The sequence below is a fragment of the Macrosteles quadrilineatus genome, unplaced genomic scaffold (genome assembly GCF_028750875.1).
Source record: "Macrosteles quadrilineatus isolate MER2022 unplaced genomic scaffold, UCM_ALF_1.0 Scaffold_3__2_contigs__length_128488019, whole genome shotgun sequence".
Classification (NCBI taxonomy): Eukaryota; Metazoa; Arthropoda; class Insecta; order Hemiptera; family Cicadellidae; genus Macrosteles; species Macrosteles quadrilineatus.
The window spans coordinates 36,167,493-36,286,796 of NW_026542596.1; the positions used below are offsets into that span (position 1 = coordinate 36,167,493).

At 35.6% G+C, this 119,304-nt stretch overlaps 5 protein-coding genes across 5 annotated transcripts; 3 read left to right on the plus strand and 2 right to left on the minus strand.

Annotated features, from left to right (window-relative positions):
* Positions 1–507: 507 nt before the first annotated feature.
* LOC128990091 (eukaryotic translation initiation factor 4 gamma 2-like) lies at positions 508–33,938 on the plus strand. The gene is made up of 17 exons (XM_054412329.1): positions 508–648; positions 3,964–4,084; positions 6,365–6,479; positions 9,023–9,133; positions 9,934–10,191; positions 10,482–10,652; positions 11,590–11,751; positions 12,118–12,302; positions 12,894–13,027; positions 13,904–14,053; positions 15,720–15,817; positions 18,328–18,567; positions 20,725–20,967; positions 21,762–22,013; positions 24,026–24,182; positions 30,843–30,964; positions 33,289–33,938. Exons 1-17 carry the CDS (start codon positions 618–620, stop codon positions 33,352–33,354), a joined length of 2,616 nt encoding a protein of 871 aa, XP_054268304.1. The 5' UTR covers positions 508–617; the 3' UTR covers positions 33,355–33,938.
* Positions 33,939–35,263: 1,325 nt separating this feature from the next.
* LOC128991120 (dyslexia-associated protein KIAA0319-like) lies at positions 35,264–80,376 on the minus strand. Its single transcript, XM_054413867.1, has 20 exons — positions 80,318–80,376; positions 77,081–77,350; positions 73,953–74,101; positions 69,320–69,498; positions 68,388–68,461; positions 67,677–67,809; positions 64,277–64,348; positions 63,118–63,237; positions 62,093–62,321; positions 48,162–48,390; positions 47,169–47,313; positions 45,358–45,469; positions 44,361–44,509; positions 43,518–43,708; positions 42,420–42,519; positions 40,719–40,864; positions 39,767–39,935; positions 38,949–39,050; positions 37,842–38,006; positions 35,264–37,600 (listed from the first exon to the last, which is right to left on the minus strand). Exons 2-20 carry the CDS (start codon positions 77,345–77,347, stop codon positions 37,440–37,442), a joined length of 2,892 nt encoding a protein of 963 aa, XP_054269842.1. The 5' UTR covers positions 77,348–77,350; positions 80,318–80,376; the 3' UTR covers positions 35,264–37,439.
* Positions 54,162–55,948, plus strand: LOC128991122 (juvenile hormone esterase-like). Its single transcript, XM_054413869.1, has one exon. The coding sequence runs from the start codon at positions 54,229–54,231 to the stop codon at positions 55,867–55,869; it is 1,641 nt and encodes a 546-aa protein (XP_054269844.1). The 5' UTR covers positions 54,162–54,228; the 3' UTR covers positions 55,870–55,948.
* Positions 59,040–61,750, plus strand: LOC128991121 (juvenile hormone esterase-like). The gene has a single exon (XM_054413868.1). It carries the CDS (start codon positions 59,177–59,179, stop codon positions 60,827–60,829), a length of 1,653 nt encoding a protein of 550 aa, XP_054269843.1. The 5' UTR covers positions 59,040–59,176; the 3' UTR covers positions 60,830–61,750.
* Positions 80,377–89,411: 9,035 nt separating the features above from the next.
* On the minus strand, positions 89,412–110,638 carry LOC128990854 (zinc finger protein OZF-like). The gene is made up of 7 exons (XM_054413471.1): positions 110,503–110,638; positions 105,961–106,109; positions 98,181–98,411; positions 97,245–97,426; positions 96,883–96,979; positions 95,372–95,553; positions 89,412–93,700 (listed from the first exon to the last, which is right to left on the minus strand). Exons 1-7 carry the CDS (start codon positions 110,528–110,530, stop codon positions 93,481–93,483), a joined length of 1,089 nt encoding a protein of 362 aa, XP_054269446.1. The 5' UTR covers positions 110,531–110,638; the 3' UTR covers positions 89,412–93,480.
* Positions 110,639–119,304: the final 8,666 nt, after the last annotated feature.

The following is a 119,304-nucleotide window of genomic DNA, read 5'->3' on the forward strand; positions in this document are numbered from 1 at the left end:
TTATAGAAACGTGGACGGTTTCATAGAATTTTTGGGATGTAGAGCAGTGACGCATTTAAAAAATAAACAATGGTTTCCTTGTATTTTCAAATGATCATCGTTAGGAGTAACAAGGGAAAAGACGCTGCGTGGAGACCTTGGCATAAAACATTGAACTTGTTGTTTCGTCTCCTTGAGCCTCGACTTCTATCTTCCATCGCATGTTTGCCTTTGCTTCCAACACAATTCAAATTACGTTAGGGAAAATCCTGATTAAATTTCAATGCGTTGTCAGATGTTGTAGCACTCTTTGACCCTAGCCCTTCCTTAATTTCTGTTTCTTGACAATTTCAATTTCACCTAGCAGGTGGGGTCATTTTCCTTTGTGGATCTCTGGATGAACGTGAACGACCTTGTCCATGGTTCGCGGAGGGTAGTGGGGAGTGGGCAGGGACGGGTCGGAATGTTTGGAGGGGGTGATTCATCTATCCCCCCCCACTTTTCTTTTGAATCGCGTCCGTCCGTCCGTGTGTGTGTGGACGTCGGCTAAACAACAAGCTCTAAAACTGTTCGCTTTGACGCACACACCGCCGCACGTTTCACAAACTCTCTCAGTTCAGTTTGTTTAATTTATATTTATGAAATTTCGCGAACCCGGTTATGTTCAAAGTAAGTAGCCAATTTTCAGTTGATCTGATCATAGCGATGTAATGTGTTTCTTTCCACAGTGGTGTTGGTGTAACGACGTCAGTGATGTGAAATTCTGCAGGTTCATCAATAATTATTATGTTCGAGAAAATGTGATTTAGGTTAGTTGTGTCACATGATTACAATGTGAACTTTGTGCACAGTTTTATCTGTAGCAGCCGACGTCATTTTATCGATCAGCGTCTAGAGGTTAGGCGTCTCGTACTCTACCGTCACTACACTTCAAAATGGCGTCTGCTCGTCCCTTCTGCCGTACTGCTGGCCGTCAGTGAAAACTCATCTGTGGTCGCGGTGATAGTGCGAAGTGGATTAAGTTTAATCGTATTTTGTTATTGAACAAAAGTGAAATTTTAATTCTATAATTGAGTTTCATAGTCCCACAATAGGCTCTAGTAAGTGTTTTTCCATGTGTGAGTTTTTGTAGTCCTGTGAGGTGAATGACCTCTATTTGGCTTTCTATGGGGAAAACCCCTTTATCATGGGGAATTTGCATTGAAATAAGAGTACCTACTTTTAGAACGTTTTCTTAGGAATCACAAAGGAAAAGATACACTTACTTGCAGGTTGCGACCTAGGCCTTCTTAGATTGCTTGCGTCTGCAGTCATAGGATGAAAAACTGGCTACTAACTTCCTTGCCACGCCATTTATATTTCGTATCTATTTTACTAAAATTGTATAAGTTATATTGGTTATTGTCGAAGTAATATTTCTGTACAGTTTCTTATGTCTATTCTCCACTCAGCAGTTGGCGCATGTTGTGTAATCAGTGCCTTTGGTGGTGTGCCGACGTCAGTGGCGATTTTCTTTGTTCATTTAGAACCCTGCTGATGTACTAATGATACTTCATTTCATTTTGCTGGAAATAATAAGTTTTGGTACACCAATTAATTTTAGCATTAGAACGAGTAACTTAACTTAAATTTATCATGATAAAAAAACTTGAACATTATTCTAAAAATATCTTAAGTTATTGCACAATCTTAGGATACTCCAAGCTAACCTCATAATAATATTTTTTTACTAAATATCAGAAATCAGAAAATCTTTATTGTTTCATATTTATTTACAAGCTTATACACATACTTATGAGTTAAATTAATTAATTGTTATAAACATTGGACTCTGACAAACCCCCATAGGCCTAAAGGCGCGTTTACATTCCGAGCTCGCATTCGAGTTAACTTAATGGAATGCGATAAGTTAGGTAGCGAGCGATTTACTATTCCAGTATCGAATGACAGATCAAATTCCAGCAGCGTTTACTTTGTTGTTGTTACTGGAATAATAATAGCAGTCTCGAGTGATGTAGTGTGAAATGAAATAGTGTAACTTAACTTAACTTAAGTTACTTAAATGCTGCCCAAAATATGCTAGAGGAAGAAGTGCTTCGTATCACCCAATTTAGCTTTAGATACATAGACAAGTATGTAAAACTCGCATTGATAAGCTCAATTTTATAAACACCTATAACTTATTTAAATGTAGGTAATTAATTCAAAATGTAGAAAGGTTGATGATGTAACTTAAACTTATTGGAATCTGACTGGATTCGGCAAAATATAACTGCAAACGCAACGAAGGTATTGTGGTCGTCAACATTTTCTCTTTAGGCCTAATTTATACTGTTTGATTCAACCATCACATTATATTTTGGTCACCAGTAGCCTACTCGTTGGTTATAGGATAGGCCTACACAAGTTACACATTAAGTTACACATTGATTGTCACCACTTTTACATTTGGAAATCATACTGGTCATCATGTTTAATTTTCTTTACTGTATTGCAACTAGTTGTTTTGCCCATGCTTCGCCACAGGGCAAGAAAACACAAAAGAAAATATTGTGGTCTCTAAATCTACTGTTAACACCGTTACTTACACTTACAATGGATTAAGTTCCCCTATACATGTACCATACTCAATCGTACTTATTGTTATATTAAGTTACTGTAATGCAAATATCTTGTGTAACTTGTATTTTTGTATTCAACTGTGTGGCAGGATGAAAACTACCTAATAATTTTCTTGTAACAAAACAATATGATGTGAATCAAAAAATAACTTACAGGAAAAAGTACAAACAAACAAACTATAAGTAGGAAAAATAAATGTAACAGCCAGGACTTATTTTACTTAATAAAGTGTAAATAAATTCAAGATTCAAGATTTTTTAAATTAAAAAATCCAATCCTTAATTGAGGGGTAGTTTTACATCAAGACCTTTCATTCAACTAGGCCTATGTGGTTGATAGGTGTCCACGGCTTATGGTTTTCTTCATGATCCTTCTTAGCTTAAAATATATGTGACGTGGAAAGCGAAAAGGAACCTCTTGTAGGCGATGCAAAATTTTCAGTACGGCCAATATAAGTAGGTAAGATCGAAAATATCGAAATTCAGGTTTTTATCGATTGTTATACCTTGTTTAACATAGAACAGGACAATATCCGTTAAAATATCAAATTGAAGAATTAAAAGGTCAAAATAAATCATTTTGTTAGCCTCTGCACCGTCTGAGAAAAGTAACCTCTTGTCCTCAATGTTATTTCGCCATAACGACAAGAGGTCCCATTTCTAATATTCACTTTATAAACAGACTTAGTCCAAGAAATGAATTGTACTGTATTCTAGTAGAAATTAAAGAGAACTACAACAAAGTTCAGTTTACAGGGAACAAAATATCTCACAAATTTGGCGGTCCTGGCAAGAGGTAGGCTTTCCTTTTTTTATCTTATGGAAAAATAACAAAGGGCCGACAAGAAGTCCCTATTCTGAAATGTGATTTGGCATGCTTTGATAAAACAATTATTTAAATGAAAACCACCGTGAGTTAAGAATAAAATTGGCATTGCCTCCAAAGAGCCAAAAAAATATCCAAAGAGGATATTATAAGCTTTCTTTTGATACCATCGTTTCTTAAATATGAAAAAAACTGTTTTTATGCATAGGCCTATTTAAAATTTTCAAAATGTTTTTTCTCAAAATGACCCTTTTCTATAACAAAATGATTTTGAGGCATTTTCAATTTAGTTGTATTAGATAGAGCCAAGATTCATCTGTTGACCCTATGTGTTGGCCTAAGGTTCTTTCATACCCATCTTATTATAGGGTACAATTTCTATAGGCTATCAACAACATTCTTCTGCCCGGGAAACATGTGTCTTCAACCAATTATTTTATACAACCAATGTATTTTTACTTTTAACTTTTTTGTATTGTTGTATTTCAGGTAGCCCACGCATTAGCTTAAGAATTACAATTGAATATCTTTTTTCAGCAACCCCCTCCATTACTGAGAAAACCAATATAAAACCAGTTTATTGTGTGGGCGGCGACACACAAGACACAACGGACGGCCCCAGAGGACCGGGGGGTGCTTCTCGTGTCTCGGGAGGAAGGTGAGAGTCTAGAATATAGCATCTCATTAGAACTTAAACTTGTGAGAACATTTTGAAACATTTATTAGCGATACCTTCCATCTCCATTCTTAAATACAAGGTTGAGATTTAGGCTATCAGAATGTTTTTGCTGCAACTAACCTTAGTTTTAATAGAAATGTTCATTGTATATCATTTATACCATATTCAGAGTGATAACTATTATTTGAACTTTTATATTTAAGTCCTTTCTGACAATTTACTTTTTTACATGGCCTATTTACATTGGGTCATCGGGATGGAGCACTTTTAGGGATTCTGACTTATTGCTTAGGCCTACCTACACTATAAAAAATGTGTAGGGGAGAGTGGGGAGGGTTGGGACAGAGGGAGGGATGGGACATTAATTTTTAACCTATTTAAGTTGGTATCTCTGCTCTCTTTTTTCTACAGCATATATTTCTCTCCATTTTCTTTCTCCTTCTGAAGTTTGGCAGAGCTACCTGACACGGTTCAGTTTTTATAAAAGTTTAACTGATTTTTTGACGAAATCTCTAGTATTTCGACCCAACTTATTGAATGAAAATCTACCAAAATAAAACTGTTGGCAAGTGCAATATTTTTGTTGGATACTCCAATGATTAAGAAAGATTTTGATTGCTCATAAATGAAGCTAACTTTTGAGGTTATGTTTCAGTAATCTCATTTGTTTAACCATGTGCTTGAGGGAGGCATGGGGCAGTAATATGAGGGAGGGTTGGGACAGTGTCCTCAAGGGTACTAAACCAGTGGAAGACGCTGAGCTGAGCATGATGGCCTTAAAAGCTGTAGACACCACTAAAAAAGTGTTTATTGCAAGAGAAGAAGATGTGTCATTCATTAATGTTGGGAATGTACTTGGTATTTTACCGTTTCCCGAAATAACAACGCAAGGCGATATGATAGGGTCAGATTTGTTTTTCATGAAAATCAATGTTTTTGAAAAGTAATCAAACTCAGTATGCCTTCCTTTATTGTATACTACAAGTTCTGTTACCTATTAAGAATGAATAAATGCAGTTGTTTATTTTGAAAAAGCATTCATTCAATATGTCCCAACCCTCCCCAACTGGTGTCCCAAGCCTCCCTCATAGAGGGAGGTTTGGGACACTTTGCACAGTAATAGTATTAAATACTTAACTACAAAATGAATTGAATTTCAACCATCTAAACTACTTTATTTTATTACTGAATCAATAATACTTTCATGTCATTTTAGTTTGTTGACCTAACTCAACTAAAAAAATGAAAAAAATAAATAATCGAAAAGTGTCCCATCCCTCCCCCCTCTCCCTGTGTAGGCCTATACAGAATTTTGTGTTTACATTTTTTTTAGTTCGATCTTTGTGTTGATTTCACCTTAATTTTTAGATAGAGATCTCATAAAACTCACCAGTGAGTTTCCATTCTTTATGATTTTCAACTACCTATCTCATGTTAACTATTCATGTTTTTAGATCCTTTAACATATTGTGTTGTCTACAATTAATTGTCAAACAAGGTGTCATTTTGTTCACTTGAATTAGTTTGCAAAACAGCTGATTGCTAAATAGTTATCCAAACAGGTTACTTCTAATTTAATAAACAGCTGATTAACTTAGCTTCACTGTTCAATCTAGACAAATGTACTGTACCGTACCCCTAGTACTTATGGCAGCCAACGTCTCTCAATTCTCTCATTTAGTGCTACCTCCAGTTTTATTCTAGCTCAGTGCTTTGCTCACTCTGAATGACAACTGAAAAAACAAAATTAAGACCAAACAATGGATGAACTATTACAGTAACTATTTATGGCTATACAGTAATGCTACTTTTACCATCATTGTTCTTTTGTAAAGTATACCTTATACCATACTTATGAATAAGAGGTTTTTTACAATCAAACTCTTTTTCATTGTTTGTTTGCATACTGTTGTTTTACATTAGCGTTTTATTAAATTTTGTACTACTGAATCTTACATTAACAACTGTAGACAAAAAATAATGTACGGTATGTACAATTTGTGTGCAAAGTGTTCATTGTAAACTTAAAATTGCTGCCTGAGGCTTGCAGATTATTTTAATTTGAAAAAGTGCCACTTCGCTCACTAGCTACACAAATAATCTGTTAACTCATGCTATGATTTGATATATCATAACAGTTTTATTAGATAGTTTACCTATTAATTTTGTTGTTATTGCTAGTGCATGTTGTTTAAGAACAGCAAAGAGCTTAAGAGTTTTAAAAATCAATAGTGAAAATTAGTAAATTTTATGTTTTAGGGACGAATCTCGCTCCCTGCAATCGTCAAAGAGACGTTGGGTTCCTCCTTCAAGTTATAGACGCGATGCTGCACAACAGACCCCTGAAACCAGAAATGATCAGATCTTCCGCAAGGTTAGTCCTCTTATAGATTCTCTAGCAAAAAAATTTGGTTTTCATGCAACTTTCCTTACTATGCAGCATTAGGCCATTGATATTTCATCGCCATACATCCAAATTCTCATATTCATGAACCGAAATATTTCCTAGCCAATAGCCTAGCCCTACATTATAACAGTAGAATGTAATCCAGAGATTAATTCATTCGTTATTGCTGTAGTAAAATTAGGCAATTTGAGATCACTTGCTCCTCATGGATCAAAGTGTATGCATAGTTGCCTGACATCAAAATCTTTCATCCATTCTTTCTCCCTCTCATGAGTTATGGAAGAAGTTGTGATCGAAACAATATTGCTGCAAGAAAACATACGGGTACCTACCATAACATATTTTTAGGTTAGGAGAGCAGGGAAAGAGTGGTAAAGAGACTCAAACTAATTTTTTTATGAGTAGTAGATTTGTATAGGCTACTATGGTGTGGATTTCATTTTATTATAATTTAAGATGTTCAAATAGGCCTATAGTTTGTTAGAGATGCAAAGAATGGGGATGCAAAAACTATTTACATTTCTTTATTCAATTGTTGAACTTACAATGCAAATCAGGCAATTTGAGATCACTTGCTCCACATGGATCAAAGCGTATGCATAGTTGCCTGACATAAAAATCTTTCATCCATTCTTTCTTTCTCTTATGAGTTATGGAAGAAGTTGTGATCGAGACAATATAGTTGCTACAAAATTAACTGGGATATTTACAATCTATTGTTGATTTTCTGTATCCATTAATGTTTACTGAAAGTTTATTTGGCATTTAAGGAAATATTTCACCTTGATTTGTGGGTGTGAATGTAAATTTCAGTTACTTGAGATTTTTGAAATAGGCCTATAATGGTTAGCACATCTTGTGGAACCATGCTTAAAAGATTCGTGCAATATTTGTGTACAGTTGAGGAATATTGTATTTAACACATTGAGCGCGAGTGACGGGCCGGCACACCAAGCGTCTGGCGGGCGCGCCCGTCATGTTAGCATAGCAAAAACCTTGTTTCAATGTGAGCTAGACGCCATTGCCGGGGAACGTTGTAATCGTTACCAGCCTGTAGCTTAGAATGCGAGCTTTATTCTGGTGTAGGTTGGTACTAAAATTGCCCATAAAAACCCGTCTGGCAATGCTTTTGTCCCGTTTTTGGAGATTTTCCCTATTCGAGCCATATTACAAAGACTCTGGTTATTGATCCAGGCAGTGCTGCTACCTTTGGGTGTTTCAGTGAACTACGTCCACTATCGGGGTAACGCAGAACAATCACCACTGGCTGCTCTTTTGTGATTCGATATTTCAATGCCAATAGCGATCGCTGATTCAGTCGGGTCGTCGAGCGCCTGTTAAAAGGTTTTCAGCGCTCAATGTGTTAATTAAGCTTTTTCCCTCCTAACTTAGGCGATTTGAGAACGTATGTTTGTTTTTGGGACATATGTTTGCATAGTTGCCTGACATCAAATTCTTTCATCCATTCTTTTCTTCTCAACTGAGCTGTGAAAGAAGTAGTGATAGAGACATTATGATTGTAATTTGGGAGATCATTTTAGAAATGTGTACATGACATTTTTGTAGCCTAATATGATCATTAAGCAACAATATCATTTTTCCACATTTTGTAGGAGTAACTTAATCAGGATAATTTTGACAGCAACCATGTAGGCCTAAAGTAGTTCAAAACTTTAATAACTGAGATGGTTAATTTCGGAAAAATTAAATATATTTGGCAAATTTTCTGTTTGATTAAAACTCTTTTTAACCTTGAGAAGTGCTAGAGCAACACCCCTAGGGAACAAAAAAAATGTGTTAGAAGGATTTTTGTCGTTTTAGCCAGCTTAACAGATTGGAAAATACAGTAGTCCTCTCTGGCTTAATGAACAAAAAAATAACATCACTATACTATACACAAAACACTTAAATATTTCACTGTCTCTTACAACATTTTCAATCAAGAAAAGTTTGTGTTGGGAAGATAAAATATACTATTTTACCGTTTTACTTTCTCACCCCTTATACATGGAGAATGTATTGTTTTTGTCAAAAAATATTTAAGTGATGTCTATATGTATGGATATGTACAGACCTACCCACTAAACCTGTGATCCTATTTTGATGAAATGCGGTATGTAGATACTAATCTATGGCATCTCCATGTATTATTTTTAATTTGTTGAAATTTTGATTTTTCCAGTGATTTTCCATAAAAACTAACAAAATAACAGAATAATGTCATTTTCAAAAACCGGCTGTAAACAAGATTAAAATTAAGTATGTTGTGGTCTTTTTAACACTTAACAAAATGGTACAACCCTCAATGCTGTAAGTTATTGCAACTTTTGTGATTTTCCTCTTGAAATATCACTCCCACTGCTTGTCCATTATAAGTGTTGTTGACTCACTAATGGGAGAAAGTATATGTCAGATTTCTGAGTTTCCTACAGTGGACTTTTACGGATTCAGATAAGCCTGCTGTAATTCCCATCCTTGTGATCACACCTTATCTGTTGGTTTGGTTGTAGGTGCGAGGAATCCTCAACAAGCTCACACCAGAGAAGTTTCAGAAGCTGAGTGATGACTTGCTGCAGACGGAACTCAATTCAAGTGTTATTCTCAAAGGTGTCATCTTGTTGGTAAGGTTTACATTTTTCTTGTAAACAAAAAAACTGTCATGGCTACTTTAGTCCCATAAGCCTAATGTTAAAAATTGGAAATTTTAAGTTCGTTTTAAATTGCATTGGCATTATCTAATTGAAATTTTTTTGTTTAAAAATCATCTCACTATTGGTCTAAGTAATTTTGTTAAGTTTGGCTGAAATGCGTTCAGCCGTTATTGAGTGATGTTTCTTTATTTGTTGCATTGAAGTTGATCCCAAAAACCGCTCAACAATGTTACTATAGTGGGTAAAAGAACAATACAGTAATGGAAAAGACCCCCAAAGTGACGTATGGGGAGAGGTTTTGTTGTCATTCACTGCTTCACACAAAAACACTTTAGATGGAAAAATAATTAACCTTATCATAACGTAAATAAGTCTCAAAGAAAAATGTACAGTTTCGCTGATTAATTAAGAAATTAATAAAACCATTGACTATACATAGAATATTTGTATTAAAAATTTATATTAAATTTATATTGAAAATCCTCTTGTAGTGTTCTTTTAGTGTGGTGTCTTGTGGTGCTCTCAGCACCTATAGTTGAGTAGCTATAAAAACTGTTCTATTCTTTGTTGATTAATTTGTTGTAACATTTTTGGTTATGTATCTCAATATCGTTGTCTTAAACCTTAATGAAGGTTTACTACTTTGAACTCCTTAGGTAAGCTTGCTAAACTCTATTCCTCTGAAAAATGATAGAAATGCCATTGTGAGATTTGTTTTAGGATTAGTGCACTAGGTGTTTGATAAACTGAAATTACTTTCCTAATTGCAGATCTTTGAAAAGGCGCTAGATGAGCCGAAGTACAGTTCTATGTATGCACAGCTGTGCAAGCGCCTGACAGAAGAAGCTCCCAACTTTGATCCACCATCTAGCCTTGGCACATTCCGCCACTTGTTGCTAAACAAGTGCAAAACTGAGTTTGAGAACCGCTCGCATGCTACCGACGCCTACCCCGATGATGCGATCCTCACCCCTGAAGAAGAAGAGCGAAAACAGAATGCCAAGCGCAAGATGCTCGGCAACATTAAGGTGAGTGTTCTAAATTCTCTTTAGAGTTTTTGATAATGGCTGATCATGTTACTTTCTCTCACTATACATAGTATGGAAAAAGTATTGTATTGATTTTGTCAAAATTTGCGGAGTTTTGGATGGAAATATCCGTTTTGTGTCCTACTGAACCCAAAATGTGGTTTTCAAATTGATGTCTCCGTGTGTGTGTATATATATATATATATATACATATGTGTGTGTGTGTGTTTGAATGTCTATAAAGCTACAGTAACTTGTGGTGTGAGTAATAATTTAAAATTATCTTTCAGTTTATCGGAGAACTTGGAAAACTGGAGATCCTGGCGGAAGGCATCCTGCACAGGTGTGTCCAGCAGCTGTTGGGCACAACACATCGCAACAAGCCAATGGCCGAGGACTTGGAGTGCCTCTGTCAGATAATGAGGACCTGCGGACGCATCCTGGATACGGACAAAGGCTCTGTGAGTATCCTCCGTCTACTTTTAGTAGGTCCTTTGCCGATGTCCGTAGATTGCGTCAATAAGGATGGTGTGTAGCGCAAGGTATGGTCAAAACCAGAAATTTTGAATCTCAAAACCAAATGTGAATTTCATGCCTAAACGTGATTCTTTTTTTGTAAGTTAAAGTTACATGTACAGAATATTATATAATTTTTGTTAACCAATCAAAAGTGAATAAAATTGGATTTCTGACCCTGACATATTAACATGAATACTGTATGTGACATAAGTCACAATACGTCTCAAGTGTGCAAACAAAATCCCAAAAACATAATTTTGTTAAACAACTAACAAATAAATTCAACTCCGAACACTGAAATAATAATTAGACCATGACATTAATTCAGACATCTATTTAGTGGTCAATATTTATGACTAACACACTATATAGCAGATAAAAAAACAAAAATTATAATCAGGTTCTTTACAGGCTGGTTTATACATGTAGCTTGTAAACTAGCCCCCAGTGTAGGCTTCTCACTGCATTTTATTTATATGTAGTAACTATTTTGAGGATATCGGGTTTACCTGAATGCAAAAGAATCCACTACTTCAGAACAATAAACATAAACGCGTTAACACAATACCAGAAAGTTTGAATATTTTGCTGGCAATGAAAGAAGTTTCATCTGGAAACATAAGAGTAGATTTAGTATAACCGTATGTTTGTTACAGGTCAAGGGTTTGTCCCTTGTCCCAACTCTACCTTCCTTTGTTGAAAATACTGTCAGTAATGGTGTAATATTCCAGCTTTTGTGTATAGTGTTAAGTATTTTGTGTTTCTCGTCATGGAGTGGGCTCATTCCTATTCAGGTAAGTCTGATATTTTAGAACAAAAACGTTTTAGTGCTATTTTAGATAGTTAAATTGGTCACCATTAAAATATCGATCTTTACAGAAACTGATGGAGCAATACTTCAACCGCATGCAGATCCTTGCGAAGAACGAGGAGTTGCCTTCTCGCATCCGCTTCATGCTGCGAGATGTCATTGAGCTGCGGCGAGACAAGTGGGTTCCCCGCAAAGCCACCAACTATGAGGGACCCATGCCCATGAATCAGGTAGGTCTACGTCCCAACTACAGCTCAGTGCAACTTTTTAATGTCCGGCTTTCCGCCTTATCTTTTACTCATTTGTTATTAATTTTTAGTGTAATGTTTTCATTACTCACCAATGTCAGATCCTTTTATTCAATTGAGTTAGAAACATGTTATCAGTTGGCTAGTGAACAAAGTTAGGTATTATTGCGTTTTTGCTTATGATTTGATTTATGTTCGACGAAATCCTTTATTTTGAAACTTTTTTTCATTATAGGCAGTGCTGTAAGAGGTTAAGTAAAAGTGGCTGCCAAATTCATACATTTTGATATTTTGTAGTAGGTAGTTCCACTGTAAATTAGTTGCTTATGTCTATTTTGCATTTTTCAGCTCTGTGAAGAAGAGAATGAGCAACGCAACAATTTCTCGAGGAACTCAGACCGGCGGCCGAACATGAACAATGAGTTTTACAGATACTCCCTCAAAACCCGAGGCGGGTTGGACGAGATGCTCGGAGGTCCTCTAGGGTCTCTGCATTCCAGCCCTCTGCATCCTCAATCGGATAAGTTCAACTCGTAAGTACGCCTATTGCTGTGTATAGAAAAGTAGATCATACAAATGTTTTTTTTCTAATCGATGTGATAACATGTAAAGAGCCCAGAACACCGTTAATGAATGGTCGCTCGGCCTTAAGGGGTGTTGTAAAATTTAAAATTCATGTACAATTTACAGTCTTTTACCATAGTGCTATTGCCAAGTAATCCTGTTCTTGTATTAAGACTACCTACCATAGTTTTTGAAGACTATGATGGCTTCATTGTCTAGTCTACACGTACTTTTAAGCGTCGCTTATCTTCAACCTAGATGTTGTGAAGATTCGTCGTAAGAAAAAGTGTGGCCACAACTAAAAACAAATTGGACAACATGTGCGTGTAGCTGGCAAAAGTTTGGTCATAACACAATGAAATTGGAAGCTTGCCAAGAAGTCACAGGCTTTTTCTGGCCTTTATAAAATTCATATGCGATTACTGGTTTTGTGGTCAGCAAGATACCTTGGATGGGTAATCAGTTTATTTAATGTACTATTACTAACATCACTTGCAACCAATATTATTTATTGTTTCCTATTTCTTATTAACATTCTGAATGATTATGCATTTTTGCAGCTACAATGGTTATCAGTCAGGATATCGTCAGAACTCTCGGCAGAATCATCATCAACAGAACCAGCAACAGTTCTACCAGCAAAACAACCACCGCTACAACAACCAGCATAACAACAATTCTAACAATAATTCTGGTTGGTACACATCTAGACCTAACCTAGAGCCTATCATTTTCTTATGAACTTAGTTCAGGCTGTTTTTGCTTGAACATATTTTTTCTAGCTTTCAAAAATAGCAAAAATCTATCTTTAAAAGCAAATATTTCTCGGATGTTGTTAAGTAACATTGCATGGCTGTAAACAACAATGAAAGATTGACAACTGTTGTTCCTTTGATGTTTTTATTTACTTTTCTCCTGATCGTTTTTAAACACATAGGCTATATTGTACTTTTTTATTATATTCGTAGGTGAAACATAATGAATGAATGACAGAATCTTTACTATAAAAAGACCGATCATTAGTTTTGGACGAACTGTGTTTTGGAACATCATTTAAGTTCACTTAATACGTAATTCGGTACTTTTGTATTATACTGACCACACCGATAAAAATGAAATTGTTCTAAACCAACCTAACCAAACTCGATGTTTGACATTCCCTACATGTCATTTCTGCTATCAAACGAGATTTTGAAATTTTACTGCAAGTTTGGTTAGGTTAGTTTGGAACAGTTTCTTTTTTAGAAGTGGTCGGTATAATACAAAAGTACCCGTGATTCTAAAAACTCTTAGTTCAACCAAAAATCAATTTTGATACAAAAATAAACGAACAAAAAGTTGTACTACTTTGTTTCCATGTAGCAATGTCAGTCAGATATTCATGACGTTTTCCTGTTAAAATAAATTAGTTTTACCTTTGAATAATTCCTAGATGTGAATCACATCATTTCAATCATTTATATATGTATGTATATTTAATGTTTTAAATAGGATCTTTTTTAATTAAACTGGCTTAAATTTTTACAATAGTTTTACGGAACCATTGACAATAAAGTTCTAACTATTACAGGAGCTAAGGAACTAGCGCCTCGCTTCAAGAAGATGATGAACCATCAGCAGGCCTCCACCAACCTGGACGAGATATCTCTGAGGCCGCCCAGCAACTCTATGGTGTTTAAACCTCTCAACACTAAACCTCAGATCAACACCATTCCACCAGGTACACAGTGCAACTTATAACTAGCCTATAACATGTATAAAAGTCTATACAATTGTGGGGGATCAATTAGGCCTACGGTACTTGCATAAAGCAATCCTTGGTTGGTGTAGGGGCAGCTATTTTCAGTTGTTATGCTGAACCATCAGACCTGAACACGCTGAACAAACAGTCAAAAATAATAACATCTCTTAAAGGTACATAGGTTAGTTATTAAAAGTCATACAAGTTCAATGAAAAACTATTACTAGAAATGAATATATTAAGTGGTCAACATAATTATGCGTTAGTTTGTTGGTGATCTTCAAATGAAGTGATTTTGTTTATGTCTGATGGTTCAACCTAAGAACCCAAACTAGTTGAAACTACATTAATCGTGAGGTTAAACATATGTTTGATTAATCATTATTAGTTCGGTAAAAGGTATTACATGTTGTAATATCATCATAAACGGCCAAATGAGTTATTTTACTAGGACATTACACCCATTAAAACATAAATAATTGGTTTAGTGACAATTCCTGAGTTTAAAAACGTTTTTATGTCAAACATTGTACAATGCACTTAAGTCTACAATACTCCTACTACTTCCACGTTGTAAAAACAAATATTTCTGAATCATTAACCTAAATGTTAACTGCAACTGTGTAAGGTTTGAAAATAAAAATTTTACGCTGTTAGTAAATAAATAAATAAATCTTTATTGTCACATAATGTTACCAGAATATAGCAATGCTGTAACATACAAGATTTTACCTGACCCGACAATATACAGGGGGTTACGAACAATAAATTTCATTATCCATTTCACTCATCTTCTAACAGTAACATTCATTTACAAACAAAAGCTAGGTTAGGAAAATTCTTCAAAGCATAACAATAAAATTCAAGCGCACAGCTGATTTCTAGCGTTGAACATCATTGGCTCCATAGAGGTATATTTTTTTTAAGTCAAGCACTCAATGTTTATTAAAAGGGTTTCATTACCTCACCGAGTGAGTTTTTTTAACTTAACATTACTCGTGAAGTAAAGAAGTAGTATACATCACGCTTGGGATAGGGAAGTTTAACATGGCGGGTTGGGTAAAACTGGTTACTTTGTTGAAATACAAATAGGCTACCTTAATACTAAGGAGTTAGGCCTATACAAGACTAAAATAAACTGAAAATATAAAAATAAAAGTGGTTTAAACAAAATGTATCAATTAAAAAGTTTTGTTAAAAGCAAATTTACTTTTACACATCCTGATCAGTTAAGAAGGCATACTGTTATAAGGTTTTTTTTTAAAGAAAATAAGCAAGGGTGCGTTTGAAATGCTTGGACTGTATTTTGTTCTTTAATTCTTGAGACATTTTATTATATAGTTATTTGATGTATATCAGGGTTTTTTTTACTAATGAAAGACAATGCCATATTACAGTATAAAATGTAATACTAAAAATCTACACTTTTAGACATGGAAAGCTTCCACATCATTGGCACATTCCCAGAATTCTACGATAATATTTTTTATGCAAGATTTCCAACACTATCTGATCTATAAAAAATTTTGTTACACTTTATACCTTTTGGTAGTGATATTTTATTTATCTCATGATTGGATTACAAAAATTAGCAGTGCAATGGTGCTTGAATAAATGTGTTAATCGGCTTTTAATCTTTTTTCAGTTAACAATCACATGCCGACTCCTCACCCCGTGAAGGAGAACGTGGTGGTCATCAAACCTGCCCCTGTGGATAAAAACAAGAGCAACAAGAAAGAAAAGGTGAGGAATAATAGAGTAGGCCTACTTGGAAAACATTACTTAGTCGTTGATCTTATGTTTGTTAACGGCCATCTTGGATAATTTCAAACAGCTTCTGAAGAGTTAATTATCATCCAAAAATATTTGTTCAAACACTATAAAGTGATAATAATTTAAATATCTACGATACTGTGAGATAGGAAATTTTCTTTGTTGTTTTTGAATTGTTTTATGAGTTAGAATGTCTAGGCTCCAAGGACTCTTAAAGAAGACAGTTTGATTTTTCTCTGTGTAGGCCTAAATGTAAATCTAAAAAAATTATATTTGAGTGGATTATTTGCTTTTTTTGTCCTTAAGCTAGCTTTATATATTAAACAATTAGATGAAAATTGTTAAAGGAATAATCATGTACAAAATTCTAAGTAAAGACTTCAGGCCATATTTTAAAGTAAAGTCAAAAGGCTGATAGAAATTCTTCAGCGATTGTGTTGAAATAAAAACATACCCAAGAAATTCTCAAATTAAATGTAGGCTCTAAAGATCAGAGATCGTGGGTGTTTCAAAATGAATATCGGGTTCTAACGCTTTATAAATTCGGAGATTGTTTAAGTTTTTTGCAAGTAACTTTTAAGTGGTGAGGAAATCGACCAAAGTGGAAGGTAATATTCTCAAAGGGAATAAAATGTTCTACCAATTACTATTGCCCAACTTTAAAATACTCAATTAAAGCAGCCAAAAATTGCCTCAAGACTAGAAGATCAGTAAACAATCGTCTTTCTTTACATGTGCTGTGTGACGAATAGTGCTAACATTGAACACTTGTAGGCTTTTTTCTAAAACGTTTTAAGTTGCTTTTACATTTGATGTGTGAAAACATTTGATGTGTAATAAAAGTTTTAAGCCTTATTAATTTTGAAACACCAGTTATATTTACCCTTAAAAGTTTCTCACAATTCTGTAGGGATGGACGGGATTGAATTTTTAGTTCGGGACGGGATTTTTATTTCCTTCCCGATTTTCGGGACGGGACGGGACGGGATTTTTTCTGTGCAGAAAAAGAAAGTTTTGAGTATTGCAGTTACCAAAAAAAGACATACAAAATCAATTTTTACCGTTTGTGGTACTGATCTATAAAAACCAAAGAATGGATAACAATATACAGGTACCTATAGAAACTTGTGACTCGCGGTCACGGTGCGATCGTCAAAATGACCGCGGTCACGGGGTGATCGTCGGTATGACTCGCGGTCACGGGATGATCGTCGGTATGTCTCGCGGTCACGGCATGATCGTCAGTATGACTCACGGTCACGGCGCGATCGTCGGTATGACTCAACGGTCACGTCGTGATCGTCGGTATGACTCCGCGGTCACGTCGTGATCGCCGGTATGACTCTGCGGTCACGGGGTGATCGCCGGCATGACTCCGCGGTCACGGCGCGATCGTCGGCATGACTCCGCGGTCACGGCGCGATCGTCGGTATGACTCAACGGTCACGTCGTGATCGTCGGTATGACTCCGCGGTCACGGGGTGATCGCCGGTATGACTCTGCGGTCACGGGGTGATCGCCAGCATGACTCCGCGGTCACGGCACTCGATCGTCGGTATGACTCGCGGTCACGGGGTGACCGCGGTGACCGCCGGTATGACTCTGCGGTCACGGGGTGATCGCCGGTATGACTTTGCGGTCACGGGGTGATCGCCGGTAGGACTCCACGGTCACGTCGTGATCTATGACTCCGCGGTCACGGGGTGATCGCCGGTATGAGTCGCGGTCACGGCACGATCGTCGGTATGACTCGCGGTCACGGGGTGACCGCCGGTATGACTCGCGGTCACGGGGTGACCGCCGGTATGACTCTGCGGTCACGGGGTGATCGCCGGTATGACTTTGCGGTCACGGGGTGATCGCCGGTATGACTCTGCGGTCACGGCGTGATCGTCGGTAGGACTCCACGGTCACGTCGTGATCTATGACTCCGCGGTCACGGGGTGATCGCCGGTATGAGTCGCGGTCACGGCGTGATCGTCGGCATGACTCCGCGGTCACGGCGTGATCGTCGGCATGACTCCGCGGTCACGGCGTGATCGTCGGCATGACTCCGCGGTCACGGCGTGATCGTCGGCATGACTCCGCGGTCACGGCGTGATCGTCGGCATGACTCCGCGGTCACGGCGCGATCGTCGGTAGGACTCCGCGGTCACGGCGCGATCGTCGGTAGGACTCCGCGGTCACGGCGCGATCGTCGAAATGAATTCGTCTCCTGCGTTCGCGGTCCTATCGCTCGTAATAGCGGCGTCATCGGCACTCGCGAAGCGGCAAAATCGCCGACGATCGGACCAAATCCCGTCCCGAAAAATTCCCGAATCAAATGTAATCCCTGTCCGATAATCGGGAATATTTTTTTCCCGAAATATTCCCGAAATTTCGGGACCCGTCCATCCCTACAATTCTGTGATTCCGTCCATCCCTGAATATAAGCTACTAGGCTATGTAGGCAAGATTTACAAGTGACATGTGCTGTCCAGGGTCCCAGCAAGGAGGAGGTTCTGCGCAAGGTCGGGACACTCACTGAGGAGCTGTTGAAGGAGCGCAGCGTGGAGTCTGCTGTGTCCGGGTGGAAGGAGCAACGAGTGCCAGAGAGACTCGTGTCGGAGGCAGTTGTGTGTGTCTTGACTACAACACTGGACAAGACAGAGGCTGACAGAGAGCTGGCCGTCAGCTTTGTGGCGGCTTTGCGCAAGGAGGGAGTCGCCACCTGTACACAGGTATTGATCACTTATCTTCAATCGGTTAAAAATCTCGGTAACGGCTTAGGTTAGGTCAAATCCTGTGCTCGATTTGTGGAGGAACAAGGTGGAACAGAGTTCCGGTTCCTCTCTTTCGGAAAGATAAAAATATTAGTATAAAAAGGTACATAAATAGGTACAAATCACATTAAATAGGTTACAGTTCCAGCACCTCACTTTTTACAAATCTAATCACTGCTCAAATCAAATTTTGAATTTAGGCCTAATCAATATTTTAAGTAGGGATGGGCCGATTCCGATTCTCGATACCTCTATACCTTCGATACCAGTGGTATCGAAGAATCGCCGATACTCGATACTTCGCTTCATTGTACTCGATACCGATTCTGAAAAGTGAGGTTAATTATGATGCTAAACTCAACTGACATTGAAGGTTGTAAAGAGTGGCACATCATAGTTTATTTGGAATACTCAGCTGAATAAATAATTCCAAGTTCAAAACCTCACATTTGTAATATTTTTATAATCCAAAATAGCTTGTCTTTGCATTTCACAACAACGAGTAGCAATAACAGAATGACAATTGACAAAGACAAGTTGTGTGTTCAGTTGACAACAGTGACAACTAGAATAGAACGGACAACAGAACTACCTAACTCTAGTTGCCGCCATGTTGTCAGATCAAAGGCAACGTTGCCAGATGGTACAAGCATTGAATATATACATATAATAAGTCAATGGTACTAGTATAACTTGCGTTTTCTAACTCCAAATTGTGGCATAGCTTATAATCTTAAAAGTGTAACATAGCTTATAACTGATTATAACCTATGCCATATTTACAAGATTATAAGCTATGGGACAAATACACGATTATAAGCTATGACATTATAAGATATGAGACCCCACGAACTGTTCAGCTAATTCAGGGCTTCATGGTGACTATTGGACAAAGCCATTTAGCGATGTATTTTTATCGTTATGTTATGTTGTTTCTCTCTGACTGAACAGAAACAGCTGTCTGAGTTTGCAAATGGCAAATTAATTGTTTAACCCATGTTTTGGTTTTGTTGTTTGTTTGCTGCGCGTGCGTCTGCGTAGTGACTAGTGAGCTGTTCAAAATTGATTATGATCTCCGAACTCCATGACTTTTATGTGATTCTTTAAGTAATTTAAGTGATATTGATGATGGCAAGATGACTTTGAGTTTATAACTCAAGCAATATGGAACATTCATTGTAGGCCTAGATGTATGAATACTTAAGCAAACAAAATACTCTGTGAACATTTTAGGCCTAGGCCTAGGCCTACCTAAACCGGTGATTGTTGTCTCAATTTAATTTAATATAATGTTTTAAAATGCATGTCTTCTTGAAGTAGCCTTTCTTATTTTCCTTATAGACTAACCTAATCTATGTAACCTTAATCAATAGCAATGCCGTTTATCTTAATGTATAAAGATTAAATAAAAACAAGCAAACATGCTCCTTTATTTATAGGGATAGCGAGAAGCACAGTAAGTTATGTATGTGTGTTATTAAATAAATTTTTAACAGGTATCGGTATCGAGTGCGGAATCGAGAATCGAAACCAAAGTTGTAGAATCGGAATCGGTATCGGAATCGACCAATTCTGGAATCTAATTTTAAGTACTAATTTTAAGTAATCTTAGTAGTATATTTCAGGGTGTAACATAGAGCACAGGGGCCTAGGTTTTTAGGATTTTTTGTAACATGACTGACTTTTGGACTCTTTCCCATTCAGGTAAGCCTGCTATATTCTCAAAAAATCTTAGTAGTTTATTTGTTTTATTATTACATGGAAAAACTTTATCACAATTTCTCTGCTTTGGTGGGTTACAATGATGATGTTTCTGCAATCATAGATGATACAGCAGTTCAATGAAGACTGAATATTGGTTTTGTTTGTAATTTGCCATTTATAAGAATTTTTACTGAAGATTTTTTAAGCTTCCTAACTTAAATTTCCCTTGTTGCATGAGAAGGAAATTCTCATCTTGAAAATTAGAAAAGAAACAAAACCCTGTTCTCCCTACTTTTGACGTGACGTCTAAAGTTTTAATGCATGTGTAAAATGTCATATAGGCTATATTGCATAACATTCTAAGTCATTTTGATTGAAATGAAATCTCTGAAAACATAATGTCTTTTACAGGTTGTGGACAGTTTGCGTAACATTGTCAACTCCATACCAGAGAGGGAGGCCGCAGTGCCCAAGATACACAGTGTTGTGGCCGGGTTGGCAGCCCTGGCCGTGGCCGAGTCCCTGGTCGCACTGGCCGAGGTGGCAGACATGGCCGACGGAGGAAACCACTACCCTCTGTTCATGCTTACTCTGCAGAACTTGCATCGTTCACTTGGCAAACAGCCGATCACCCAGCTCTTCAATGAAAGCAAGGTAGTAGGCCTTTCCACTTCTCAACCATAGATGTTTATGACCTTAAAACCTCTCATGATAAAAAAAAACCAAACGGAATAAGGCATAACAATATTAAAGCTTGAAAAGGGAAGTACAGTAGAACCTCTTCTATTACTTGAAATAAAGTAAGAAATGTCATTTCTGATAGACGGATAACCAAAACTTTGGTTAGTTTAGTACAAAGAAAAGGCTCTAGGTCAGGATTTTGAATTGTGGGATAAAGGGAGGATAGCAGCTAGTATTTAGTCCTCTGGGGAGACTGCCAAGTGTATTTAATCCTCTAAAGGTAAGGTAGATGATATAACAATTTATGTAGGAGTTAATTCACTATTTAATGAGGATTTAGATATAATGAGGCATTTAAAGAGGATATCAGGAATAACATTTTTAAAACCTTAAGTGTAAGAAATTTTTATAAACATTTAGAGTGCTCCTAACCAACCATGATCGCAGGAAAAAATTATTGTACAACAACCGATAACCGAAGGACTTTTTATTTCAATTTTTTAAAACTGTTAAAACTGACCACCGATATTAACAACCGACTCATCCCTTGTAGTTGACAGTTAATTTTATAAATATATTTAAATGGTTTTTATTAGTTAGTGCTGCTAACGTTGCAAATAAATGTTGTTTAATCTACACTTTTTATGTATAATCTTTGACTATTAATCCAAAAGTCAATGGTATAATGTATGGTAAATGATTTGTTTATTTGATATTTTTTTACAATAACATGATAAGAAAAACTACAGCATGTGTTTCCTTTGTAGGTGAACCTACTGCAGACACTCCCCGAGGGTGATCGGACCAAGGAGCGTCTGTCGGAGCTGCTGGACGACCGCGGCCTCGGCTTCCTGTGTCCACTGTTGCGCATCCAGGCGGAGCTGTGGAAGCAGTTAGAGGCAGACCAGAACCCCTCGGCACTCTACAAGTGGATCAAGGAAAACTTGGAGGTTGCTCACCACACAGACACAGGCTTCATATCTGCCCTGGTCACCGTCGTCGTCAAGTACATTCATCAGGTAGGCAGTGTAACCACTATTGTTGTGTCAAATCCGAAAATCGCCAAAACTTGGCAAAAAAGTTTTGTAAAACTAGGTATTGATCTCACATTCGTGTTTGGAGTTGGATTTGAAATTAAATGAAATGAAATGTTTATTCGTCACATAAGTTTACAAGATTGTGATTTTCACATATAAACATATGACATGTCAATACCACTTTACTATCTAATAATACCTTATGCTAAATTCTTTGTTTTTATCAATCCATAAAACCTAAAGCTAAGTTTTTATAAAATCATCTAGGGAATAAGGACACAAGAGAATGAGATAAGATTTTAGTTTTCTTTTAAAGGATGACATATTTTCTTCAGTTTTAATTTGATCTGGGAGGTTATTGTAAATTTTCCTACCCATGTACCATGGCGATCCTTCATACAGAGCTGTTCTATGCACAGGATATTGAAGATCATTCCTATGTCGGGTGTTATATTGATGAGTGTAATTTTTCAACATAAATTCCTTATAATTTCTTTTTACAAAGATGCACAGTTGAAAAATATAAACTGCATAAATTGTCAAGAGTTTCATCTGAATAAAAAGGGGGCGGCAAGAGGAACGTGGTCTGGTATCAGCTATTTATTTCATGATTTTAAAAATTATGTTTTTAGATTTAAAGTGTAGTAAAAAATTAATGTTATTATGTCAGGGTCAGGAGTCCAATTTTTTCTCTTTTTATCTGAAAGGGAAAGTGTCCACTTCAGCATGAGAAAACCTAAACTTCCCAATGTACACAAAAGTTATTGAGCGGAGCGAGCGAAGCTCTTATACGTTGACTCTTATGCATTTCGAAATACGCAAACTCCTCCTAGACAGCAGAATTGATCGTTTTCAAATTTTGCATGGTGATAAAGACCATATCGGTGAGTGCCAACATCTATATGGCGTTAAAAAAGTCTCTCAGGAATCCGCCCCACTGGGTCTCAAAGTTTCAATGTAATCCTTATGGAAGCAGTATTTGACACATTAACAAAGACATATGATCAGCTGTTGACTTTTGAACGCAGTAGATAAAGAAATAGCTGATAGCATAATTCCACAGATAGAACAGAAACGATATGGATCATAAATATAATCAAATGACGACACTAGCTTGAGGTCCGTGACGTATGAAGTGGTGAAGGAAGTAGTAAAGGTGAGCAGTCTGGAGTGTGGGAACTGTTTATAGCGATTAGATTAAGGTATCTGCATTCCTAAAATTCTATGGGAAGGGAGGAAACAGGTCCACGACGTAGGAAGTGGTGAAGGAAGTAGTAAAGGCGAGCAGTCTGGAGTGTGGAAACTGTTTATGACGATTAGATTAAGGTATCTGCATTCCTAAAATGCTATGGGAAGGGAGGAAAACAGGTCCGCGACGTAGAAAGTGGCGAAGGAAGTAGTAGGCGAGCTGCTCGGGGTGTGGGATCTGTTTGTGACCATTAGATTAAGGTATTTGCAATCCTACAATGGTATGTGAAGGGAGGAAAACAGGCCCCCGACGCAGGAAATGGGGAAGGAAGTAGTCAAAGCGAGCTGTCCGGAGTGTGGGAACTGTTTATGACGATTAGATTAAGGTTTGGGAATGGATTAATGTATCTGCAATGCTAAAATGCTACCGGAAGAGACTGTAGACTGTATGTTAAAATGATTACGAAGCACGAATCGATACATATTTTCCGCAATCGTTTACAATCGAAATTTACAAACTGAGTTGACAACAGCTGATTTTTACTCCATAGAGGCTAAAAACGATTTTTACTCCCGCTACTTTAGACCCGCAACAAATGCATTAAAAACTACTGTTTTTACTGCAGTATGACAATAAACAATATAATATGAACCCTTGATGACTCCGCTCAATTTTGTGGATGCCCCTGCGAACGCCGCCTAGTAATATTCTTCACTGTCACCGACAGCAGTAATTCTTGGAAGAGAAATAATCATTATGTTTTAATAAAAAAAATATCTTCATGAATGTTTGTATTTTGTTTTAGGAGGCCAGTGGAACGGACAAGGTGCAGGAGAAAGAGAAAGCACTCTTGGAGAAGTTCAAGCCAGTGTTGGAGCACTTCCTCAACAACCGCACTGAACTTCAGGTGGTGGCAGTCTACGCCCTGCAGACCTACTGCTTCTCACTGGACTTTCCTAAGGGTAAGTCTTGTATCCTCACAGAGAAAAAGGGATCAGAAAATGTGCAGTTAAATAGGGTGTCCACATTCTGGAAAGTCAGGAAAAAAGTTCTGATTAGGGGTGTGCGATGCATCGAAAATGCATCGAAATTTCGATTCGATTCGATTCGATGCATCGAATCGCGATTCGATTCAGCATGCATCGAAATCACGATGCATCGATTTGGCCTTGATGCATCGAAAAAGACCGATGCAGCGGTTAACTCCCGATGCAACGATTACATCCCGATGCATATTTAAAACTAATTTAGGACTCTAAAATGAGTTTTAGATAGGGAAGTGTCAATTATCGCTACCACCGATACTCGGACATTGCCGATACTAGGAATATCGGTATCAAGAATCGATTGCCAAACATCGATTTCGCCCGATTCCGCCGATACCGACAGCCGACAGGGATGGATAGATATTTTATTTAACATTTATTTATTTGATATCTATTGGTTTAGTAATCACGCTAACAACTTTAGTAACCAACTTAGTACACTATTTAGTTCAAAACAGCTAAAGGTTATTTTCAGCTGTTCTCTCTGCAGGCAGATGATATTGCACAACACAATACAATCTACATTTCAAGATGTCAGACGGTCAGAATTCAGTCTCAGACAACCGGCGTGCGAGTGTCCTCAACACGAAATTATACTAAAAAATGTCTGTATCAATAAGTCAGACCTTTAAATGTATTATTTTTATTTTTAGAACAAAATAAATAACCTAAACTTGTCTAGATGTTCAGTTTCATCCCTGCATTACGCATCATTAGAAAAATTCGATTCAATTACAACATCGAAGTCAGAGGGTTATTCGTATCGTAATCTACAACGCAGTGCGCGTGCGTGATTGGCTAAGTCGCTAATGACGACACACGGTTGCCGTGGCAACCTACAGTGCGCACTGAGCTCTGCGCCTTGTGTGTGAGGGAAGATTATACCAACAAACTATTTCAGGAATTCCATTTTGGGACGGATGAAAGATAAGGAAGAAACAAAAAGTGGTCACGTGTGCAAATGTAGTGGTCGAGACAATAAGGCTATAAACGAGTATTGTCGCGTCGTTGTTCCTTGTTTGTTTACTTTTTCATATTCCCTATCAAACGCCCTTATCTGCTATCTCTCTCTCTCCCCCTCTCTCTCTAGCGATGTACTGAACAGATTGTGGTTGACGACTTTTCTAATTAAGATTCCCTGTGGTTATTTTAGTTCAATCAATCCCATAACCTTTCTATCGTTTATCAAAATAATTAATTAATCTGTTTTGTATTTTATTTCCTTTAAACCAACCCCTATTTACCATCTGTATTTTATAGAATAAAATGTTTGTTTATAAAGTTTGACTGGCCACACAATTTTGTACCTATTTTATTTTGTATAAATTAACAGATACTTTGATGATTATATATATATATATATATATCAATAAGTGCTGCGTGCTGTAATGAATGCTTTTTATTATCAAAATAAGTAATGAATTATACATTTTTTATAATACATGGGTAATTGAATACCATAATGTCATGTAGTTTCCTATTTGTAACTTGCAAATAATAATAATTGATAGTTAATTCTGGAAAATGAAAAATAGTGAACACATTCATAAACCTGTTGTCAAAACAGCAACGCAGGTGTAAGGGTTTATTGTTTCAGAGGCTAGGGTGTTTCAAGGACAAAGTGCTGGGCCTCCCGGCTCAGGGGGGGAGGGGTGGTGGTGAGACTGAGAGAGAAGAGGGGGAGGAAACTGGTTTTGGCTATTTATTGATTAGTTCACCGACCCTTCTAGACAACAAAATTGAGTGACAGTGACAGTGTTAAATCACCATGTTCTGTATTTAATTTCTTGTTTACTTTGTGTGTTATTCTATTAATTTTAGTGTTTTGTTCTATTTCCTCCTGGTCCCTTGCAAATTGTATTATCAATGCTAAATAATTGTGGTCAATTCAAATTATATTTTTGATTATTCAAATCTCCTACACAAAAAGACAAAAGTCAAACCAGGCAAGGAAAAAACCTGCTATTGTAATCCCCATACCCAGCCATTTGGGAAGTGGTGAAAGTCTAGTCTAAATATAGCTCAAAGGTCTCACCCTTCCCTTCCCCCCCTTCCAACCCCCTACTCAATGTTACTATTCAGCTCATTTCGAGGTCATTGCACAACGCCTGCCTCCCTTCTATTGTTTTGCCTTTATAGTGTTTCTATTCTGACTTTTATAAACATAAATTTATTGCTTACGTAACAGTTCAGTAGTGAAATTTTCTATTGTGAAACACTAGGCCTACTCTAAACACTACCGATCATGTCATTCTATTCTGTGTCAAGTCAGTATACCATTGCCAGTCAGTCGCCGGCGACTGCTTTGAGTTGACCTATTCTGTCGTGACAGCTATAAAAATATGTTAGGACAAGACAACTACCTCTTGCTTATTTCTATATTTGTTTGTATGACTGTAGAATCTACAGTAATACAAATTATCCATCATTTTATTCTAACACAAGTTACATTTCAACAAATATTGATCTTACAATTTTATACCAAACTAGCGAGTTCAAATATAAGCTCGAGTTTCAAGGCCGTACTCTACTCGAACTCAAAATCTCGAATACTCGCCCATTTAGTGTTAATTGTATAAATTAGGGATGGTCAAGTCTCGAAATTTCGGGAAATTTTTAATCTCGTTACACGAGATGAGATTTCTTTTTGGCCGAGATTTTTATCAAGACGAGAATAAAAAAAATATAAAAAAATTAAAAACGCCTGCAGAAAGTCAATGCAATACCCGCAATACAGGAGCGTGTTGTAGTTGCGTTTCCTTTGCGAAGGCGTTCTTATTGAATTAATTCTTTAAATGTAAATATTGCTTTAATTATTTTAATAATATTACTTTAATAACATTTGAGAAGTTTTGTTGTGTAAGCAGCGTGAGGAATGTTTTATTACTATAAAAAGTCAAAACAAGTACCAACTATTTTATAAAAATTAATATTGCTTTTATTTTATGATTTATTTTATTTTAGGATAAGTTTAACTCTATCCTAACTGATATCACTATGTTTCCTAATCGTAGGCATTTTTAATAACTTAGGCGTGATTAATGTTATTCTGATGTTTTTTAATAAAAGATTGTAAATATTCTTGCCTATTATCATTATTTTTTTATTTAAACAGTCATCTAACAATGTTACAAAATCAGGTAAAATTTTTGAACGTGCATTTCCCGTTGTGTATGAGAAGGGAAATCCCGTCTCGATCTCGTCTCGAAATTTTATGAGAAATAAAAAATCTCGTCTCGTCTCGTCTCGAACTAAAAATCCAATCTCGTCCATCCCTAGTATAAATAAAATCGGATCCATTAAAACCGGATCCAGCCTAAGATCCGATTGTAGTAGTAAATACTGATTATCAACTTTTTTGGTTCATGCTGATTTAAGAATGAACCAAAAGTATTGAAAGCCAACAAATATAAATGTGAAAACTAAGTAACAATACTACCTGCACATCATAAAATAAACTCTATTTTATTTAATACAGGTCAATAATAATAAACTTAACGATTGCTTTATTGATATAGGCTTATTCTAATTGTTAGTGAAGGGTGAATTTCCTTAGGCAAACCATAAAATTAGCAGTGTCCATTAATGAGGTTAGGTCAGCAACTATCCTCTTGTTCATAATTTTATTTAGTACATTTTTTACTTTAACTTTTTTAAGGTAATGGATCCATTACAGAAACACATGTTGTATTTAATTTTTGAAGAAAATTATGCCGTGCTGCATCGAATCGAATCGCATCGATTCGAATCGAAATTCTTTGAATCGCATCGATGCATCGAATCGAAAAAAATATGCTGCATCGCACACCCCTAGTTCTGATCATTGAAAGTCACGGAAATCCCCAATGATAGATGAATTTGAGGGGACCTTTCAATGCTCTAGTCGGCCTTAACTCCGACTATTGTGGCATTTTTCAGGATTTTTCATAAATGTACGGCAATTCAATTTATTACAGTTGTTTTTATCAGTTCATTGTTGTACTTACTGTACTCCATTGTTATCCATTAATACATGATTTAGTATTTATATCTGTGAAATAACTTGTCTACGCAATATTATTCGTGTGTGTATGTTATATTATAATTTTTGAGTAAAGTTTGTGAGTCATGAAAATCAAATACGGTCATGGAAATTAATGACAATTTTTTTGTGGACACCCTGGGTTAAAGCAACTTGAAGAATAAAAATACTGTATTAGCTATAGCCAATAAACTGACAATTACTATCTCCCATTGGCTTGACGTTAAAATTGGAAGTCGTATGAGGAAATGGTTTGAACAATTATAGTGGGTAACCGGAGGAAAAACGTATGACTTATTCTGTTAAAATATTATGAAGAAGTAAAAAACTGTTTCAATTTAGTTATTAGAATTGGAAAATCAGAATACTTTATTCTTGAACATAGAGTACAGAATAGGCGCCAAACATTACAGAGATTTAGGGCGGGTTTCTGAGTCAGGTATTAGCGCTAGTCTTAGACTAAAGCTCATTTTAGTACTGGACTAAGAAAAATATCTTTCTGATTCGAGTACTTAAAAGTCAGGGACTAATCTTAGTCAAGAACTAGTTTTTAAGTCTGAACTAAAGAAATTATGCTTTAGTCCACGGACTAAAACATGCTAGATTTTAATCCTGCATAGGGGTAGGATTAATTTTAGTCGTCCACTTTTAACCTAAGCAATTTTTGTATGTTAAAGTTTAAGGTGATTATGGATTACAATGATTATAATGATTTTTACCGTTTTCGTGGGCCGCGAATTCGCCGTGAGCGGGAAAACAATCCATTTGATGACTTAAGTGAGGATGAATTCAAGGATAGGTATAGATTTTCAAAAAACTCTGTGAAAGAACTAATTGAATTGATAAGGCCTAGTTTGGAAGGCACTTCCACAAGGGGAACTAGGTTACCTTTGTGGAAGAAAGTGTTGGTAGCGTTGCGCTTTTTTGCAAGTGGAACACTTTTGCGGGAAGCCGGCGATCTAACTAATATTTCAGAATCATCGGCCTTTTACCCCCACCCAAAACCTCTAATTCCCACTGGTCCTCTAGGTTATATGGTAGAGGTTATTGCTGATATATATGAAATTGTAGGGGTCAAAGAAAGCCTAAACAACAAAAAAGTCATTTGAGAAAGTTAGTTTTGGTGTCTAGGAACAGTTTAAACACGTCTTATAGAACATTTCAGGTGATTAGGAGAACAAGGATTGGTGCTGATGAAAAGCAAAACTCTGTTATCTAAGTAAGTTAGACAGTGTGTAAAGAGACTTCCGCAACTTCTGTTGTTAAGAACAACCGAATGAAATAATTGATTATTCAATATTTCGATTATTTCATTAGCCTGGTCGACAAGTTTTTTTTTTAAAGGCTAGGGTAGGCCAGAAAGTTAGTACCGGTAACTTATGACTCCTTGTTGAAATTACCTGAGCATTATTGCAATATGCCTATTCAAACTATGGCTGCACTTTACATCCTACACTCATTGGAATGAAAATATCGATCGTTATATTGATTATTCGATAAGTTATATCGTTTGGTTAGCTAGGTAAGGTTAACCTAACCTAACTAACCAAACGATATATCGAACAAAACAATCGAATAACCGATATTTTAATTCGAAGGAGTGTAGGACGTAAAGTAAAGTGCAGCCAAAAGAAATAGGATGAAACACCAATCCTACCTTTAAAACACCATTAAAATTTTACGATTCAACTAATTTATAACAATAATAAAATTGTATATAACAATGATAAATGAATTAAAACAGAAATAAACCTCAAAACCAAGGTTTGACTGAGATCGTTGTCTGTTTACTTTTTCAGAGCAGTGCGCACATCAAACTGACAGTAGTGACAGTGTTGCCAGCACGGCGGCACAAATTACCCTACATTTCCCTTAAAAATCATGAGCTCTTTTAATCTCTGACTAAACTAAGTACCCGCTTTAAACTAGTCCGTGTGTCCTTAATCCTTGACTCAGAAAGTGAATTTTTAGTACATGACTAATTTTAATCCATGACTAGGCTAGTTCTGGACTTATAAATCCCTGACTCAGAAACCCGCCCTTAATTATATAATAGCATAAAGTTGTTGGGCTTTGAGGCGCTGTCGGTAGTGATGGTTGTTACTATGAGGGTTGTTTGAATGATTCACTTAAAAGCATTGTATTACATAACACCACGAGTAACGTAGCAATGAGGTTTGAGGGAAAAGAAGGATTAAGAGAAAGAAGTTAAATTGTAAAGCTTCGAACTTCAACTAATCAGCTGTTTACCAATTTAATTTTTAATAATCTGTGCAATCAGTATTTGGTACAATGAGTCGTTGCATAACTGTCAGTATGGCAATGAGAGGTTATAAACAAAAACATTACCTCTATTAGAAGTTATGAGTAGTGATTGTTGGTACCTAATTAAAAAACGGTCAGTGATTGTTAGTAATAAAAAAACAGTGGTAGGTAAAGTAGTATACGCAACTCCCTAAAAAGTCTTAACCATACTTGAAGAAGTTCATAAAGCACTTTGTTAAAACATAACCTGTTAGTAGTAATTTGTTAAAATATTACATATTATTTTACAGGTATGCTGCTAAAGTGGTTTGTCTATTTGTACGATTTGGAAGTGATTGAAGAAGATGCTTTCCTGAAGTGGCGTGAAGACATTACAGACGCTTATCCAGGAAAAGGAAAGGCTCTCTTTCAGGTAATTAATTAAAATTAAGAGTCATAAAAAATAAATCACTTTTGTGAAGAAAATACAAATTTTAGTGTTAGTAAGTAGATTAACTTGGCTTAATCTAAACTATCTGTTAACAGTTTCTTACCATTAATCAGCTGAAGAATCTTGCTTGAACCATAAAAACATAAACTAATCTTCCCTACTGCAGTTATAAGCTACGAACAAACTAGGGCGGCACAGCACGGACGGCAGCTTCCGCTGTTTGTTAAAAAGTCCGAGAGACAGAACTGTAGGACGTTCCCAAGCTGCTGTACCGACCAGACGCTGCGCATCAACCGAGCGAACGGTACGGGACTTCCGCCATTCTCCACTGTTCTCACGGTCTCTGTCAAAGTCGGACTCACAGTTTTAGCTCGAAGACAGTACTGAATTGCTGATGTGCGGTTGTCCCGTCCCGTCCTCTGCGCCGTGCCTCCCTAGTGCACGCATAGCTTTACTGAAATTTAAGATTGGGGTATGAAGTTTTATGGGCCGAAAGTGAAGGGTTGTGCTTTTGGTAATAGAAATATTTATACAATTTTAGGTTGCCTACCCAGAATTACCCACCCTGTAATCCAATAATAAACTAAGGGAAAAATTTGGTCATTTTTGCAATACTGTTCATACAAATCAGACAACTTAAAAAGTTACAAGAGGTTCTACCCGCGAATTCACGGGTGAACAGAAGCCACCATTAAATTAATTTAATCAACTTTGACTTTATGTTTCATTTAAAGGGCCCAAGTTCGAGAAATTGTCATCTGAAATTATGTTAAAAGCAGTGGAACCTTCATACCTTACATCCTAGGTTGGCTGAGGTTGTACCTAAACGTGCAGCTCTCTTTCACGACGTCTTTAATACCTTAATACTTTATCAATGAAATTGCGACCTGTTAAAGATCGGTGACAACCTCTAGGAACGAAGAACATACATGGTTTGTTAATCTCATATTCGTCGTGTTTCGAACACCTTTATTAACTCACTTGTATCAAACAGCTAGAAATAGCTTCACTGTCCATTCGCCGCACTTCTTTTAAGAACATAAAAGTAAATAATAAAATAAGTAAACAAAAATGTAAACAAACAAACTATATTGGCAATTGCATTGGCCAGCTGTTGTTAACTAAATTAATCGAATAATAACTTCCAAAACATGCAAGGCCCTTTGGAAATCAGCCTGTGGGGCAGAGCCCTTAGGGAGTTCGTCCATATCAAACATTTTTGGTAAATCTACACACTTTAAGCTTCATTTTGATATGCCATATGCCTATATTTTTATTGGGTAAATGGCCTTAACCGTTTACATAAAATGTTATTTTATCACTTTAATAATATAATAGATTTTTATTAGAAGCAAACCAGTAAAATTTGCAGTTGCCCACAAAAAAATCGTACAAATATTCATAACTTGCTGTACAAAAATTTAGGGATGGACGGGATTGTAATTTAGTTCGGAACGGGACGTGATTTTGATTTCCTTCCCATTTTTGGGACGGACGTGATTTTGATTTCCTTCCCATTTTTGGGACGGACGTGATTTTTTCCTGTGCATAGAAAGAAAGTCTTCGAGTACCTATTGCAGTTGCAGTTACCAAGAAAGACAAACAAAATCAACTTTTACCATTTGTGGCACTGATCTACAAAAATAAAAAAATTACAGGTATAGAAATTTGTGACTCGCGGTCACGGCGTGATCGTCGGTATGACTCCGCGGTCACGGCGTGATCGTCGGTATGACTCCGCGGTCACGGCGTGATCATTGGTTTGACTCATGGTCACTGCGTGATTGTTGGTATGACTCCGCGGTCACTAACCGATCGTTGAAATGACTTCGCCTCCTGCGTTCATGGGACTATCGTGAATATATCTCGCGATAGCGGCGTCACTGTCACTTGCGAAGCGGCAAACTCGCTGACAACCGGATCAAATCCAGTCCCAAAAATCAGGAATATTTTTTCCGAAAATTTCACGAAATTTCAGGACCTGTTCAATGTTCATCCCTACAAAAATTGGCAAGTAATATGAATCCAATTTTTTTTAACCTCTCAGTGGACACCCTAAGATGGTTGATGGTTTGGTTAGGGAAGCGAACTAGTCTAGTGGTAGAGTGTGGAACTTTATGTTCTGAGGCCCTGGGTTCAAATCCCGCCAATCACCAATGCATTTTATTTAAGTGATAAGACTGCGACCCCCTGTAGACATAGCCTGAATTAATGTGGAAGACTCCGAGCTAGAACTTGGAGATATGGTAAAAAGTAGGCTAAAGAAATAGAAAAAGGAGACTGATGTGTGATGTTTTGTGTCCCAGGTGAACTCTTGGCTGACATGGCTGGAAACAGTCTCCTCAGAAGAGGAAGACGAAGAGGACGCTTGAAGAATGATTGCATGGCAGTATTAATTATAACAAATAAATGATGGAGTATGAAAACAAATAGAACAACCACTCATTTTTTATAAAAAACTTATGTATTAATTATAGTCGTTATATCTTAATTATACAAATAATTTTAATTTTTTCTATTATATTGTTGTACCGATTTAGTGTCTCCAATTGTAGTTCTGTACACAGTAATAAATAAACCATTTTAATTGTGACTTTTAGGTTGCAACTTTTACTTCTGTGATTTGTTATAGATGATCTTTAACTGTCCTGAAACATATATCTTTTTGTAATTTTTTTAAGGTGAAATTCTGATTAGTGTGAGGTCGAGTGCATTTAGTTGGTGTTGTCTTGTATTAATATGAAATCTGTTTCTAAAACTATTGTTTTCTCCTCGTAATTTATTATTCTTTGTAAACTAAACTAAGCTAACTAAGTTGAACTTCTGGTTAAATGTAGACAATTTCAATTCCTATGCAACGTGTGTTAAGTTTCTTATTAAGTATTTTGGATGTATGCTAGAAAATATAACGAATTTATTGATAAAATAATAAAAATGCAAAAAAATTGGAAAACTACATTGTGTCATTTTTTCTTTACATACTTCTGTTTCCTTGTAGTTTGTTATTTTTCTGAAAGGGGCCGGTAAAAGCCACAAAGAGTTGATTTGTCGAATTATTGAACACCCCAATGAGTTTTATTAAGTGGGTTCTACCCAGCAGCCTGAATTTCAATTCAAGATGGCGGATTATATGGATTGAAATATAGTTCGTGATTGAACATGCCTCGTATCGTAAAAGCTCCCAACATTCTAAAACAAATTTGTTTCCAATGATTGTTTTTTTGTGTGCCCTTAACATATCAGAGCTTGTAATGTATGGGGATAAATTAATTTATGGATTTTCATAATGAATTTGAAAATACTTAAAGAATCAATTACAAAGTTTCTGTTCAGCCAAGTACATAGTTTGGATTTTTGTGAATATTTTACAGTTCATTTCAACTCGATAAACACTTTATTAATGCCATGAGGTTCTATTTTGAGGGACAATGTTTACGCGGTAGCAGCCGGCTGGTGGAACCCTCTCAAGAGTATTTGAAAATACTTAAAGAATCAATTACAAAGTTTCTGTTCAGCCAAGTACATAGTACTTGACATACTGTAAAACTTCAATGGTAGTTTGCAGTTTACCAATCAGTTTCACCATGTGGATAGGATGTACTTAACCTGTTTCAATAGTCAAACATAATTTGTTCTGTCTATTAGTGATGGTCAAAACCAGAATTTTCTAATCTCAAAACCGAAACGCGAAACTTTTTTACTTTGCTGGTTACAAGGGTTAAGGTTACAAAAAAAAATACAGGTAATAATAAAATGTTAAGTACTGTATGCAATCAAATTGAAAGAGGTCTTTTGACACTGACATAATAACATCTGAGTTGTATGTTTTTCCAGTTATAGTATTTAAGATGTCTTTTGAAGTTCAGAATCAGAATACAATTTACTGTTTGCATTACTGTTAATGGTGATTTGATTGATCTATTGCTACCAGCTTGTGTGGAAAGTGTAAACAGTGTTAGAGACAATAATAATGACGCAAAATATGTCAGCAAAATTTCAAAACTTTTGAATCTCGAATCTCAAAACCGAAACTTTTCCAAAGTTTTGATGGTTTTGAGATTTGAGATTCGGTTTTGACACATCACTCACTACTGTCTATTCATTGCTTTTTCCTTGGTGAAGTTCTTCTTCAGCTGTTGGGATCCACAGGCTTGTCAATGAAAAATTAGGGTTTACTGTATTTGTTTGCATATGGAGTCAAGCCGATCTAGGTCTAGAGACCTTCACTAGTAGACTTAAATGAAAAATATTTGTGGTGAAACAAAACACATTTTAGCCATATATACATCACATTTATTACAAATCAATAATTTATATACATAGTTTACATAATGTAAATGAATCACACACCATTCGTTGGTTACCGTAAGTAGGCTACAGCAAAATACACCTGGTATGTCATGACTAGCACAGTTGATATATTGTATTCAAATTAATACAAATCTTAACTAAGGTGAAACAAACAAAATATAAATGCAATAAAACTTACCAAGGACACAAATATTGTGATATAAATAATATAATACTTTTAAGATGTAAAAATACTACACGTCCAGAGTGTTATCCATCATATAAACTAATTACTTAAACATAGATGTCACTCCTCTTAAGTTTTGGCAAGGCTCCACTAGAAAAACAGGCCATGCTGCACAGGATCCATGACGTCACACTTTTGGACAGATTGGGTCCCCGGAATTTCATCCCCCTGAGCAAAGCTGACGTCACTATGACTGTTGAAGGTGAAATTTTACCCCTGCGGATTTGGAAGTCTTTTCGTCAGTTTTAATTTAATAGTAAACATTTTATTATTAAGTAGCCTATTTGTAATCTCAACTAAGTAAACAGGTTTCACTGTTTAATTTCGATATTCGGGATTTCGGTTTGGGACCAACTGTTTTTTAATATGTATGTATAATAAACTGAGTATCTCATTAAAATTATAATTGGTTGGACATTTCTTAAACGATTTATTATACAACCGTGAAAAAACAATTTATTTAGTTTCTGTTGAATGATAGCACAATATGCCTTTTTGTTTCTTCAGGCCCTTCCTTCAGGGGTCGTGAGCTATTTATGGTTTGTACTGAGAAAGGTGATCGAAATACCTGTTGTAAAATGTAGTTGTAGGCATCCGGTACAAAGTATTCGACCGATTATTGTGTTGACTAAACTGCAAGGAAACCCAAATGTTTGTATAATATACATATTAACCAGCAGTTGGCCCCAAAAGTCAAATCCCAAAACTCGAATATTAAAATTAAAATTCAAAACCTGTTTGTTTAGTTAAAGTTACAAATAAATTAAGATAAGCTACTTAATAATAAAATGTTTACTATTAAAATAAAACTAAAAAATAAAATTAATCATTCTCACTTAATTCTATATGCCAGGGGCCACTAAAAAATCCGGGCCACTCTAGGTTTTTATAATTTGGTGTTTTCTGATTATATTCACAACCGTGAAAATATAAATTAATTTCCACCTTTAATCCATCGAACTGATGTTGTGCAACTCAAGTTTGTGGCCGGAATTTTACCCCCTGGTTTATGACGTCATTTTTGCCCAAGGAGATAAAAATCTGCTACCCCGATAGATTCACTGCCATATACCATATGTTTTAGGTAAATGAGCTCGGTTTGTCAAATTTTAACAGCAATATTTTAGTACAACTATTCACCACTGTGACATATTATTGTGCTGCCTGCGCTGCAGCATGGCCTGTTTTTCTAGTGGGGCCTTGTTCTTTTGTAGGTAACTATTTTTACGTCAGTTTGGTTATCTTCCCTATTTTAAGTCACAGCTAACTGAAGTTGAACAAAATACACACGTTTTACAATCAATATCTCTGTCCAATTGATCTAACCTAATCTTGTGTGCAGGTTATTCTAGCTGTTCTATTACGGCTGCATTTCTCAACACCAATTAATACACAATGTGTTATCCTGGCGGCCAAATCCAGCAAGGGAGATCAGTGCCTATAACACCCGCACGACATTCACCTTGTCAGCCTAAATCACTAGAAAAACTACCACGCCTTTTGATAAAAAGAAATTGTTGTAATGATTAGTTCATTAAAGTCACTAAATATTAATAATTGATGGTTTGAATTAATCTCTCAGTAACAACCATTATTAAAAACTAAAAATAATTTGATGACAAGGGCTTCAAGTGACTTGTTTTGGCCCGAGCTCTAGCTTAACGACCAAGGTAAAACAAGCTAAAAGTGAAATTTTAAATGGATTTACCAATAATTATTTTATTCCTTTTTGGAATAAATAAATCGTACCAGCCTACCAACTCAGTATAAAATTAAAATACTATCTTTTAATAAGTAGATGAAAAACAAGTTAAAACATTATTGTGCATCCTTTTGAAAGAGAGTACTGTTAAACAAGTCAATAAATATTCTTAGGCTTAAAACTACTTCCATCACATTAAAAATTTGTATCACAAATAGTTAGGTCTTTACTCTCCTCTCCATCTTGAACCCTGTCATTGGTCGATTGTTCTTCACCCCGTTGCGGGCATCTCCGTTCGTCAATTTGTTCGGTTTGCGGCTCTCGAATAAAATATCTGAGTCCGACTCGCTTTCCGACACCATAACTTTCCCCAAAGGCACTGTAACATAATTCAACATTGCTAATAGTCTAGTTGTTTCACTTTTGTTTGTACTTAACTGAAGACACTTGCATTTATTTTCACACAACATAAATATAACCAGAAAAAACTTGGAAACAGGTGAAATAGTAACAGATAATAATATAATTCATGTTATATTATTTTCTGTTACTATTTCACCTGTTTCCCAGCTTAATTTGAATCTTCATTATTGTCTAGAAAAGCGTAACTAAAATCTTACAGCGTGAGTCTTCGTTATTGTCTAGTAAGGCATAACGCTGCCTCTTGGAAGGACGTTGGCAACAGAGGCAGAGTCTAGAGCAGACACACACGAGGCCCCAAACACAGCCAACCACACATACGAAACATGTGAACAGTGCAATCACTACGTACAGGATACTCCAGTCTGGAAAATGAGATTCAGTAATAGAACATAAATCGTATGCATAAATCATAAATAACAACTTAGCTGGGTAGCTGAGTGGATAAAATGTTTGCATAACAATCGGTAAGCCGGTTCAATTCTGAGAAAAGTCAAAACTGGTTTCTGAGGCAAAATCAATAATGCAATACCCTTTAAATGTTCAAATACTGTATTAAGTGGTTTGCTGTAAGACATTAGATGAATAGAACTACTAACCTACGATCAATTAAATTACTTTTTTATTTTAGATCTACACTGTAAAGAGTGATTTACCTACCTCTGTGACAACACAATTAAAAAAAAAAATATTTTTTAAAACACATACGTACATAAACTGTTTGGTCTCTTGTTTACATTCAATTCTGATTGTGGTTAGACACTCAACAGAACGATAAGCTATTAAATTATAATTCATAATTAAACCTTTATATAAAGGTCAGAAATATTTAAAGTGAACTATAATAAATAAATCTCTAGAAATAAATCAAACGCAAGAGGGTGAGGCCCTGAAGAAAATTACCTTTTTAGTTACCATTCGTCTCTCCGCTAGGTAATAAGCATTAAAATGACACCTCATCGTAAAAATTAGTTAAATAGGACAGCTAGAAAAGGGATGTTAGAGGGAATAACCCTTACTGTATTACTGAAAAGTAAAATAAAATGTACAGACAAGTAAATACTATAACAAAAAAAAATGTTTTTGACAAAATATTTAGTTTTTTCACTTTACACTAAGGCCTACCTTTATAAGGACTAAGGAGTGTTTTGGTAAAAATTAGAAACACCCTTTTTCAGTAAGAAGGGTAGGAGTTTCAGTTTAACAACATTTTGAACTAAAAAGAATTTCTAAATTAGCACCAATAAAGTTTTACGATTGAGATTTTTTTTCTTAGATAAAAAAATACTAAAATTTTTATTTTTTACCACAGTTGGAGTCACCGTCCCCGAAGTGTTTGCGGAACAAATCCTGCATCCAGAAAGCCTCGCACATACATTGTCTAGTGGCCTGGTCACACACGCCGTGGCCTGCAACAAACACATTCTGTTAAATATATAAGGGAAAGTCTGTGTTTGTTTGGCTGTAAACTATTGAAGTTAACTTTGATATATATTTGACATGTGATAGTTTTTTTTCCTAAATAAGAGACATTCTTTAATAGCCACCACAAAAAGGCATATTTTTGTGATGTTATGGTGCTAGATTTTAAAAACTCATACAATGACAAATTCTCTCATTAGCTTTTCAAAAACTAATTGCTAAGTGGTGGGAGTAACTGTGACATTTGATGGGTAAAATTGCAACATCTTTACAACTGTGATTTTTACAGCATTGGTGGTTGTACCATTTTGTTTAGAGTTCAAAGGGCCATTACACATTAAATCAAAATTGTTTTTTATGGAAAAATTACTATTAAGAAACACCATTAAACAAATGAAAATATTGCCTGGAGATACCATGGTTTAGTACCCACATGGCACATACTGTACCAAATTCCACCACAATCCAACCACAGGTGTAGTCTGTAGCTCTGTACACATCTACACACACAGACACACTTTGAAAACTACATTTTGGGTTCAGAGGAATCAAAAATTACAGCAAAAATGTATATCCCCCCAAAACTCAACTAAAAAATGTTGAGGGAAACCATACTGTCTCCATATACTAAGTATAGGGGGAGAAAGTAAAAGTAAGTCATTGTAAAACAGCTTTGAGTAACCCGACAAACTGTCCAACGGACCTGAACAATTGTTTTGGCAGACTGTTGTCTGGATGTTGGCGACACTGAGCTGTAACAACACAGAGTCTTGTGCCAACTTGTTACGCAGCGTTCGAACCACCGAGGGACCGGGCAGAGCGCCGTGGGAGGTTGTCACATAGAACACCAGGACTGCTCTACCAGTTGCTGCCTGGGGACCGAGGAAGAAGACTAATAAAACCTTGCAATCAATCTACCAATATAATACATGCTAGAATTTTAGAAAAAAGGTGAGTACTGTAATAAATTTCATATAAGATAACAGAATATCAGCACAATGAGAACACAAAATTAAATGTATACAGTACAGGGTGTCCCTTAGACACGTACCAATAAATTTAGGAATACTGGTTTGATGAGTCAAAATAAAACGAAAACCAGAATACACTTTTTTTAGCTAGATATAGGCCATTTTGTGTTTTTTATTTATACCTCAAATGTTTCTTGAAACATTTTTGAGGATGGTTATCCCGCGCGAGACAAAGTCAAGTCGACCATACTTACACGGTGAACACCTATTTCACGGACTAGTAACGTAATATACTCTATTACTTATATTTACCGTCTTAAATGTTAACAGTCTGTATATAAGTCGGATAATGTTGGAAGACACATTTTATCCATTATTCCTTCACTTAAGCTAGTATTTTGCTTGTAATGGATATAAAACTTTACAGTTCACTTTCAATCTTTAACTCTTCTTCTACATTAAATATTTAGATTCCTACCATCTACTGTACTCTGTCACACAATTGTTTTTTGTTTACAAAAATCCAACTCGTCATAGAGTTTAATATAAAAACAACAAACATAGAGAAAGTACCTTACAAAATTAACAACATGATTACATACACAAAACAACAAAAACTGGTCACAAGACAACATTGTTATATTCCAATTCCTCGGCCTTAATCACAATATTGCAGACAATTACCTCAGTCTGCAGAGCTCTAACAACCAGACTAGCTGCATCCCGCAGCAGCAGTCCCAGCTTCATGACAACAGAGTCACTGCGGGACTTGGTCAGCTGACTAGACTCAATGTTGAGAGTCAACTCTACCAGGTGGTACAGATGGGGATCTGTCAACACATACCAGCTTTATTTATCTCTAGGTTATGATTAAACTATGGATGGGCCGATTCCCGTTTTTCAATAACAATTCCTGTTCCGATTATTCTGTGATATTGATTCTCGATCCTGATTCTATAGGTTTATTTGTATTAAAAATTATATACTAATATATACTCATGTTATGTGAATATAGGATTTTACTCATTAATTTATATTTTAACCCTCCACACCTTACATTGATTTTGAAACAGTGAACACTCACAGAGTTTTTTCTTGGGTAATGAAATCATGGACAAACAGTTTGAATATATATATGAATATATTGAATGCAATATTTTATCCATTTGTTACCATGTGAAAACTCTGTGAGGTCACCTCTAAAGGGTTAATGGTACAGTAAAACCTCACTAACTCAACTCAACTATTTGTGGACCCAGATTTTGTTGAGTTATCCAGAACATTGAAGTTCATAATGGGGTTTTATAAATGAATACATAATTACAAAAATACTTACATGCATATTTTTATATATTGAGTAAACAAACCTTCAAAGAAATGTCAAACTTTCAACAATTGAAACTAAATGCTCTGATAAAAAACTTTTTTATGTGCGTCCTTCCTGTCACCTGTTGACTGTCAAGTTAGTGAGTTTTCACTGTACTATTAATATAAACTAACTAAGAACAAACATACAAGCCTTGAAAAAATGTTTTTTCAAGAATATGCAGGGTGAATAAAAAGTCAAGACCCCCCTTCTAATATTTTTTCAAGTAAATATACAGAGATATCCTTTTGGTAGTTGTGCAATCTTAGCAGGAAGTTTCATTTTATGATTTAGAAATTTTTGAGTGTCCCCCCAAAAGGGGGGATTTGGGGGGCAACTCAAATATTTTAGATATAAACCCCCTTCAAGTGACACCTCATTTTAAAGGGTTTACAAACACTTAAAGAATGGTGAAAACTAGAGGTTGCTTTCTCTTCTCTATCCGAAATGGTAGCCCGTCAAATATTGTAGAAAATCAATGGTAAAATTGGTTTGTAATGGTAATATTGGCTACCATTTTGGATAGAGAAGAGATAGCGAACTCTGGTTTTCACTATTCTTTAAGTTTTTGTAAACACTTCAAAATGAAGTGTCACTAAATGGGGTTTAACATTTAAACATTTTGAGTGCCCCCCCCAAAAGGGGGGGATTTGGGGGGTAACTAAAAGTGTTTCTACGTAAATCCCTATCAAGGGGGTCTTGACTTTTTATTGACCCTGTATAATTTTTTTTATACTACCATATCAGACAACAAATTAGTCACGTTTTAGTGTACACAAGAAAGAAAAAGAAATGTACAGTAAAATTCAAAAACTACAAAGAGATTTTAGAGAATGAATCGTTTTGTAAGGAAAATACACAAATGTAGAAAGGATTGCCAAACAAATACAATGAAAGGTTCGTTTAAACTTCATGTAAAAGCTTACGTTGCCTTGATACTACAGATTACAAACATCAATTAGGTTTTGAAAGTAAACACACACATGGTTATTCCTTATAAATATTGATGGTTTGCTGACCTGGTTTAACAATGACAGAGACAGTGTCTTCGTCCCATTCTCCTTGTTCATCCGTAACTCTCAGACGGAACAAGTAACGACCAGCCACAACGTTGGTCAACTGGAAGGCAAAAAAAGAGAATCAAGCCCTAACCAAAGTTGTACTGGTTTATACATTCAAACTATGTATAAATGAAGGATGTGAGTATCAAATAACTTAGAGGGAATAAACCAGAGTCAAGTTATTTACGCAAAGTGGCACTTTTTTAAACGAGAAACATTTTTTGAGACGTACAAGACTTGCCAGTAATTTTATTGAGTTAATAAAAGAAACTTTCATCTTCAATTGCACATTATTTTGTCAACAGTTTTGAATGTGAAAACAACAAAATAATTGTGTTCAAAAAGGTTCTTACAACATTGAGTTTAGGATATTTAGCTAAGCTGTATTTTTGAGGCGACGTAACAAACAATGTAATTTACAACTTTTCAACTACTACTAATACTAAGATACTCTTTATTTACAAACTGTTAACTTCATAAATAATAATTACTTCATTGTTTAACTAATAAAACGTTTGTTTGTTCCTTTATTACATTTTACATGCAAGAATTAATTTAATCTTTATACAACCCATTTTCTGTTGATAACCATACAATTAAAAACATAGCCTAAAGTTTGTTTTGTTCAGTTGTCCAGTGTGAGGATAATTAGTGAGCATTTAGTGGACAATGTAAAATGTTGAGCAATCAGCTGTATTGCAAACTAATTGAAGTGAACCAAATGTCACTTTGTATCAAAACTGTAGGCCTACAGTACAAGTACGGTCCACGAGAGTCTGCAGTTGAGGGAGGAGATTATTTACCACGTGACTTTGAAGGAGCCAATGAGGACAGTGCGGTGTTGCCAAATCTAATAATACCAGCTGATTTGAAAATATTGTTTAGTATATTTTATTTAAAGTCGGAAATTAGTGAACGGGCAATGATGCAACGTCGCGCTAGTCCAGTCTTGCTATTGGCTGCTGCCAACTGCAGACTCTCACTCGTGGCCCTAGTGTAGTAAAAAATACTGATAGCTACTTACTTCAAGGCTTGCTTGAAAATGCAACTACTCACCATGAGGGTTGGTGAAGTGTCGGTGCCGGCTATGATGGTGCCGATAGCGAGGCTGGTGGGTTCCCGGGTCCACAGCCACTTGGCTATAGCCAGGTCATCCCGGGACTGAGACCCGTTGAGTACGAGCACGTCTACAGGCAGTTCTACAGTGTGGTCTCCTCCTGCATTGGCCTTGGGCGGGGAGTTACTGTCTGCGGAAAAAATACAACTTCAACTTTTGCTGTTGCACCTTCACGTTCTAGTACGCTAGGCTCTAATTGAAACTATTTTCACATTACTTAGGCCTAATTGTTCACAGCATTATTAGATAAGAATGCATTGGTGATTGACAGGATTTGAACCCAGGACACAGGGACCAAAGTCCCGCGTTGTGCTGTACCAGACCAACTTACTTCCTGATGCAACTTTAAATGGATAGTATAATATTCATCTTAAAATGGATGGTAATACACAGAGTAGTAGCTACATGTTCTTCAGTTATCTGACCATTTATACAGACAATCCAGTATCAAGAAATCTGTGCCATTAGTTGAAGCACCTCAATAACTGGAACCTTAATATCTTAAAATCTTTGATATCTCAGATTTTTCATAATCCCCTTGAAATCCTGAGAGTCTGCAATTTGTTCATTAGCCTAATGATTTACACTACAGATAGAGGTAAAATAATAACCGCACTCAGTAAGATGTTGGTAGGTTAGTACAAATATTTTAACTTAAAACGAAGTAAAGCCAACTTTTACAACCCCTTAGCGTTTATGGCAGAAAAAGGCTTAGGCCATAGCGCTTCTAGGATTGAAACTATAATCTCAAATCACACGTAAGAGAAACAAGATTTACTCACTCTGGGTGACAGTGACTCCGACAGTGTTAGTGGCGATGTTGCCGTTACCGTCCGTCACCGTCAGTTTGAACACGTACTGCCCCTTAGTGAGTCCGGTCACGTTGGTAACACTCTCGTTGTGCGCACTGAACTCCACATTGCCTGGACCACTGTTAAATGAAAGTATACAAAATTAAAGTATTTACATTGAGTTTATGAAATAATGAGCTTTTGACAAGTATTTCAAGAGATTAAGACCACACCTTTGATCTAGGCTATGCCATATGAGTCAACGTCATCGCTTTGATGGAAAATAGATTTTGTAAAAGTGATACTAATTGTTATTTTTATTTACTACGCTGAGGTGGTAGCCATTATATCCTCTCATATTTGACCACTGATTTTGAGACTTTGGAGTCATTGGAGGGAGAGAAAATGTCAAATCCAACATTTTGATAAGATTTTTAGATCTTCAACCTAAAAGGTTTGCACATCTCCAAACCATTTAAACAATGTTGCAATGTCTAGTTAAAAGAGTTCAATAAGCATAGTGAATCTTCTAAAGTTCTCTATGGGGAGTCGATTACCCAAAGGTTATGGTTATGGAGCAGACAAAACAGAAGACAGTAGTTTATTTTAATTAGGATTAAACACATTAGAAGCAAAAGCTAGACAAGTAGTATGATTAAAGCTAAATCATTAAAATGACATGTAAAAAACAAAAACTTAATTTAATTATTTTCTAAATGGCCCTACTTGTTTGTATATAGATGCCCATATTTTCTTTATTTATAACTAATTTCAACTGACATAGCTCATAATTTGACACTTTATTCAGTTATCACTACAAAAATACTTAATAATGAAAATACTAAATAATGATCTGATGATTGATTTTTTAAAGATTTTTTTTATTTGTGGAGATGGTTCATGTCATTTGTCATAACATTTTAAACATAACAAAAATATTCTATGCCTAGCTATAATATATTTTTAAATTACACATTCAAACCCCTACCTGACCATTTCCCAACTCCAAGAGACAATTTTAATATCATCAGAACTTTTGCTTCCATCCAATAGTACGGTAGTTTGAGGCAGTGAGACAGTTATGTTCGTTCCGGCATTAGCTGAAAACAAGAAGATCGGAGGTAGAGAAGAATCATTCAGAGTAAAGTGTTGTGTAGTTTCAAAGTGATTTTTTAACATGGATTTAAAAAAAAATTAAAACTTTGCCTTGGGATTTAATAAAAACTTCTGTAGGTCAATAGAGGTAAGAAACTATGTTACTTTGCAACAACAGGAACGTTCCTTGGATTTTTGGCAATGCTATTATTTGTGTCACTATTACTTCCTTATCAAGAACGTTTTTGGTTGCTGTTATTAGTTATTGTTATTTGTGTTGTTTGTGTTGTTGTGTGTTAGTTATTGTTATTGTGTGTGTGCTGTTATTGTTGTTTTTTTTTTAAATCACTTGTTCTAACTGTTAAGACCAGGAAATAATATAATCGTATTCTCAGTAATCTTTCACCAAGGTATTATATTATTTTGTGATGTTCGCTGTCAATAAGAAGACAAGCAGTAATGTGAACCCTTCAGATCCAGCTGGCTGCTGGCGATATTGCCAGCGGCTGGTTAGTAGCGGCTGCTAAACAGCCTAGTGTGACCGCGGCTTAACTGTTCAGATAACGTTATAATAATTGTATTGTATTCTCAGACCTCAGTAATCTTTCACCAAGGTACAGTACACTCTCGACTATCCGAGACCTGGTTATCGGAGCCCTCGGGTCATCCGAGGTCATTTTAGGCCTAAATACGGTCAGGAAACAATGATTTTATTTTTATGATATTTCTGTTGAAGTTAAAGTAATATGCAATTTGGGATTTCTCAAATTAATACTTTATATAATAATTAATGATCACAGATATTGTTTTAACATACTAATGATCTACAATAACTTAGAAAATGAAAATCACACACAGTACTAGGTTGGCCGGTAACTATTGGTAAGGAGGATGAGTCGTCTGCAGAACGTCAAAAAATCAGTAGCATTTCTGCTCGGGCATTGCCAGCTCCTATAGCGTTTTGACAGCGATTTTCATTACAATCTTTTAATATTGACATGATCATGTCAAGTACAGTTCAAGTTAAACTCAAACAAAGATTAATTTTACACTTTAAAAACTATAAGGACCCACCTTATTCTGTTTTTATTTAATCCTGTAGAGTGTTGACTTGGAATAATTTAATAATACTGTATGTACAGTTTTACAAGACAATATAAGAAGTGTAAGCATGTTTGAGTTGATGTTTACCTTAATAACACTGCCTTATTACATTTTCCATCAAAATACCAAATACTATCATTTTGCATTTAAATTCACTATGCATTGTTATTAAATTATATACATTATAAGTCTTTGACTTCCTAATGTGGTACTGTAACCCCTAACCTCAAAATCTAAGAGACCTCCATGTCATCCGAGATTCTCGGTAACCGAGGTAGTCTCAGTCCCAACAACCTCGGTTAATCTGGAGAGTGCTGTACTATGTTATTTTGTGATGCTCACCGTCAATAAGAATACACGATCAGCGGGATAGTTATTTCATTTTTCGTACAAATAGTTCTAATGAAAGTTCTGTAACTAAAATAACAGGAAATGAAATAATATTTTATTTCCCAATTGAACATTGAGGAAAACTTCAGTAATAGTATTATTTACCCTACATTAAATAATGACACACGTCTATGACAGCACAATTTAGGAGTTTCAATCATACAACTACAGTACCATGCTTAAATGTTTATATGCATATGGTTCACTCACCAGATGGTGGTTTGTTGGTGGGAGGTTTGACAAACACATGAACAGTTGAAGTGTCCGACTGATCGGCTTCATCGGTCACTTTCAGTATGAACGTGTACATCCCCTCCTCCAGATTGGACAGCTCGAGGTAAGGGGTGCGTGTTTTCTGTTGCAAAAGATAAAGAAAAACTAAATCTTTACCATTACTTAAACGGTGTAGTGGTGTCAAAATTACACGAAGAATCATTTTTCATTTGGCTCTACAAGATAAGTAGAATATAACAAAATAGTCATCAACAAAACAGAGTTAAAGATAATCGAGAGGGAGTCACAATCTAACACTTAATAACTAAGACATAAATAATGACATTAGAATTTTTTTTTAATTTTGTCGGAGCATCGTTTCTTCTTAAGGTAGTCATAATCCACAAGCATTAAAATCAAACACTCAACATGTATGACAACAGTTGTACAACAACATAAACTCCTGCCGGTCGAGTTCTAGTCACGCGTGTTTGTTTTTAATGAGTGTGTGTTTTAATGTTCCCATCCTTGAAATGCAGATGATGGCTGCAAAGCAAGCCAAAACTAGTTACCACTGCAACCGGTTGGACTGGTTATAAAGGTAAAACCAATAGGATTACTGATAATACAGGTATTTAAACTACTTTCAGTATATCTTGGTGATCTGTAGGCTACTCCTCTAGCAAAATCATAATAAATAAATTCAAAATAGTTTTTAACAATACTGAGAAATATTTTCTTTTAACAGTAGGAGAATATTTTCAGTTGGGTAGCCTCTGGATTACTGATTTTTTATACTTTAAAATGGTTTAAATACCTGCATAAAGTCACCACAGCAACTAAGGATTACTTTACACAGTTATTTAAACCATTTCAAAGTATAACAATATTTTGAAAATAATATTTTAATATTAAGAAAAAATAAAAATACACTCTAGAAAAACAGAGAATAAAGTTTTTTAAAATTCAAAGTTTTACAATTGAATTAACCTGCATGTCAACAGCTTTATCCTGGTCAGACGGGCTTTTCGTCCACTCCCAGCTGACGATGGCCTTGTCGTCTGAACTGAGACTGCCGTTGAGAGTGACATTATTGTGAGGCAGGTAGAGTATCACGTCTTGGCCTGCATTGGCCACTGGAGGATAATCTGGCATCTGCAGTACTGTGATGTTGGCTACTGTAGAGTTCTTCTCATGGTCAGAATCTTCCACTGTTAGCCTACGGGAAAGAGGTCACTTTAATCGTCTTTAATATCAAGGTTTGGTTTGTTGGTGAACAGATCTGACCTTGTTATTAGCGAAATTCATACATAGCGATAAGCTATTGTCTCAGAGTAATACCTAGATACGGATCAATTAAAAAACAAATTTTATGTTCTCAGAGGCAAAAAACACCATCAACAAGTTTGAGAACTAGAATTATTGGGTTATAAAAAACGTGTTTTAAATCTTTTCACGCTCAAAACAAAATATTTCACAAATACTTAATAACATTTTTGTTTAGAGCTTAAAAACAAATAGTTTTGTATATTGAAGTGTTGTCTTACAATAATGGTTACAGGAAGAATTATCATGTTATTCTTATGGAAAAAAAGTAAACAGTTGTTGTTGTCCATAGATATATTTTTATCAAATTTGAAAAAATGCATTTATTTCATACTACTATTGACATTTTATCAAAAAAGACTTCTTCCATAGCCACCTCTAATACAAGGCCGCGACGTTCGAACTGGCAACGCCGCACTCACCCGCCACCTGAGTCCGGCACTCGTGCTAGGCTATAAACATCAATGAGAGGATTGCTGCTCTGTATCAATGAATCAAAGTATTTAAATTACATATTTTTATGGATTTTAGGGTATGGTAAAATAGACAAATTAGAATCTAGGTTTTTTTATTTAGTGAAAAATGTCAACATACCACAATATGTCTAAAACTAAAAATACTAACATTATGTTTTTGGTTGCATTTATCGTATTGTAAGTACGATAAATGTGGAAATAGATGGACTTTACATATTTCCTTTGTTAATTTGATAATCTATACTATTATATAACAATCTCATGGTGTCTGTATATATGTGTGTTATTCAATATAGTAAAAACTACTAGACAGACTGGGCTAAATTTTACAAAATATACCTACTATACCAAGAATGGTAATACAGTAGGACTGACTAACTTATTGCCACTTCAATATTTGTAGAGACTTTGGGATTTGTAGAGACTAACATCTAACAATTTGTTTGAATAAAATTAATTTTCAATTTTCAATAGGAATATTATGTTTTAGTCTACCTGAGAAAACCATTATTTAGCGACAACAAAATTTGAGTTTTCATTTTGAAGGCATACTGACTATAAATAAATTATTTTCTTTGAATAAATTATTTAGCAAACATAATAAGCAAAACATTTTTCATTTTGTAAACGATTTCAGAAGCTAGGCCTCCATATGGCTTTCCACAATATTAATAGAATTGTTTTATCACATCAACATTCAGACTGGAGTCAGAGAATATGATGCTTTAATTGTTAGATGGTGTAGTACATATTTTTTACTAGTAGGCCTACTTAACAGAAACACCGGTTTATTTCTTCGAAGTGCTAGTTATTTAAGTTATTTTAATGACTTAACAACAGCTTTTATCAATAAGATAGACAAATAAACAAGGCATTACGGCATTACCACCTAAAACTCACTTCTCGCGTCTATATTTACATGAATCGTTGTCTTATTCTTACATTTTTTTACAAATCTAAGTTCATATTCGTGAAAATGTTTCACACAAAAACGAGAATTGTTTTAAGATGTCTAATTTGACCGATGAATAGCAGGAAGCTATTGTTGCTTAGCGGTGTATCACATAGAATCTTAGAACACTGTATGTATTATTCATTTTTAATTGAGCTTTTGTAATTATTCTTGCATCCAGCCATATCACATCTATTTGGCATGCTGTAGTAACAAGCTCAATGTAATTACTAATAATTAACGGTAGTAGAAACGCGATTATGTACGTCGGTACGCGACTCCTCCATTCACTGTAATGGTAAGACGGCCTCGCACCAAGACACGGATGCAACGTTGCCACTTTTCGCTCGCCGCGGCCTTGTATTAGAGGTGGCTGTGCTTCTTCCCTTACCTGTAGCACCAAACCTAAGTACTTGTTAAACCGAATTGCATTAAAACTGGAGTTAAATCTGACATCTTTCAGGAAATATTTTAGTGAAAATCCAATCAGGCAAAAGGAAATTTGCTTAGTCTGCAGGTTTCCTGCAGCGGGGTATATTTCATTAAGATGTATTTTCATAACAAATTGCATAAAATACATAACTATGATGGCCGTTCATCAATAATATAAAGTAGGCCTAGAATGATAAAAAGCCAAAACATGTGTATTATTTAAAAAGTGAGAACCTTTACAAAATTGTTATATTTTGAAACACTCATGAAAATGGTGTTATTAGACAGATTAGTTCAAAAGTTAATAGTTAATGTCCAACCCTGAATGTTTTAAGAAAATCACAAATTGAAAATTTAAAATGTAACTAGTTTAAACAGGCAACTTAAAAGTGTCGAATCATACGTATCTACATACAATGTTGATGTTACACACCTAATTTTGTTCCTCATCAAAGTTTCTGACTAGCTATTATTTTCTAATTTTGAAGATTGAACTTTTGTTTATGGTGAAAAAATGTTCACCTGGAGTCATGTGTTAACATTGGTGACCTATTTTTCATTAGTAACCTGTGATTTTCCCATAGTCAAAACAAACTATGGTTACATCAAGGGGAAATACAATATTTCTCGAAGTGGAAGAGAGTTTTCATCGTTTCTCGGAATTCCCTATGCAGCACCACCGATAGGAAATCTTCGCTTTAAGCCACCAGAACCTCCAACAAGATGGGAAGGAGTTAAGGACGCCATAGAAGAAGAAAAAATCTGCTCACAGGGTAAATATGGAGGTAAAGAAGATTGCCTTTTTGTTAACGTTTTCAGCCATCTAATGACAAACGGAACTCTAATGCCTGTCATGTTTTTATCCACGGAGGAGCTTTCTACATGGGTTCCTCGACATTAGGGTTGACAGGACCAGAATACTTCATGGACAAAGATATAGTGTTGTGACAGTGCAGTATCGTCTCGGGCCGTTCGGATTCTTGAGTTCCGGAGACTCTGTGATTCCTGGCAATATGGGCTTGAAAGACCAGGTGATGGCGTTGACATGGGTGCGAGACAACATTCGGTTTTTTGGAGGTGACCCCGGGAGAGTGACCTTGTTTGGAAGCAGCGTTGGAGCTTCTTCCGTCCATTTACATATGCAATCACCGATGAGCCAGCATTTGTTTGCAAAAGGAATCTTCCAAAGCGGAACAGCCCTGACTGCTTTTGCACTTACTGGGAAAGGCACTGCTAAAAGATCCATGTTACAATTTGCCGAACAATTACACTGCACCGATTTGAGGGAACTTATCATTTGTTTACAACTAAAAAATACTCAAGAAATTGAAGACGCACACAGAGTGCTGCAAAATTCTAGATATGCTATGACGAAGAGCATTTTTCGTCCAGTTGTCGAAATAGATCATGACAACGCTTTCATTACACAAAATCTATTTCTCGCAACAACTCATAAATCCTGGCTCTTGGGTGTTACTGCAAATGAGGGAATATTAGATATTCCAATAAAGTATTTGAATTACACCATAGAAAAGATTCAAAGTGATCCTACGAATTACCTCAGTAAAGCTTTACTTTTTGAGGATTTGTTTTTAAACGCTAGTGATATTGAAAAAGAAATCTTCTTTTTCAAAAACTCTACAACAAGACATGAAACAGTTGCTTCGATGGAGAAGATGTATTGGTGGTACCTGTGGCCTCTGGAGGAGTCAGCGAGGAGACACAACGGAACATTGTACTGCTACATTTACGACCATCTTGGAGAATTTTCTTACGTAGACATTTATAATAGTCCTCGTGGTTTTGGGGTGAGTCATCTCGATGACCTTATTTCACTATTCAAACATTCTAAATACTTTGGAGATTTAAATACAGTTAACAAAACTATATCTGAACTGATGGTAGACTTGTGGGTAAATTTTGCCACTTATGGAGACCCAACTCCTTTTTCTATCAGTAGAAATCCACAAGCATCTGGCTGCAAGGATTTTAAATGGGCAAAATCAGACAAGAATCGCTCTAGTTGTATTCATATTAGAACTGAGTTTCTCTCTAACAACAATATATTTACAAACCGGTTACAATTTTGGAGAAATGTTGTTATGGTTTATAACATTTAAAATTTATGAACTAACTAAAAAAATTATGTATAGAAAAAGTACAAATACTTGACGGTAATCTGGGTAAATGTAAAATTTGCAAACTTAGTAACACAAACAAAACCATCTTCTATTTGTATGTAGTTTATTAATCAATGTACAAAAAATAACCATATTACATAAATGTTATCTGATAAAAAGATAGGACATTTGCCAGGAATTATTAAGGAAATTGACAGGAAAGCAGGCTTACCAAATAAGTCCACAGAGACACATAAAATATACAACACAAAATTAGAAAATTTCGCTGGAGAAATGGCAATGGCAGTTGCAATTTTAATCTATTACACCTTGTCAGGGTTGCCAACACAGCTGAAGAGACTAGAAATTGTTTTTACTGATGCATATATATGAATATGTTCACTCATTATGAATAATCCACTATATTTACACTGTTTTAAATTTACACATGTACACATATATATAAAATATATATATACACACTAGAATGCTATGATAGGTGAGGAATATGGATCTACCATATTACATAACTTATTTTTCAAGGCACAAAGAAAACACCAAATCAAGTGCTAAAATCCACTTTTAGGCCAGGCCCTATAAAGCAATCCATTAGAAAATTGTCCTATTGTAACTTAACGTTTTATATTGTTGTAGAGTTCTGTGAGAAATAGAATGCAAGCGATGCCTATTTCGATCTAATAAAACTGTTATATTCCGGCTTATGTTAGACCGTGTTATTCACACCGACTTATTTTCTTTCGCCTCAAGCTGCTAGCAAAATACTGCATAGTTAATGCAGGTGTGTACATTTGTAAAGAAAGTTGGGTTTATTTTAGTGTTTGAACAAAAAACATTACAGAACTGAACAAAAGAAAAAATATATTCATTACGAGGCACAGATTATTCTATTAAAAGTGTTCTTATGACGATTGGGTGGCATAATCAACCATAATTTTTATTGATGAGTGATATAAAAAATTGTTGACAAGGTAAAAAAACATCTTGAACTATTCCTGACTTTTTCATCTCCATATTAATTTATTTTAATGATGTCAATTTTAACATATAGTAAATATAGTACAGTTCATAAGTTCCTAGTTGTCTTGTTAACTGTGCTTATTCAAAGTGTGTATAATACTAGGAATAACATTTAGATCCATGCCCAGCTTAGATAATGAGAAAGGAGTACGGTACTTTATTTTCATTCTTAAAAAAAGTTGTATTCATAGAATAAATAGCCTAAAGTGAAAAAATTACAGATTTAAAGTATTTATAACCAAGCATCTTTGGAAATCTACTGGACATAGAAAAGACATAGAATGGAATAGTAAAATGTGTTTAGCTTATTTAAAAAGGAAACAAAGGTTAGTAAATGTTGTTGAAATGTGGGGAAGAAAAGTACAAAGTCATCCAAATATATGTTTTTTAACTGGTTTATCAAAATTTCATTAAAATCGGAGAGCTTTTTAGTTTTATGTAGATCTACTAGCAACTTCTGTGTGAGTGTGACTATAGCTACTCGCTAAAATACTCAACTTCCTCCTACTGACCATGCATACATAATGTTTTATCCGATCATCTCAATCACCAAGGGTTCACCCTGAACTGATTACATGGCATTAGATCGACTTTCATTTACATATTTTTATCGTTGTTTCTGTGCTCAAACTCTAATGAAGTGAAACACTGACTTGCAGCCAACCATTGTGTTCATTATTTCACAATTTTTTTGCTCATTTCAAATTTTATACATGATGATAAGGCTGATCATTTTAATTGTTTCTCTTAATGTAATTGGGGCGATAAACTCAGATGAGATTCCAACTGTGCGTACTACAGACGGTTTACTACGGGGAAAATATATGACATCGGAAAATGGAAGAATATTCCAAGCCTTTCTTGGAGTTCCGTTTGCTGCGCCGCCCACTGGACCTCTTCGCTTCATGCCCCCACAACCTCATGGTAAGTGGGATGGAATAAGAGACGCTATAGAAGAAGGTAAGATGTGTGTGCAACTCAAGCCTGGGGGAGATGAAGATTGTTTGTACCTAAATGTTTTTACGACAGAAGAATCAAAGAACCGATCACTTCCAGTCATGGTGTACATTCACGGTGGAGGATTTTATGGCGGTTCGGCCTCTATCGATTCTTACGGTCCCGAAAAATTCATGGATGAAGACATTGTTTTAGTCACTATTCAGTACCGCCTTGGAGTGTTTGGATTTCTAAGTATTGAAGACAGTGTGATGCCTGGCAACCAAGGCTTAAAAGATCAGCGGTTGGCACTCCAGTGGGTACAAGAAAATATTGAAACTTTCGGTGGAGATCCTTCAAAAGTTACCATCTTTGGTAACAGCGCAGGTTCTGCGTCCGTTCATTTGCACATGATATCTCTTGGGAGTAAAGACTTGTTTTCTAGAGTAATTTCTCAAAGCGGGACTGCTTTTAGTGCATTTGCTTTCTCAGGAAAAGGAACATCTAGAAATATTACCCTAATTTTGGCCCAGACGCTGCAATGTCCAACAAATTCTTCAGCAGAAATACTACACTGTCTTCAAAACAAAAGTGTAGACTCGATTCAAAGAGAATATAGCAAACTTCAACACAGCAGTTACAAAATGAGGAAAGTATTATTTCGTCCAATAGTCGAAGTTGGAAGCCCACATGCGTTTTTAACTGAAAATCCACTAACTACATTTTCTAATAAACCCTGGATGGTTGGAATTGTTCAAAACGAAGGTCTTTGGAAGATACACATGCCGTCACTGAATGAAACAATACAATTTATAAAGACCGAACATAAAAAGTTTCTCCAAAGCATTTTATTTTTTGAAGACACTACTTCACAGCCAAATGAAATTGCTGATAAAATTTACGACTTTTATTTTAAAAACTCCACGACAGAGAATGATTTTGTGGTATCACTAGAGCATGTTATAACGGATTCATATTTTTTCTGGCCTACGTTTCAAGCACTGGAGCGACACGAAGGATTGACGTATTGCTACTTGTTTGATCATGTTGGACAACATTCTATCACAGAACTGTTCCAAGCCCCAAAGGGATTTGGAGTGAGTCACATGGATGAACTACTCTATTTGTTCCCGAGGAAACTATTTTTTCCAAGGGAAATGAACCAAGAAGACACCAATATTTCAAATCTTTTAATCAAACTTTGGGTGAACTTTGCGAAGGAAGGCAACCCGACTCCTACAGCAATCAGCCAGAGCCCACAGACTGTTAAAGATAAACAAATCACATGGGAACCATCAGTGAGTGGTGAACTCAAGTTTTTGAAAATACAAACCAATGCTTTATCCATGGTGAAAAATGTGTTTCCTCAGAGGATGAACTTTTGGAAACAATTACCTATATGGGATAAAATGCTGTAAGTATTGAGTAAGGTTATTTTTCAGAAAGTTGTAACTTAAATAAATGAAAAAACTGAATCTTGATAAAATGTTATCTTACCTAGACCCAGCAAGAATAAAGCAAAATAAAATTATTCTGATTGTGTATATTCTAGTTTAATTGATTTCATCAGTCTTGCTAGTAACAACATAGTTCTAAAACGAAATCAAAATTAATCCTAACAATATTAATTAAGACAAATTACCTCAAAGTTTTTCTTTCTTTGCGGTCAATAATGGTCATACAAATTTTTTGGTATTGAACAAAGGATGATTATGATAGTATGTCATATTTTTAAGGTCTTAAAAATGTACAAAACAATTCATTAGCATTCTTTTAATCATAATGAACTTATATAGTACTTTAAAACTTTTCATTGAAATGGCATGTACACAAAGTAAGTCTTTCAACATAAATCAGTGATTTTGTTTTGTTAACGTAGGTATAGACTTTTGACAAAACCCTTTTCTTCCTTCAGATATCATAGTTATTACATTATAGCTGATTACATTATAATTGATAAAATTTACCTTTTGATTATATTTTCTTACTTTTAAATCACAGAATGTGTCATAAACTAGAAGATAGTTTGTATACAATGTCTAGATTGCTACTTAATTAAGAAACACTGGAAAGTTTACATAAGACTTTGAATGTGTATAGATCACAAGTCAACAAAAATTACAATACATTTACAGGCGATAAAAATACAGGTGTCCTATTGAAAAAGAAGAACCACTTCATCCTATAAGAAAAATGACAGTTTTGAATAATTTTGTTGAAGCCAAAATGGGCTTTACGATATCTAATAGACCTACAAGGGATTTAGTTGTTCCGGTAAATCATATATGGAATTTCATTTCAAAAGGTAAATATTTTTTTCGGACATATAATGTTTACCAATTAACAAATAAAAAAGCACGATCTTAAACCAAGAAATTACTTAAGCACCACAATTTGTCTCCATATTAAGTTCTTGCCAAAACGCCATCCGGTGGGAAAACAATCCATGCTTTAATTCCAAACCATCTGTTTTTATATAAAGATATTTACGATCTACACTATTTGATCTTTCCCATGTAAAATTACCTGGTTCAAGATTTTGGGGGTTTTCACTGATGGGGTGTGGCGTTGGATTACCCTCAATTGCAAAATTTACCCAAAGATCCACCATGAGTTTTGAAATATTTGCATCTTGATTGTTAAGAGGAGGGAAAACATCGTTGGAAAAGAGTGAAATAAGCTCATCGGTGTGTGCAACACCGAATCCTTGAGGTGAACCGTAATACTCCACCATTGAATGTTCACCCAAATGGTCGTACAAGTAGAAGTAAAACGTTCCGTTGTACTTCGAAACCGCACGCTCTGTCGGCCAAATGAACCATGAATCTGCAATTAACTTTTCGAGAGACTTTATTGCGTCATTTGTTGACGTAACATTCCTCATGTAAAAATCATAGATTTTACTTACTTCCTCTAAGTTTTTGCAGTTATGTAAGAACATCAACTCAGGTCCTACAGTACAAAAACTTGAATTGACAAGATGTAAAATGGAATTCAATCTAGCTTTAGGTATAAAAATTATTCCTTCATTTGCAACCACCCCGACCATCCATGGTTTGTTTGTAACATATTCTAAAGGGTGAGACGTCAAAAAAGCATGTTCAGATTCCACTTCAACAACAGGTCTGAGTAAAATTCTGTTGGTTCTAGTTTGTACTATCTCAGCGTGAGCAGTTGTTATCTCGTCTACAGTTTTATTTTGTAAACAAGAGATAATTTCACTTGAGTTCAAGCTTGAGCAGTTCAATTTCGAGGCAATGATATTTGTAATGTTTTTGTTAACACCTTTAGTAGCTAGTGCGAATCCACTTAGTGCTGTTCCACTTTGAGATATGCCTTTAGCGAACAGATCTCTACTGATGGGGGAAAGCATGTGAAGATGAACCGAAGCACCTCCAGCGCTATTGCCGAATAATGTCACTTTTCCCTCGTCGCCACCGAAATATTTGATGTTTTTTTGTATCCACTGCAAAGCTTTCACTTGGTCTTTCATCCCCATGTTACCAGGGATAACTTCATCTTCAGTGCTTAGAAATCCTAGTGGTCCGAGTCTATATTGTATCGTCACCAACACAATGTCTTTATCCATTAAGAAATGAGGTCCAAGAACTTTTGTAGATGACGAACCAATTCTAAAACCACCGCCGTGGATGTACACCATTACAGTCCTTGCATCCTGAGTTAAGTTTTGAGTGAAAACATTCAAATACAAGCAATCTTCAGAACCTCTTCCGATGGTTTGTATACATTCATCGCTTTCCTCTGAGTTCCTAACACCTTCCCATGCTTGAACTGGTTCTGGAGGAAAGAATCTTAGTTTTCCGACTGGTGCAGCTGCGTACGGAATTCCTAGAAATGCACAAAACTGTTTTCCACTCCGTGACACCATCACTTTGCCCCCCAATCCGCCATTATCTGTCCAAGTTTCACATAGAGTATTTGTATCTACTTGTGTGCATTCCAACTGATGTGTCATAAAAACTATTATGAGAATCAATAAATCCATTCCTAACATCCAATTTGACATACGGTTTTTAATTTCTCAAGTCTTATAATGGCCAATGTAGTAGAAAAATGTATCAAATGTTCATTTCACACTCGGACAAGAGTCACATATGATTCAGTATTTTAGCGTCCAATTGAGATTATACATGATAATGGAATTCGGTGTTCAATTCCAATTGTATTGAAATGAAGCTGGGATATCCTCAAAATTGTAAAATAAAAGTTTCTAAAGTATAATTAACATTATCTGAGTGTTCAATTGAGTAGCCAATTTCATCCAAGCAGCAGAAAAAAATGTAAATTAAATTAATACACTTAGTAAATTAAATACTAAAGATAGAAAATTGTCCTAGACAGGCTACCAATAAATAAAGTATTATTATAGGTAGAATTTCTATCAAATTCAAGTGTTTGTAAACTTCACAATAAGTATGAATTCTCAATCAACTATGTATAAACTCACAAAGATAGAACTGCATTCAAAACATCAAACCAGCCGAGTCAGTAAAGTAAAGCTAAACAATACTATGACCCCTTAATTATCACTCCATTATCATAAAACACTGAGATTGACAGATGTTACACTAGGCTTGAGTTGTAAGTGTACCATTCTGTGTACTAGTGTTTGTGAATGAATACAATGGTAGAGAGTTAGTAAATCTAAAGACATTAACAAAAAAATATCAAATAGTAAACGTACATAATTTATCACCGTCCCCAATGCCTACATTTGAAATGAAAGTGACTGTTATTTTGAGTGCGGTTTTTGCAGCGAGGATTTTCCAGCTGGCAGCTTCCAGTGATAGGTGCACAACAACGACTCAATATGGGTTAGTAAGAGGAAAACCTATGACATCTCGGAATGGAAGAGAATTCTGTGCCTTTTTGGGAATACCTTATGCAGCTCCTCCAATAGGAAAACTGCGTTTTATGCCTCCTCTCTACCCGACATCTTGGGAAGGTGTAAAAGATTCCACAGAAGAAAGTGACAAATGTTTGCAAAAAGAACCGGGTGGTTCTGAAGATTGTCTTTATCTAAATGTGTTCACTCACAGCACAAACTCCTCCAGTTCATTCCCAGTTATGGTATTTATCCATGGTGGAGGATTTTTCATGGGTTCTTCCTCTTTAGGCTGGACAGGCCCAGAATACCTGATGGAGAAAGATATTTTGCTGGTGATCATACAATATAGACTCGGACCATTTGGCTTTTTGAGTACTGAAGACACAGTGGTTCCTGGCAACATGGGTTTGAAAGACCAAGTGAAGGCGTTACAATGGGTTCGGGACAACATAGAATCATTCGGAGGTGACAAAGACAAAGTGACAATATTTGGTAACAGCGCGGGCAGTGCTTCTGTACATTACCATATGATGTCTCCGACAAGTCAATCACTGTTCTCTAGAGCTATCAGCCAGAGTGGAACAGCTGTAAGTAGTTTTGCACTGATTGGAAAAGGTAAAGCAAAAAGAGACACAGAAAAGCTAGCAGACAAGTTAAACTGTTTTAGCACCAGTTCAGAAGAAATTCTTAACTGCCTACAGGACAAAACAGCGACTGAATTGCTCCAACAGTTTTTAAAACTTCTCAAATCCAAATACGGTCAATCTGATAAATTATTCCGCCCTGTTGTCGAAGTAAACACCGAACATGCTTTTTTGACCAAACATCCACTAACGTTCACCACTCACAAACCATGGCTTGTCGGTCTAAACGCTAAAGAAGGACTTTGGAGGGTAGATCAGCGGGTGAACAATACAATCAACTACATTGAAACCGACTTTGAAAACTTTGGTCCGTTCATGACCCAATTTGCAGATTTGTATTCAAACTTGGATGAAATAATGAATCAAACTTATCAGTTTTATTTTGAAAACCCCAAATCGACGGAAGATTTAGCAATGTCTCTGGAACAATTGACAACAGACACCTGGTTTGCATGGCCGACAGAGTTGGCGATTACACACCACCAAGGTCCGTTGTACTACTACTTGTACGACCATTTAGCGAGGTACACTTACTCACAAATGTACCACATAGAGCCAATACATAGAGGAGCGATTCACACCGATGAGTTACTCATGTTGTTCACTCAGAACGGTACTTTTCCACCAGTGACTGGAGAAGATTTGAACATATCAGAGCTGATTGTGGATCTATGGACCAACTTTGCGACAAATGGTAGCCCGACACCAACCCCAGTTAGCAGTAACCCTCAAGACGACTCTGCCGAGAATATAACATGGACCGAGTCCGGGAACTCTGATCCGACGTTTTTCCATATTCAAACCAACAAATTGTCAATGGAGACCAATCTATTTCCGGAGAGGATGAGGTTTTGGAGACGAGTTGAATTTCACAGAGTAGAATGAGAGCATGAAATACGGTAGGAGTATTAAAATCTTAAATATTTATGTAATTATCTTATTCAGTTTTATTTTCTTGAGAAATACTAGTGAAAACATTATATTTGATTAAAAATATCCAAATCATAAAATAATTCAATATTTCTTACGGGTTGGCAAAAGATACAATAAATAACACAGATTTTAGTTACAATTTTAGTCTCTAAACAAATTTAAACAAAGTTGGAAGTCAAAATGTTAATATTTTTACGTTTTAACATTAAATATATGAACTCTTTATACTTTTACAGGAATCTATTTATTATTTTATTATATTAAAGTCATAATAAGCAGATGAAATTATTTAAGTGTTGGGCATATTAGAAATGTCTTCAAGCCTATTATTATCAAATTAAAATGTTTGGATTTTATGTTTATCGTTGTGTGCTCAGGTGACTAATAAAATGTTAAATGGATTTTAACAGTTTTAAAAAGTGTTGTTGAAGCTGAAGGTATTACCAAACCAAGAATAAATATGTTTTTACAAATTGGTTGTGTAAAATTGTATTTATTTATACAACTGTATAGCAAGTTGTTTATGATCTTAATACAATATTTGTTTATAGTTAAGTTTTCCAGTAATAGATTAGTTAACAAGAAGAAGATATCAAAGGAAAACAAACATTTTTGTTAGGAGTTTCTAGTATAAACCAGAAAATAGTTTTTGCCGACTTGTCTTGACAATCATGATGTCCGTGATGGACAACCGTTAGTTAATTCTTGACAAAGGTTTTATTGTGTATTTATTAGTACTAATGTTAAAATTATCAGCTCTTCTTAGATGTTTAAATGTTATTTTGATTGTTTTTCTCATTCTATTGGATATATTTTATATTGCAGTTCTACGTACATTAAAGCTTATACATACATATTTTTGGTGATTTATGTACACTGTTGATTCCTCCTGTATAAAAATGTGCAATGATGTTGGAATTAAATAAATTAGAAAGCTCTCAAATAAGCTTTTTTTGGTCATGTGGTGATATCGTAGCAATCATGGCAACATCTATCATTTTCCAAGATCAAGAAGTCAAAATACCAACGTAACATTGTTAATTAATAACTTTCCAACCATAGGCTATTAGATATTCCAAATTTCCCAGTCTCATAAAAAATTTACAGACTTTTCCCAGTCATCGAAATACATTTATAATTCCCAGTTTTCCGATCAGCTGGACCCTTGAGCAACAAAACAGAACTAAACCTGTTATGTTTTATATAGCTACTCACGTGAAGGTGTAGTTGCCAGTGATGTTGAGATTATTCAGCACCAGCGTAGGACTGTCCTGCAGAGTCGGCTGGTAGCCGAGAGGTCCTTTCTGCAGTTCCCAATGCCAAGCTATGATGGCTGCGTCATCGTAGCTAGACGACCCGTCCAGCACGGCTCCCGTGTTCGGCAGCTTTACCGTTTTGGACGCCGGCTTCACTATGGCCACAGGTGGTTTGTTGATCCTCTTAGCTGGTAAAACAAAGCAATACTTCAGATAATTACTTCTTTTCGAAATGAATATTTTAAATTTTACTTGGCCTACACCAGTCAAAGCAATGTATCTGAGTGATTGTTGTTACGAGAAAAAAATGTAAAAAATGTCTGTCTATCACATTTTACTGTCTAACACATCTAAAATCTTAGATTAAAGTTAGCCTATTTAAAAAAACCACAATATATAAACCTTTTAAAAACAAGAGAATTGTAGCTTGTGATATTAAAAATGAATTTAAGCAAAGATTTTATGTTGAGTACGGTGAACGATTGGTTGAGGTTTGGTTTGACAAAATATGCAAATAAGGTTTAAATAACATGAGCCTGTGTTTAACAATTATATAAACTACACTGATATCAATTTACACTTACCCAGATAATTTTTTGTTTGATTAACATTTTTAAATCACTATTTTTTGCTTGGTGAAGGAACTATTCCGTCTTTCTCAAAATTGCATACTACAGTATAAGTCATACTACTTATAAGGTTTAAACAATATCAAGCATTAAGCATTTCTATACCTACCGAGTTAGATTTCATTTGAGATTATAAGGAAATGAAAATCATGGTTTTTGTTTATTTCTTTTATTAAGGAGGTCGAAAATAAAACTAATTAGCCTACAGTTTATTAAAGTTCTTCAAAAGGAAAGATTGTGAAAACATTCAAATCCTGTTTGTTTGGAGACATACTCTACAGTCTAGTATTTGAAGATTTTTTTTAAATGTTACTACTTAACGCACTACATAAAATAACAGACAAACAACACTTACGAGGCATGACGGTGACGTTAGCGAAAGCTTCTCCGTAAACTCCAGGACCCGATACAGCCACCTTGAACTCGTAAACTCCTTCGCTTAGGTTACTTAGCTTCAGTGTTTCCCCGTTCTTATCTGAAAACATTTACATTTGACAACATTAAATCAAAATCCTGATTAACAGAGTTATGTGAAAAAGTTTGACTGAGTTGAATCCAAACTTCCTTTACTATAACTTTGTGAATAATCCTTTGATTGTATTTTTCACCAATCAAAGGCGTACAAGATTAAGACTAATTATTTTACTGTTGTCATGTAATTAGTTTTGTTGCTAAAGCAGTTTAAAAAAGTAAATATAAATAAGTAAATACTTAAAAGTAAATATAAGTTCACAATTTAGACCACACACTGTGATGAACATTCTGACATGACCAATGACTTTGTAATCTAATATATAAAATTCTCGTGTCACAGTGTTTGTCTGCAAACTCCTCCGGAACGACTTCACCGATCGTTATGAAATTTGGTGTGTAAATTCTGTAGGTATGCGAATCGGACGTAAACTATTTCCCGTTTCGAAATTCTTAAAAGGGCTCCGCCCCAGTGGCTCTAGAGTTTCCCATGTTAACCTTATGAGAAATGGAATTAATGAATCTTAACAGCTGTTTCAATTAAACAAGTTGGTTCTGTTCTATGATGTTCAATAGCATTAAAGTTACAAGGATTACCAACAGGGTGCAGCACTATTATTTCTTTTACATTTATGACAACAGCTAATTTGCAACCAAAAGGTGAGTGAGCGTAGCGAACGAACTTCAACCTGGAGGCGAGTTAGCGTAGCGAACGAGCTAACCTGAAGGCAAGTGAGCGCAGCGAACGAGCTCCGACCTAAAGGTGAGTGAGCGTAGCGAACGAGCTCCAACCCAAAGGTGAGTGAGCGTAGCGAACGAACTTCAACCAGGACGTGATTGAGCGATGCGAACGAGATCATCTTGAAAATTAAACGTAACGGTACTTTCTTTCCATCGGTCTGTCTTAGGGGAAACCTATAACTTAGGCGATACGAAGTTCGCCGGGTCAGCTAGTAAAATTTATAAAAATATACAACTTTTTTTTATCATGTAAAAAGATTTTTTGTAAGTTATTGACTGACTGCAAGAAGGCGTTTTATTACCTGTCATCGTGCCCTTGCTACTTCCCTCTGGTTGGGAAATTAAGGTCCATTCGTAGTTGTACTTTCCTCCGTCTGGAAATTAAAACTTGGTGAATTTTGGTTAACTTGCAAATTGTGTTTTATAGGTCAGGGCCACAGAGATAGGAGTAGGAAACAGATAAGTAATTCCAGATAAGACATCTGAAAGCCTGCAGCATGGGAAACTGAATGAAACCCCCTGCAAAGTGGTTTAACAACTAAAATATGTATTTGAGGTGTAACAATATTCTAACATTTCTGACTGTAAATTGAAAATTGTATTGGTTTTGAGGTTAAAGATCAGTTGGCCTATATGAAGCAAGGTTTCCACAATAATTTATACAACTACATCAACAATACTAGTAAATAAATAAATTGAAAAAGTAAAAAAAATCCTGTTAATTTTAATTGTGTAGTTTGCACTAGCCTATATATAATTTTGTTCATGCACTTAACTTATTTCACTTAGCTGATTACGGTTCTATTTACTCTAACGGTATTCTGTAAAGTGTTTCAAGGAATAATCCAAACCAAGATTAAATAATTAATGTTGGTCTTTTTTCCTTGTTAGAAAGCATCTTGAATACTTAACCCAATTAACTGTTATTTTCAAAATTATATTATAAATATAGTTAGCAGTGGTAGACAAAAAGTAGGGAAATATGAGTGCCTTTTGTACTACTAGTTGCTCTACCCGTGCTTCGCTACGGGGTGAGAATACAGAAAAGAATAATTCGGTTTTACTTTGAAATACTATAATATACTATAAGAAACAGTTACAACACACTTACCAGGAAACATACAGGGTGAGTTTTAATTGTCCCGCCCCCAACTTTTTTCTACATTTTTTCAAATATCAATCCCAGACCACTTCCAAACATTGTTGGGTAGTAAGTACTTCATTTTGACAAGGTGGCCATTTCCAGCCGCCATCTTGGATCCGCCATATTGGATGCAAAATTTTTTTCCCAAATGTAAAGGTGGGGTTGTGACCCATTATTTCGAACTACATTTTTACCCTGATTACAATGCCGCAAACCGTTTAAAAAAATCTTGATTCATTCTAAAGTTATGAGGGCTTTTTAAAACTTTATTTTTAGCCCATTTTAACATTGTGCATTTACAAACTAAGACCATAATCTCGAAATAGTGCTAGATAAAGATAAGTATACACTACCAGTAATTGTCAACCTATTTTCACTTGGTTATGACTGATGTATTTTTTTCGGCCGCCATCTTGGATCCGCCATTTTGAAATGTGATAAATTATTTTAAATATGAAGGGGGTGTTGTGACCCATCATTTCGAACAACTTTTTTAAGCTGAAGACAATGCCGCAATCCATTTTTTGTTATCAAGTTTTATTTATGAAATATTGAAATTTTTTTGTTAAAAATGTCAATATTTCAAAATCAAAAAATGAAAATGAAAAACGGATCATGGAATTAAGTTCAGCTTAAAAAAGTAGTTCGAAATGATGGGTCACAACACCCCCTTCATATTTAAAATAATTTATCACATTTCAAAATGGCGGATCCAAGATGGCGACCGAAAAAAATACATCAGTCATAACCAAGTGAAAATAGGTCGACAATTACTGGTAGTGTATACTTATCTTTATCTAGCACTATTTTGAGATTATGGTCTTAGTTTGTAAATGCACAATGTTAAAATGGGCTAAAAATAAAGTTTTAAAAAGCCCTCATAACTTTAGAATGAATCAAGATTTTTTTAAACGGTTTGCGGCATTGTAATCAGGGTAAAAATGTAGTTCGAAATAATGGGTCACAACCCCACCTTTACATTTGAAAAAAAAATTTTGCATCCAATATGGCGGATCCAAGATGGCGGCCGGAAATGGCCACCTTGTCAAAATGAAGTACTTACTACCCAACAATGTTTGGAAGTGGTCTGGGATTGATATTTGAAAAAATGTAGAAAAAAGTTGGGGGGGGGGCAATTAAAACTCACCCTGTATAGGCAAAGGCTCAATCGTGCTTATTGATTATTCAAATGAAGATCTCTCAATGTATTACAATACCATAATTTTATATAGTGTATAGCATTTAAAATATATATGCTAAAGTATAATTCATTAACCACATGGGACCAAGAAACAATTCTCCTTGTAAACAAAATTAAATTAAATAACAGAACAGCATTTTGACAACAGCTGGAGTTTCATAACAATGTTTGTTTCCCAAGTTAATCTTATGGAGAAATATGAAACTTTAAAGGGCCCCAGGGCCTCATTCTTTAATTATTTAGCTAAAAAGAAAGTTTCCTGCACAACTTCACGTTACACTCTTTCCAATGACACCAAAATCATGTCAAGAATCAAGAATCAAGAAGTTTATTCACCATTAAGTAATACATGATTACAATAGGCTTCATCAGTTATTCATTTAAAGGCCGTCAAGATAATAATAATAACAATAAAATCAAATCAATATAGATTAAAAATAGTAACAACAAAATAAATAAACAAGACAATAAAACGTTTACAACAACAACAACAACAAGACATTCGAATACTCATAGTAAATAAAGGACCCAACACTTAGTTTACACTGTACTTATATCACATTCTAAAAATTCCTTTATAGAAAAAAATTCGTGACTAATAAGCCAATCATGAATCTTATTTTTAAATGATTTTAAATCTAACAACTTAAATGATTCTGGAATTTTGTTAAAAAATTTTATTTGTTGATAATCGGTTTAATGTCAATCGGTTCAGTAGTTTCGGAGGAGTAATTGTCACAAAAAACTTGATTGCGTATTAAATAAGTATAGATGTTAAGAAAACCAAACACCCTTAGAACTTATTAACAATCTAGGTTAGACCTGCTAAGTTTAGTGGTTTGCGTGGGCCTTTTGTCATAAAGTCCTTAGGTTCAAACCAAACCAATCCCCTATAGCTCTTGGTTATGCAAAAATGCCACCTTATATCAAACAGCAAGTTTGAAGGTCCCTTCAACCGCAGGTCCACAAGAAAACAAAACATAAAACTGTATTTGGTAATAATAAAGGACTTTTTCATAGAGAGCATTGACATTTTATATTTGAGTCTCTGAAGAAGTCCTACATTAGGACAAAATATCAGCTTTAGTTTTGTGTTCTTTTATCATAAATGTATTAGCCTCTGGTCTGAAATTTTCGCAGGTAAGATAGATGAACTAAAAATTGTTAATCATTCAAATGACTTTTTTTATTTTAAATATCTATCCAATTTAGAATAAATTTCTCTTAAGTAAGGAGGATATCCATATTAAGAAATCCTTTTTCTCATATCCCTCTATAAACTCCTATTTACTACCGCTGAACATCAACACAAGAACACACAATTTCAACGTCCCAATCCACAAAACAAAACACCAACCAGATAACTGTGCTGGGATGGTGTATGCAGACAACGCTGCTCCGTTTTCAGGCAACCGAACAACTTTGGACAACACCGAAACATGGAGCGTTTGGACAGGAACTTTGGAACTGGAATCAATTCCATCGGACACCTGGAGACACAACAAAACACAGACAGCTGTAAGCAACATCACAACCTGTTATCAGCTGACACTTAATACAGATAACAACACTTTGGTGATTACTCAGAGGAGCTTTTAAAACTGACTAAACGATTGTGTGAGTGTGATTGTGAAACGGTGAGTGTGGTTTAAATTGTTAAATGGATAACATTGATTCTTTTACAAGGTTTGAGTAGTAGTAGCAAATATTTGTCAACACAGTACAGTTATTGATAGATTTTTACATAGCATTTAGTAAAATAATGTGAAGTGTGTAGGTCACTAAATATAATGTAGACCTCAGTTATTCAACTATTTAGCACTTGACTAAGTTTGGGTAAATAATTTTCACAGTTAAATTTTTAATGTAGAGACAGAATCAAGGAAAGGTAAGAAACATGTTGAGTATGATTTTGGACAGTGAAAGAAATATTTGTTACATAAAGTAGAACGCTTTTTATAACATTATTGCAATACAAAGTGATGACAAAAACCAAGGAAATTTTACTTAATTTATACTTTGGTACTTAATAACCCTTAAAACTATTTATACCCTTCTTTCAGCATACCTTAGAAGAGGAAGGAGATTCCGTAGATTCCCTTGAAGGTGATAACAGCAAGGCAGATACAGCTGTCATGTTTCCTAAAAAAAATTTAAATTAGACCTAAGGTGTATTAATAAAATTAACAGACAACTTATACTTGAAATAAGTATATTTTTATTTTAAAAATCTATGCTTTAAAGTTACGTAGGTACTGTAAGACAACCAGTAGGAGGCTACCTGTTATGCATACTCAAGCCTAAATTTTATAGTTGCATAAAAATTTGTTTGCAAACTTATAGCCCTCCGAGTGTTAAGCGTCACGTAATCGACGCACAACACACCCGCCATCGCTTTTGCGACACACAAACATCGTTTCCGGCGAAGGCTCTGGGACTGACTGAATCAGATTGAACTGGATCGAGGTTGGTATCATTGTTTTCAGCAGATTCTAAACTTTCTCCTGATGTCTGTTTCTAGAGGCTTTTCATTTTAGTTCCGAAAATATTGTAGCAGACAGATGACGTGCGTATTTGTAAACAACTTGGTTAACCTCGCACCGATGACTGATGTGTTTTATTACGTTTATCATTGTTTTTAGTGTTAAAAATAAAAAGTAGTGATATACGTGGTGCATTATAAGAAGATTTAAGTGATTTTGAAGGGCTGGTTGATGATCCTGAAGAAGTAGGTAGTGATATTGATGTATATTATCCGCCAGATTCCTAGCTATGGTTAGGCTATGCATTCTTAGCTAACGCTAAATGTACAAAATCTGTTTTTCACCCATAACTTATTTATTTGCAAACCTACTTCCTTACCATTAACTATGTCAGCAACAAAAAAATAAGGTAGTCCAATAGTCAATGCTATAACCAATCAGCTACCTATAAAAATTGTTTTAGCAAGGATGAACCAATTTTACATTAGCAGACTCTAGTAGGCTACATAAAACTGACCAGCAGATATACAGTCGCCCTGTCTGTTGCGCAGGTATCCCACGTCACAAACACACTCGGTTGTCGCCACACTGCAGTGCTCGTGTTCCGGACAATCCATCACACACACTTTGTCTGCGTTGACGTTGCTCTCGGCCATATCTAAGTCTTGTAGATTGGTGCCGAACCACAACTTGTCTCTACAAAAACCACATATTAAAAGTAATACATGTATTGAGTATTGTTAGACAAAAGGTGTTTGTGAAAAAGTATATTCACTTCTGTAGGAATTTAAAGTCTCCATTCCCTCTCAAAAATCTCACAGAAAAATTAAATGTGGGAAAAAACGCTAAATTTTAAAATCATTAAAAAAATATTATAGTTACCTACAGAGTAACTTGTTTAACCAATTCTAAGGTTATCGTAAATATTTACACATACGAGGTGAGTAGTATTGTGTATTGTACATCGGGTTGATCGGACAACCCCACAACAAACACGCAGCAGAGTCCCCATATAAATATTTTTGTCCATATAGACTATGGTGTTAGTGACAAGAAGATAAACGAAGAAAACCCCTGAATATACCACAAAAGCTGGCAATTAAATGTATCTAGGGTGACACACACATATTACCTACTCAACAACACAGGCAACAAAAACAAAGGTAGGCCTAATCTATATATATAAAATCCAATGTATGTTTGTTTGTTTGTCCTTTATGGACTTCGAAACCGCTCGACAGATTGTAATGAAACTTCGAGGCATTATTTAGCATTATTCAAGGATGGTTTGTGTGAAGTTTGGTGCAGATCCGTCAAAAGGGCTCCGCCCTAGTGGCTCAGGAGTTTCCCATGTTAACCTTATGAGTTAACTCATATTTAAATGGAATTAAAGAATCTTAACAGCTGGTTCAACTAAGCAATTTTATTCTGTGATGTTCAATAGCATTAAAAAGTTAATAAGTTTACCAACAGGGTGCAGCACGATTATTTTTTTTTAACTTATGACAACAGCTAATTTGCAACCAAAAGGTGAGTGAGCGTAGCGAACGAACTTCAACCTGGAGGCGAATTAGCGTAGCGAACGAGCTAACCTGAAGGCAAGTGAGCGCAGCGAACGAGCTCCAACCTAAAGGTGAGTGAGCGTAGCGAACGAACTTCAACCAGGATCTTGAAAATGTACAAGCATTTGACATAAAACCACATTAGGACAGGACGACGTCTGTCGGGCCAGCTAGTCTATATATATAAAATCCAATGTATGTTTGTTTGTTTGTCCTTTATGGACTCCGAAACCGCTGGACAGATTGTAATGAAACTTCGAGGCATTATTTAGCATTATTCAAGGATGGTTTGTGTGAAGTTTGGTGCAGATCCATCAAAAGGGCTCCGCCCCAGTGGCTCTGGAGTTTCCCATGTTAACATTATGAGTACCGGTACTCATATTTAAATGGAATTAAAGAATCTTAACAGCTGGTTCAACTAAACAAGTTGATTCTGTGATGTTCAAGAGCATTAAAAAGTTAATAGGTTTACCAACAGTGTGACACATAGCGGCACGCTATATTTCTTATAGTGTCAGCGCTTCGTGTGGCAGGGCTGCATGGCGAACTCGTCAGCCCACCGCGAGCAAGCGAACGGCTTCCCCCACCGACCTTTCCCAACCTTCTTCCCACTTCACCGCCAACGACTATCAAGAATTCCCACAGAAGAGCTGCTCGCCCTGAAAAATCTATTAAATGGCTAAGTTACTAGAATAATTATTAATTATATACTAGGTTAATATGTCAGGCTAGTTAGCAACAAGGGGGGAGACCTACAAGGGTCGTCCGACATTAGAAATGTAGGAATTAGGAAATTTACTGGTCGAGCCCTTCAGGCTCGGACCATTTTCAACATGATTAGGACAACACGTTTTCCCCAGAAGTTTCCATAGTTCTTTTCAATAATTGTTAGGCATTTCCTATTTAAGTAGTTCAATCACCAGTCTATCATTTCATTATCAGTCATTTCCTAGGTCACAAGTTTTGGAAGGATAGTTTTTAATAAATTAGTTGTATTAGCATAAATCAAAGCTGGCTATGCAAGCTTCCGGTCTGGGTAAAAGATCTCCGTCCTCTGGTCCTTAACACGTCTTTCATTAATTAATTTGGTAGCAGAATCAGCACGCTTAATTTAGTTTTACACCTCCAATCAATCACTATTAATCAGTTACCCCCCAACGGCTACAACAGGACGCAGCACTATTATTATTTTTTTAATTTATGACAACAGCTTATTTGCAACCAAAAGGTGAGTGAGCGTAGCGAACAAACTTCAACCTGCAGGCGAGTTAACGTAGCCAAAGAGCTAACCTGAAGGCAAGTGAGCGCAGCGAACAAGCTCCAACCTTGGTGAGTGAGCGTAGTGAACAACCAGGACGTGATTGAGCCATGCGAACGAGCTCATCTTGAAAATGAACGAGCATTTGACATAAAACCACATTAGGACAGGACGACGTCTGTCGGGCCAGCTAGTCCTATATATTAGGCAAGTATGTTTCATAAAAAAGTTTGTTTCAGCTCAAGTCCATTGCAGGGAAAATCTACACATAGCCTACTTTTAGAAAGATATTTTCCTGTAGATGTGCAGAATCCCTTTATAAATTCAAATAGCGCTAGGCTAAAAAATAAACATAAAACATGAATAAAAAATTTATAAAAAATTAACATGGGCCTCATGGGTTGCCCATGCTGGTGACAAAATAACAACGAAATATGAACGGAAAATAAAAACAATAAAAATATTAGATACGTCATTATAAAAGTGTTTAATCATAGCCAACTTAAAGATACTAAAAACACTCGTTTAAAAGGATTAAAATTAAATAAAATGAAAAGAAAAATGCCTTTATTAAAGACGCGAAGTTAGGACTTGTAAGTCCTCTCTACCACTTAACCTCTGAAACATAAATAAATAAATAAAACTTATTCACTTATATAAGTAAATTTAAATAATCTAAAGTAATACATTAAATGAGTAAACATGAAGAAATTAAGCTTAGTAATCCTAAAACAATCCCATTCACACAAGCCGCCAACAACCCCTCACACCAGCGCCAGAGACTCACTCACACCTGCTGCTCAATATAATAGATTTAATCTCTGCCCCAAACCTCGCACGGTTTCCTATGGATTTGATATGGTCAGGAAGAGCCACATTCGAATTGCAGATACCAAGAAGGATTTGTTAAAAACTTTTGACCGGTGAATTGGTGTAGACAAAAGGTGAGAGCCTCTACGAGTGGCACGGGTGCTGATGTCAGAAATAAAATGGAAGTTGTCTGATAAATAATTGTGAATTTTACTAGGCCTATTGATAATGGAGTGTAGAAGACGGAGGGTGTGAAATTCCAGAAGTTCATTTAACTTCATCAATGAAAGCAGGTTGAAATAGGGAGTTACATGGTCATATCGCCTAAGGCCAAACATGAATCTGATAGAGGAATTCTGCGCTCGCTGAAGTCTACTAGAAACTTCATTAGTCATGTCATTGATCACCACATCACAGTAGTTGAAATGAGTCAAGATGAGAGTTTTTACTAACATGATTTTCAAGTTCAGTGGAACTGCAAAACGTTTGATGGTGTGAATAGCTCCAAAGACCCTGTTACAAGTGGAGTTAAGATAACTATGTAGCTACCGGTATTCTTTCTGTTTGCTTTTGTTTTTCTATTCTTTCTTAGGTTTCGCTTCATCCAAAAATTGTACAATTCACCATAGTTTCTTATCACCCAAATGAAATCAGTACTCAGTATGTAACATAGCGCGCAGCGACAGCAGACAGAGATGTGTAAAACGGAGCAGACAAATGTTAGCGCAAGCGATGACATCACCTTTCCATTTCATTTGATGAAGGAACAGATTTTTCAAAAACAATAATGGGTGGGGGGGGGGGGGTTGTTATATCGAGGTAAAGACGATGACAATTTGTTAAGTAGAGTTTAAATTCGATATGTAGAGGTTCTGACAATGATAAATTCGTTATATTGAGGTGTCTTATTTTAGCCGGAATCACAAAAATGTCGTTAAATCAAGGTTGTTGTTATGGTTTATACGTTATATAGAGGTAAAATATACATGGTGTCTTGTGGAGAGTTCAAGGGGATTAAAAAAAATTTGTTATATCAAGGAATTCGTTATATCGAGGTTCGTTATATCAAGTTTAAACTGTACATGTATATGAATTTGAACGGATGGCGATTTTGGCCTCTGGGGACCTCAAAACAAAAAAGTAGGCCTAAATCGGTCCTGGGTCCAGGTCTTACCATGAAACCTACAGTAACTTAATAGCTTATTCCCTATATGGGAAATTTGCTAAAAACACCCTATTATTGATCATCTTCTAAAATCAGCTGTCATTGCAAAATTTATGGAAATATGGCTAATTTTAGAGTGTCAAAGGGAAACTGTTAGCCGGGGCTACAATTCAACATTTTATATGCTTTCTTTTTTTGCCAATTTCTGCCAACTCTGATGAACGTGGTATGACTTGAAACAGCATTTTAAAAAAAGACCATTAGCCTCTTAGACCAATTTTGGATTATTGAAAGTGCTGGACCATCGGAGGTCAAATTAATACGCTTTTATTCACACTGTTAATATATTACTCACCTGTTATAATCAACAGGAGCCATAACATCGGTGATGTCCCCCCAACTTCCACCTATGACAGGACGGACTAAGACCATCCGGACGTTGTTGCCAAACTGGGAACCTTCTCTATACACTGGCTCACATAGAGAGTCGCTCTCACACTCAATCTGGCAAAACAACGATACAATTTAATGAGAGAACCGGGGTATCATTAAAATTCCATTATATATAGGCTGGGGAGCGAGCTGGTCTAGTGGTTAGAGCGCGGGACTCCGGTTCCAGGGGTCCCGGGTTCAAATCCTGCCAAATCACCAATGGATTTTATCTAAGTGATAATACCGCAACCCCTTCTAGGTCTAGCCTGAAGTAACTTAATGTGAAAAACAATTCCGGGCTCGTGCCTAGCGTCCTAGGACAAAAAAAACTATATGTAGGCTACATAGGCCTAGAGGTTTTTATAAAGTTAAGCAAGGTAACAAGACTATTTGTCCAAGAAGGCTCAGAGAAATTTCCTTAGTGTGGTGTCATTTGATGTTTAACCATATGTTTCATGTTTAAAAGATCAGATGAACTGATTATTTATTATTATTACATTTTGTTTCTAGATGAGTTGTTGAAATGATTAGATAAAATACTGTTCCTAATTTGTTCAATGATTTCAATTTCCACTACAGGACACTCTTTGCCATATTTCATAACTAGAATTTCACCTAGAAAAAAATTTGAAGTTTCATTTTCCTTGTCCTTAACTTCCCGTATTGTTTTCTGTCCTTGTTTTGTACAACACCTAACAAAATGTCCCTTGACACCACAACTAAGACTCTAAACTTCATACACCGGGCACTCCCTATACTTATGAAATAGGCAACATTTATTACAACTTGTTTCTGAAAGAGTCTACTTTATTGCTAACGGCTCCTACTTCCTCTTGGCTAATTGCAATTGATATGTCGCTACCGGAGCTCTATCTCTTACTACATTTTCCAGAAGTTTGAATGATGTTGAAACTTGCTATGCACAAATAGAAAAGGAAGCATTTTTGTGACTTGGGCATGTGACGAGTTTTCAATGTATGTGTTGGGAAATCAATTCCAAGAGCACATAGACCACAAACCATTAGTAGAAATTCTAGGGTCAAAGCCTATTTCAGAGCTTTTGTCTAGACTTCAAAGATTTAGAATGAGACTTTTAGTGTTCGATTATAAGGCAACTTATCTAACTGGGAAAGAAAACTTCACGGCAGATTGTTTGTCTCGAAGCCCTTGAAACCTCAAAGAAGACTTTTTCAAAGACAAAATCTATGAACTGACAGTAGACGATACGCTATTCATCAGGAGCATTGTAGAAACTTTCCCGTGTTCAGATAAACGTCTAGAAGAAATTAAACAAGCTCAAGGTATGATCCCGAGAGCCGTGAAATCTTATCGTCGATTTTGGAGAATAAATGGTGTAAGAACTCAATATTTTGGAAATATAAAGATGAACTTGTTTTGGAAGATGGCTTGATAGTAAAAGGAACACAAATTTTCATACCTAGAAGTTTACGGAAAGAAATTTTTTTTTATTCACAAAGGACATTTAAGTATAGTGAAATGTCGTTCAAGAGCAAAAGAATCAGTCTGGTGGCCAGGTTGTTCGAGAGATGTGAAGTCTGAAGTAGAAAACTGTGTATTGAACAAAGTCAAGTGAACAAAGAGCCTTTGATGCCCACAGAACTTCTAAAAGGTCCTTGGATTTATCTTTCCGCAGATCTATTGTGTACCGTAATAGAAAGTGGTAGGCCTACTTGGTAGTTCAAACCTATTTTCAAGATTTCACATCACAAGAGTTCAAGGATTTTGCAAAAGAGTATGTGTTTGAAGCAAAGACCACTAGTCCGTACTTTCCTCAGGCAAACGGAGGTGCTGAGGTTGCAGTGTCAATAGCCAAAAGAATATTGTTGAAAAATAAAGATCCAAATATAGGGTTAGCCTATTAGTTTTTACCTGAAAACAAAGCTAGAATCGGGACTGTCTCCAGCAGAGTTGCTTTCTGGGAGAAAATTGAGTTCAAATCATCCATCATTGAAAGATTTTGAAAAATTCAACAGGCCCCTAACTAATGATTTGGTTGGGTTTTGACAAAACAACAACACATAAAAGAGAGAATGAAGAGGAATTTTGACAGCAGGAGATGTGGAGATGGCAAGTGAACTAAAACCTCTGGAAAAAGAAGATAAGGTCTGGATTAGAGACCTGAAAAATAAAGAAAACTGAACAACAGATTTCATATTTCCTTTTTTTAACGGTGAAATCTCATCAAAATTATACATTTATCCCCATAGGATCATATTGGGTACGGTAACACTAAATAATGGGAGATGGCTTAGAAGAAATTGATGGCATCTAACACTATTGCCATTAGAAGAAAGTGTATATACCGAACAGCCTAACAATCCCTCCTCTACCTGATCAACTAAACCACGACACTTCTCAAAGAAGTCAGAGACTCCTAAGAAGACCAAAACAAAGCGATTAAAAGAATATGCATGTACAAAGAGAGATGTGGTGATATTAACTAACCATATGTTTAATGTTTAAAAGATCAGATGAATTGAATATTTTTTATTATTATTACCTACATTTTGTTTTTAGATGAGTTGTTGAAATTATTAGATAAAATACTGTTCCTAATTTGTTCATTTTGGTTAGGCTACCTAAATAAAATATCTAGGCTAGTTTCTTCACACTAAGCATAAATATTTTCTGCCAATAAATAACAAATGTAGTTAGCTAGGGTAGTTAGCTACACAGATCCACAAATCTCATAAACCATAATTTACGATAAGCCTATCTCAAAGTCTTAAACTGCTATTAAAAAATAACACTTAGATTTGAAACAGTCTGTGGCTGTAGTAAAAGCATGTGACGTCTGACCTGATGATGCGGGTTTAAAATCGAAAAATCATCAGTGGCAGGATGCTATGTAATAATGCTATGACCCGAGGAGCAGAACTTTCTATGCTGTGTGTATGCATAAAAAAACCAATATAGACCTAGGTCTTTGGGACCATCTGAACTGAATCTCTTTGTCAACTAAAATAATACAGGTAGCCTATTACATTTGTGATAAAAATTTGATTGATTAAGTTTAAACAATCATCTTACTTGGAAACAAGTTTGCTTGAACATAAAGACAATGTTGCAGGATGGCTGTTCACAACACAGGGCCACACAACTTGATATAGTCACTGCCTCAGGACTCTTCTTGTAGACGCCAGCTGACTCGTTGCCACGCGGCGCGTAGCCTACGAGGACCTTGGGCAGCATCTGAGGACATTCTCGCCACTGTGGTGAGTCTAGGTCGAGCTGGGAGACGACAGAGAATAGTAAGTTCCACCCCAGCAACCACTGAAGCTGCTCACTACCTCTCATCTTCTGGAACAGTAATTATCGTAAACTTAGGGAGGCTGAGATTAGCTGGTGTTGAATATATTTTGTAGGTTAACTAGGCCTATCTGTTTGTTTCCTTACTTTTCCTTCAGAGCCAAAGGTAGGCCTAAGTTACATGGCCATCTGCCTACAAATGTAAAAATCTATGTATTTAGGCCTTACTTAAAAGCCTTTATGGCCATGCAGTTATTAAGTAAGGAATGCTCAATGAGTTAGGCTAATGCTAACTATAGCCAGGTAAGTTAGATACTCCATAGGGTATCCCATGCATAAAAGCATTGACTATGACAACACTAGTCGACTATACACACTAGTGTTGTATAGTCAATGATACAAGCCCTCTAAACTAAAATACAAAGCTTAATCACTATAGAGAAGACTGGATATATGTATATATTTTAACTTAATTTTATCAGAGTGGTTACTCAGTAGGCCTACTCATAAAGCTATAACATATAAACATGTTAGAAAGCCATCTACAGTAGTCTAGACATCATACTAAATTTCAAGAAGTCCTCTTGAGGAATAATAATAGAGGAATCTGAAGAATTACAGGTTGCCTTATTTAACTTTAGATAAAGTTCTAATAAAATACAAAGGCAGTGTTTCCATCAGCAAGAAAAAAATATCCCTGGGCCAACGTCAAAAAATCCCTAGTTATCCCTAGTCCGTGTTATAATAATCCCTCCAATTATCCCTCTTCATCAAATCTAGATAACAACTTATTATTTTTGCAGCAATACCAATGGATATCATGTATAGCCACCTAAAATATGGTAACTGGTGGTATTTTTCTTCAATATCCCATATTATTTATAAAGTAATACTATATAAATAGTTATTTGTGTAACTAGTGGTGAAAGTGGCACTTTGCTGCACACGAGAGCAATGTTTACGCATGAGCCGTAGGCGAGTGCGGAATGATCTCGAGTGCAGCAAAGGCCTTTTTCACTCGTGTTACACATTATATTTTTCCTACAGTCACTATAAAACATAAATAATTAGTCTTTCAAACACTATACAACACGTTTTTAGGTTCAGCTAGCAACACAATTACACAAATGGTGCCCTGGAGAAAGTAGTACCCGTGGTCCGTATCACTCCGCTATTTTTCCTCGGCAAGAAATGTGCTCCGTCTTTTGAGAATATAGTTCCGTATGTTTTTGTAATTTGAAGTGGTTTCCGCGCCTAAAAAAAATGCTTTAAAGGTATTTTCTTGTTTATTAAGACCGTAGGAATGTTTTAAAAACGTTTAAAAGAAAAGTCCAGAAAGTTCAGAAATACCAAAACTATAAACACGAAATGACAGGTTAAATCGTAGTTATAATAGTCAATCAGCTGTTCATAGTATTATTATCTTTAAGTGTTGCCAACCTATTTCCAAGCGTACACGGATTACGTGCATAATAAAACCACGCTGTTTTGTGTTGTTTGGTTGGAATCCTGATGTGCGGCAAAGTATAAACCGTGCGGCAAAGTATAAACCGTACGGCAAAGTATAAATATGCAGCAATTAGCAGCTTTCTGTACTATAAACAGTACAGGGAAGCCAACTTTGTCGGGTGACTGTAGGAAAAAACATTTTTGCACCATTAAAACCACGGCCATCTTTAACTCCAGGCAGGCCGCGGCCTGGTATAGTTGGCAACGTTGCAAGTACCGTAGTATTGTTTAGCGCCAGACGCCCTATAAGTTAACATGGAAATAAAACATAATGTAAGTTACAATCGAAAACCAAAATAATAAATTGAAAATCTATTTCCATACATTCAATGTGGAGTCAATATTGTCATAGCCCAGTAACCAAGCTTTCGTATTTATTATAAAAAAAAAATGCATAAATATCATTAGCTTAGCGTTCTCCAAACAAACACCTTTCACAACACTATAGGCCTACTTGCAACGTTGCCACTTCGAAGGCCGCGGCCTCCGGTCTGGAATTACAGGTAGCCGTGATTAAAAACTGCATATGTGGTACAAAACAAGATAAATTAACTAAAAAAATTAAACAAATAGTTATTTTTAAAATTTTATAAACTAATAATTTTCATTTACAAGTAATTACAATTGTTTCAAAAATGTTACTCAAGTGTCCAAATTTCAAAAATATAGTCTTTTTCAAACATGGCCACCATGCCTTGGGGAAAAGGTTACACCAAGTTACTTTAACCAAAAAACATCATATAGAAATCACCGGCAAACAAAATCAAAACGAAAACAAACATTCGACATTTTTGACACAGGGCACAGGGCTACTAAGAAACAAATACAGTAATCTAGATCCGCCATTACATTCCACCGACCGACTTGTCCTTCGCTTGTTTCGTGCAGTGTTGGCTGTTACTCTTCCCCTTGTCTGTTCCGACTTTGAAACACTACGTCACTACCACTACTTACAACCATGATAAAACATTACTCCTTGAGGAGTATCTTCTAAACTTACAATCGATTTGTTACCAAAATCTGGAGAAAAAGTAGTATAATCAACGCGTTACGGTGTCAAAACCTTGCAAAATTAGCCAAAATAGGTCCTTGACGTTGTTGAAATACAGCCAAAATGTATTATTTTATCAATATTTCAATTTATAAAGTCAAAGGCCTGAAATCCCTAGAAAATCTAAAAAATCCTTCAATTTCGCTGATTATCCCTAGTTATCCCTCAATCCCTTTTCAATCCCTCGAAGGCCCTAAATATCCCTAGAAAGGGATTTTTATCCCTCAAATGGAAACACTGTACAAAGGGTTCGTTTAGTAACAACTGCAAGTAATCTAGGCTACCTGCTTACACAGCAAAAAGTGGAATTTGGTAACATGGGCACAATTTAATATGCTAAACCGATTATAAATGCGATCTTCAATAAAACGTTACGATGCTCATATAATTATATTACATTTCGGGTCAGAAAACAAAATCTAAAATGTTATATTTTGGATAAATTGTGAAACACTTACAATATTGACATCAACCCATCTGTCAAATCTCAAATGCCAAACGCCAACCAAACCACACAAACACGGGCTCAAAACAAAATTCAAGCAAGGCAGAGGATACGCGTCCGGTAACCGGACGTGGATTAGACGTCCGGCAATTACTGTCATAACCTAACCTAACCAACCAAACTTGCTGATAGTGAAAAAATCGAATTAAGGTGAAATTCTTTCTCTATAAAAAAAATTATAAATGCCAAAAATTCTAATAAAAGATGTACAGTTAAGAATAAATGGTATTCAATGCAAACTCTTCGACAAAAAGTTAAAGTCATAATGGGATTCGAACCCTGGACCTCTTGCGTATCAGCCGAGCACCTTATCCACTACACCACGACCACCGATGGCTGAGCATTGTATTGTTGTGGTAAAGGCGTTCCAGGCTCCCGCAACCCCATGACGTCATTGCCGTACGCCTTATCCACGTCCGGTTACCGGACGCGTATCCTCTATGTTCAAGGCAAATCCTTGCGAATGCGAAATAGCAGCCGACAAGAAAGAGCCTAGAAACATTTTTTTTTATTTGAAAGGAGGACAATAAGGGATTTTTAGTTTCCAACTAATTGTTATACCAAAGGTTATTGTAGTTTCCAACTAATTGTTATACTATTGAATTACTTCATGCAAATTCTTAACTAAGTTACATAATTATTTCCTTTTCATCACCTAACTTGTATGGCACACGAAACATGAAATCTTTGTCATTAATTAAGGATACTTTCAACTAGATAGGCTGATAGGCAGTTGGCACTCATGGTGAGATCTAAGCTTGGGACCGATTTACTTTTTCGTTTGATGTTTCCACCGTCCGTTCAAAATCACTTATATAATGACGTGTGTGTGTCTTTGATCACTTTGATTTTTAATGAAATTGGTACAATATCGTGAAAGCCTATTTCGAACCAGCATGATCGGACAATGGGAACGGGGGTTTTATGGGGTAAAAATTATGGTTTTCTCATTTTTAACCTTTGAAACATATTAATTTGCAATTTATTCCCAAACCATTTTGTACAGCTTAATAAACGAAATTTAGTTAGTACACTAAAGCGTTGTCTACCCCTAACAATACGGGGAAAGTTAAAGGGTAAGGTGTGTGTGAGTGTGTGTCTGGATTTGTACAGAGCTAGGGACTACACCTGTTGTCCGATTTCGATGAAATTTGGTATGTAGGTTCTAATCCATGGTCACCAGGCGCCAGGCGTTTTTTTCATTTTTTTGAAATTTAGATTTTTAATGGGGATTTTCCCATAAAAACCAATAAAAAACCTGAAAAATCTAATTTTCTCAAAAATGGCCCGAACGAATGTTATAAAAATTTAGTATGTTGTAGCCCTTTAAATTCCGAAAAAAATGGTACAACTCCCATTTCTGTAAAAATTACGGTTCAAAAGTTATTGTAAATTATGTTATTTTCCCATAAAAAAACCCATAAAAGACGAAAAATAGTATTTTAGAACAAAAACTGGCTTTGGTTTTAACTTAGTATGTTATGTCCTTAAAACATGAATGATTTTTTTAATTTTGTTGAAATTTGGATTTTAATGGGAATTTTCCCATAAAACACCATAAAATAACGGAAAAATCAGATTTTTTTTAAATGGCCCGAACGATTTTGATAAAAGTCTAGTATGTTATAGCCCTTTACATTCTGAACATAATGGTACAACTCCCATGTCTGTAAATATTACGGTTCAAAAAAGTTATTGTAAATTATGTTATTTTCCCATAAAAACCCCATAAAATGACCGAAAAAAATTGGATTTTTGGAGAAAAGCTGATCAAAATTAATATGTTATGGTCCTTATAATTCTAAAAATAGTAGAACACTCCATTGCTGTAACAATTGCGGTGTTCAAAAGTTATTGCAACTTATGTAGTTTTTAACTATAAAACAACATATTTTTTACTCTCGCCGCTTATACCTATGATAAAGATTGTTGACGAGCTTATGGAAGAAAGTATGTGTCAGATTGCTGACACCGTTTATTTTAAGTATATGAAAGCTGTGTTGCTGGGTTATGAAAATATTGACTCCACTTTAAAAGTACAAACATTGATTTTCAATTTAAATATTGTTTTGGTTTTCTATTCTATATATTTTATTTCAATCTTTCAATAAATTTATGTTTATTAATTTTAATGAATAATACACGAAATATTGAGCTGGTGTCACCTATCTGCCAATCTTATGGGACGTCTCTCGCGCTACACAACACCACTTGCGACGTTGCCAATTCTACCAGGCCGCGGCCTGTAAAGGTGGCCGTGGTCCAAGTAAATTTTTTGCGAAATAAAATATAACTAGTGTACATGTTGCTCGAATTCGAGCAATTGAAAGTATTACAGGTGCCATTTCAAAACGGATAACAGTCATATTTACAATGAGTTTAAAAGAGTCAACTCAAAGATTACCGGTGTGTAACTCAGACCATGTTTATCTTAGTTATTGATAAACCTAAAGCAATCTGGCCGGTTTTCTCCTTCTCAAAATGCCTCGCTGTACAGGCAACACAGGTTATTGATAGAGGGCCAATGGCCAATTGACAACGAAAAGTCGTTTTGGGGTAGTTTAGGGCGCATTTGTAACCTAATAGTTGAGATTGTCCAGCGTCAGGTGCTGACTGTGATGAGTTAAGCCTACGCGCCACTGTTCTGTAGCTGTGGTCGTTATCACCATTACGCCCCCTGTCTATGTTTCGTTTTCGTCACGTCGGAGGCATTTAAAAGAAATAAACAACAAATAAACAAATTATTGCTACACAAAACAACGATAAATGCACAAATTTAAGTTACCATCATGCTAACCCGATCCGTCATAGCAACACAAAACAACGATAAATACACAAATTTAAGATACTCCCAAGTAGCATGCAACTCCTTTTAAAATTATTTTATTTATATTAAAACATTTTAAAAATAAATTTTGTAAGGACAATTTGTGTAAAATATTTTAAAAATTGGGGTAAAATATTTTTAAAATAATTATCTTGTTTCAGGTTTAAAAGATTTTTAAAATAGGTCATGTTATTTTTAAAATATTTTTTAGTTCATATTTAAAATGGTTTAAAAAATATTTACCGGGGAACAAAAATATGTTAAAAATAGTTTTTAACATTTTTGATTTTTTTATCTAATATATAAAATTCTCGTGTCACAGTGTTTGTCTGCAAACTCCTCCGGAACGACTTCACCGATCGTTAAGAGATTTGGTGTGTAAATTCTGTAGGTATGCGAATCGGACGTAAACTATTTCCCGTTTCGAAATTCTTAAAAGGGCTCCGCCCCAGTGGCTCTGGAGTTTCCCATGTTAACCTTATGAGAAATAGAATTAATGAATCTTAACAGCTGTTTCAATTAAACAAGTTGGTTCTGTTCTATGATGTTCAATAGCATTAAAGTTACAAGGATTACCAACAGGGTGCAGCACTATTATTTCTTTTACATTTATGACAACAGCTAATTTGCAACCAAAAGGTGAGTGAGCGCAGCGAACGAACTTCAACCTGGAGGCGAGTTAGCGTAGCGAACGAGCTAACCTGAAGGCAAGTGAGCGCAGCGAACGAGCTCCAACCTAAAGGTGAGTGAGCGTAGCGAACGAGCTCCAACCCAAAGGTGAGTGAGCGTAGCGAACGAACTTCAACCAGGACGTGATTGAGCGATGCGAACGAGAGAGGCGAGTGAGCGTAGCGAACGAGCTAACCTGAAGGCAAGTGAGCGCAGCGAACGAGCTCCAACCTAAAGGTGAGTGAGCGTAGCGAACGAGCTCCAACCCAAAGGTGAGTGAGCGTAGCGAACGAACTGCAACCAGGACGTGATTGAGCGATGCGAACGAGATCATCTTGAAAATTAAACGTAACGGTACTTTCTTTCCATCGGTCTGTCTTAGGGGAAACATATAACTTAGGCGATACGAAGTTCGCCGGGTCAGCTAGTATTATATAAAATATTTTACCTTTTCTGTTAAAAACTTTTTAATAAAGTTTTTAGCACTAAATATTTTTATGTTTGAACATTTTTTTAAACAAGTTTTCATATGATTTTTCGTTTTATTAATTATTCCAATATTTTCAGAAATAATTTATACCATAAAGGCTAGTATACACAAAAAATGTTTTTATCCTCCATCAGCACATGAGGTATGATACATACTTTTGAAGTCAATAATGGTAAACGTAAAAAGTATATTTGGAAAAACTGTAATCGCAAATGTTGTTTTTTTAGGTCAACATAAAATACTGTCTTATTTTATAATACGTGATTGATTTAAACCTATTTTCGGGCCTATTTCTTGATAAATTTTAATGAATGCGTACACTGCATTCCACATACTTTTACCATACTAACACGATCCGTCTTGGGGGTTATGTTTACACAAACTCGAATACTAGATAAATGTACTTAATGCGTTTCATTGTTTCATTAAAATGAAAAATAAATAGCAATTAAATTGTACAGCTGATCAAAATTCAAACAATTATGTTCTTCATAAGGATAACATGGGAACTTTCAAAGCCACCGGGGCAGAGCCCAAGGGACTTTCAAAAAATGGAAGGCCAGTTTGCAAATCTACGCGACACGATCTTCCCAATGAGACGTCAATGGATAAAATCGGTTAAGAAATGGCGGAGGAGTTCAACCGACAAAGTTGTATGTAGCATATTAATTACATAGATTCCCTATGAATAATAAAAACATTGTTGTAGTGTCCTTGTTTGGAACAGATTTGTTTATTTTATACTAAGTAATCAACTTTTCTTTTATGAAAATGAAAACACACAGATTTTGACAATTTTAAGAAGATATTTTAGTGAAAATAATCAGGCAAATATATGGAAATTCGCTTAGTTTGCAGGTTTGCTGTGGCGGGTATTACTGGTCTTATGAACGCTCAACGTCTTCAATTGGGGTTTAAAAGGAATGTAGTAATAAGGAATTAAATAATTTTGCCTTAATAATTTGAACATCAGTTATCTACATCATTGTTGTGAATAAATTCCTTACAAAATGCTTTGTCTCAAACATCTGGCCTTATAGTCTCTGAATAGCTGTAATCAAGGGACAGCTGCTTAAACATAATAAGGAAACAAAGCACAATGTGTAGCAGCTCATATATAGATGAAGTAGAGCAATATCATTTTAATACTTTTTTGCTAAATGTGTGGAGACTTCAGACTTTAAAAAATCTTATTAATGTTAACATAAACTCTCTCCCTCTTCACAATTATTTTCTTATGGCATGGTCCAAGTGCCCAGAAGTGGGGCCAGGGCCAGAGATTGAACCCCCCCCCCCCAGTGTTTAAAAAATAAGAATTTTTAAATACATATGAATGAAATGTACTGAACTCATCCATATTTAAATCCTAAGTACCGTACTCATGAACTTTTGAGAAAACTACAAGTCACACCCAGATAAAAAACCATATACTTAAAATGTTCGTCATGACGAGAAACCTTGCTCAAAACTGGAAACTGTATACAATGTATTATGTCAATTAACTCCCCATCTGGCCTGAACTCCTCCAGTGTTTTGCATGATCTGTTATCTTTGGTACAGCAAACTAGAATGTTACATTTTTAATAGAGCAGCATTGTTATATTAAAATCCAACTAGAAATATCGTAGACATTATTAAATTACCACATTACAATGTTATATTATGATTCTCTTCTTTATACATACTCAGAACTTGATACATAATTTCAAAAATATTTTTTCATATGCTTTACCTATAGTATGTGGATCATACAACCTTCCTCTTTCTCATTTTGAATCTACATACCGGTACCTAAATAGTACGAAAGCTGCTGGAATTTAATTTACTAACAAAAGTGTTAACATTTGTATGTGTAAGCCTACTATATTTAACACATGAAAATATTACTATATTCCTCGTGATAATTACTGATTTAATCAGTAGTTAAATTGTTACTGGAACTAAATTGTTACTAAATTTTATTTCCATACCTTTAAAGAAAAGTTCTGATTTAAAAAAGGATACAGACTTACAGCAACAAAATAAACCCAATCTAATGGTTATCCAACCTATGATAATTACCTATCAATTAAAATCATACCTAGAATGAAGAGTATTGGTATTCCAGATTCCAGTCAAAATGTGATTTTCTTGCTCCTGCCCAGATAATAATTCAGCACTTCAATCAGAAGTCAACAAACTCTTGAACTCCACTGCACTATCTGCACCTGCTCTGTTATCATTTTAGGGGGGAGAGAGAGGGGGGAAGGACTAAACATAACCACACACTTGTAACACACATGCCTCTTACTATAATACAAAATGTATTTAAGACAAATTTTGACATTTAAAACTACAACCTGTCCATTTTTTTGTTTAATAAAAATTTATAAATAAAAAAAACTTTTAAAATATACCACGTTTGTAAACACACTAAAAAGAAGGAAATAGTTTATAAGTTTATGGAGGGAATAAATACTTGTAAGATTTAAAACGAAAAACGCAGGGGGCAAGCAATAGATAATTGACAAGTTTCTTCACCTATTGAATTACTAGTTATTTTTAACCTCAATTAGGAAATATAGAAGTAAATCATACAAACAGGATGTACTTTGTGAATTTGTTTGTTATCTATGACAACTATTATTATCTATTGCAAGTGTCCCACGGCTTTTGTTTTAAATCTTACAAGTATTCTCGTATTCTCTCCACATAATATTTATAAATTTGTTCTTCTTTTTAGGGCGTTTAAAAACGTGGTATTTTTTATTTATTAATTACAAGCTGTACCCGCGGGCCTTGCCCCGTTTAACTTCTTAATTTTCAAGATGAGCTCGTTCGCATGGCTCAATCACGTCCTGGTTGAAGTTCGTTCGCTACGCTCACTCACCTTTAGGTTGGAGCTCGTTCGCTGCGCTCACTTGCCTTCAGGTAAGCTCGTTCGCTACGCTAACTCGCCTTCAGGTTGAAGTTAGTTCGCTACGCTCACTCACCTTTTGGTTGCAAATTAGCTGTTGTCATAAATAAAAAAAAAAATAATAGTGCTGCACCCTGTTGGTAATCCTTGTAACTTTAATGCTATTGAACATCATAGAACAGAACCATCTTGTTTGATTGAAACAGCTGATAAGATTCATTAATTCCTTTTAAATATGAAAAATCATAAGGTTAACATGGGAAAATCCAGAGCCACTGGGGCGGAGTCCGATCAGAATAAAAACAACTTAGTTTTCCTATTTAATGCCTAAAGAATCGGTGTACCAAATTTCAGCCTCCTAGGTAAATGGGAAGTGGGGGAATTAGTGATGAGTGTGTCAGTGAGGGCTTTGCCTTTTATTGTAATTAAGATTTAAGCACCGTTATTTATTAATTATTTTCTACTTGTTAGTCTTTAATGAGTAAATATGATAAATCTATTATATGTGGTCTGTTAATGCATATAATCCAAAACCTTTTTATCTGTAATCAAAAAATTTTTAATTTTTACCGTCATCTTTACCATTTTAAAGTACAGTCTGTTTTTTTTAGAATCTCTCGGGAGCAGTACCTGTGCCTCTTAACCTCTGCTCTTTGAAAAAACTGTCAAATTACAGCTAAATTCAATTATTTATATATTTGACTATTTACATTTACATTCTTCCAAAACATTGAAACTTTGGAAGCTCATGGGGCGTAGCCAAGGGAAATATGAAAGTAAAATGATTTAAATTGCATTGTCATCCATTTGTGAGATATATTTCAAGTTTCAAGTCTCTAGCCAATCGGGAAGTTAGTTTAAAATCGATTGCAAAATTTGCACCGAACAGACAAGAAAGCGAGCTAATAAAAACTTGTTAACAAGATAGTTTTCAAAAAAGTTTTTGTATAGAAATATTGCTTCCACTTATTTGAAAAAGTAATGCTAGTGTTTTTTAACACAACCCAATTTAAAAGTACCTCGAGATGCTGTTAAAAAAAAAACAAGCTTTTGTTTTGGTATCTGTGTTTACTTTATTTCTGAGGTTTAGTGTTATTGAGGTTATTATATAGAGAAATAAACGGTATCAGCATTCTGACACATACTTTCTCCCATAAGTTTGTCAAAAACCTTTATCATATGTGAGTGGTGAGAGTAAATATACGAAAATGGGATTTGTACAATTTTAATAAGAATTTAAAGGACTATAACATGCTAAATTTTTATCAAAATCGTCTTGGCCATTTTTGGGAAAATCCGATTTTTCTGTTATTTTATGGGGGTTTTATGGGAAAATGACATAATTTACAATAACCGTAATTTTTACAGAAATGGGATTTGTACCATTTTGTTCAGAATATAAAGGACTATAACATACTAAATGTTTATCAAAATCGTTAGTGCCATTTTTGGGAAAATCATATTTTTCCGATATTTTATGGGGTTTTATGGGAAAATCCCCATTAAAAATAAAAAAACTATAAAACTGTAAGGACTTTAACATACTATGTTAAATAAAAACAGGATTTTTTTCTAAAATCCTATTTTTCGTTAATTTATGGGGTTTTTATGGGAAAATAACATATTTTACCATAACTTTTGAACCGTAATTTTTACAGATATGGGATTTGTACCATTTTATTCAGAATTTAAAGGGCTACAACATACTAAATGTTTATCAAAATCGTTCGGGCCATTTTTGAGAAAATCCGATTTTTCCGGTTTTTTATGGGTTTTTATGGGAAAATTCCCATTAAAAATAAAAATTTCAAAAAAATGAAAAAAACGCCTGGAGATACCATGGATTAGAACTTACATACCAAATTTCATCGAAATCGGACTACAGGTGTGGTCTCTAGCTCTGTACACATCCAGACACACAGACACACACACACACACACACGCACACACACACAGACATCACTTCGAAAACCACTTTTTTGGGTCCAGGGGGACCCAAAACGAATATATCCACTCAAAACTCAAACTCGAAAATTTTGACGAAAACAATACTTTCTCCATATACTATGGTATAGGGGGAGAAAGTAAAAAAATGGATTTGACTTAAAATGTGGAGAAAATGTTGGTAATTGGGATAGACATAAATAAAACATAGATTGTGGCACTTATATTTAATGCATAAATGTTAAATAGCAACACAACTTAAACATCAATAACAAACTAATAATAAAGAAACTAAAATTCAACAATATTAATATTGACTAGAGAAAATATCATGAGTCTTAACTCATACTGTATTTGGCAATAGTAAGAATAATATAAAGAATTATCCCAAGATTATATACCATAAAATAAATACATTTTACCGGGCAACATAGTCATAAATAATTATAATATTACTTAATACCAAAATCTAATTGCTTATCAAATTCAAATATTTCGTAATATTTGCATGAGTAAATTTTAAGAACTGGTTATTTCCATTTTGTAGAAGATGAAATGTTGTATTGAATATATTATATTACATTAATCTAAATATCTCATAAAATCAATTCTCTTGAAAATTCTTCTCATTTTTTATTTTTGTAGATTACAGTGATTGCTTTTACAATATTTGTGAACTTTAAATCCTTATATAAAATACAATATATTGGATACAATTTTAAATACATAAGTCAGGTGCAGCGTTTCACATGTATTTCAACGCTTGGATTTAACCTAACCTAAAAACGTTTTGTATAGTGTATGAAAGACTAATTATTTATATGCTTTATAGTAACCGTAGGAAAAATATAATGTGTAACGCAAGTGCAAAGTGCCTTTGCTGCACTCGAGAAACTTTCAACATTGCCTGCGGCTTGTTCGTAAATATTTCTCTCATGTGTAGTAAAGTGCCACTTCGCACACTAGTTACACAAAATAATAACTATTGTTACTTCAAGTCAAACTATAAATAAGCTTGGGAATATGACTTTGATGTTTTAGCTTATATAATATATTTTTTCTGTTCTAGGATGCTAGGCCCAAGCCCAGTATTGTTTTTCACATTACTTCAGGCTAGGGCTAGGGGCATTAAATTTTTTTTAAATCACTGGAATAAAATCCAATTGATTTGGTGGGATTTGAACCTGGGACTTCGGGGACCAAAGTCCTGCACTCTACAACTAGACCAATTGCTCCCCTATATCAATCACATTAATGTTAACAGAAGCGATTTAAAACTTTGCAATCTGTTTGACCAACTTCACGTCGTCTTAATCGGTTTGATTCCCAGCTGTACTAACCGTAGAATTTGTAGCGACTTGAATAAACTTGATCACTTGAACTAGTGAGCAACTTTGAAACTAAAATTATTCCAAGCTAGTGGAGGAAAAGCCACCATAATCGCTGCTAATGAGCTGATGCATGGAAAAAGTGGTCAGTAAACGGCAGAGACAGCTGATATTGATATTAGTCAAAGCTGTTTAAATTGACAATACGGTTAGTATGACTGGCAAAATGAGCTTAAAGAGTCAAATAAAAACCGAGGTAACATCCAAGCTGGAAATGGGTTGTAGTTAGGCTTTCAATCTACTTAAAGAGTATTTCTTTACTATTAGTTAAGTACCTTATGAATTTGAAAATGCAACGTTAATTAACAATGTTAAGTTTTTTACTTAATCATTATACAGGGTGGGGCAGCATAACTTCCTTTTTTTAATGTGTGCTGTTTTGTTTGTCCATGTCATAGCGAAGAGGTAGCAGTCTCGTTCGAGAGGCGAAGCTATAAAGTTTTGTCCTTAGTCGTCATTATGCGTTAGAACAGTGAAGAGAGTGCGTTTGCCGTTCAGGCCTACTTTTCAAATGGATGTTCAGTGATCGCAACCCAGCGCGCCTTTCAGAATCGGTTTAATTTAGCCCCGTTGGCACTTGTACCGGATCGCAAATCATTTGTTATGTGGTTCAATACGTTTAGACAAACTGCAAGTGAAACAAAACGAAAAAACTGGAGTCCCATTAGTTCACCTGAGAACATTGAGGCAGTGAGAGCTTCAATGTTGCAAACACCAAGACACGCGCTCAAACAGAAGCGGGTTTTTGTCTTGTGCGCTCAAACATGAGTCTCCACTTGGACTTTCCAATCGTTCTGTAACGAGAATTCTCCATGATGACCTACATTTCCATCCATAAAAGATGGTGATTGAGCAGGAACTGTCAAAACGCCTTATTTCAATCAGGGGCGATTTGCAATGGCCGGCTCAATCTCCCGATTTGTCCTCTTGCGACTTTTTCTATGGGGATTTTGAAGTCCCACGTTTATGTGGACAGCCCAAGGACCCTTGAAGATAAAAAAAAACAAGATCCAGGAAGAAATTGCCAACATAACGCCTGCTATGCTTGAAATGGTGATGGCAAACACTAGAAATCGTCAAAAATCGGTATACTCAATGTATCTAGAATGGGGGACAACACCTGCATGATTTACTCTTCAAAACTACGTAAAACAAAACTTTAGGAGTTTACTTACATTGTAAAAACCAAATAAAGTTTGCCCGACTCATACAATACATTTTATTAAGCTTTGAAAAAAGGAAGTTATGCTGCCCCACCCTTTAGGTCTGATTGCATTTAAAAATAATTTCTCCCATTTGACTAATCAGCTTAAAAGGGTATATTTTATTAAATAAAAACTCCTAAATAAAGTAACATACGACAACATGCTGTAAAATTGATCTTTACCTTAACCACTTAAGTCCCTAGCACATTTGTATAGTAATTCATGATATAAAACAATACAGTACTTTAAATTGCCAGCATGGTCTTTGAATATTTTGATAGTTTGTACATCACTGGTATAAAATTAAAGCACAAAATCCAAAATGTGTCAATAATCAAGTTTGAATAGAAACTGCTTCTAGGCTTACTATGGACTTTAACCCTTTAAACCAAGAGGGTAATTTGATTAAGCCTATTTTAATGTTTCCAGCATCTTATGAATGCAATGATCGAACCTAACATTATTACTTCAAACCTAACATTCAACCTTATTGGTTCCAAATTGCCTCGTCAAGCACAGTTGTTGACCATTTTTTTTACTATACTGCCATAAATGGATTAGTTGTGTTGTTTATGGTTTCTAATGACTATGAGGCTTAAAGGGTTGAAATATTAAAATTAATTCACCATCAAGGAAGTTATTTGTAGTGAAACTCGTCTGATTTCTTAGTACAAATTTCACAAAATATCAAAAATAGGAAGTTCCTGAGAAACATGGGCACGCCTCAATTGCACCCTGGACTACAGTAGACTCCCTCTTATCCGGACTACTCAGGACCAAGGGCAAGTCCGGATAATGGGTTTTCCGGCTAAACCGACATCCCTACAAATTTGGAATAACTCGAGAACTAATCCAAATATTTTACTTACAAGAACATTACATTTAGAAACGTGATCACTGGTCTGAAATCTTTCCCACAAGAACAGTCGTTTAAATATTTTCCACTTCTTGTCGAGTGTAGTCCGGTTAAAAGGTGTTCGGATTAGAGGGAGTCAACTCTATTAATGGAACATCAGTATCCAAAAGTCAATGATTGCGGTCACAGAATTTTTTTTGCAAAATCAGGAATTATATGCCTGAGTTTAGTTTTTAGTTTACTGACTCTAACTAGGCTCGATGGAAATACAAAAATTGAAATGATAAAAACTCTTTGACTGTCATTATTCATTGTGAACAAAAGTTATATACTAAAATAAAAATGATCGGTATTCATTCCACAAAAATATTTTTTGACAATATACATAAGATATATTACAACAATAAATTCCCTTACTGTTAGTACATTAACTACGAACACTAAATTTATATATAGTATATACATTGGTATAGAGTAATTTATCAGTCATTAGTTTTACACAACTAATAGTTGCTTTGACTAGAATCTTTTACCTTACTCTCTTACTGTTGTTCTTCTGTATAAAACTAAAATATCAGTATTAGTAGCTCTAAATAAATAATCAACTAAATATAACTTTGAAGCTATGGGCCTACATAAATTAAATGGTAAGCTAGCTTATGGAACAAAAAGAAAAAAAAAACAAGCTGATCCCAAATTATAAAAAAAGAAAGATAGCACACACTACTTTTCCTGTATAAAGTACATCTTCACTTAAGCCATTTACTTACTTTTGACACTCCAGCAAGCATTTAAACTACAATGAGAACCCTATGTTTCCATTTAGCTTATCAATATTATTTCATTCTGCGGCAACTTTCCTCTCAGGATTGATTTTCACCCGGAAGCATTCAACAACTGGTTTCTCTTCGACCATACTCTCTCTGACTTTGAAGCATTGCACCGATGGAACTATTTCCGTCTCGGGATTCATTCTGAGGTAATCTGGGATTCCGAGGTCTTGCATTGGTTTCATCCTAAAAATATCTTGTAACCTGATTTCTTCTGCATTGGTTCTCATTCTGAAAGAAAAAGAAATAGATTATTTCAATAGAAATGAAGGTTTTGGCCATACTTTCACCATATGCTTTACATTGAAGTCAAACAAAAAAAAAACTTAACCCTTCCAGGGCTATGGACGGATATATCCGTCAATCTTTATTTACTTTCCGGGCTGAAAACGGATATATCTGCCCCGAGAAATTTATTTTCTGGGATAAAGAATAAAGATGGATATATCCGTCCAAAAAACTAATTGATATACGATGTTTATAATAGGGTAAAAACATTGCATTATAAATAGGTTATTTTGTTTTTGTTGTTGGCAATAATAATTGCTGCAGCTGTTTCGGCTATTTTGCACCATAGAGTGTGCGTAAGTAAATATTGCTGTCACTTCACACATGGTTGTTAGTGAGTGATGTTTACATTTTGTGTTTTCTACTTTATTTTTATGTTATTGAGCTAAAGTTACTAATGCAAACGATCTGAAATTTGCAGATGTTATCGAGATGCTTAATAAAAGTACGTCTGAGGGGGGTTTTATACTTGACAGTGAAAATAATAGTATGGAATGTGATGGATATGATGTACCTGAAGAACAGTCTTTACGTAGTGGAAGTCTTGGCGGGGAAAGGGATTGAGGACATGGGAGCGGAACTGAATGGTTTAGATTTACTTCAGAATGATAGATACATTTTTATGAAAAAAATAAAAGAAGGGAAGGAATAGTCTAAGGTTGACGGATATATCCGTCTGCCGCCAACAAGAATACTCAAGATTATTGGCAGTGTTCATATTTTGTAATTATCACTGAGGGCTGCAGACGGATATATCCGTCCACCTTATGTTTTTTGTGGGCCAAAGACGGATGTATCCGTCAAATCAAATTTTATTTTCTTCATAACTTTAGTACAAAAATTAGTTCAGCCCTAAGGAAAATCCTTTTATGATCCATGAATTATTTCAAGTGAAATAAGTACAAAACACAACCACTTTAGTTTTTAATTTTTGGCAAAAAATAATTAAGCTCCAGCCCTTCATTTAATTTAGCCCTGGAAGGGTTTTAGAAGGTACCAGCAACCAGAGCATAACTTATAGGTTTTTATCAGATAAATCATAATAAATGCAATAACTTTTGAACTGTACTTTTTACAGCATTAGGGGTTGTGCCAATTTGTTCAAGGTTAAATGGACTATAACCCCCTAAATTTCAGTCAAAATCGTTCAAAAAGTTTTGTCAAAATCATAAGTTTTCCATTATTTTTAAAACCACAATTTACATAAAGGGAAAAATTCCAGGGCTGACTATAGCGTTACAGAGACGTTCCCTATTAATTTGATTACCTCTCTAGTTTTTTGAACACTTTTTCTACATCCTAACACTTTAGTTCACTCATATCAGTATACTGGTGATGGACATCAATAGCGGTTGATGTCTGAGACCACAGAACTCTCTTCACATTTAACACGCTTTAAATACTTTATGCGTGTTGATTTTTTTCACAACATTTTTTTTTACTATGAAGAGACTAACCGTCCCAATTGGGTGGTAACCAACTAGAATTTTAGTGGATAAATTAAGGAAATAGAAATTGTTCTTAGTTTTGAACTAGCTTGACTGCCATGATAGCTTGATGGAGAACTTATCTTGCAGACAACCCTCATAGATATAAAGTGTAGCAATGTCGTACCTCATATCAAACCCGGCCATGTTGAGTTCCGCAGGTACAGCCATGGGTACGGCTCCGTCGCCACGGTGCACCCTGTTGTGGTGACGGATGAGGTAGCTGTCCTTGGCGAAGGTGCGGCCGCAGACATTACAGCCAAACATGTGTCTGGCTGCGTGAGTCCGCATGTGTTCTGTGTAGTGAACCTGCACAGTACATCCAGATCATTGGTTAAAATACCAGCAGTAATGTCAAGTTATTCTGTTGTATGTTGAAAAATGGTTTTTACTTTCTAATTTAATTACCTTTGCAATGGTCTTATTTAATTTCCATAACTTGTTTCATCAACCAAATTGATAATATACACTGCTTTAGCTAACATACCAAAATGAATTTTGACTGAACATTTTAAATAAAAATTTGTTAATGACTAAATCGCCAAAAAATGATCAGACACTCTAGTAAATTTTCTCACCATTCATGACTTAAGGCTAATTGTCTCACCAACCACCTCGGGTCTGATTTGGACTTGATTTGAAGGGGTAGAGTGTTACACAATTTGATTTGGATTGCAAGCAAGAAGTTTTTGAATGGGATGGTGTTCTCAAATGGAGTTATTATGAATTAGTAAGTGGCTAATTTGTGAAAATGAGAAACACTTTACTTTACGAGAGTGCGTGCCTAGGGAATATACAAGGAAATGTAAGAATCATTGATGTTCAACACACATCCCTACATTTATATCTGTAAAATCAAATCAAATAATTTAAGTTTTTATTTTGTCAAATAGTACAACAACATTACAATATGTAACTCAACAAATACCACATGCGTTCACAACTCACAGGTTGTCTGTGAGTGATACGAGTTCTCGCTGGCTGTGTGATTGGTAGTTGCTATTTCCCATTTTTTTATTTGATGTTTTGTTTTCTTTATCCAACCTAATTTTAGACAGGACAAGGGGGCTACGGATAGTAGGGCTATAGATTAAGTAAGTAATCTAATAGACTCAGATTCTATTGCCGACTTTTTGAGATATTTAAATATAGGCCTACTATAGATGACTGTAAAATACGTGAATTTTTGAATTGACTAAAAAACCATAACATACTCCCTTAGCAGATTTGTCATCCTTATGGAACAGCTGAAGCCAACTTTATTGTTAGTTCTGTACGTCCAACTGTAGGGATCGTGTTTTGTTTACAATTTGTTTCTTTTTATTTCAGTAATTTAAAACCTCATTTAACCAAATAAAATGATATAGGCCTAATCATAAACAATAACTGGTCTCCTAGTTATATATCCAAACAGTAGAGCACAAATCATGAAAATAACCCTAAAATAATAGAAACAAAATTTTGTCTACCCCAGCGATTAGTGAGTACGTCCATGAACTAGACACAAAAAACAAGCTTCAAAATTTACAATGGGATGAGGAATCTACTTGTGTTGCTTAGTCTATGCTATAACTGTGAGTGGGGAAAATTGTTCATTAATCTAACAGCCTTTTACTGAAGATTTGAAGGTAAGTTTACCTTAGAGGTGAAGACAACGCTACACCGGTCACACGCCAAAGGACGATCCCCCACATGACTGAGGCGATGGGTGTTGACATAACTCTTCACAGCGAATCTGAGAAACAGTATGTTGTAGCATTGGATTACATTGTATTTATACAACATAGACTCACTAGAGTCTGTATTTTCACCCTTTGAATGCAGTTGGGGGGGGGGGGGGGGGGGATATAAATGGTATTATTAACTGTAGCTTTTTTGTTATTCTGTTTGTCCAACATTAGGTTACCCAAGTTCTAGTATATTTGAGGCTTATAAGGTGTAAATTATACCCCTCCTGAAAATAACATCTTATTTAAAATCTTATATTTAGCTTATATTACCTTTTATTGCAAATATCGCAAGAGTATGGACGTTCGCCAGTGTGTACACGTTTGTGCGTGTTGAGACTGCTCTTCTGGGTGAAGCGTTTTTGGCAGATCTCACATTGGTAAGGTCTCTCTCCTGTGTGCGTGCGCATGTGCACCTCCAAGTACGGCTTACGGCAGAAACTAGCCTCGCACATCTGAGGGGATGGAAATAAGTTTAGTTAAACAACTAAAAAAAATTACAGTCTTGACTTACCTGATACAAATATTAGGATTGTTTAAAAAATAAAGTCTTATACAATATAGCTGGTTATAATACTAGGTCGGTGATTTGGTGGTTCATATGATAGCACAACAGGCAAGTAATCAAAGGCAGCAATGTTGTGGGCTTGTATCCAGGAGACGCCACTATTTATCAGTAAAGTTCATCCTTGTATTGTATCAGCTAACTCTTTGCTTTCTTTGATAAGTTCTATGCACAGGCCGGAGGCCAATATAAACAGTCATATGCAAGAATAAAATAGAACATCAACTTCTTTTACACACAAGAAACACACTGTAGGAGACTGCCTTTGGGACTGAAGTTTTGGAATAAATTTAGTTGGGCCAATTAAAAGACCCTACTTCCTAGTCAGACAGGCACTCCACTCCAACTGTTACAAAGCTTCCCAAAGATCAAGAAAATTTGGGTTTAGTAAAAATTAGCCACTTTGTATGTCACATTCATGAGTTGATACTTGCTTAAAACTTGCAGTATGAATTTACCAGACAAATTTTCTCCCATACGTTCTGTTTGTATTAATGGGTATGATAATCTTCTGAGATTAATAGTCTAATCAATAATTTCTACCAAAGGCCTATGTAGGCCTATTAAAAAGTTTATAGAAATTTATAACATGAAATAAAATATTTGAACATGGAAAATAGTTCTTGGTTGTTAGGCCTACTTACGGTGCAGGCAAACGGCTTGTTCTCTGAGTGCATTTTCATGTGGACATAATAGGACGATGGGGAAGACAGGATCTTGCCACACACGTTGCATATTTGTGTTTTCTTTGTACTGTTGGTATCAATGGAGGGCGGTTGTTCGTCGATTGTCAAGGCAGTGGGAGAGTTGCGGTCGGATTTGTCACTACTGCTTTCATCTTCACTCTCCTCGTTTTGGCAGTTGTAAAAACTCATCTGGAAATTAGTTGGGAATTGAATAAAATACATAGCCTAGGTGGAAAAAGCCCAGCTGTGATTGGAAAATTGTCTTATAATTAGTAGAAAAGTAACTAAGGACCTGAGAGTATTTTTTTTTTTTGCTTTGGCTTAAATGTTTCAGTAGTGCCACAGAGAAGTAAGGTAAACAGGAAACATTCAACAGTAGGCCTACACATAAGTGGTGCATAGCACTAGTCACTGAGTGTCTAGGGCAAAATCCAACACTGCCCTCCTCACCCTCATGTACTAAAACGCTCATGGTGGGGGAAGACCCTGTACAGTGCTCGCTGCTTGGGCTCTTCCTAGCTTATCACAAGTATAGCCATAAAATGTTCTAATAACTTTTTAAGAAACCACCTTTATAACAATAATCATAATTAGGTTTAACAAGTTCGCTACTGAGCGTCGCATATATGCGACGCCGCAATCATTGCCACAGACCGAGGTATACATTTGAATCTTACACATAGACCAGCTGTCACTTGGTTAACAGTACACACAGACCACGGGCAAAAACCTGTAAAACAGTGATCATTTACTTTGTAATACGCTGCAATAGTGTTTGTAAATAATTTATTCTTGTTTTTTTGTATTTTTTATAACCTTTTGTAATTTTGCATATTTGCGACGCCCAGTCTACAGGGAAGACAATAGTGAAAATTATCATAGTTTTCTTGAAATAGCTAAACGCCGCATATAGGCCTATGCAACAGTTAATTTTTTTTTTTTGTTTGAGGTGAAAGTAAGTAAAAAAACAAATTATTCAAGAACAGTTTATAACTCAACAAATATAAAAGCAACATCTATGTAAGGATAATGCCAAGATAGACCAAGTGACGCAGTTGTGCATCAGAAATAGAAAAATCTTTTACTATTTCAGTAGCAAACGTGTTAAACAAACTTGTAAAATCTTGATGCCATATTATTCTTAGATTATAAAAACGAATATGCCATCTTAAATAATTGAATTGAATTGAATTGAATTCTTTGTTCTGCAGCAGACTAGAATGTGTAGTTTTTAGGATGTCAATTTAAAAAAAAAAATTGAATTTATATATATCCGGCACCACATATTTAGAGCTGAAAGTGCAAGGTTGTACCAAACAAGTTTCCTCTGTACCTCACTTCTCTGGTGTCACCTAAGGTTACATTGTCAACAATATAGCCTACTCTCACCACCACATTTTCCTGTAATACTTTAGCAACAATATTGGTTACAAAGGTGGAATGTCCGTGGTTTAAGAATGAAGATGGAAGTAAATAATAACACATTTTACAGTTAAAAATGCCGCGGCCGATACGGGCGGGACTAACACGGGAGTTGGTTACATCACGGGAGCTGCTGGAAGACTGAGAGGAAAAGCCGGGAAAATAGGAGCGTGGTCAGGCTGTGTTGTGATTGGTCGGTTGAGGGTGGCGTGATGATCGGACCACGGCAACGGTTTATTAAGTCAAACACTGCCATCATGATACATACATTGACAATAGTTATATACAGCAAGGTGTACTATATGAAATACACTACATTTCCTCCCCCTTAACTTTGATGACTATCAAATCATATATAAAATTGATAAAACTGTTTTGAATTAGAACATAAATATAACACGATAATTATCGGCAAAATACTCATCACGCATTGTAATAGAACACAACAATAGTTACACACATAATATAAAATCAATAAAATATTACTGAACCGTTATGATATCTGAAATTCAACTCAAACCAAAAATTATACCATAATAATAATAAAAATCAATTGTAACACACAAATAAAAGAATATAGAATCTGTTAAAACAATGAATAAACACAGCATACATGAATACATCATAACTCAAAACAATATCCAGAACATTTGGTTTAAGTACATATATTTTACAAGTCAAGTTTCTTGGTTGGTTTACGTTCCCGAGTAGGGTAACGTCGATCTACTACCGTTTGTTTTGGACTATCAGCTGTTACTATACTACGTGGAGTAGGAATGTCTGCTATGACGTCAGACTTCCGCCTAGTAGCGCTCGCGCGGTGTGGTGTATTTAGTTTTGGACTACGCGATTGTTGTGGCGGTGTACCTGAAACAGCTGATGCCCCCACTACTACTACTGGCCGTTGCTCACTTGACAGACCTGGTGGCAACAATGGTACAGACGCTTCTCTGTCAATACTAAAAGTGGGTGGTATACTGTTTACCCCTATTATTTGGTCAATATGACGCTTCCATATTACATCATTTTTCAACCTAACCAAATAAGACACTGCACTTAATTGTCTAACTACTACACCTTCTATCCACTTACTTCTACCCCTATAGTCACGAACAATTACTGGCTGACCCTCAAACAACACTCGGGTCTTACTTCCGCCATAATTCTGAATCTGTTTACTCTGTCGGTCATGTACAAACTGTGGTAGGTTTGGCCTGATCAAATCTAACCTACACCTTAATGATCTATTAAACATCAATTTTGCAGGGGTTTCGTTGGTGGTTAAGTGCACAGAATTTCTATAAGCTAACAAAAACTTACACAAAGATAAATCTACACTGTCGTTACTCATAATAGCTAGCTTAATTCTTTTCTTAACATTTTTGACAGAGTTTTCGGCTAGACCATTTGTAGCTGGGTGAAATGGTGGTGTCAATGTGTGTGTGATTCCATTAGATTTCAAAAAATCTTTAAATTCAAAAGAAGTAAACGGTGGTCCGTTATCAGAAACTATTTGGTGGGGAAGACCAAATCTCGCAAATAGTGGTCTGAGCTTAGCAATAGTTTGTTTGGCTGCCGTAGAGCTCACTTCTTCTACTTCCAACCACTTACTGTGAGCGTCTTCTATGATGAGATACAATTTACCATTAATGGGGCCCAAGAAATCAACATGTAGGCGTTCCCATACGTTTTTGGGGTGTTCCCACACATGTAAGTTACACTTAGCTGGGCTCTGACGTACCATCAGACAGAGTGAACAGCTGTTAGCTAGATTTTCTATATCCGCATCTAGACCAGGCCACCAAAAGTACGATCGGGCCATGGCTTTCATCTTAACAATTCCGAGATGCCCACAATGTAATTCTGACAAAAGCAACTTCCGTAAATTTTGAGGTACCACTATTCTATGCCCCCACATAATGATACCGTTCTCAACAGCTAATTCACTTTGTCGCTGGTAGTAGGGTTTTAGATTCTCGTCAGTACTTGGTGCATAGTTTGGCCAGCCATACAAAACATAACCTAAAACTTTGTTTAACACAACGTCCCTTTTTGTCTCTTCTCTTACATTATTAAAATTAACAGGAATGTCATTTTCTTGAATATATTGCAAATACGTGCCCACATAGTTTACATCGTCTGACTCAAAAGGAAAATCTCTTATATTTAAGGGCAATCTAGATAGGCAATCGGCGTTGGCATTCGCCTCTGACCTCACGTACTTAATTTCAAAATCGTAATTAGTTAGGAAGAGCGCGTAGCGCTGAAGTCTGCTGGCTGCGTACGCAGGCAACCCTTTCTTAGGACCGAAAATGGACAACAAAGGCTTATGGTCTGTAATTAAGACGAATTTCCTACCATACAAATATTGGTTAAATTTTTTAACCCCATACACAATACCTAGTGCTTCCTTGTCTATGACACTATAGCCTACCTCAGCTTTTGACAATGTACGTGAAGCGTAACAAATCGGTTTCTCTGAACCGTCTTTCTGTCTCTGACTTAGTACACACCCTAAACCATAACTAGAGCTATCAGTAGCTAGGCTTACAGGTAAGTTAGGATCGTAATGTGCTAATATTGGTGCTGACACCAATTTACTTTTGATTAGCTTAAATGCTTGATCACAGGTGGCTGTCCACTCAAAAACACTGTCTTTTCTTAACAAATTATACAAAGGGGCTGCGATAGTTGATAAGTGGGGTACATACTTGCCATAGTAATTTACCATGCCCAAAAATGCTTTTAGCTGTGACACGTCAGTTGGTATGGGGGCTTTCTCTATAGCCCTTATCTTAGATGGTGAGGTGCTTAGACCTTCCTCACTCAAAACATACCCTAAATATTCAATCGATTTACGAAAGAACTCACACTTTTTCTTGCTTACTGTCAAACCATTAGCTTTAAGTTTACTACACACTTCAATTAACCTCTCTTTATGTACCTCATTGTTCTCACCCGTAATCAAAATATCATCCAGGAAACAAACTACTCCTGGAATACCTGCAAGAATGGTTTCCATTATCCTTTGAAAAATACCTGGTGCTGACGCCACACCATAGGGAACTCTATTATACATGAAAAGCCCTTTTGTAGTACTTATGGTACACAACTTTCTTGACTGCTCATCTAAACTCACTTGCTGATAAGCCTGAGATAGGTCGATTTTAGAGAAGGTTTTACCCTTTTGTAAGGTGTTAAAAAGATCTTCTATTCTAGGTATTGGATGTCTATCAATTACCAAAGAATCATTTAGTGAAGAAGCCCGAAAATCAGCACACAAACGTAACTCTCCTGACTTTTTAATAATCGGAACAACTGGACTTCCCCATTCACTGTTACTGACCGGTGACAAGATTCCTTCCTCTACTAATCGATCTATCTCTGCTTCTACTTTACTCTTTAGGGCAAAAGGAATTGGCCTAGGCTTCAGAAATCTAGGGACTGCATTATCTTTTAACACTAACCTAGCCGACTCGCCCTTATAACATCCTAGTTTGTCTGTAAATACTTCCGGGAACTTTTGATACAACTCACTTACGATTTTAGAGTCTCCTTCTATCACATTACAAATAGCTTTACTCTGACCTGAGTTAGCATACACCGTGTTGCTCCTTACATTAGGTATCTTAATTACAACCTCAAGATCTCGAATCCAATCTCTCCCCATCAAGGGATTCGCGCCCTTAGCAATCACATACAAGGTTAACTCTTTCATAACATCTCTGTACTTAACTCTTACGCTCAATTTACCAAGTGGCTTAATAGGCTGATTAGTATATGAACTTAATACTAAATTTGTACTTTGTAGGCTAACTCCAATGAGCTGAAATTCTCCTTGTAACAATTTTCATTAATGACACTTACACAAGCGCCACTATCAACTTCAAAATTCAAAGACCTGTTCTCAACTTGCAAATTTACCATAATAGGCCTTACCCTATCATTTGCTACATTACTCTCATCATTATCTAAGGCAAAAAGATTAGTTAAATCATAATCACTCTCTGTAGTCTGTTCATTATGTCCATCTTCATTTTCATCAACATAGTGCTGCTTACTATATTTCTTATGACTAGAATTATGAAATGTAAGTGGCTTACCCCTGTCCTGGCTTCGGCAAACCTTCGCTAAATGCCCTAGCTTTCCATATTTATTGCACTTATATGACTTGAACCTGCACACATTGGCCCTATGCCCTAGCTTTCCACAGCAAAAACACTTCACATCACTTCCACTTGACACTCTCTCCTCCCTCCTGTAGTTGGTTGACCGGCTCTGGCTCTGTTGTTGTTGTTGTTGTGGGTAGTGTTGACGTTGACCTCCATGACTGACACTGCCACTGTTGTTGTTGTGCGCCGCCGCCGCCGGCCCCTTCCGCCCGGCGTTGTAGTGAAGTTGCGTCGTCTGCTGTTGACCCCGCGCTGTCTGCATGCCCGACATCAGCGCCGCTGCACCTCGTTCCGCCATTTCCATATTGGTTGCTATGGTTACCGCCTTTTCAAAAGTCAGCTCCGCCTCGCCGAGTAACCGTTTCTTGATGACGTCACTCCGGGTACCGCTCACAAGCCTATCCCTCAAATAATCCGACAGATTGGTTTTAAATTCGCAAAACATCGACAGTTCCTTTAATTGCACTACGTAATCAGAGATTGACTCATGTTCTCTCTGAGTTCTCAAACTAAATTTATAACGTTCCGTTATAAACGATGGCGTTGGACTTAAATGTTTTTCAACTAACTCCACGATTTGATCAAATGTCTTATCCGCTGGCTTATCCGGTGCGCACAAATTCTTCACTAAATTATACGTTTTCAAACCCATGACCGTTAACAAAGTAGACACTTTTTTCTCGTTCTTAATGTCATTAGCGTCAATAAAAATTAATAACCTCTCTATATATGAGGACCACGTTTCTTCAGCTGCATCAAACGCATTCATAGACCCTATAAGACCTGCCATTTCATACTCGTTAAATAGTCTATCTATACAAACTGGTGAAACTCCTGACATATAAATTAATTTACGACTCACCGAATGTCTCGTTACACTGCAAACTCTTACCTCCCGTTACTGTCCTATTAATGTCCAGTTTGCACTTTTTCACTCTCACTGCACAGTTCACACACAGTTCCTTGAAGACGCGATCACGACAGTCCTTCCACTGTTGGTCACACAATTAATTGTTCACACGCGACAGCCCTTCCGCTTGCCGGTAACAATCTTCTGCACACACGCGACAGCCCTTCCGCTTGCCGGTTACGTGAATTCTCACTGCCTCGTCGCCAAATTGGAATGGCTCAAAGGCATCCTCGTCGCCAAATTGGAATGTCCGTGGTTTAAGAATGAAGATGGAAGTAAATAATAACACATTTTACAGTTAAAAATGCCGCGGCCGATACGGGCGGGACTAACACGGGAGTTGGTTACATCACGGGAGCTGCTGGAAGACTGAGAGGAAAAGCCGGGAAAATAGGAGCGTGGTCAGGCTGTGTTGTGATTGGTCGGTTGAGGGTGGCGTGATGATCGGACCACGGCAACGGTTTATTAAGTCAAACACTGCCATCATGATACATACATTGACAATAGTTATATACAGCAAGGTGTACTATATGAAATACACTACAAAAGGGTTGCAATAGTTTTGTAGATAATTATCTCAAAAACTGAAAGATATTTTATTTCAAATACACTGTAACAATAGCCTAGAACATATATGTGGTTGAACATTTTTTTTGTCCTAGGACGCTAGGCACGAGCCTGGGATTGTTTTTCACATTACTTCAGGCTAGACCTAGGGGTTGCGGCATTATCACTTAGATAAAATCCATTGGTGACTTGGCGGGGATCGAACCCGGGACCTCAGCGACTGAAGTCCCGCGCTCTGACCACTACGCCAGCTCGCTCCCCATGTGGTCGAACATTGGCCTATCTAAGGAGAAGGGGTCAAAGAACTTTTTCTAGGGGCTTCTTATTTTGGGCTAGTTGTATACAATCATAGACAAATAGAATAGGTTAAGACTGACAGCAGTGCTGCAGTTAGGATATATTCTGGCGTCCACCGCTAGGTGTGCCGTGTAGTTACGGCGTACACCGCTGCAGCGTCAAGCAGAATTGAATAGCGAGGAGCCGACGACGGCAGTGAATGATAGATGTGTCAGCTACGACAAAACCATGTCAACGGCCAAACACAACATCTAGGCTAGGTCTTTTAGTCGTGATAACACAGTAGGTACCTACCACTGAATTACATCCACTAATCTTTCTCCTCTCTATGACATTATATAGCCTACCATAGCACTACTGTGTTTTTTACCTCTGGCTCCACTTTAATCTGGTACTGTTTTTGCTGCTGAAGGAACTCCATGGCCCGGTACTGGTTCATGGCTAAATTGAAAGTGGCTTGGTTGAAAAACTGGTTCTCCGGCATCATACGAGGTGGAGGTACACATCTTACCTCTGCTTCTGCAACAAATAAAAAGCTCAGTTTAACTATTTAAACCTATTTGGCATTCATTGCAAATCTTTTTTTCCACACAAAAGTGGCATTTTTAATTGAAGTCAAAGTTAGTTAGGCCTACTAAGATTTAAAAAATTTTATATGAAAAGCAGTTCGAACCCATTGAAGTTTCTGTTCTGATCTTTTCTACGTTAGGCCTACGGTATATCGACTTTTGGATTAGTGTCAGTTATAGACACAGGCTTCTAACTGAATTTCAAAAGTTCATGTACGAACTAAGAATCATGAGAGCGAGGCCAAACTAGTTAGCGTATTTTTATGTTTAAGGACGCAAAATAACAAAAAAGTAAAAAAGCACGAGAAAAGGCAGAAGGGAAGCAAATTTAATTAAGCTAAGTAATTATGTTATCATTTTACTTTTCACTCGCATTCATATATCACTTTACGTTCATCTATATTTTCAATCTTTCAATATTGTATCATAATGTCAGCATGTCAATCCTGTTTAAATGGTGTAACCATAGATAAATAAATAAGGTGTTTTTAAGTAGCCTATGTGTAGTTAGTCTAAACTACGGAACATTTGAGCTAGCTTATATGACACTCTTATCTTTTGTTATGCTAAGTTTCATAAAAAGTCAAGTCTACAGAAGAATCTCAAATAAAGGGGTTTTTAGCAGGGCAACGTCATGGACTTGAGGGGCGTCGGATCTTGATGAACTTAAACAAGGCAAAATAATTAATGTTAAAACAAACAGAAAATGAAATACTTAAACAAATGTTTGGCTCAGCAAAGAGGTAAATTAAAAGAGAAGCGTGGTCGACAACTACAATAAGATTTAGATTAAGAAGCTCCTGTCAATACATCTTCCGGTAATGTATAGACAGAGTACTAACTTACTGTAAGTTGCCTAATAAAAAAATACCATAGCAATCAGGTATGTTACTTTACTTATAGGACTAGGCTATATATATATATTTTTTTTAATGATACTCACTAACTGTACCGAAAGCTTACTCACTGCAAAACACTGTAATTTATCCATATAACTGTCGGTAGCCAGAAATTAAAAGTAAGAGGACATTTAAGATGAGTAGTGATGTGACTTAAGAAAATTATAATTAAACCTAGCTAACCAAGATAACAGGAAAGTACCCCTAGCTATCATAAAATAAGGAAACCTCGACATTGCAAATCTAAGACCGGCAAGTTAAGTAATTTGGTTGGGGACCGCGTCTCGTTGTCCCGCCGTCAAGTTGTCCGTCCTACGTCTACTTGTACCTCGAGGCCTAGGGACAACTAGTCGTAGGTACAACTAGACGTAGGTACAAGTAGACGGTGGCACACCCGACTAGTTGTACCTGCAGATTTTTAGGAGGTACAACTAGACGTTGGTACAAGTAGACGTAGGTACAATTAGACGTGTATGTATCCCACCGACAAGTAGTATCACCTAGCTTGTACGGATGCGACCAGTTGTCCCTACGACTAGTAGTCCCTACGACTAGTGGTCCCTCCGTCTAGTGGTCCCTACGTCTAGTTGTACCTACGACTAGTTGTACCTACGCGTATTTTGCGTCCTTGTAGTCTAGTTGTATCTATACTTCAATTCGTTACCCTGTTTAATTGATTACTGCACGAGTACTTTTTAATAATACCCTTAATTAAAACAGGACTGCAGTGTTCCGAGTCAATTGAGTATGATTTGTAAATATTTTTCACCGCACTACGATGTTTTAGTAGTTTTACAGACGTTAATTGGAGGCTGAAAGCTACGCATTGCTGTCCAGGGTCGAAATGGCAGCTATAGTTGTAATTAAAATTTTCCAGCCCTAGTACCGAAAATCGCTTATTTAATTAAAACATTTATATATATCATTAAATATAGGCTACAAGCAGTATATCCTTAATGAATTGCAATAGACCGCTGCCTAGCAATTATGTATTACTATTTTTGCTGATTCCTTTAAATATTTTTTCACATAACCTTAAAAGACAATTTTAGTCATTCCGGTGCTCATGCTATATGCTATATGTAGCACAACCTCATTCGTATTGCGTATTGAAATGTCGTGCCGAAGAGACCTACTGCTCGCAGTAGCTATCACGGTGATCTTAGGATTTCTAGGAAGTCAGAGGCGGAAGCAAAGGTTTTAGGTTTGACCCCTTCTTGCTTTGAGAAATAAGTAGGGGAGAGTGGTGCAAGGTGGGACACGGTAGCCTATATAGTGGGACATTCCATATAACTTTTTTATCTTCAAAGCCATGTGGCCAGTTTCCCTCCAAAAGTGTTAAGTCATGGCCAACAGTGTGTTTTAAGTTAGTTCTGAAGTTTCAGTCATGTTGGAAAGTACTGAATGACAGTCTGCTACAACTATAGTCTCATAAGTTACATTTTTGAGGTAAGCAATCATCATTTTCTTATGAAATTAGTTTGATAAGCAGGTTAAATTTGATATGCCTAACATTAAAAAACCTTCTTTGTTCAATAGAAGGAGGTCAGGGATGTCTGAGATGCACTGTTTGGGGTAAAACTTAAAAACAATATAACCCTACATGTGGTACAAGGTGGGACAGTTATTTGTGGTATATAGTGGGACAATGTTAAATAAGGTGGTACAAAGTGGGAAATCGGTACATAGTGGGACAAGCAATTATAATTGATTTATTATACTATTATAGCAATTCATAATAGGCTATAAATACAAGCATACCCATAAATATATGACATGCCTCATCTGCTTGGTAGGTTACCAAGAATAGGACCTAGGGTTTGTTAAATAAAAAAAGCCCTTAACTTACTTCTCATGGTAAACCCTAACACGGTTTACCCAGAAACACAAGCATTGTCATAATTTTGTGTTAGGCCTAGGTATTTTTAAACTGTTTAGTACTTATATTTTCAATTAAACAATTCCTTTCTTCTTTTTTACCTACTTATAACATAAATAGAGTTTTAGCGGGGTCGGTTTTATGCAGAAGTAGACCTACATTTAACTCTTAAAATATAGACACATTCATTCATATCATAGTTATTCATCAAAGAACATTATAGTGAAATTTTACAAAAAAAATTATTTTTTCAGGTCCATAATGCCGAAGATTTGCCGCAAGAAGTTTTTGGAGCATGCAGAAGATGGAGCAATTTTGAGCCTTATAGCCTAGTTTAATTACTAACTATTTACTATAAGTTTTTACACGTCACATATATCAATAAATATTTTTATTTGTCTGAAACTGTCTTATTTAAGTATACCTTCTATGCATAACAGGATGTCCCACTTTGTACCATTTATTGTCCCACTTTGTACCATATGCTGTCCCACTTTGTACCATATTGCTGTCCCACCTTGTACCAGGGTCGGTACATGTTGGGACAAGTGGTATAAAGCGGGACAAACGGTTTTTGGCCTTTTAAATATAAGTTAATAATTTTGAAAAAAATATCATTAAAAGAGTTTTAAAAGTGCTTTATTTTTGTGTAAAGATTGTTCTTCTAAGTCAACTAATATTGAAGAAAAAAATGTTTTAATATTTTCGTCCCAGTATGTACCACTCTCCCCTACAGTTTAGCATATTTATTACGGGACCTTAATGATGACGATCACACTGACGATCCATAATTAAAACGCAAAATAAGGCAATGGTAGCTTCAAAAATGTTTTACATTGACAACAACGCCGGTTTTCCACGGAACAGTTCAATTAAAGTTTATAATAGAATCCCGATCCCACGCACTGACACTTTTCATTACTTCCATTGTAAACAAAGATCGCTGAGCAAAACCGTCCACACCCAGGAGGCTACAACTGTGAACTGATGACACTAAATATGCTACATATAGCAGATGCTAGACGAAAATTATTTGTATAACATTGCTACATAAAGCAATGTTAGATGTAAGTTAGCACATATTTCTTTTGATCTTTACCGACTCCCGATGGATCACAATTTTTGCTATATATAGCAGGATCTGCTACATAGGCCCTATAGCAGTGTTATATAACTAGGTTTATTTTATTTTTTTATTAATGACATAAGTTAGTTATCTTCAGTACTAGGCCATAGGTCTCCACTAACAATAACTTGTATAAAATTGAACCCTTAAACCCTAAGTGATAACTTAGCCTATGTAGCCTAGGCTAATTAAAATTTATCAAAATATTTGTAGTAAGAAAACATAATCATAACCTATAAATTGTTCCACCTGGAATTTTTTATTTAGAGAATCGAAATATAATTGAATCAAATTTTATCTTTTTAGGCGTTATAGGCCTAGCTTAAATAAAACAAAATGGCCAGGGATGCTAATTAGCATCGTTAATTGCCGGGTCAATACAAGGTGGCTTGCTCTAATTATCACTATACACACAGAAAAAATCACAGATAAACGTTACCTCTATCAGAACAAACAGAATCTGCCATCGAAACGATTATATATATACGCTAATATTACAATTAGAGAGTGAAAATTATAAATACATCGAGAGATTTTTACATTTTAGTCTGAAAAAATTAGACACAAAGTGAGAACGATTCTTTTGTTTACTTTTTTCGGAGCAGACAGCTTTAAAAAAACATGACAGCCGCAAATTTCCCACTTTTAAAAATAAAATCACCGCTTTGTAAAAATGTAAAGTAATTGATATAGTCATGTAATTTTTAAGGAAAAATATTTGACGAATATTCGTTTACATTTTATCGTAATATGTCTTACTAAACTCTTAAATTAAAAATAAACTTCTATCAGTATTTAAACTCACTGAACTTCAGTGATAAGTGAAAATAAGGATTTATTTTAGTAGTTATACCATAGATGAAGTAATATAATTTTACTTATATATACTTATTTACTTATATACTTATATATACTTACTTATTACTTATATATACTTATATATACTTATATATACTTATATATACTTACTTACATATACTTACATATACTTACTTATATATACTTAAGTATATTACTTATATATACTTATTATATATACTTATACTTATATAGTATTATATTACTTCATCTATGGTTATACGAACCGATGAATTCTACAGAAATAGAACAAACAACTAATAGAAACAAACAAGTAAGTACAGTACCTAGTACGCTAGTAGCATTCGAATTAGGAAAATTTAATGCATTGTTGAGCATTCCAAAAAAGTAGTCTGGCTACAGAACAGTACCAACAATATCTTCGTTGCCATGACCATGATGCGGCGATGCGCGTGACTATCCTACCTGCTGCTATCATTAGCTTTGAATAGTGCAAATAAACTAACCTTGCTACTAGGACATGTGGAGTTTGTAATTTCTCGCCCTATATTGTAACATCTGAAGCCTGCTTTCATTTTCATTTGTGTTACATATAGGCGATATATATTTGAGCCCGCCCCAATATCATCTCGATGTTGGATTGTTTAAAAATAGCAATAAACAAATTAATAGCATGTATAAACATTCCCTAATTACCCGTGTTTTAGCATTACAACGAATTTCATCTGTGGCTACATGTGTTTGAATATAAATAGATATCATGACGTGTTTTTATCTATTCATAGCGTAGGTACATCTTTTCAGGAACAACTGGATAGCTGAGTGGGTAAGCTCACCGGTCCAATCCATTGTAAAGCCAGTAGCTTTTTGACATTTTAAAGTGAGGTTTTGCTATGCAAAATGAAAAACACTAAAACACATATAAGTTCTAACTCGGTTTGTTAGAGAATTGGCCGTACAAATGTAATGGCTGTTACAATGCTGTCGGGTTGATCCTGAGCAAAAGCAGTCTAATGCTGTCTTAGGATGATTCGAATCTCGACCTATAGCTGTCTCCTAACAACATTTGAGCTAAAAAATAACATCAGCACTGGTTGTAGTTGGTAACGAAACTGCACAAGACATCACCATAGATAAAACAAACATACTTAGTAGCTATTAGTAGATTTCTCATCCTTATGGTACCTGAAGCCATTTTTGTTGTCCGGTGCACTCATAGAAGAAAATAAATAATTATTGCACTGTTAAAATTTTTCACTCATAGTTTACGTCACCGTTGTTATATTTACTGTCATTGGTTTTTTAAGTCTTGTATTGTCTTGTGTATTAATATATTTTTGTTTTTTATTGTTATTATATTTTAATATTTATCAATTGTTATCTAGTTTTGGTAATCGTTATTTTTCTCTCAAAATTTGTGTGCATGTTATCTAGGTACTTGAAATACGTAGAATCCAATAGTCAATGGTATGATCTAATCCTCACTAATCTTTCTCAATGCATTTTTGGTACATTCCTGTATGGATGTAATTTTTCATGTTTAGCAATCTTTTTTATTGTCTAGCAAGATGAATCTTTTTTTTAAACTTCATTTTATTTTACAATCTGTTCAGTACTGTGAACAATTAGTAAAAGGGATAATATAAATAAGTGTCTTGACCAAGAATCTCCCCAGTGAAAGATCTTGCAAAATTAAATAGTCATGTCATAACTAAAACCATACAAATCGGTATGGGAGTTCAAGAACTTTCACAATTTTCAGTCTGTTGGAAAAATCACTAATGAAATGAAATGAAATAATATTTTACTTCCCAACTGCTTAATACAATGTGTGGTATTTACATAATTATTATACAATCCTTAACTTCAAAAAAATAATTACAAAAGTATACTATATCTAAATGGCACAAAGAGAGAAAAAAATACCTTATCAAATTATAAGGAAAAGGTCTACATAGGCAGGGGCCTGTGCGTAGACATGAGTTGCGGGTTGTCCAGCAAATTAACGGCTATATTGTTCGGGTGGATTTCGAGTTTTTCTTGATAGTTCTTACTAATTCTTGTTATTTCTTCAATTACTGTAGGTATTCTGAAATCTTCATGGATTGTTAGATTCGAAACAAACCACGGAGCATCAACTATTCGTAGCGCCTTTTACTGAAATCTTTGAATAATTGCTAAGTTGGATTTGCTTGCCGTTCCCCAAAGCTGTATCCCGTACGTCCAAATAGGTTTGATCATAACTTTGTAAAGTGTGAGTTTATTGGTCAACGAAAGCTTTGATTTTTTGCCTAGAAGCCAGTTGAGTTTACGAACCTTCAAGTCCATTTGTTGTCTTTTACACCAAATATGTGTTTTCCAGGTTAATCTTTTATCCATGTGGAATCCTAAATACTTAACCCTGTCCACTTCTGTCAACGCTATGTTATTCAAAGTAACTGGAGGGCAGTTTTCTTGTCTCAGCGTGAATGTAATATGTAAAGATTTTGTTTCATTAACTTTAGTTCTCCATTTTTTTTAGCCACAGTTCGAAATCATTTATTGTAACTTGCAATTGATTTGAAGCATCTTGAGGATTTTCGGGAATGGAGAGAAATGCAGTATCATCCGCAAACGTAGCAACCGTAATATTTTGGCCCACGGGGATGTCGGAGGTATATAGTAAATATAAAACAGGTCCAAGAACACTGCCTTGGGGTAATCCGGATTGAATAGGCTAAGATGAATCTGAATCTGATTTAGTTATGTTTGTACTCGAACAGCTGAAAAGTGTGTTTTGTCGGTTTGTTCTATCCAAATATTTATCTTGTAACTTTCCACTCATGTATTTATTGGATGTTATTTTTATTTTTTACAGCATTTATTTCTGGTCCAATGATGACATTATTCATAGACGTGTTAACAAAATAAACAAGAAATTAACAATAATAACATCGTGGGTTCGCCCAGACCTGAGACACCTTGTAACATAATTAATTTAGAGAAATATATTAAACTTCTTTAGGCTTCATTCATCTAATAGATCTTGAGGGAGCCTTCGACGTAGCCTCCTGTACTCAGTTGCTTCGCCAAGATGCACCAGGAACATAGTTAAAAGATTTCAGAAATTTTGAAGTGGTTTTTTCAATAAAGGCTGAGATGGACTCCACTCCTAGCTCTTCATGTGTAGGCCTATGCCTGTTTCTAACAAACCAGGGAGCATTAACCGCTATTCTTAGAATTTTGTTTTGAATCACTTGAATTTTGACGAGTTTGTTTTTTTGATACAGCTAATCCCCAGATAGGAGATGCATAAAAAATTGTGTTTACCGTATGGATAAATAAATAAATAGGCCTAAATACAACAATAGTATTTAGTTGTATTTATGGATACTTCAATGGGTGCACTGCAGTGCAGATGTGTTTGCAATTAGTTTTTTTATTATTTTTTTTTTTATTTAAAAAACCTTGTTTTACCAGATAAAACGATCTAATCATAAACAATGTACTGACTTGTCCTACTTATAAAAGCAAATGGTAAAGTATATATCATGTAATTAACCCTAAACTAATAGAAACAAAATTTCGTCGACACTAGCAATCCGTGCCAGCGGACATAAACTAGACAGGAAAAACGAGCTTCAAAGTTTGCAATGGGACGAGAGGTCTACTTGTGTTGGTTACTATTAAAGTGTTGTTATTATATGATGACATCACACTCCGCCCTACTAATAACCCTTTCATACATATCGTTCCAATCTTTATGTACCTACAGAAAAAGAGTACTCACCTATATGTTTTTAAAATAATAAATAAATAAATTACTAACCGGCTGTACGTACTGTATCATTTATGGTGGTTTGGTGTATGGATTTGTGTATTTCAACTGTAGTAGCCTACTACAACACTAATTTGAATTTCCTAAAATGACCTCAAATTTTCTTTTACCCTTCCTCTTTCAACGGTTGTCCCCATTCATTGAAATGTCCAAAGGAATTCTTTTACAGAATTTTTATCACATATTCTTGATGTTCATGGGAGGAAGTCTCACAATCCTTCATTGACTATAAGAATCTACAACTAAAAATGCTAGTGCAGTGTTACCGGTGTATGAAAATACTGTTTAGCGTAAGATGAGGACCGATGAGGACAACCTAAACTATACTTACAAATCTCAGAAGCGATGAAAAGGTAACGCCTGGTTAATTTTTAATTACCAATAAATCAGCTATCAGTTTTTTTAGGCAGTGATGCACAATTGGGGGCGTATTTTAAGTTGAATAAAGGCCAGGGCTTGAGGGCAAGATAAGTGAGTAGCACGATAACAGAAAACAGAAACGGTAAAAATGATAAAAATAAAAAATGGTGCCACTAGCCCGAATTTAAACGTTATTTAACTTTACTGTACTTTAATGGAACTGTAAGAAATGTACAAACCAGATGCCATGGTTCGCAGTTATTAGTAGGATTCGGTCAAGATACGTAATTTGTTTATGTTTATGATCCTTGTTATCCTGTTGTGTTCTAATATCTGTGGTGTGTAAAATGGAGTGAGATGATCTGGTCAGCTTGAGCTTGCAAAGTCTTGCTTATTATACGAACCACTTAATATCTTTATTTACGCAAAGAATAAAGAGGAGAGACTTTATTCCACGGGTTTCCCAAAAAAAGAGTGTTTGTCAATAAGGTATGCTGCTTGTTCATAGGGCAAACGTTATAAATAAATTAAAATTGAGTGTTTTTAGGACGCATTTTAAAATTATTTAGAACTTATGTTATTAGGACGACTGGCTATCAATCCTGTCCTAAAAACTATATTAGAAAGACTTTAAAAAGATATTTTAGTAAACGAGTATTCAATTTTAGATTAAAGGACATATTAACCGAAAGAACAAAAACTCTGTTGTGGTTGTGTACTAACATCGCACAACTAATATGTAAGGATACTCATGCAAAACATAAAATAGGTCTCTATGCGTACATATATGAAATGATAATGAAATTCAGGGATTTTCTGAAAAAAAAGAATTACTCTTTATACCCAAATACATTAATCTCTGTGTCAACTGAAAGCAATTTCAAAATAATAACATTAACAAAAAACTCTCCTTAAGCTAACGATTCCATGTTACAGTATTACCTTTATGTTATGTATGTTATGTCCCTTACCTTTATTTCGGCTTACAAAATACTTAGCGTAGCAATAAATTCAAAAGTAAACACAGCGTACTAATTTCACATTTAGGCTAATTAGATAGTTAAACTGCGTCTATGAAAGTACTTCCGACCCGCCAAGGCCTCTTAGATCTCGCGGATGTTCACAACAATGCCTCTGTAATCGTGGTGACTTTGGCCATCTTCATTAGTGTTCGGTGTAGGTTGAAGTTTGTAGGTTGCACCGGGCTATCAAAACCGAAAGAGCTCAGCGGGAGGTGATTAATTAAACTATCTGGAGGTGAATTTGGGACGTTGGTTACACGTGGCGGGGTCATTGATAGTTAAGAAGAAAGTGACGTTTTGAGGATGTGAGATGAAGAAGCTTGGGTAAGTTGATAACTTAGTTAAAATATCGTTATTATTTGTGCCAATGTAAATATTGTTTGTATTTGTGTACGTCTTTGTTAAGTTTTTAGAATGTTTTGCCGTTTGATGAAAAATAATATATTTTCCAATTGAAATTTTCTGCAGTGTGTCGGTGGTATTTGGGTTAAAATACGCACCTAGGTGGCGTCCCCATCTCAATGATTGGTAATTGATTGGTTGGAAAGTTGAACTCAATTTTAAAGTTCAACAAATAAAGGTTTTTTCGTCTGATAACTTATTAAGAGAATTGGCTAAGATACACTTTTAATTCTAATAGGAATACCATTTTCCGTTTATGTCCAACACCTAGAAATCTTACGGCACTAGGCTCTAGTTAGTTGGGATCCGTTACATTACTTATGGTCATGGGATGGTTATGGGATTTCGACCCGAGACCTAGGGGGCCGAAGCTCCGCACTCTACTAGGTCCCTCAAAAGAATAAGATTGCTTGGCTGTACATTTATTAACTACAGTATTACAACTCCATTGGATTAGAAGAATTCAAATATTTTGTAATTCGTATTTTGTTGTTAAGATTAAAATTGAAACTATTAATTTAGTGGATTTTCCAAGCATGGAGGGCTTGGAGGCTATGGAGGTAGTCATCGTGACTTAAGTGTAGGAGAATTTAACTTTTTCGATTTAGAATCTCCTAATACGGAAAACACCCAGTTAAATCAAACGTGCCCTATGAAAAATGTCAAATTGTTACTAAAATAAAATGTAAATGTTTTGGCATACAGTATCGACAAACATGCATATGTTTAACTATCTAAAACTAGTGGCTTGTAGGGACATAAGTCCCTAAAAAGCTCAAATGTTAAACAACTTTTTGCAATACCGGTATTTAAACAAACTCAGAATAACATTATCTATGTGTCAGAATAGGCATCCCTACACCATATCTTTTGTGTAAAAACCAGTTTGTTGTTCTTCTTTGTTTGCTTTTGTTGATGTCATTTTCAATAAATAATTTGAATCACTCCAGTGGTTTAACATGAAAAGGCAGCAAACATATCATTGTTTGTGAATAAATACTGATTTACTAAGGTAGCTTTGGTCTTGTGGTTAATGAGGATAAATAAAAGCTTCCCTGTTTGGAATTTTAAAAATTCATTGGAGGTTCGCCTTCAGATGAATTGAAGACGCCTGCAATTTCATCTGCAGTAGGCTTATTATACCTACGACGATCCATATTTATCCTGTCTACAAACCTAAGTTCTAATTCACTGTCACCTTGTACAACCATTTCTTCCGAAGCTCTTTTGTAAATTTGTGCAAATGGATTTTCTAATAGAATTTCAGCTAGTTTTGACAATATTTCAGGTTTTAAGTCACTATTTTCTCGACGCCTTTGACGAATTTCTGTTGCTGTTGATGTGTCAATAATGTACAATTGGCCATACACGGGGTCTTCATCATGTTGAGGCAGGAAATCTGGGATTGAACGATAAATCTGTCCTTGAATTTTGAAACAGTATGGTCCTTTTCCTGGAATATCTTTCTTACTGGCTGAAAAATAAGCAAAAGCCATCGCACTGTTGCATTGTCGAATGAATTTATACAGTTGTGGGCTCTCTTCAAACAAACTTTTAAGTTCTACATTAGTTTTTGACTGAGGAAGGTTAATAAGTCCGTTATGGCAACATGTCATAAAATGATTATTCGTTAGTTCTTCTCTAAAATGAAGAGCACTACATTGAATGCACTCTTGGTCCAGTAATCCTGCATCATGGATCTTTACATTTCTCTCGTCTACCATGGGTCTCCTAAAAAGGGGTTGTAACATATCTTGATTAAGTTCGTCATTATCTACTCTTGATCTCCTACGCGCACTGTCATTCCTATGAACAGTTCCCCGCCTTTGTGGTATTCCCCTGGCGTTCATATTAATTACAGTACTTATAATGAAAAGAATATATATCCAGCAGCCTACATACCAAAACATCTTGAATCCCTGGAGATTTTATAAAAGTATGATCGAATATGATTACTCTACGTTGTATATTCACTGCACTAAAAAAATTTACTTACGAAGGAATGCAAATACACCATTTTAGAACCAATAACATTTATAGGTAATTTTAGTTGTATATATTTACACAACCTTAACCTTAAAATGTGTAGAAATATAAAGAAAACAACATCATTTAAAATAAACTTGAACATATGATTTAAAAATAAAAACAAAACAGAAGTTAGATTTAATTTAGACTCTTTGATTATTTATACAGAATATTTATTCTATGTCGTTTATTCCTTTAACACGACAATAACGTAAAAGCATGAAAAAAATGAAACTTGAGTATATGATTTAAATATAAACAAAGAATTTTCCGACTAATCTTCAATATTTCAGTTTTATTATAGTATACATTTCATAGTTGACTGGCTAAAAGTAAACCAAATGCGTGTATTGATCACTGTTTTCAAATCTGTGGCACAGCTGTTTTAATTTCAAAAGATGTAAACAAATTAAACCCCATGTTGTTTTAATCGGAAAAGTTTTATTCTGTTGCGAATTTATGGTAAAAAAAATAAGAAAAATGAATAGTTTTCCCTCAAAATTCACGTCAAGACCTTTAAAATAAGACCCCTTCCATCCTTCTACGGCCATCCAGTCACTCGCATTTTCTTTACAAAAATTTGACTTACGGAATTATATATATAGATACATCAAACAACAAATTGCTTACGAAAGTCGTTATACAATTCAATTTTTTAAATATTAATTTTAGTAGTATCATTTAAATCATTCACAAAATGATTCAAATAGTCATAACTTAATAATATCGGTCATATGATTTATATGACTAGAACAACGGGTAGTTTTGCAAAGATAAATTTGATGTTTTATGT

Excerpts from the sequence above, each read along its gene's own strand:
- LOC128990091 (XM_054412329.1), top strand. The coding sequence starts at position 618 with ATGAAATTTCGCGAACCCGGTTATGTTCAAA. Across the intron at positions 6,480-9,022 it reads ATGATCAGATCTTCCGCAAG|GTGCGAGGAATCCTCAACAA; the intron begins GTTAGTCCTCTT and ends GTTTGGTTGTAG. Across the intron at positions 18,568-20,724 it reads GAGTCGCCACCTGTACACAG|GTTGTGGACAGTTTGCGTAA; the intron begins GTATTGATCACT and ends TGTCTTTTACAG.
- LOC128991122 (XM_054413869.1), top strand. The coding sequence starts at position 54,229 with ATGATGATAAGGCTGATCATTTTAATTGTTTCTCTTAATGTAATTGGG.
- LOC128991121 (XM_054413868.1), top strand. The coding sequence starts at position 59,177 with ATGCCTACATTTGAAATGAAAGTGACTGTTATTTTGAGTGCGGTTTTT.
- LOC128991120 (XM_054413867.1), bottom strand. The coding sequence starts at position 77,347 with ATGAGAGGTAGTGAGCAGCTTCAGTGGTTGCTGGGGTGGAACTTACTA. Across the intron at positions 63,238-64,276 it reads TAGCAAGGGCACGATGACAG|ATAAGAACGGGGAAACACTG; the intron begins GTAATAAAACGC and ends AAATGTTTTCAG. Across the intron at positions 47,314-48,161 it reads ATAAAGCTGTTGACATGCAG|AAAACACGCACCCCTTACCT; the intron begins GTTAATTCAATT and ends CTTTTGCAACAG.
- LOC128990854 (XM_054413471.1), bottom strand. The coding sequence starts at position 110,530 with ATGGCAGATTCTGTTTGTTCTGATAGAG. Across the intron at positions 106,110-110,502 it reads TTCTGTTTGTTCTGATAGAG|AAGCAGAGGTAAGATGTGTA; the intron begins GTAACGTTTATC and ends TATTTGTTGCAG. Across the intron at positions 95,554-96,882 it reads GCGTTGTCTTCACCTCTAAG|GTTCACTACACAGAACACAT; the intron begins GTAAACTTACCT and ends TGTACTGTGCAG.